The sequence below is a fragment of the Pezoporus occidentalis genome, unplaced genomic scaffold, assembly GCF_034315485.1.
Source record: "Pezoporus occidentalis ecotype Australia unplaced genomic scaffold, CSIRO_AGI_Poc_V1 ctg81, whole genome shotgun sequence".
NCBI lineage: Eukaryota > Metazoa > Chordata > Aves > Psittaciformes > Psittacidae > Pezoporus > Pezoporus occidentalis.
In genome coordinates this window covers 8420060-8564238 of record NW_026916170.1, presented here as the reverse complement: position 1 = coordinate 8564238, position 144179 = coordinate 8420060, and the positions used below count along the sequence as shown (strand labels likewise).

General features: G+C 38.8%; 2 protein-coding genes and 1 long non-coding RNA gene across 6 annotated transcripts; 2 read left to right on the top strand and 1 right to left on the bottom strand.

Annotated features, from left to right (window-relative positions):
• Positions 1-38797: 38797 nt before the first annotated feature.
• Positions 38798-48432, bottom strand: LOC134156059 (uncharacterized). Its single transcript, XR_009961815.1, has 3 exons — positions 43885-48432; positions 40728-40809; positions 38798-39575 (listed from the first exon to the last, which is right to left on the bottom strand). It is a non-coding gene; the product is annotated as an uncharacterized LOC134156059 (long non-coding RNA).
• A 340-nt stretch (positions 48433-48772) lies between these two features.
• On the top strand, positions 48773-127499 carry RPS6KA3 (ribosomal protein S6 kinase A3). 4 transcript variants are annotated; one of them, XM_062603805.1, is made up of 22 exons: positions 48773-48819; positions 60912-60968; positions 86427-86543; positions 88755-88836; positions 91604-91684; positions 92737-92816; positions 95301-95407; positions 97549-97586; positions 97968-98110; positions 101223-101293; positions 106035-106123; positions 106398-106462; positions 106561-106663; positions 107486-107610; positions 110209-110334; positions 112086-112175; positions 116147-116305; positions 118597-118758; positions 118955-119031; positions 120078-120195; positions 122089-122229; positions 123414-127499. In XM_062603805.1, the coding sequence occupies exons 2-22, from the start codon at positions 60939-60941 to the stop codon at positions 123534-123536; spliced, it is 2127 nt and encodes a 708-aa protein (XP_062459789.1). In that variant the 5' UTR covers positions 48773-48819; positions 60912-60938; the 3' UTR covers positions 123537-127499. The 4 variants fall into 4 exon arrangements, with proteins under 4 accessions (XP_062459789.1, XP_062459787.1, XP_062459786.1 ...); XM_062603803.1 differs by lacking the exon at positions 48773-48819 and adding an exon at positions 48946-49190 and having other exon boundaries at positions 110212-110334; XM_062603802.1 differs by lacking the exon at positions 48773-48819 and adding an exon at positions 48946-49190.
• A 977-nt stretch (positions 127500-128476) lies between these two features.
• Positions 128477-138037, top strand: EIF1AX (eukaryotic translation initiation factor 1A X-linked). The gene is made up of 7 exons (XM_062603840.1): positions 128477-128691; positions 129682-129765; positions 131639-131742; positions 133418-133468; positions 134459-134540; positions 134649-134740; positions 136684-138037. Exons 1-7 carry the CDS (start codon positions 128676-128678, stop codon positions 136687-136689), a joined length of 435 nt encoding a protein of 144 aa, XP_062459824.1. The 5' UTR covers positions 128477-128675; the 3' UTR covers positions 136690-138037.
• The last annotated feature ends 6142 nt before the right edge of the window (positions 138038-144179 follow it).

Sequence of the window (144179 nt, the reverse complement as noted above, 5' to 3'; positions counted from 1 at the left end):
CTTCACCTTAACAGACATCCTTTCACCTCCATCTTCAATGTAAATGCCCAAGGGCTGATAGCACAAACCTTAAAACAGAGGCTCACTAAGTGAACTGGCTCCTTCATAAAAACATAACCATCTCAGGCAGCACAACAGGAGGATATTGATTTGACCAATCACTCTGCAGCTCTCTTTGGCAATGAAGCTACCTGGCTGGAGTCTCCATCCCTTGGGGAGCAAGAGCAGGGTGTCATGTGCCAGTCACACTGCATTAAGATCTGCTGGAAGACACTTGGGAGCAAAAGAAGAGTTTGACAGAGAAAAGACTGTTGAAATGGAGGGACAACCCGAGAGGTAGATGAGGAAGAACAAAAGGTACAAACAAAAAGGTACAAACAAAACGGTTCAAAAGCTTTTGTTGTACCTTTACAACAAAAAGGCAAATTTGACATGCATGTGCACACTTCTTTTAATACAATTTCTATAATTTCTGTGAAAGCCATAATTTTTCAATGCACTCCATAACTGGTCTTTGTATAGAGATTTACCCTTTCTTGCTCTTTCTCCAGTTAGGTGTTGCCTTGGTTATCTTCTGAGATCCTAACAAGAAAAAAAGACTGTTTCTATAATCTCATCTCTTTCTCTATTATGCCTCCTCTTGCCTCAGCCCCAAAACTAAAGACCCGAGATATCTTCATTAGAAGCTGGAAGAGGAGTAAAGATCATGGTAAGACTGAAGGCTAATGCTTCTGATGAGACCAACGTATTTCCCATCCTGATGGTCCCAGGGTCTTCTGAAAGCCACCATGCAGATGCAGAAAACTTCACCAAAAGCCTCCCCATGCAGTAGCCCTTTTCCCAGCTGTAACCACAGGTAAACAGCTAACATCTACCCACAAATTTTTCCTAGATATTCTTCAAGATAGTTGAAAAAGAGAGAAAAATTATTTAGATAGATTTGATTTCTATAATAAAGCAAAAAAAATTTATTTATCTAGAGGTACAGGACTCACCTTATTCACTCTGACTTAAAGCCACCTTGTTCACTGTCTCCAAAGTATAAGGATATATTATTACCTTTTGGAAGTGTTGTAGCATTGCATCACAGGCATATCTCCAGCTTTGCCCTTTCCTCAATTTTCACAATTACCCTTATTCATAACTGGCAATACTGTGAGGGTGGTGAGGCACTGGCACAGGTTGCCCAGAGAAGCTGTGCCCCATGCTTGGCAGTGTTCAAGACCAGGTTGGATGGGGCTTTGAGCAACCCGGTCTAGTGGAAGGTGTCCCTGCCCATGGCAGGGGGTTTGGAACTAAACAGTCTTCAAGGTCCCTTCCAACCCAAACCAGTCTGTGATTCTATGAATACTAGTTAGTTTCCCCTTCGTAGGTGGCAGTAGTATAATTGCTTTGGGCTAGCTGGGGAGGGAAGGAAACAAAAAAAGCAGTTCTGGAAAGAATAGCCCAAGTGGCCAACAACATTGAGAGTCACAGACCACAGACATGACAGAAAGGTAGGCATATCATGCTTTGGCCAAAAAACAGTGTTTTTTCATGAATTGTGGAAAACAGCTGACATATTATATGATAGGGAGTAAAAAATACTAATGTGCCAAAAGTGTTTGTGCTTCAAGTCACGCTTCCTTTTGTTCAAGTTGCTTCTGTTTGTAGCAGTGTGCAGACTGCTACAGACTACTTGAATGTTTTCTTCTTGCATCTTTCTATTTCAACAAGATCATTTCAACAAGGCATTTCTACTGTCAGCAAAAGCAAACTGTTCCTGTTTGTATCAGGCAAACCAGATGGAGAAAACAAATCATGAATTTATGATTTAGAAAATGTGGTTTTATGACAGGACTTTGTAAACCCCTACACTTATTTTTAATTTAATTTTTATGACATTTATGTGTGGATAGGAAAATAAAATTAGAAAAAGGAGATTCCTCACAGCAGTACCATGATGTCCCCAGTCCTCAGGCTGCAATTACAGATCCTCCTCTGCCAGTAGCAGCCCCAGGTAAAGCTATTCCTCCCTTCCCATACTCTCAGCACCCTGATGCTGGTGCCTGTAAGGTATTATGGCTGTCTGGTGGGAAAACAGGGACAGGGGTGGTCATTTGGGGACAGCAGCACCATTACTGAGCTGAACAGCAAGAGGTGAGTGCCCCAGCCTTGGCCAACAGGGACCAGTCTAGTCCAGAAATCCCATCTCTTATTTGGTTCAGGGTGGTATCCAACAGCACATGACCCTTCCTTACCCAGGCTCCTCTGCCAGCCTCAGTGGAGGAGAAACACATATTAGCCTGATAAAAACATGCCTGACTTTCCAGCATTTGGGAATGCTTAGGAAGGGAGCCAGGATTTTCACCCTCCTGTGCACTGGCTGTATTTAGTGCTTCACAAGGATACACCCACAGTGTCCTGCACATGAGCATTGCACCTTCTTGCTAGCAGGGGCCTGGGAGAAAGCATTTGGGGTGACTACCAAGCGCCCTGGGCAGTGGAAGGAGTCTAGTTAGCCTACAACAGCTCCACAGGCATGTGGTCACTGCCTTGAAAATAGCCTCTGAATTTGCCCATCTTAGAGTTGCAAGACTTCCCAACAGGAAGGCGAGGAGAGGCCTGACCAGAAATATTGCTTGTCATGCTTTAACAAGGCTGAGAGCCTCTCCATCTCCGTTGAGTAATTCCTGTAGCAAAAGAAAGCGTGTGCTCGCTCTCTCTCTGCTCCCACAACTCCCCTAATAGCTTCACAGAGCAGATTATTTGTCTGTCTCCAAGTGCTCTGGATAGCCCTTCTGGGTTTTATGGACCCCTGTGAATCACAGATATTAATCACCTGACTCATTGCTAATGCTGACAGAGAGACAAGGTTATGAAAGTATGCATGCTTTGGAAACTGGATCTGATTACTGGTTTTGCTTGTAAAACTGCTCAGATTGTGGCAACAGTGACAAGCTCTAAGAGGGCAATTTATTTTTTTGTAGTCAGATGAAGCGGCTGCTGCTTTTAGTTAATTGCCAACTCTATTTTTCAGTACTAAACAGAAAACAAATTCTATTCTATTCCCCATAATGAGCCAATTCCAATTAGGGTAATTACCATGGGATAATTGTAGACTACCTATGGTTAATTAGGGCTCCACTGTGTGTTTACAGCACTCCAGGGGTGTAAATATCTTATGATAACCACAACTTCATACATTGTTACCACTTTATTTAATATATTACATCATTGTTATTGGGAGGGTGGGAGAGAAAAGAGACAAAACCTTGACACATAATCACAAATCTGCAAGGAGCTCTTTCTCCAGTAGCAAACCACCCTCCCTGATAATGTCATTATGCTGAAAGATTCCCTTTTTTTTTAGGTCATCTTATGTTCACTGACCAGGAGAAACAAGTGCACCATCATCACCACTTGAACTATGGGGCACCACGCTGGTGGAACAGGAGACACCCACACGCTCGCTCCAATGAAAAACTCTCTTCATGAAACACAATCTTATCAGGATGAAATGGAGAATGAATGATAAATATCTGAAAGAATGAAGGAGGAATGATAAATATGCGCAAGTTTTACTTGCTATGATATGGTGCCAGCTGGTCTCCTTGGAAATGTATTTTTCATTTAGTCATTATTTCATCGAAAATTTGACATCATGAGCAGGAAGCGAAAGCGAGCATTTCATTTCTGGAGAAACACACAGGAAACTCCACCTGCAACTGCAACAGAGAACAGGAATATAAAACCCACAGAAACCCCTTAGTTACTAACTGGCCCCTCAAAAATTTGTCCTATGTGAAGAAATTAGCATTTAATAGAAAAAATAATATTCCTTAAAGCATGTCCATGTGTGGAGTGCGAGTAAATGATATGGTTTGCCAGTTGTGCACTGTAACTCCTAATCTGTTAAAGCCTCTCCTTAAACATACAGAAGTTCATAATCCCCATCCCAGATAACAGGGAAAAAATGTACAAATCAGTTCCTCCCTCTTCACTATACAAGAAAATACCTATGCCTAATATGGTTTTGATGTGGGTGTTCATTGTAGTTTCCAGCTTTCTCAGTACTTCATGACAAAACAATCTCATTCATCTTTATAGAAAAAGTTTAGCTAAAATCTTGCTATATAACCTTTCTCACAGAACAGATCTAATCACAGAAGTCCAGTTAATAACTGTCATTGCCAGTCTCCTTCAAGATAACCTCCCGTTCAAGAGACAGCCATAACAAACGGTGATTTTGTTCTCCATTTAAATTCCTCTGTTCTCTGAATAATGATACAACTAATTTGGAAATACCCTACTCAAATACCTCTGGTATCCTTCAGAAGAGAAAGCTGGGTTTGCAGCACAACTGGTGAAAGCTTCTTAGTACCCCATGCCAATATTAACAGGCATTTTTGCTGCAGATTGTCTTCCATTAACTTCCATCCAGGACAATATATCAGACACGTATTATTATATATCCCTGAGTATAACTCAGCAATTAGATGAAATGATTAGGATTATAGACATCCATGACAATGGTAATGTTTTATTCACGCCATGCTTCTAACCACCAGACTGTACAAATGGAGGAACTAAGTGTGCTTTATCCGCCCCATTTTCTGCGGAAGCAGGAGAAGAGTGGGAGTGTTGTCAGCAATTTGTATCTCCTCTGGAGACAGCCATAGTACTCTTCTTGACCCATAAGCACATTAGTGACTCCAGACCCCCTATCCAGATATTGTCTCTGGGTGTACCCCAAACATGAATCACTGTTGGTGACAAAAACACAAGTCTTTGTGCAGTCCCTGGCTTGTTACCACCCTCTTATCCCTCATGAAGAATTATTTCAGATTTATTTCACAATCACTAAATATAGTATAATTATGCTTATAAATCTGACAGTGAAAAAACCTTCAAAAGCACGGAATATTTTAAAGTGATGCTCTACTGGCAGCCTGAGCCTGCATGCAGCCTGAAGCAGCACTATTGCCAGCTTTGTGGTGCCCCATTCATCTTAGAAACACCAAATGATGACAATTTATATGAAAACTTTCTGTTACCTCCTAGTTGTTTACATTAATGAACTTCGAACTGATTTGGGGTTTTGCTCATTTTCAAAAGACCTTCCATATCAAATGTTTTAGATGCTTTCTAGACAGCTTCCAAAAACTTCAATCCACCTTTGGCAACTTTATCAACTGAGTTAGGACTGTCTTCAAGAGAATTTAAAAGACACTAAAGATTGGAATTGTGGGACAGCATTAAAAAACCTTAAGTCATGTACTGTGCTCTATTTTGAAATTACTGTATGTATTCAGTATTCAAACATGACAAAGTATCTACTGTGCAAGTTGTAGTATTCCTCTGTTTTGTATTTAATTACAAAAAAAAATTAGTTTCAGAAAAGCAGTTAGTGTTGCTTCCAGATTTCCATTGCTCTCAATCCAGAGATCTCACAGGTAATTACAATCTCATTTGCTTCCAGGACTTGACAGAAGGCCAACTGCAACTCTGACATTCTTGGCTATTACATATTAGCAAGAGGCAGGGGCAAAGAAATTGCAGTCATTTGAGTAGCTTTACCAAAGGTGGACAGGAGAGGAGTTAACCACGGTGTAAACGGCTGTCCTTTGTGAAAAAAAAAACCATACTGCAGGAGAGGTGTGCTGCAGAAAGGCAGAGGTCAGACAGAGAGGATCATGGCTGAAGCATTACAGAGACGGGCTGGTGAGAGGGAGCCCCAGAGACCAGATCCCTGCAATCACCCCTCACCTTCCCTGAGCATCACTAAACCTGTTGTGTTACTGGGAACATGCTGGTCTTCTGCAACATCCAGCAGCTCAGGAAACAGCTGGCCAATTTCTTTTTGTTTCCTTGTAGGCTCATGCCTGCCTTACACAAAATGTGAATCTCAACTTCAGCATCTGAAGGTATTTTAATAGATTGGCATTTCTTGGCTTCAGATCTCAGCAATGGAGTTAAATGTGTTCCCTTTTCAATGCCAAAGAAAATGAACAACTGCATTAAACACTTACAGCCCCATCTGGAATAAGATTAACTAAAGTTACCTGACAGTCATGGTTTCTATATCCTCTCCTCATTAAAACTTCAACATTAGTTGTTTGCCACAAGTAAAAGTCTTATGTAAATACACAAGTGATAAGTGATTTAGTTCAAAGCTAAAACTAACAATTCTTACAAGAAAGCCGAAAGCTCATGAAGATAATATCCACCTGATCTAATCACATTTCCCTTTCTTGAACTCATCCTACTCTTTAGTAGCTTAAATCACCTCTAAAGGAGAAAAATAATCAATGCACACACAGCTTTGAGGGAAGCAGAATTATTTTTAGATTGCACTTTATGCCTAAAGCTCTGAGAAAAGCACACCATAAATGTGGCATCACACAGATCTGCTTCAGCGAATTTATCAGCTGTTCATTTCTGAAAGAGCAGGAATAATCGTAATCAATTAAATTTCTGAATAATATATTTCCTTTAAAAATTATTTTATGGCTATGCCACAGATAAAGGGCAGTAAATAGTTGAGAAGTTAGTTATAATCTCAAGGGGATAACTGCAGTACGCAGCCAATCCTCTTTAAAAAAGTCAGGAGGAGGTAGATAATGCCATATGGATGCATTTTTGAAGGACTTTAAAAAATACAGAAAAAAATCCCAGGAAGGAGGAAGGAAATCTTTATCCATAGCAAAGAAATGCTACACAAGAGATTCGGAAAGCAATTCACTATCATTACTAAGAAGCTATCAGATCATAAGCCCAGGCAAATTCTTCTATAAAAGTGGGTCACAGGTGAACAGATCACACTTATATGGGATATATGAAGGAGCAAGGGAGACAAGTAGAGAAAAATATGAGGCTGATCCTGTTTTATTTCATTGCTGTGCTCAGAGCAATACTAGAATATAAATGCAGAGGGCAATATGACTTTAAGGTAGCTTCAACTTCTATTTTAAAGGTCACTTTGAAAAGAACAGAAAACGACAGACCCAAAGGAAACAGAAAATCAGCCAAATGCAAGCCCTGTGTTCTGTGCTCTCCCGGTCCACATGAGCAAAGCAGGTGTCTGTACCAATCTATAAGCGCTCCCCGCCATGCACTGTTTCACAAAACACACCCTGATCAGCCTGCAGTTCCTCTGGATGTGCCCAGGCGCAGGCAGTTCTTAATGAGAAATTTCCATTTCATATCTGACTCTCTCTGGCACCATTTTCAGCCACCTTTGACAGCCATGGTCTGGAGGCATTAAACCTCTTTCAATCTCTTCTCTTAAGGGGAACCAAGTCCATAAAATACACCTTTCTCCCACATAAAGAGCTGTGAGAGAATAGCACTGAGCATAGCAGGGCAAGGCAATTACAGATAAAGTTGCAAATATGGCCTGTAGTGGACTTCATATACAAGCTGTGCTGACCCATTTTAATGAAAATGGGAGATAGCTAATGGATTACATAATCTCCATACCTCCTACTGCCTGCATGGCTTAACTTGCCAAGTACTCATAGCTGTTGAGCTACTGTTTTCAGAAGGATGGGTGTGGGTGAATTTTATACTCCTTCATGCCGAGTGAAACATCCTCTTTGCTCTCCCCTTCAAGTCATACTGTGCTCTGGCTAAACTGTCAGATGGAGTCAATACTTTTTGCCTTCTGAGGATCTTCCAGTTTCCTTGTCTTTCTAAACTTTGTGAATGCTTTGTTGCATTTCAGAGCAGATGCCAGCATGGACCTCTACAAGCATCACTTCATTATTTCTCAATTACACAAACCATATTTCTGAAATTGCTTGGTTAACTTTATTAGATCCATGATTTTTTTAAAGGGTTTTTAACTATATCCCCTACTGTCTTAGGTATCCAGCCTTTTAATAGAAAACAAATTTATACAATTAATTTCACAACAGGCTAAAGCAGCAGTTGTATTTATAAAAAGACCGAAAAGAATGGGGTGGGTTTGTCTATACAGTAACATAGCTTCAACAGAGAAATGTGAGACATCAACATGTCAAACTGTGACCACAGTAGGCATTGCAATCATTCTTTTATTCTAAGAAAGAGAAACAACTTTTTAAGAAAGTTGAAAAGAAAATCAGTTTAGTTCCTTGGTATTTTGATGGCTGTTCCATGAAGTCCAAAAACAGAAAAAAAAATTGGGCATGTGAACACTAGCATAAGTCAAATCAAAGAAATATGTTCATGTAGTGTAAACAGCTAGTGGAGAGGAAAGGTTTTTCTAAGGCAGAGACTCAAGGAGATGCAATTTCCATGAACTGGGATCACATAAAGGAGCTGCAGTAAAGCCACAGCAAACTATGTGATGAACCACCTCAGTTAGACCTTATAAAAGGGGAGAACAAAATAAATGCAACGCCTCTCCTATCATACTGATGACTATCGGTGCAGCAGTAAACAATACACCTTAAAAGTTGAAGGTGAAATTATTTCAAATCTGTTATGGATGTAGCAAAATATGAGGTTTGTTTATTATTTGCCACTGATGTACTTTCTTGAGCTAAAGCTCTCATTTTGCTAGTCATGATGGAATATGTCACCGTGAACTAAAACCTGCAGAAAAAAGACCTAAATAACAACCAGGCAGATTATAAAGAGAGTGCATGATCCACTTGTACAAAGCAAAATAGCAAAAGGAGCGATTTGTACTTGATCCTTGCCGATGATACATGCTATGGAAAACAATTATTATAGTTTAATATAACTATAGGTCATACAGATGTGTTTATGAAGCCATTTCATTCCAAAAGTGGGGAATATCGTATAGCTACAGATGCTAGTCTGCATCATGACAAATGTATGACCTATTTTCATTCTATTATACAGCATGATGCAGTCAGGAAACATCATACCCTGAGCTGTGCTTCAAGATGATGGAGTCATGTAAAGCTATCTGATAAAAACGTGATGCTCGGCACTTAGCTAGATGCACTGCACCTTCAGAGAAGAATCTTTCCAGACATTTAAGAATCTTTGACCTAGAATATGACAACTGGGTCTTTTCTCCGTACATATTATGTGTATTTTCACTTGTGTATCATGTCAGCTTCATAGTCTTGTGCCATTTTCCTTTCTTTGAGAAATTCTGCCCTGAAGTTCCTTTCATATGTCATCAATATCAGCTTTCATTACACAATAACAACATCTCAGTCAATCCCTTGACCATTTTTTATTACTCGCTACTAACAATGCAGTGCTGGAAACCATAAACTATACGAGCAGTGATTTGGGAAATCTACCTATGTCCAGATAAAATTATACGATTGTTAGCTTTAAAGCTGAAGTATTGTGGACAATAGCTGGCTGAATATATATCTATTTTTTTAGGTCTGTGGATTTTAGTGCATTTTGTGGGGTGTGGAAACATCCTGTGAGAGGGTTTAAGTGAAGCCACCAAAACCAATTTTCTCCTTCAGACAAAAAAAAAAAAAAAAATCTAATAGAGAGGAAGAAAATCAGTACCCAAAGAAAAAATAACAAGCATTGGAAAGGGAGATTCATAAAACTGCATTAAAATCTTGTACTATCTATATATTCTACAGCATTGGGGACTGTCTACTCTAAAGAATTTATTAGCATATTGAGAATCCTCTTACCAAATTTACAGCTTCTAATGAAATCAGACAATATTTTCTTTGTAAAAGTGATTACTTTCTACTGTCTATGCACAGGTATGTACCTATCACATTTTTATAGACCGTTCAGTACTATATATGGCCAACTCAATTCATATAATTTCCAATAACTTGTCCATAAATAAGGCAAATGATAAAAGTAAGAGGGAAATCCTGTTTCCATTAAAGTCAATGAATACTTTGCTATTGCTTCCAGAAGAGGTGGTATTTCCCCATAAAAGAGAACTCAGTTTGACTACTTGGCAGAGTCACACAATAGTATCAGTATCTTTGCCTGTAGTTTTAAGGGGAAGAGAGATCTTCTTCCAGTTATTTTAAAATTTGAACTCAATATGATGGCATTATGAAAGTTCTAGGTATTTTCCAAGCAGCTGGGATATTTTAAAGAGGAAAGAGAACAGTGAAGAAGCCAACTAAGATATATTACACAATCTTGTTCCACTGAATTTTGTCTTTGATAATCCAGTGATATACATCTACTGTCAATGCCATAAAAAGATTTCAACACTACCAATTTGTGACAAATCCCCTATTGGGGTGTTATTTTTATTGCCAACACACCCAGCTGATCCATCAGCTGACAGCTAACAGCTGACAAATTCAGGTTTCATCAAATGAAGTGATAGAAGGCAAATCATGGGATTAGTTTTAAACGATTCCCCTGGTGTTCCTATATATCTCAGTATTTGTCAAGTGTATATTTGTGCTGCTGAAGATGAGCCACTTAAATCAAATTCACCTTCCTATGTTTTTTTCTGTATTCCTTCAAGGACAAGTGCAGACCTTGCTTTGATGTGACATATGTAAGAAAAACTCTCTGGTCTCAGTAGTGGGGAGCATGAGATTGATAGAAAGGAGTGAGCTCAACCACCTGAGCTCTAGTGCAATGCCCAAGCAGGTCAGTAATGAACTGGACAGTCTAGCTGCAGGTAATGTGATATGGTCTTCAATTACGCCCTGTTTCACCTTTTCCGTAGCTTCTAACTCCTTTGCCAAGCAGCAAGCTGAACTGGAAGACACAATTAGATTAGATGCAAGCTGATTTTGTCAATAGTCATACAGGTGAAATTGCTGTAGCAACAGTGCAGCTTAAGATGTCCCACTGAGCCCTGCCAGCAAAAGCCAGAATAAAAATTGAGACTCTTATCTCCCAGCACTGAAAGGCATCAGTCATGTAAGTGCCTGATGTGTGTTAGCTAAAGGGGTAAAACGTCTGAGAGTGCAAAACCTGGAAGTAGTAAAACAGAAAAACATACGCTGTGTTACTCTCCAGGTAGCAACAGCAACTCTAGAGGTCTCGTCAAACTATACTGTAAAATGGCATTGAATTTTTGGTACCTTGTTGCACAGATTAGCAAAAGTAATATGGCAAAAGACAGACATGTAGACAGTCTGACAAAGACAGGAAAAATAGGCAATAGGAATAAACTTGTGGAGAGCATGGAGAGGAAAAGATTTGCACTCCAGAGACAGAACATAGGTATGCTAAATGGTAGAGCAATGAGCTTAAAATGCTAGTTCTGTAACATGGAAAAGAATATTCAGGTTTAAAATAAGTCTGGCTTCCAACATTTTTCAAAACTTATTAAACAAGACATATTATGGCAACCCTGAAAAAATACTTTCATTAACATGCAGGTAAAAATGATGGCCCAACAGGATCAGTCATTGATAATTCATCCAGTTTTGTTATATATCCCTGAAGTAGCATATAACATCCCTTACATGTTCCAGAACTCTGACATCATGTGATAAATACTACTACAAACAAAATGAATGGATCAATTAGCCATCCATAGCTCCTTTTTATCTGTGTGCATTTTCAGCTTTTTATAACAACATGAAAGCCATAAAACTGACAAAGCCCATTCCGTAGATATTTATGGGTAGATGGCCCATCAAGAGAAAGAACTGTTCCCTGCCTTCTAGGATAATACGGCTTATGTTTAGCAAATCCTACATTTTACACTTTTCAATATTCATAAAAATACTATGCATCACCAACAGCAGGGACTTTTTTAAAAATTGTAATGGCTTTATAAATAGAGGATATATTTTTCTATATCTTAAATACATGAATGTGTGTGTATATATATATACCCCTGTATAAATCTTATTCTGTTTCTTCATCAGAAAGGAACCATTTACATTGTCTGAGGCAGAATTCAGCCATGTTAGACTATTTCTGTGCTTCCTGTAAATTTTTTTTCTTAATGGTTCAATAAAGAAATTATACTTTAATCTGACTGAGTCAGTATTTAAACAACATTTCACTGTGGACAGTTGATTTGTTCTCTTTTCTTTACTGTTGTTAATTTGATTTATTAGAGACTGGGGAAATGTGCCAGAGGGAGAGTTAGGCAAGAGTAATTGTGTGTTGATCCCAACCAAGCTGCACTAATTCTGGGTTCTTCACTCAAAGTTGCTGATGCCTGATAACCAGCAAGCAAAAGGTAAGATCTTTCATCTGTATTCTACAATTTGACTGACTTTCATAAAAATTAATAGAAGATTCAAGTAAGGAAAATTAGCTGTTAAAACACAGAAGGAAAGCGGCTGAGTAGGCAAGTCTCTTTCAGATAGACATTGGTACAATCCTCAGTGGTTACTAACTCAGTCTACAGCAAGAAAAGTAGTTTCTTGGCTAGGAAGAATACTCCTTTTGACATTTTTCTTGCATTTATAGGATCAAAACACAGCCCAAGCATTCAGCCAAACACCTTTAGTTTGGTCTATTATGTCTCTCAATTCAATCAAGAATCTATGATTAGTATAACTCCTCAATTAGATTCTCCTGTATATTATTCACAAGGCACTGGGGAGAAGAGTTGAAGAGCCAAGAGGAAAAATGACTGAAAGCCCTGAATTAATATTAATAAAATGTAAAACTATAGCAGCATCTGCCTCCTCTGTCTCTCATTTTTCTGTTAGAGATGTACCTGAGCAGTCCCAAGGGCTTAAATAGGTGGAGTTGGCTCCTGTGGCTTCCCTGACAGCTGATTATTTTGCAGTCATTGCAGCATCTGATGTTTTTAAAACTGGCAGGTTGTGTTAAGAAACAGATGGGTATTTTATGCCTCCAGTTTGCTTTCACTAGAGTGCAACTCACTCTATTATTTTCCAAACTGGAAATGATGATTGACTATGGCCAAGGAAAGAGAGGATTTGGGAGAATCTCAGAAGTGCAATGGGTTCAGCAGCAAAAACCAATGAGCAACTTTAAAAGCTAATAGGCAGAAATGACCATGGAATATCAGTTGCAGGATTGTTATCTATTAGAGGAACCCCGATAAGGAAAACTGCTTAGAAAGCACTTTGAAATCTTCCACTGGTAGCACAAACTGTTATTACTACTATAATTTCCCTCCCTCCTGCAAGTTGTATGGCTTAGTCACCAAAAGTCAAAATGACTCACTGAATGGGCATGTGTTTGTGCCTGATCATAGCAGGCACAAAGAAACCTGCACAGAGAAACCTCAGAAGATCCCTGGTTTTAGCAGGGAAACTGAGGAAGGAATTCATCTGCTGGTGCTGCTGTGCTTGCAGCACCCCTCACAGACCCCTGGAGCAAAGTGCGGGGGCTCAAAGACTGCTCTGGCAAAGCTTTGAGGTTTTGTTTCCATCATTGCATGTCCCTGAGGGCTGAACCAAAGTACCCAAAAGAGAGGAAACCCAGAGCGGGGCCTCTCGCAGGACAAGCCCTCAGCACTCATGCCAAGCTGAGCCACTCAGACCCAGATGGTCTCATTTTGATTACAGGCATTGGACTCAGCGTGGAGAACCCTCAGAGGATGGCTCAGCCAGCCTGTGACAAATGCTAGAAATAGGCTTAAATAATTCTTTCCCTGTCTCTCCCAACCCTCTCATTGTCATTTTTTCCCTGTGTAACAGGCACCCTGCACTGGTGTCCATGTACAGCCATCCCTATGCCACCTTGGGTGCAATCCTTACTCAAGGGCAGCGTTGTTCCCACTGGGAAAAGCAGGTTGGGATGTGCTAGCTTAAGGCCAGGTACAGGTGACCTGAAGGAATTAATTGGCTAGGAGATATCTTAGGAAAAAATGAGGGACCTCGTGCTGAGAGGTAACTCAGGTCCAACATCTGTACTCAGGAGGGCAAACAAATGAGACTTTCTTTGGCACTGGCAAGTGTACCCCTTGGCAGTTGTTAGAGCTGGCCAAACACTCTGTGTGAATGCAGTAATAAAATATGCTCTGGTATTCCTAGCAAGATGTCAGCAAGTTATTGTTCTTTAAATGCTGCAATAACATTCATGTATGAGGAGCCCCACACTGAATGGAGGTTTCACCCTTGGCCTAACTTATCCTTGCTCTGAGTTCCCTGATAAAAGAGGATATACAGCAGGCATTAATTGATCCTGGTATTTCCAAGTGCTTTGGACACGAACGCAATTGCTTTCTTTGACAGGAGGAGGAGTGTGACTTACGTAAGAACAAGGAAAGGACATACCCTCTTGCAAACTAATAAGTACATTGTGTGCCAAGACAAAGGCTGCAGGAAGAGGAGGCAGCAGTCATAGTTGGGATCTCCAAACAATGTCCTTGGCCATGCTTCTAACGTGCCCTTGACCATGCTTTCAAATGCACATGTAAACTGAACACAGCTGAATAAATCTGCGGCTGCAAGGCTGAGTGAAGCACGATGCTGGAGGAGCAGAGTGCAGCCCTGGCAGGGCTGTGCAGAGGGCACCCTGGTAGGGTAGATTGGAGGAGTCTGTGCCCTGGCTGTGGACTGTCTGGGTGTCTGGGTGTGTGGAACACATGGGAGTTCAAGCCCACCTTCAGCAGTGCATAGGGTGTGCTTGCTCACAAGTGAGCTCTGCTTCCATCCCCACAAGCAGATAGAGACTGGGAGGGAAAGGGAATATTGAAGATCCTCTGCAGGAGAAGGAAGGGAGGATGCACAGTCCCTTTGGGTGAAAATGGGCTTTTCTGCGGGATTCTCACATCTTCTTGTAGATTCCTAAAAGTGACCATCATCTGCACTTTTTTGCATGAGAGCATTAATCTCAACAACAGAATAAGCAGAAGACACCTTACTTTGCATTTTTCAAAGTAGGAATGACATGCCAAGAATATGCACGTGAATAACTATTCGAGAAAATACAGGAAGCTTTGCCAAATGCTGCACATCAGGAAGCACTTTAATCCACATGAGCATAAAGCATTGCATTCATCAATGCTTTCATGATAACAGGCTTTCCTATGCTTGAACAGCTAAAATATATTGTTACATCTACAAAAGGTTTGGTGACAGCTCTTTTGCACTGTATTTCCTACACTCCATCTGACAGATCATTTCCCACAGAGGTGCTTCAGCTGATCCAGGCATTTATACATACATATGAGATGATAATAATTCAGTATTGCAAACTGAAATTTTGCCTTCCATGATTACCTGTATCATTTGAAAATTTAAAGAGTTTGTAAGTTGCACTGCGTTGTGGTTCTTCAGACCCAAAGCTGATGTAAATCTTCATTAACTTCCCTTTAAATAACAGAATATAAAACTGCCACCTAGAAGCAATACCTGTCTTTTTCCTCACTTGACCATCTAGCTTTTGAAAGAAAATACAATTAACTAGCAATTGAAATATTAAAGCATTAAAAAACAAGAAATGAAAGAAGGATATGAAAAAAAATCCTTGCAGATACTTCTCAAAAGCAGATGCATATTTAGCATCCTGTGTGGGGCAATGTGTTTTGAATGAAGTTTGCAACGTAATTTACTTCTAGGTCACATCTGTACCAACCAAAATGGTTAACCAAAAAGTCTTCCTAATCTAAAGAGCCATGTGTGCAGGACATCGATGTTCTCATGAAGAAGAGAGGACATCCTGAGTAAGAGCTCATAAAGATGACTACCAGACAGAAACCTTTCCCAGGTTTGGTTGTTCCGAGGCTTCACAAGCAGAGAAGTAGGGAACAACAGCAGCTGTGAACACTGTCCTGTTTCCACCGAGCCCAGGAAATGGTTGCAGCACGGTGGGTTCACATGTGGTGTCACTGGCCGTGCAGGGCATCTGATATCCAGATGGGATGAGCACATTTTGATTACCAGAGGCAGGGAGGGACAGTATGTCACTGTGGGGACCCCATAAAGTATGTTTAAAGTACGTTTCTGGCAAATGCCATCACCACTATTGCCAGTGTGGTGATACCTCCAGAAGAGGCTTGGGAGACCTTCCTTGGTGAAGAGGAGCCTTTCAAGAGACCTGTGGTGGGTCTGATGAGACCCAAGAGAAGCAGTTCTCCATTTGTCACCCTTCCAAAACTTCCCTACCATAGGAATTAGGGGAAAACAGCTTAAAAATGTTCATTACACACCATCAGAAGGTTGCACAGGCATTTCTACACTGGTACAGGAAGGGTGAATATAAACAACAGTGATTTTTTTTTTTTTCCACTTTCAGCCTTTACCATCATAATGAAACTACAAAAAGTACCTCTTCTACTGAACAGCTTCTTACATAGGATGATTTAGTGTTATTGCATGAGGCACCTGGAGATAGTAATTAGAGCCCAAAGGCAGATATACTCTTATATACCCTGTTCAAGGCCATAATTAACTAAATTAACCAAATCCTGATTTGGCAGAAGGGGGGGAAGCTTTTCATGACACTTCTGTGACTTTATAGTGAGGGTGGCACCATCCCCAGCTGTGGTTTATTGGCTCCACTGTCAGACATGGTGGGGGGCGAGGAAGGACTGCCAGCAGTGAATCACGGGAAGCTTGATTCCTGTCACTTGCCAAATTTCCCAAGTCTGAATGCAGGGCTGTCTGCACAGGGGCACCCATCCAGGGCTACAAAGGCATGCAGAGGAAGAAAGGCAGAGTGGGATAGCAGCAGCACTTAGTACAATGAGAAGCAAAGTGTCCCATCTCCCTAGGGTGCTGGCAGGGGGGATAGTTCTGCTGAAGGCAAGGGGCTGGGATATGCTTCCCCCCTGGCTTGGGGAGGGGGGCACAACTGTCCCTGGTGGGCAGCTCCACACTGCCCCTTCTCCCCCTGCTCTGGGGAGGGCTTCGCTGGGTAGTAGCACTTCACTAGAAAATGACACTTTTCTACTGGGTTTGTTCTGCTGAAGAGGAAGAGAGTGTGTGTGGTCTCCTGGCTTACGAAACGCTCAGCGTTTTATTGCTCCTTAACTTTAGCGTAACTGAATTGCAGCAGTTTGTCTGCTGCCTGGGCCAAGCGTGCCTCAACTTGCAAAAAGGAAATTAATACTGAGGGTCTTGAGCTAAGACCATTTCTTAGAGTAAAACTGAAGCGTTTTGACACATTTAGCTAATTTTTGCTATAATCTGCAGTGGAAAAGAACTCCCTCATGTTAACCCATGAGCAGCTAATATCCATTACCACTGCTATTTCTTCCTCCTCAGAAAGGACTGAATCCTCTCTCACTGAAATTTTGCCACTGGCACCAGGAGAGCCACATAAGAGGCCAGGAATCCCTGAGGATTTCAGCACACGTTTATTCATACGCACCATACGCAGTTGAGACATCGACTTTCCCTAATGGGGACAAGCCCTCAGCTAAGCTGAAGCATTCATGTGCAGTAGGTCTGCAGGGAACACAAACAGCTTTGCTTCTATAAGCCACTGCAGCTGGACTGCCTGAGCTGTGCTGAGCATTAATCGGCTTTATTTAATTTACTTCTTTATTTTAGGAAGGGTAATAAAATTCACATAAAAACTATAGCAGCAAGCTATCTTCACCAGGCAAATCCATTAAGCATTCAGAGGGGTTTAAAGGTATGAAACTAACATCACTGACAGAATATAACCCAAAGAGCAGGATGCATTTTCATCTTTAATGTATTGATTGTGGCTGTTACTGTTCTTAGAGAAACAATCAGATGCCAGTAAAAAGCCACACTACATTACAGTTTTACAACTGAACTATCAAAATGATCCTAAAAAAAAAGAACTTATCATTTACCAATAAAACACCAATACTTCAAATAATAAAAGAAATAATAAGCAACATACAAATCTAAACCTACCCATTTCAGGGAACCACATTTGAACAGCAAGGGAAAGGTCATGCAGTTATACGCAATCTGTTCCTTGTGGAAATTTATACTAGCTGGAGAAGAAACTACAATCATACCTCACTACGTGGGATGCGGAAAGACTCTTCAGCTGCTCCATGAAGGGTGAATAAGCTTGTGTTTTCTGTAAACCTTTGAGGTCCACCTTAAGTACAGTGCTATCATGAGTGTATATTCTCTGTGAAGTATGTCTATGTCTATCTTATGGCTCCTGAGGGTTTCTGATGCAAGTCAGAAGCTCATGCTGCCAGTGCTTTTCTGAGAAAGTTAGAGCTTGGATCCTGAGGCCAGCCCACTGAGACAGTGAGCTCCTGCACGCAGAGGGGCCTATCTCCTGACAAGTAGTTTAATGCCACCATTACAGGTTGGAGTTTCCTAAAGGAAAGGAAAGGAAGCTTTATCCAACAAATTACAATCTGCTAACCAACCAGAGAGTTCTTTCAGCCAGACAAGTGTCACACAAACTCTTTGCAGTGGGGTTAATAGGTTAATGGTAAGATCCCTGCAGCATTCAGGCTACAATTGACTACTAGGAAGAAATATTGAATACTTGGAGGAAAGTAATTATTTCAGTTAATCAACAGAGATGTCATCATGGTAGGTTATGGTCTGCCTGAAGCTGCAAAATGTCTTTCAAATATCTGCTCCTTGCCACTTTGAAATTCCTTCTGAGTCAATCCATGCTAGTGTTTTGACATCTGGCTCCACTAAACAGATCTCTGGGTGCAAGCATGTGCTGGCTGATTTGGCTTTACTGCCTCCAGAAAGAGAGAACAAACCAAATTGACTGGCTTTACTCTGGAATTGCCTCTTTGCAGGTGTCAATAGAAAGGGCTGCTCTGGAAGAGCCAAAGGTTGATGTCTTTATTGCAAACCTGCAGACAACATTCCTGGAGGCAGAGCACTGCAATGAGACCTGTTTCTAGCCTGCCTCAGTCTGCTCACCAACAGATTTTCCTATTGCATCTACAGTCCCCTAAGTCAGGTCTTGGCTAGTAACAGTGAGTGCATCATTCAACTACTCCAGCAACACCCCAAGAGCTGAATACCAAACTCTCATAGCTTTATCAATACAGCTCTTTCAGTTTTCCTTCATCCATGACAATGAGGTATTCAGGCTTTACCTGGAAATAGTTGCCTTTAACGCTCAAGGTTGCCTTTGATACCAATCTTTGAGCTAATGGCTCTTTCTACCACTTCCCTAATTCAGATGGGAAATTACTAATGCATATCATGATCAGCTCCTAGAGACCTATTCAGATACAGGTGAAGTATTCATGGCTTATCTTGGGTTGAGGGATTATCTCAACTTGAGACATAAGTCTGATTCTGTATGCTACTAATTACATTTTAGTTGTACATACTCTTACTATGTATCATTAAACAACCTCTTATCATTACTTTGGCTTTTCATAGAGATTACACATGACACATAGACATTACAGGTGATAGACATTGTCAAACAGCTTTTAGTCCAAGCAGCTTCCACTCCACCCTACTAAAGCACAGGACACTACGGTGTCATGCTGACTGCTTCAGAGATGAGATGATACCTGTGAGAGCCACAAGTCTGACGTCTCCAAACACTGATCTTCTGCTTCGATGACTGCTCTGCAGTTGCCGAGACTGGTGGTGCCTGACCAAATTCAAAACAGAGAGGAATTAAGTTTTCTCCTTTGCTTAAAAGTTACAAGAAAACTTAGCTTGTAACAGATTTTCTGCCTAATCAAATGCTAATCATAAATAGAAGCCTGAGTACATGAGCCTAATTATTCTACAGGGATATTTCTCCAAGATTATGAAGTGCAAAAAGCAGTCATGCTGCCTGGCTCCAATTCTAACCTAAACTACTCCAGCAAATACTGCTTCATGATCCTGAATCTGCTAACATATTTATATTGTTTACTGTGCGATTTCCTGTGTCTTTTCCTGTGTCTTTTCTAATCAAGCTGAGAAAACTGACACACACAGACCTGGAAAAAGACTTTTAGATTTTACCTTTAAAATGTCAGGATACTGAGACAATAAAGAAGAGTTTAAGTGTGTGAGACATTTTGTTGTCAACTTACTTTCAGAAGTTTATCTCTGAAAGTTTGGGTTCCTGAAATTAAACTGTTTGGGGCTGCTGGGAAGACACGAGGGACAGGGAGGGCATCCTTGAGCCAGAGAAACAAGAGGGCTGTGCTGCTTGACTCTACTGCTGCATCCTAAGCAGCAACAGCCACCCTGCACCCCACACTAACCCAACTGCCAGCTCTGAGTCCTTTCAGTCATGCTTCACCAGAAGATGTAGCTTTTGTCAAGTAACTTCCTTTGGCATTTTAGGCCATTTCCATGATGTCTGGAGACCAAGACTAGCTTCAGGGCAGGTGAAGCCAGCAGGCATGTGCCAGGGCACCAAACCCACCACCTGCTGGCCCCACTTCAGGCTCTGCCTCTCCACAGACCATGGTCACCACTTATGTAGAGCTATACCTATTATAACTGTAATACTAACAACAATGGCAATATGAATTATATTTGGGTTGCAAAGGTCCAAGGAATATCAGTCTTGGTAGGCCATAGGCTAGAATGCCACTTCTTTGATGGTCCTCTAAGATCTCTACTAGCATTAATTCTGTTTAACAGCTATGTACGGGTTGTTTGTGAAATCTGATGGTGACTATATATTTTGTTATCTCAATCCAAAAGTAAACTTTTGCTTTACTTGGCATTTTTTTTTTTATCATTCTCATTTCCTTTTCTATGTATAAGGTGTAGCTTGTCCCTAGGGGTTCATACTTTCAAAAAGCTGTCATATATGTCCTAGGAGCTCTGATAAGGGAAGCTACATTGATTTGATGTGTATTCAGGAGGCAAATACATAATAAGAAGAAGTATTTGGCTCCTGAATACCCCAGCTTTTCAAGTATTGCATGATGTGGTCTTCCCACTTGGCAGGCCCGACTGGCAGGCAGAGTGGTTGGGTCACTTGCATGACATAGTCATAAGCCAGAACTGTTAGGCAGAAGTGCAGTACTTTCAGCAGCAAAGCCACAAAAAAAAAGATAAACCCCCCCAAAGAAAAAGGAACAAACACAATTTATTTGTCTGCAACTTCACCTACTAGTAACTATACAGTGCTATCACACAAGACTGCTTCCCATTTTAAAACTTATTACATAACTTTCACAGTCTGCAAACTTTTCAGCACTTCAGACAGGACCTGGGCTGTGTCATCTTCATTTTGAACATCTTCAGAAGCTGGCTGAGTCACTGAGATGGCAATCTAAAAGGAAACTGCTGTTAAAAGATGTGCAGATACGATGCTAAGGGACACGGTTTAGTGGTTGAGACTTAGCTGTGCTACATTTATGGTTATCTTAAAGGTCTTTTCCAACCTAAAAAATTCTATGATTCTTTGAGCCACTGCATCCTGTACAAGTGTTTATGTAACTTCTTGAGGGATCTCAGACAGAAAGATGATATTGCAGATATAAAAAAAGAACAAACAGGGAGCCTCTCTACAGTACTTCAAGCACATGCAAAGAAGGGAAGGATTGTTAAAGCCCACATCAAGAAAATTCTGGCATTATGGTGAAAAATAAACAGAGATAAAATCTAGAAGACAGAACAAGAAAGGAAAAAAAAAAACAAAAAAGAAAAAAAAGAACCAAACCCACAAACCTGCTTGCACACATTAAAAAAAGAAAAAGGAGAAAAATATCAGGCACTTGAGATCAACATTCTAATCAAACCTGTCTGAAGATCATGACATTTCCTGCCTGCTGGCACTGGCCCTTTTATGAACCATCAATTGCGAAAGTTGAGATTTATTTTAAAAATCAGCTGCAAACTTGATTTTTTTTTTCCCCCATTCTGCTTTCCTCATGGAAACGTTTGTTTTCCAACATGATACTGACACAGGTAAACTGAAAGACTCCCTTACACAGTGACTCATTTTGATATGTATTAATTACTCTAAAACTATTCTCTTGTCAGCTCAAGAGTAGTGTGTGCAGGTTAAAATATTAAATTCATTCATGAAATGTCCCTGTCACTCACTGACTGTGAGTCTCTCAAAGACATTACCCGTGAAAACAAAATAATGTAGAGCTGTGCCAAGTTACTGTTTATTTCCATGGCAGCTATGTGCCAAAAAAATAAAAAAGGTATGTATTGTCAACGTGAAACACTTCTCTTCTGAAAAAGTTAGAGTCATCATAAAGGGACAATGGAAGCAACAGCACTGCTTGATAACATAGCCAAAGTCTCCTAATGCGACAACTCTGACTTCATAGAATCCCTGTATTGATCGTAAAATTAGTCATTCAGAACTGGACCAAAGCCATCCGGAAAAGCATCTGATTGTGAACAACAGCAAATATAAGAAAGGTTACAAAAGCAGGACAAGATACTCTCCCAGAATACTCTTCCACCCCAGGAGCTGCACTAGACAATCATTTACTCAGCCGGAGGTGCATCTGTAATCTCAGCATTAAATAGGCTTTGGTGTTTTGTTGGTTGTAGGATGTTTAGGATTTATTTATTTATTTATTTATTTATTTCCATTAATTTGTCTAATCACTTTTTCAATCAATGTAAATTTTTAGTACCTAGAATATCCCCAGGCCTGGGTCCTACAACTGAGCAGCTGCCTGGTGATTTCCTTGGGTGCACCCTCTTGTTTTAGAACAAAATCCTTCATTATTGATCTCCATTCCTTACATGATTTTATAGCTCTCTTTCATATCTCTGAGTCAATTTTTTTTCATCACTAAAGTCCTTGTATATTTTATTTTTTTTTTGTACTGAGCCTATTTCATACATATGATTGTCCTTGTCACTCTACTATATTCCTTTTTTTGGTCTTATTTTATATGTATGTGTAGTGATATGAGAGCTAAAAATGTCCACAGTATTCAAGATATTGTAGCCTAATATTACCTTATGGATTGTTTTCCTTTATTTCCCTATTAATTTGCTTCATGTTGACTGCCATTCAGCACCATGCTGACATTTCTACAGAACTTGCTGTTACAACTTCAGAATCTTTGTAGTAGATAATAGCTTTTTCAGAGTCTGCAATTGCATATATTAATTAGGATTTCTCTTATGAACTCTTCATATTTTCATATATTCTCTTCCCCCACCCTGCCATGTTACTCAGTATCACAAGACATTATAGCAACTCTTCATACTTTGCTAGCTTTTGCTTTTTACACCAGGAAGAGTTCACAACAGGAACTGGACTTTCACTTCATTTTCCATCCCTTTTCCATTCATTTGTGAATGTAATGAAGAGCAGGGCTCCTCAGATAAGTCCCTGTGGGACTGCAGTGGTAAGTTCCCTCTGCTGAGAAAAGTTACCTACTTATTCTTTTAATCGGTTGCATATCCAAGTCAGCACTGTCCATCTTATCTCAATGTTAATTTCTTTAAGAACTTTTGGTGAATGATCTTGTCAAGTGCCTTTCAGGAATCCAGGGAGGCCATATCAACTATATCTCCCATATCAAAGTGCTCTTTTACTCCTTCAGAGAAATCTGATTAATTTATGAGGAATTAATTCCCTTCACAAAATCATGAATAATCTTGCCCAATGTATCATTTCTGCCTACATATCCGGTACTTCTGCTATTTTATGAATGACCAAAACCAGTCTGTAATCTTCTAAAATCCCTGCAACTCCTTTCAACAAAGGGCACCATCATTTGCTGTATTTCCATTCCTCTGGTATCCAGGTTATTGGTGGTAGGTGAGAGATAAGTGGCTGAGTACTACAATTAGCAGGGTTTTTTTCACATTTGCATCTCTTTAGAGCTCTCAGGTGAAAAACATGGTCGTGCTGGTAACAATATGTTAACTCTCCATGCAGTGGCCGCTTAGGGCAATCTGTCTTTTCATGCGTTTGCCATTGCCAAGGCTTAGACCTCCAAAACAGCTTAGGTTTAGGACATTCTGAAGTCATTCTTCATTCCTATGAAAGTAATTGAAATGAGAGTTGTGAAAAGGTCAGGGGAGTAAAAAAAAAATTTACAACATGTCACTGGAAGACCACATCAGAATGCTCCTCTCAAAGGCTGGACATTTTAAACCTCCTTATTTAGCTTCCCATGACATTCCTTGAAAAGCTTTGTGGAACAGGAGAAGAGAAAAGCAAGAACAACAGCTTCTTTTCCCGTTCAGTTGTGTTTCTTTTTCTGTCTACACTCTCTTGGTTCAAAAGGAATGAACAAACAAAAGTTCATGGTGCATAGGCATGTGTTTTCCTAAGTAGGATGAGCCCTCATGAAATAAATTTTCTGTAACAAAGGCTTTTAGATACTGGGACTTCTTATATATTGCTCACATATAATTTACTAATGAGTAGTTACTGATGTAGTTAGGCAGTTGTGGACCCAATTATCCAATTACTGCAACTGCCTGCACAAACAGTGTAATTGTACAGTGAACATGCTCACGTACTTGGCATTCATGCTTTTGTAATCCTGACATTACCCTTTCAGTGCTATGCCAGAGTAGAGATGGTTCAACTTGTTTATTATCACCTCTGTCCTTAGGGAAGTTTCAGCACATGTTTTGGAGATAACACATTCTGTTTTTTCACAGAAGGTGGAGCTATCACAAGATATCTGGCAAGCAAGAGCACTAATTCTCTCAAATTCAGATAACGCTGAAGTTAAATTTGTTGGCTTCTCTGAGCTTCCTATTCTCAAAGTTCTCTTTTGTGATAAGATAATTCTACTCCTTGTAGATGGTAAGTCATAGCAGCCTCATTATCCAGAAATTTGCATACAACAGAAATAAATCCACAGTGAAAACTGAGTTTTCTCCATGGCCTAAGAGGAATAATAAAGCTTAGTGCATGCCACAAAATACAAACCCAACTCTAACTCAACAAATTTCAGTATTCTTCATGTTATTCCTCTTGACCCTTGGGTTTAGTGTGAGAAGACAGAGGTACATCTGTGAAGTCTGTGCCCATGCAACAGCAGTATAAAGAATTAACCAAACCTTTCTCTAAGTCTCAAATTCATGTGCAAAACTAAATAATAAGAGCAAATTGTATGGGCAGTTGCAAATAAATTGGATCAAAATTCCATGCCAAGAGGACTGGGATACGTATTATTCCACAAACTGAAGCAATGCATTTCCCTTCACACTTATATTTCTGACTGTGAATTGCTGTGTAGGAAGTCTAATGGCTTGGGACAATTACCGAATAAAATGACACTGCAGGAAAAGAGAGATTCTTCGTGGGTTGTAGCAAAGGTAAAATCACAGATTGTTCTAAATTGCTTGCATAGAACATATCTTGTAAGTATAAAATCTATGAGGGTTTTTTGCCTTGATACAGCTATATTCTTACAGTGTTAACCTTTTTTTCCTGAAAATCTCCTGGATTCTCACAGTGCACAGCTCTCTTCCATTTGTCCCTTATCCTAAAAAGTAGTTGATCAGACTCCAGGACCATGTTTATCTTGCTGGAGGCTCTTAGAACCAGCTGCCAAAGCCACAGTCAGTTCCTAGCACACATGTGTGTAGCTTGTCAGCATGCACATGTAACAGCATATGTCTTCCAGAAGACAATGATACTAATCTTAACCTAGAATCAGGTTTTGGTTGGTAGAATAACACATGGAGAACCAGATTACACCATAACCAAATACTACGATATTCCAATAAATGGTTGAACTTCGGGCCTTTTTTGGGTTTTGTAGACTATTACCACAGCAGCTGCTTGTAATATAAGCTCCAGTTTATCTACACCCTCCCAATACTTAGAGGTTTGGATACTCCTTTTAAATTTAGTCCCATCTCTATTTTTAAAATCTCATTTATTGAATAAGTGCAGCTCTAGGTTTTGAATGGATGGATTAGATTAAAGTGTTGGGCATAAGACACAAAAATCTCATTCAATTATACAACTTCCCCTGCACATCAGTGTTTTCAACACTGTCATATTTAGAATCTGTTTAGCTGCAATATTATTAGAAACAGTAGTTAAGCATTACTTATGAAAGAAAAGCAAAATAATGTTACCAATTTGTGAGCCAGAAATGTCTACCTCCTACTGAATGAGAACTGTCAAATAATAAAGAGCCCTTTGAAATCTATAAAAAGACTCATGTAGCTAAGTATGTTCAACAAACCTTTGTAATTATGAACAAATTCAAAAAGCAAACTCAATAAACAACAAATTGCTAAGTACAGGTCAGAGATGGGAATATTTAATTCCAGGAACAATTACCAGGGTTGAGAAACTTTGCATTTGGGTCAAGACACATTGTTAAGGATAAGCTTTATTCCCTTGAACTCCCAAACACGCTGCCTCCCCCTGAGAGGCTGCAAGAGCCCCAGAAGGGAACCACAAAGGCTTTTCTCACAAGTGTCTTTAGGAAGAGAAAGTGTTATCAGGCCTGACAAGGCTGAACTAGCTTATTGGGAAACTGAGACAACCATCTGCTGGAAGGGAAGTTCAAACCCAATGCAGTGAGGTCTTCTGAAACTGGGAAGTGGAAAAGGAGCACCAATGAACTGTTGAAGCTTGAGCCACGGGTAATAGCACTGCCTCACAATAAACAGGGAGCTTATTAGAAGTTAATGTCTTGGAAAGAAGCAAGACAAGAGAAGCTTTCTCCTTCCTGAAGCATAGGTGTCTCTAGCTGGATTTGGACATATGGATGTGCTCTCTGCCTGTGCATAATTTTTACTGTTAATTTTGAAATTTAAGTCAATGCACAACTCTTGAGCAGCAGAAGAGGTCAGATTTTTTTTACTTGCTTTTGAATTACAAAGTTCTAGACTATGGAAGTGTTAGCCTCTTTAATACTGGGTATCCCTTTCTTTAGAGAAAGGAAATGGAGTTGGAAGCTCACAAGAGAGGTAATTTTGAAACTCACTGTCTCCACACTAAATCTATTAAACTATTGCAGGAAGAGAGACAAGACTGTAGCGACCTCTCTCCTTTTTGGATAGCACTCTGTGATGTGCAAGCCAGAGAATATGGGCAAGAGAAGAAATGGGAGACGGGAAGAAAATGTTGAACAGATTTTGAAAATAATCCAAGTATTGTCTTAAATGATGGTAATCCTTGACGATGAAAGCAGAAGCTGCAAGTGATGGGACTTTCGGGTAGAGAATTCTTTTTACTAATCGGAAAGAGAAATTCTGTGCAAGCAAGCTAAAGGAGAATAATAGTATTAGTCATTCATCATGCTCTGAGATTAACTCTTTTCAAAACACTGATTACAGCTCTAAGTACAGCCCAAAACTGGAATTTATAAATCAGACGAGAAAGTGGCATTTTAACAGTTCACTTTCAGATCTTAGCCATTGTCTTTCTACATAACAAAAAGCTGCTTTTACAAGCTCATGAAATTCCATTCTATATGGTTATTCATGTTATATAGTGAATTTTTGTCATAAAACATACTAGGCTTCAGACAGTTTGAGAGCTTACTGCCTAGGACTGAAAGCTCTGCAGTGTATGGCAGCCCAGCATTCAGCCCTGACTACTGCACACCTCTGTGAAATTTCTCTGGCTTTTAAATCTCATCAGGCACCTGCATATAGAGGTCAGGCTGAAAATGTCATTTGGAGTGGGGGTCTCTTTTTGCCTTCTCTGCTGTGTTTGGCCTCCCGGTTGACACAGAACCCATGGGAGAAGAAAAGGCCAGTTCTCGCATGGAGCACGGAGTGAGCAGGAACAACAAAGCCACTTTCATGTGTCACTCTTGGACACCCTTGTCTCTTATCCAAGGCAAACCACTTTAGCTCTGAATACCCAAGGTCACTGATAAGCATGTGGTAAATTAAGTCATGAGAAGATGCTGAGCTTCTGGCAAAGACACCTCAAGAGAATAACATGGAAGACCCATTTGGGGAAGAAGACAGGAGGAAGAAAGAAGCAGGAGCAAAGGTTGTCAGGCAGTAGACACCCTTCTGTCAGAGGATACCTAGTCTAATTTTTTTTTTAAATTATGGCCTGCAAGTTTAAGCACAATAACCCTGAAGTTGAAAACTTCTATGGATTCTAATTTAGCAAGCCTCCATGTTCTCTGGCTCTCAAGGAATTAAGTTGCAGAGACAGTTCTGGACTGGTTCACCTCCAAACATCTGGAGGTTGTACATCGCAGGTGCCTGGAGCTATTCACAGGCCCCAAGAAAGATTAGTATGTCTCAGAAAAGCTTCTCCCCTTCTCTCTTTGCCTCTTCTCCCTTGTGCCTGAGTCTGTGTGGTGAATCATGGCATCCCTGATCACAACTCAGAGAAAGGACATATTTGTCCAGCAGGATTCCAATAACTACAGGCATACACTTAAGCTCTTGCCCAAATGAAAGCTTTAACTGATGCTTAGCTCATACCCTGCCAAATGAAGCCCATAATGAGTAATAACACCAGTGCTCAATGATTATGAAACTGTGGTCAGGCTAACAAAGCAAGTGCTCATCCTGTGCTGAATATGAAGGAAGCAGGTTGAAAGCTCGTTAACATAGGTGATGTTGCTAGAAAAGATCCTAATGTAATTTTAGGGTTAGAAGATTAAAAAATTCATTATAGGCATTCAGAATGTACAGCTGGTAGCCCAGGTGAAACTCAATTGATCCCTGTATGTAAATTGACACTGTATCATTTGTATGTACCTTAAAAACATACATTTAAAGAACATGTAAATTGCCTACACACAGCAAGACAGAAAATAGTAATGTTGAGGTTACACATTCATTCTTACATGAGTCTCTTTCCCTTCCTTAACTTGTAATATAACATTTCTATTTCTCTATTTGTTCTAGTGTATCAAGACATTCATTTTATATCCTCACCTAGACCCAAAGCCAGACATTCTTCCTTTCTTTTGTTCCTCAAAGCAGTTATTATTGTGTCAATAGATGTCCAAGTATTAATATCAAACAGAAATTTTAAAAAGGGAACAAGCATCATTGCTTCTTTTTTAATGTCTCCTTTTTCCTCTTTTGAAATTATCCTTCACTACTCACCTCCTAAATTAAATTTCTTTGAAATATGCGTAGCTGAATTAGGGTCCAGTTCAATTCCTCTTCAAACAAACTAGCAGAATTCCCAGCGACGCAAATGAAAGGGAAAATGAGATTGAGCTGCATACCTCCCAACCTTAGCTTCCTTTTTTCTGTTCCTTCTTAGATTCACTATGCATTTAACTTGGTTTTTGAACGTGACGGGGCTTTTCTGACCACAGCGTCAGCCTGTGCACCTTCGGCTCTGGCTAAATCTACCTGAAATTGAGAAAGCTACTGATCTCCAAGAGATTATATTTCTACACATTCTGGGGAAATAGCAGAGAAGAGACAGCCAAATCAGTAATCCTTCTAGGAGAAAGGTGACAGTGTGAGGTGGATGGTTACTCCCTCTATTTTGCCAGTCTGTGCTCCCTCTTGCTAAGGCAATACATGAGAAGCATAGTTAGTAGCTAGGTCATAAAGAACACAGAGAAAGATGAGCCAGGATGAATGTGATAGGATTCTCACATCGCACATCAGATGCCCAACTGTGGAAATCAAGATTCACAACTGACAACTCAAACTGAATGGTCTGTTAATTTTTTTATTTTTTCTTTTTTGGAGGGGTGGGGCGTCATTTTGATCTTGACTTGCAGTCCTTGTGCAGATCTCAGTTCTGAAGAGAGATCCAAATGTGTCAGATGTGCAATGGCTGAGCTAACTAAGCAGAAACTTTAGGACTTAGCCCACTGGCAGTAAAAGCTCACTTCCTCACAGCATTTCCTCCCCAGATGTCAAATAAGTATTTCACCAGAGTACCAGCTTATGTCACCCAGGGCAGCTGTGAAATCTCAGATCAAGTTCAGCTTCAAAAAGTACCATTTCACCTGGTGCCGGATTTTTACCTCTTCCCTCAATGATAAATTCACCAAAACGTTAATATTTCTTCTGGAATACAATACATCAAATCCCAGGTCTTAAAAAAGAAGGTTTCTCTACAAAAGTAGGACAAGATATATGAAAAACAAATCCTACAGCCCCCTCAGTTGTGGGAATTTCTTTCATTATAATAGCCATTGCAGCTAACAAAGCTTGGCTACAGTTAAAACCATTTGCATGCATGTTCCATTTTCTTCTTCACAGCAGCTCTGATATTTAAAAAAGCTTAATTTAAAAATGTTTTCCCCATACACTACATCCACAGTTACATTGTCCAGCTTCTTCAGCATCTTCAGGTAAATCCTACCTGACCCCATGGTTTTGAGTACATCCAGCTTCTATCAAGTCTCTAACTTGTTCGAAGCTTCCCCAGTGAGGAGGGCTGCCCCTCTCCATCCCAAATCATGCTAGTGCCAGGCCAAAAGCCTTTGCTTGTGAAGAATGAGGGAAAAAAGTCACTGAATACTTAAACCTTTTTGCTCTATTGTAACTAGGGTTCCATCTCCACGCGTCAATGGGTCTGTGCTTTTCCTGAACTTACTTTGAAATTGGCATTTCACAGAGTCTATCCAGCTCCCATCAGCGCCCTTCAGCAATCTGAGCCCGAGCTTGGCTTTGCCTTCCTGACTTTGACACTAAGTACCTAACACTGCATTATACTGCCTGTCCTTTCTACTTTCTCTCCACTCTTTTTCTTCACCAGTTCAATGAGAAGCTTATCATCTATCCATCCAGATCTCCTGAAATTCAGTCTTTCCACATGATGTAATGGTTCATTCCTGAGCTCTCAGTAAGTTGTCTTTAGAAACAGGCCAGCCTTCCTGGGCACCGTTCCCCCTTAGAGAAACTCCCCAGAAAATCCTTGAACAAGCCCTGTTTGCTCCCACAAAGTCCAGGATGCTCTTCTCAACCTCCAGCCTTCCTCTGGAGCCCAATCTCCAGCTCCTTGTGGTTGCTCCAGCCAGGGCTGCCCTGTGGGACCAAAGCTGCCAACAGTTCTTCCCTGCTTGTGAAAAGCAGGTTGAGTCAATCATTGGCCCTGTTCACCTAATACGGCGTTTCCATGAGGACCCCGGAGCCCTGTGGGTTTCCTGCCAGATGCTGTGCTGCTCTCCCAGCAGGCATCTGGGTGTTTGAACCCAGAACCCAAGGATGACAGCCTGTAATCAGGAGCCTACTGCTAGTTGGGAGCTTCTGCTAGTTCCCAAGGGGCAAGAACCTTTCTGCCATGGGTAAGCATGGACTGTTAGTACCATCAGGCATTGCCAGCCACAGCTGCTATTAAACTTCGTGAGACTGTTCTATAATAGCTTGCCATAGAAAAGGCTAGGTGGTCCTCTATTTTTAGATCAGCAAGAGCCTTTCTATCAATTACAGTGACACTTAGTATAATGAAAATGATACTCTTAAAAAATCTGGACTTCCAAACTTCTTTCTGAAAAAGAAAAAAACAAAACCAACCAGGAACATCAACCTAAATTACTGCTTATCAGTTGCTGATGTAATTGGAATAAGTTTTATATGCAATACAGCTTTCCAGGTTTGCTTTCATTTTTAACTATTTTCTCACACAACACCCATATATATGTCTTACCCTGCTCCATTCAAAAACTTCTTTTTTTAAATTTTGATACAGCATCTGGGTCTTGGGAGGGGATGCTGGTAGTTACTAAAAACAGACAAGTATTGTATAGATGTTTGGTGGGTTTTTTAAGTTAAATAAGAAAATTACCATGTCTGTACTATGGCACTTTTATTAAACATAACTACACTTTGTTCAACCTCTGATTACAAAACCCCTGTTCAGTAAAGGCTAAGATCCATATGAATGCAGTGGGGGCAGGGAGGAGTTTTCAGCATAGTGGTAATGGAGTCTTCTGCCCCTGACAACAATAGTATGTCTGAGAAATCTCACTCAGGGATAAAAATGGTATAATGGGGGGGGGGGGGGGAAGATATATTGGCTTGGCACTGGCAGCACTTTGTCAGGCTGGGTGGCTACAAAGTGCTGTAAAACAGTACAGTCTGCATCAGTGAGACATGACCTTGATATTATGTTGCACCGCACTAATGTTTTTAAAGCATCTGGAATCTTCAGCACTGAAGATCAGACCTAAAAATGTGCAACGTGATGAAAAAGTGGTTATCTTTGAGGCTTTTCTCATCTGAAAGACTTTAATACTCCTTTTTCTACAGGAGAAAAAGACATCCCTGTCAGAGCTGCTGAATGTGGTATACATGTGTTTTCACCAATTTCAGTCTGTGAGGTCAAAAATTAAAGGTGGAGAGTGTTGATCCATGAGGTTCACTCTCTGCAGATATTCACTATCACAAATTCTAATTTTAGCATCAGAGATCCTAAAATGAGATCCTTATTCCTGAGGATGAAGAATATACTGAAGATAGTATAGAAATGGCAATAATTCTCAGGAATAAATACCATATAAATTTAGAAATAGCTTCAGCCCATCTAGTCCAACAGATCTTATTCCAGTGTCCTAGTTTCATCTGGGTTAGAGTTTATTTCCTTCCCAGTAGCTGGTGCAGTACTGTGTTTAGTCTGAGAACTTAGTCTGAGAACAGCTCTGATAACATGCCAATGTTTTAGTTGTTGCTCAGAAGCACTTAACCCTGATCAAGGACTTTTCAGTCCCACGCTCTGCCAGTGAGGAGGGGCACAGGAAACCAGGAGGGAGCACAGCCAGGACACCTGACCCAAACCAGCCAAAGGGGTATTCCATACCACATCATGTCATGCCCAGTATATGAACTGGGGGGAGTTACCCAGAAGGGACCGATCACTGCTTGGGTCAGGCTGAGTAACAGTCAGTGGGGAGTGAGGGAGCAGCTGTGTGGTACTTAGTTGCCAGCTGGGGTTAAACCGTGACGTCTAGTCACAGGTATCAGCCAACAGCAAGTTCTTCATTCAAAGCTCAGTCGTGTGGTGCTTTGTTGTCTTGATTGCAGTAAAGTCTGCAGTCCTTAGTGTTTTGAGGACTGGGTAGAAATGAGAAGATTTTTTTGCCTTTCTTACTCCTTTGCTTTCACAGTTCTAGGTTAATGGTGTTTGCCAGGGCACCTCCGTTTACACGGCATTTTTTATTCCATATCTTACCCTAGCTGTCTTTATCTAATCAGGCTTGTATGCTGGCACTTATGACTAAATACCTGAACTGGAACTTGATTCTAGTATCTACAGGGGCGTACTATCATCTACATGATTACCCACCCTCTCACAGCAAGCCACTAATGTTTCATTTTAGTTTAGCTTTAGTTTCATCTGTTATTGACACTGGCTGTGTCTGCCCAAGTTGAAAGGCTAAGGACTGACCCAGTAACAGTGGACTGGATGGAATTTCCCACTATATCAAGTTCTACCTATCTGGTATTACCAACAAACAACCTGCACCTTCTTTTTTATAAACTAAGTTCTGGTTTAAAATTACATAGATTCTGTTCTTCATTATTTCTATTGCTTTAAACCAACCAAAACTTTATTACTCCCACAGTTACAATCCATCCTATCCTTCAATCTATATTTATTCATGGCTAATTTGTATCCATTCATTCCTGTGCCAGTATTGTTCTTTAGCATAAGTGGCTCCCTTCCTTCCAGGTGTTTTACCTGTTTTGCATTCACAGAGAGTAACCATGACCTCTTTCAGCCTTTGTTTTTCTAAGCTGAGCAAGCGGTCTTCTCTGAAGCACTTTTCGTTACCATCATCACTTATCTGCACCTGTTCTAGTCTAAATTCCCTCTCCCTCAATCACTGATGCTCAGAAGTGCATACAATACTCCAGATAAGGCTTTGGCAGAGTCACACACCTCCATGAATATGTCTCTTTTTTTTTTCCCTACAATTACCTTAATTGACACATCTAAGCACTGTGCTTTGAGGAAGCTTCTCATTAGTGGCTCATAGTCAGATTCTGATCAGTTAGTACATCCCAAAGCCCTTTATCCCCTCCATTATTCCCACCTGGCACTCCCACAGTACTTTCCCCAGGATATTTTTGCAGGGAATGGTTTCATGCATACAATTTTAACCATCTAAATGTTAGCAGCCAGGCTCATCAACTTTAAAGTAGCTATCCAAGGCAGTTTACATAGATAAATCCCACTCTGTGATTCATCCCATCTATCTCAAATAAATCTCTAGTGCTAACTTGACATCTCAAACAAGAGGTCATGCATACTCTGGGATATGTGGGCCATATTAGAAATATGCAAATATCCAGCTCTTGCCTTGGACCCTGGGGCCATTTCTCTGTCTCACACTAGCCCCAGAAGTCCCATTTGTGTCCACTATCTCCCCAGTTCTCTCTGACCTTATAACATCCCCAGCCAAACAAGTGAAAACCAAAGCTCCCACACTGTTGATCAGGTTCATCCACTGTATAAATACTGACCCCCTCACCCAACAGTGAAGAGACACACATATCTTCACAGACACATTCAGACTAAGTTACGCCAGATGTTAAGCTGGGAAAGGATTAACTGGAAAACAGCAACAGGGCTTGGAAGGAATATTATAAAGAAGATACGGACTAGACTGCTGCTCACTTTCCTGATCCTGGAACAAATGGATGGAAACACCCAGATGCGAGACAACTTTTAAGTTTGGTGAACCACCCTGGGAAATGCCTGAGACTATGGGACAGCTCAAACCATGGCTGCAGGAGGGTTAAGGGGAGATGCTGAGGAAAAGACTTTCTCCTAGATACCTATCCTGGGTTCAGCAGTAGCAGTCATTTTTCTCCTTCTTAGTAGCTGGTGCAGTGCTGTGTTTTTGACTTTCAGCCTGGGAACAGCGCTGATAACACCGGTGTTTTTAGTTGTTCCTCAGTAATGTTTACTCTGACCAAGGACTTTCTGAGTCTCATGCTCTGCCAGGGAGGAGGGGAAGCCGGGAGGAAGCAGAGACAGGACACCTGACGCAAACTAACCAAAGAGGTATTCCATACCACAGCAGGTCATGCCCAATATATAAACTGGGGGCAGTTACCCCGAAGGGCTAGATCACTGCTCGGTCAGGCTGGGTATCAGTCAGCGGGTGGTGAGCGGTTGTATTTTCTTCCCTTGTTATTTCCTTTATCATTATTATTACTGGTGCTAGCAGCAGTGATTTGTGTTATACCTTAGTTACTGGACTGCTCTTATCTCGGCCCATGAGAGTTACATTCTTTCAATTCTCCTCCCCATTCCTCTGGGAGCAGGGAGAGGAGGGGGGGGGAGGGAGCGAGCGAGCAGATGCATGGTTCTGAGTTATGGCTGGGCTTAAACCACAACAATACCAAAGAAACAATAAATACTCACTACCATGGCTTTTCTCACTCAGAAACTTAAAAGAGGAACAGGGTAGATGTGGGACAAGCCCACATTATCTATGGAAAAGCTGTTGTCACTGTCTTAAAGGAAATCATGGTTAGAAGTTAATTGATTGTTTTCCTGCATGAAAATCCCAGGCTTAGGAGCCCAGCAGACATACCTAATTTGACAAGCCAGGCAAACAAGGCAGGTGTAGGTCCACGCATCCATTCCAGGACCAGGAATGCAGATACTATGACTTTCTCTGAGCTTGCTTATCTGAGCAACTTCCTGGTGGTTGTAGTTTGCCCAGCTGGCTCTCTTCAGAGTTTTGTTCTCAGCCCTACTCCCAGCCTTTGCCCTTACCATGACCCTCCTGCTCTTATCACTGCAGGTATTATGGTACCTTGAAGCACTAGGAGTCACTTTCTTAGTCTGTTTGGTTTTGTTGCTTGAAGGGGATATTTTTAACATTTCAGTTCAAGGATTGAAGGTTCACCAGCACCCTGCTAACTGCCCAGCACTTTCAGCCAGAATACAGAGGCTTCCCATGCAATACTCTTGAAAGATGCATCCTATTTAGGCACAGCCACCAGTCTCCTTCTTATGAGGGTCAGCTTTCACCTGGCTTGGTTGGTCCCCTCTTGTGTCTCTCAGCTTTGAGGTTGCTGTGAAGTCTGTCCAGATACCCAAGGCTGTCCGAGTTGCAGTTTGAGATAGAGACCCTGCAAGTGGCTGCCCAGGAAGGTTGAGAGACTTGGTAGGGACTTACTTACCTGCAAGAAAAAAAGATAATTTGTCTCAAGTGAGAAAGTACTGTCTGAGTGCAGAAAGTCTCCTCCAGATACAACACTAAGCTTGACTTCAAATGACTAACATTTTTCCTCACATTTTTAAGTTTATCTTCAGGCAGTGACCCAATATACAACCACACATAAGCTACATGTGTATCCATCTTTCTACAATTTGCACGTTTTAAACAACGTTAAAAGGTAACAGCGATTATCTCAATATAATAAAATTATCAATGACAATTGTCACATTCTACTTTATAATTTTCAGAAAGTGAAGTTTTGCTGCATTACCCAAAATGTTCCACAGACTTGCTAGCAGAACCAACACTTCTCAACCTTAAACCCTGCCTCTCAGTCCTACAGAAAGTTTTATGAAAAGAAGGCACTAGCTACGTTTTACAAAACAATACAAACTCATAAAGCTGCTATAACTCTGTATTTTTTATTCTGCCATAGTCTATGCATCCACCTGGCACTTATTACATTATAATTCCTATAATAAGTGTGGCGATGCCCGCATCTATTTAATTTTTGCAAGTCCTTGATTACAGCCTTTTGTATAGAGGCAGTTCCTGGTGCTCCAGAATTGCAACTAGGAATTGCGATAGACAGTAAATCTAACTGATTTTGAATTGGGAACAATAGCTGTAATGAAGATCTGCATTTTTAAAAGCATGAAATTAACACCAGTATCTGCTTCTTCCTCCAGCTAAAAAGTCAAGCTGAACTTGTGTAGGGTTTTGTGTTTCTTTTGCTTTGATGACAAGTATAAAGCATGCAGGTCAGCTGCTGCCCAGGTACTATGCTACTATTTTGAATATTGTTTAAACAAATGGTTAACCTATGAGAAAGAAGCAGCAGGACAAATCAGTAGATATGCCAGGGACCAATGGATGAAACAAATACATAGCTGATTCCAGGGTCTGATCTGAGACATTACCATTAGAAAACCTGGGGTTTACTCTGTTTTGCAAGGCAAAATTACACAGTTGATAAGGCGAGAAGAATCTTCCTTCTACAGTTTCTTCACTTTTTTTTGTATTTTGTATATGCATGTTTAGTAATACACATGACATCAAACACAGCTATGGCTTAGGTGTCCTTTATTCTCCTCCAGCCTTTAGATGTAGAAATTCAGTGAGTTTGAACACACCCTAATGAAGACATGACACTCAATCCAGTCATTACAATTTTTTAAACATAGAATCATAGAACCAACTAGGTTGGAAATGACCTTTAAGATCATCAAGTCCAACTGTTACCCCAGGAAATCACCAAATACAAAATAGAATAATATTATGGTAGACAAAGTATTAATGCTTATGGTTTTGAACAGCTTAAAAACCATCTATTCATCAAGAAGGCTGAATTCATAGTTACTGTAATGCTGTTTACTTATTATTTTTATCATTTTTTATTTTCTAGATATTGTTCCTTTAGCTGAAATCTCCTTCAGCTTGCTTACCAACTTATTTGCTCAGTAACTGTCAGTAGTAACAGTGAAGAATGATTTACTTCAGCTTTCTCTGGGCCAGATCATGAAGTTTCTATTTAAATTTTGTTTGGTAACTTCCATGAGCTTTCAATGGTTTGTGCCTTTCAAAATCCACAAGTATAAGCTGTTTTATAGGATGCAGAGCAGTTTATGTGAAGAGTTCACCAAACTGTATGCAGAGTTAAAAGGCAAGGCTAAGCATGAATCTTTTAGATGCCATTGTACGATGGCAGAAGAAGTCCCTCCTAGTCTTGTTTATGACACAGAGCCCTTGAAACATGGAAATTTCAATTCTCTAATTTAAAGTCCTTTACCAGTCCATGAGCAAAAGCAGCTATTCATTAATCTTCATTGTTACAGGATGAAAAATACTTGGATGTTTTCACAGAAACTGTGTGTATTGGTATAGTCCATTTAAGCCAGAGATATAAATATCTATGCTAATACTGCAAACTTTCCTCATCCTGCAATAAACCTATCTTGAATCTAGGAGGATTCCTACAGCAGCATTAAATTAGTCTGCAGCATTAGGATGGCAGTCTTCTCCACACCATCCTAAAAATTACTACAGAGCCAATATCTGATTCTGAATACAGAGACAATGTATTTTAAATGCATGATGTTACACCAGAAAGGTTTTGACATGTCCTAAAGTTGGAGGATGCTATGCATCAATCCTCTATGATGTCTAGATGAACTTTGCCATTTTGAAATAGAAGTTAAAAAGTTAGATTGAGTTTTGCTCCAGTAGGCATTTATTTGAATTATGCCCCTGGTTTCAATGGAAAAAGAATTGTATTTATTATTCTAATGTGCTAGTAAATTGCTTTCCCATGTATCTTTGTATTTAAATGAAATGTTGCCATTAGTTTTCACAGTCTGTTTACAAGAAGATACATCCTACAACTCAAATTAATCCCTGGGGAAGAGTTATAAAAGAGTATTGTTACTGTTGCTGTGACATCCAGAATTCTAGAATTCCTTGGGTTTTCCTACAGTAGCATGGAGTTCCATCATTAAAATGCACACGTGATTAAAAGTGTGACATATTAAAAAACAATTGATGGAGTCCATGAGAATTTAGAAATACACCAGCATGTTTTTTCCTGCATCCTAACAAATGGGTAAAAAAACAGCAAGGAGTAGCTCCCAACCTAAACTCTAAAAGGAGGAACTAAAACCAAACAAGCTAAAGGCAGAAAATACATCTAGATCTGATATTAAATAACCTTTAGGTTATTTAAAAATAAATTGAAACTAAGGCAGTGCTCCTTAAAACTTCCTGAGGAAAACCACACAACTGAAACAATCTGCATCGTTTTTTTCTTATTTCTTGGATGCATTCTTCCTTGCCCTAAATATTTAGAGACGTTCATTGCATTCAAGTATGCTCTATATTTTGATTATGGACACAACTCCACTTTGCTTCAGTGAGTCAGAAGCAGTCAAAGCTTTAAATCCCCAGAAAATGCAAAGTGGTTAAAAAAGCTAAAGCCCTTGTCATCTTCTGCCAGCAGAGGATCTGGCCCCCAGGTACTTAAATACAGAAGGTAGGCAAAAAAAAAAAAAAAAAGAAAAGAAAAGAACAACACAAAAAAACGCTATCTGAAAAAGTCTTCATTTGCTGCTGCTTTGCCAGTCCAAAGTGAACTGCAACTTCTTCTTCTTTTTTCCTCATCCAAAATGTGTGTAAAATATGTCATGTAGTCATTAAAGATATTCTCTGCGGGCAAGAAAAAATCTTCCCAACCTCACAGGCACATAGAAAACAAAGGATAGTGAAATGGAGAAATGGTGGACCCACAGGAGGGTCCACTTGCACACAGTCTTCTTCACTTCAGCTTGCAAAGACATTAGGGGGCAGGCCAAGAAAGAAAAATAAAAGCATCTGAACAGTGGATCTGTAGCCAAAGCATCGCTGCTAAGAGCACTGGTACTGCACCAGCTGCTGAGGCTGAGGCTAAGGTAACACTCAACCATCCCAGACACCCAACAAGCAGACCACCGTGGCCTGTATGAAAGAAGGAAATTATGCAGTAGGGCAACTCTGTAACAATCTTACATATTCCTGCTTTAGATAACACCTTCTTTATAATAACGAAGTGAAGAATTATTTCAGACTCATTTCCTTTTTCCTTCATGAATACAAGTACCTGCTGCAAAGGGGGTGGATATTTAAAACCCCAAACTCGTGGCCAAATAGATGAAGTAAGTGTAACTACTTTACTTCAGACCTAACAAGTGAGTCAGCAGTCAGATTCTATTTCTCCTGCTGAAGTCAGGAAACAAATTAAGCTGACAGCATGCTTCTAATGGTGATGACATCACTCAGAGTGAAGTTATTTTCAGTCTCCACAGCACTGGTAAAGGAGAAGCATGAAAGAGAGTATGGGAAGCTTAACTTTTTCTCATGCCTACTAATACGTTTTCTTTCCACCCACTCCCTCAAATTAGTTATTTTTTTGCAATTGTCATTCCATGCTAAAAAGTATATATGCATTTTTCAAAGGCTTGTAACTGAATAATTTTTTTCTTATTTTCCCTTTCTTTATGGAGCACCAACACATGAGGCTTATGGCAATTTCAGCCTTGTATTAAGTGGGAACAAGTCCTCCAAATACTTTAGAACTGCACCTAATTAAACCAGGGAAGAGTTTAAACCATTTGTCAAAACATTCAAAAGTGACCTTATATGGAGTCTGTCAGATGCCCAACCTGTAAGCCCCAGAGGACAGTACAGAATAGGGCTCTACATCTGCAAAAATATCTCTCTCTCAAGCCCACTCCTAACTTTTAAAGTGGAGATTGAAGAGCTGCTTTTGCTTTTTGACAGTACAAAAGCCGTGCTTTGAAGAGCTTTTTAACTTGGAAAAAATACACTTTCTGGGACAGCAGCTGAGAGACACTATTAAGATGGATACAAGAAGACTCAAGGGGATCTGGGGAAGAGCAGGGATTTCTATGTGAAAAGCCTGAAGCACAAAGTGAAATAAAAAATGCATGAGGCTAAGAAGCACTAGGAAAGAAGATGCAGAAGAATACAGAACCATGAACAAGGTAAAGGATAAAATGAGAAAAGTGAAATTAAGTCAGGACAGAGTTCTGAGCCATGAAGCTGAACCTAAGTAAGAAGCAGAAAGAACTGAAGGTGAGGAAATGTCAAGAGAGATGAGAGCAGTTTGGTTTTGCTGGTGAGTGATGAGAGGAAAGGTGATGAAAACACTGCAGCAATGGGACTGCAACTCCTGGCAGTGGTGACAGACAGGAAATGCTGAATTGCAAATACACAGCTCCTGAAGGTACACGATTTAATGAGAAGCTGATGACTTGACAAGGACGATTAGAGAGGTTTTTTGTACAGCAAATGGGAAGATATGAACAGAAAGGGTTTAAGTATGAAAAAGGGAAGCAATGCAGAGATAGGTAAAAATTAAGATGACTAGGCAGGAAAGAGGAGATGTGGTAAGTGAGGAAATAGATGTACATGAGGTGGGTGAGCATCTCGTACTCACTCAATGTATTGCAGGGAGAGCAGAAGACATGCTTCTTCTGCCAAGTGCCAGAATTGAGCTGTGCAAGAAGGATGAAGAATACCTTGAAAGAAACACAAGAATGAAGTTAAGAGAACCAGGTCTGTCTTCAGAAAATAAAATGAAGAATAAATGTACAGAGGATTAAGAGGACTGAGAAAAGGCAGTCAGAGCTGACTAGAAGGAAATGAGTGACAGATTTCCTACTTGTCTCCAAGGAAAAATAAACCCAGTGTGGAACGTAATCCTTTAAACATGAGCATTGATATGTCACTAATGTTAAAGGGTTTTCTGTGGACTGAAGTAGACAAATTTTGTCATATGGATGAGTGGTGCTTTAAGGAGCTCATCAAGGATCTCTTTGTCCTGAGAAACTATTAAACAAAACAAAACAAAACAAAAAAATCTGTAGCAATAAAATTAATAATTAAAGAATCCTTGCAACAGACTGATTCAGCACCCTCTGGAGATGGCCATCTTATTGCAATTTACACTCTTTTAACCAATGTCATTAGTAGTGGTTCTAGAAAGCACAAAGGAATGAGACACTGAAATACTGCAGGAACACTGTCAACACTGATCAAAGCCCTCATCATAGCCTTTGTTCAACTAGGGCAAGCAACCCATTTGTGCTCGGCAGAGGAACATTCATTCTGGTGAGACAGGCAAAATAATGTCATTTCTTCCTGAAAACTGTGATTTTTAAAACAGCTTCTTTGAAGTCAGACAGTTTCAGTTTTGCTGAAAGTGAATCAGTAGAGGAGGAATATAATCCTGAGAACTCTTTTAATCCTTTCTACTGTCTGTGGTGATTCCATTTATTTGTAGGCCCACTCATGAGCTGAAAATTTGCTTCTTACTGCAAACTTTTAGTTGAAGCCATTCGAAGCGTTATCTGGCTGTAATGGATTTAATGAGACACTGAATGCTTGTTTGTTTCATTACTCTTGTATCAAGTTACTTTAAAAAAGAAAATATTTGCAGATTTCCGCAATTGCTTAGAGTATCTCTATGGCTTATCACTGTTATCACATCAGCCTATCCAATTTCCTGGGATTCATGAAATCTTGACACAAAAATTCTTATATAGGATTAACCGGCTATTAATTTTCAAGACACAGAAATGCTCCTTATATGCTCTTTAGAATTGTCTTTTCTCTTCCTTACTCTTCTAAAACAATTTAGAAAACTTTTCCTTCTTCCCTGTTTAAAACATCATCTCTTAGACTCACATTCCAATTTCCCCCTCCATCTTACATTACCTTCCTCTCCTCCACTGAATGACCAATAAGCCAAAAATCTTCTACAAGTTCCCCTCCTCCGCCTACAGTATCTCACCTGATCTAGCAGTAGGTCAAGTCCTACTACTTCTTAGCTTAAGCATACCATAGCCCAGAACATTTTACAGCTCAGACAGCACAGATCTTACAGTTCTGGACTTACCTGTCACATACACACCTTTTTGAAACACCAAAGCTCCAAATAAAGGACCATTTCTTAATACAGCCTTCAGCTGCTCTGCAACACTGGATAAATGTTATTGCCTCATCATCTTGCTACTCCTTATGGCAGGGCCTTGAGGATGTCAGCTCCATTAAATAGGACAAAGTGGGTCAGCACAGCAGGGGCAGAGCGCAGTATCCATGAGGGGGACAGGGTTGTTCTAGCTAACACATTTCTCTCCATTCCCTTCAGATAATGACATAGGTTCCATCATGTTTATTCCTCCCTTCAGTAATCACTGATTTTGAATGATGGAAATGAGCACTCACTGTGGAACTGTGTCATCGCATGGTCCTGGAATGATTGCTGGGGATCTGAAATATTCATATTCAGAGTAGGCTCAGAGTAGGCACAGAGTAGCTCCCGTGAGTGATTTTTCTCCTGTAAATCACTCACATGAGTGACCTACACAGAGTAGGTCCCGTGTGTGATTTTTCACCTGTAATCACTCAAGGGACAAAAGGAAGGGTACCAGTATACTCTGGAGTTTGCCAACACCCAGCTCATAGTAAGTGGTGAAGAAATACTTCAGGGTAAGCCAACCATCAGTGAACTTCTTTTTTCACAGTTGTATACCAACAGTACATGTGAATGTGAATCCATTACATACCTGAATTACAAGGGGGCCAGAGCTCATTGCAGAAATTTCCCAGCTGCACTGAACAGCAGACATCATGCAGGCAGGTGGGGAAAATACTACATACATACAGCCTGTTGCACAACATACACAATTACTATACTTTGTGATTTACATTTATGATGCAACAAGTTTTATTGATCACTGGAAAACACAGGCACAGTCACAAACTTTCCCTCCCATCCCCCAAATGGCACTGCTTGGTTCTCTGCAGGGGAAAAGGCAAGGCACAAATGTGAGATACTGGTGGAAGAGTGAGTGAACTGTCTTGACAGAACACACAGGTCTTTCAAATCAGTGGAGGCAGCATACCACATTTTTAGGTCTGATCACTTCAGAAAAGATCAGCAGACTGCCAAGAATGAAGCTCAGTTGTTATCAAGCAGAAAAAACTACAGCTGCTAGCTCAGTCAGGAGAATCCTGTTGAGTGTAATTAGGGGTCAGGAAGGAGAAAGTAAAGCTTTCTATATTTAAAGGGGATTCTTGGCTAAGAGTCACTGGATAATCTATAAAAGGAAATGAAGACTAAGATTGTTAGAGTAGATGATTTGGTAGGTAGCTTTTAAAGAGATCAAGGAATGGGGAGGACATTAAAACTATTTAATTGGGAGAGCATAAAACCAGGAAATTGAGGTGGTAAGGTTAAATCCCCCAAAAGCTAGACAAACTGCTTTGCATGTCAGTAGACTTTAAATCAGACCTAATTTGATAGCAATAATAAAAAGCAATAATAAAAATTATGTGACCCTTAAACTCCTAGATCTTGGGGAAAAGACAGGGTATATTTAGTGCTGTGGCCTCTTCTTGTGGAAGCTGACAAGTTTGTTATTACTATAATATCTTGTATAATATTATATTCTACCTCTATGACCTTTGTTTTTTTTTTTTTTTTTTTGTGAGCAGCTTTCTTGTGTCATTTTTAACCCAGAAGAACCCCAGCCCTTGGCAACTGATCCTTACCCATTCTCTACAGTTTCCTTTTTGTCTCAAAATACCACAGTCTGAAATTCTGACCTGCCTATGAATGTTCCACTATAATGGGGTGACAACCTGTAGTCAGTATTTGATAGCAGGTTTCCATGTAAGATTTCAAAGCTCAGCAAAAGGTTTCTCATACTCTGTGGTGAACAGGGTAATCTTTGTCACTCAGAAGATAAATCTGAGCTATCTGTAATGTACAGAAACACTAAAACAAGAACATATGTTGGAGGCAGGTATGGTGTAATGAGACCGTATTTTACTTAATTCCAGATTTCCACTCAGGATGTAGAAACCACAGGCACAGTATTTCCTGCTAGTACAGTGACCACAGATAAAAGTCAGAGCAGTAATACCATGGAACCTAGCCCATTATGCTTTACTCTTTCAGTGTAAACATACATACATTCAAAAAAGTTAAGTTTTAAGCAATGAGTCAGACACCGTATCTCTAATATACATAGGATTTAAAGGTATTCTTATTGTCATTATCACATCTTCTACTACACTCGCAGGACCAGAACTTCAAAGAAGAGCCTGCCCGAGGAAAATGTAGGAAATGTTCGCATTCCTGAATGATTCCATCATCCAGGGGCCTGTAATGGTGAAAGCACTCTTCAGCAGATGTTGCTTAAAAGGTCAGGTTAAGTCTTAATACACAATAGACATTCATTTCAGTTCTTCCCATTTTAATTATTGATTGTAACTCCAACCCTGATTCATATAGCCAATCCTTCTGGTGTCGCTGCTGTAACAACTCATACCAGCTGGAAACTTCTTGCAACACTTTGTCTCTCTCCCCTTGGTCTTTTGTCAGCTTTCCAAACATCAATGTAACATCTTTTCAATATCCCAATGAAGTTAAGGAGATGTTCTTTATATTCACAACTAAAGCACAGAGCAACCAGTTCTAATTAGCACTAAGGCTTCCTTAGTCTGTTTCGGCAGGATGTATTTACACTTCTCCAATCAAAGCCTCTTCACACTTTTGAAAACATCATGAAGAAAGAAGTTCCCTTAGTTGAATCTCATCTATATTGAGTGACTTACTAAATTATACAGTTGTCCTTTGTGATCTGCTAGGAATTGAATCCAGGTGTCTTAAGAGACTCTCTGCATCTACTGGCTATACAAATAAATGGTACTGATTTATTTTTTTTTTTTTAACTCCTTGGGGGCTTTTCCCATGGAAATTTGGACAGTAACTTCTGTATATTTTCTCGTGCATTAAATTCAAATTACACACCTCAGTACTATGGTTGTAATACTTTAAACTGAATTTCACATTTTTGGAAAGCATTTATTTTTTCATATTCTATTAATTTTAATCCAGAAGAGACTGCATTATAATTCACGCCTAGTACAATACTGCAGTTTCTAGATGAGCATCAGATTGTGAGTTTTGTTGCTATAAATACTTTGCTTTGTTTCCCTCCTCCCCCTTTCACTTGTATTTTAAAAAGACAAGTTCAAGCTACAAAGTATTTTTCTGATAGTAACATTAGAAAACTAATTCCATTTTACACTTATTATTTTTGGGTTAGGACCCAAAATATTCATTCTCTGCTATGAATTCTGCATTAATTGCAAAGAGCAAGTAGCTACTACTTCAAAGCTAGCAAAGCATTAGCTACCACCAACCATAAGCAAGCTTCCCAAATTTCTGCTACTCACACACCAAGATGCCTTTTGTGGGGAAAGACAGCTAAGTCCTACTAAGCTGATGTCTCCCTTTCAATAGGGTGACATTTTAGTGAGATTTGTTAGAAGCGAGATCAACAAATGGTGGGGTTTGTGACACCCACCTAATTCATATAACAGGTTAAGAGGATTTTATACAGTATTGTCATTTTGGCGTTATATGCTACCCTTCTCCTAATGAACAGGATCAAATTTTCCAGTGCAATGCATGCAAAACATTTGTCTGGATGGAATACAATTGCAACCACTTATGCAAAGGTGAAATCAACCCACACAACCAAGTCTAGTGACAGACAGTTATTAGTGGTGACTACAGTCGAGTAGTGATGGCTGTGCCTAGAGGGAAAGAAGGTAAAAGGAAAGGTCTGCTGCCACAGCTGAAAGCATGATCTTGCTTTGGCCTAAGACAAGAGAAATGAAAAATACAAGCTGCTGTCTCGAGGCAAAATATCTTCAGCATCTTACCTCTCACTGGGATGGCAATCCAAGTCTGAGTTTACCAGGATCTGAAAGTCAGAATCCCCTGCATCTCCCAGAGATTTACTGATAGATTTCTCTTCCCTGTGGAGACAATTTCCAAACAATTTTCTTGCCCTGAAGTCTGTTCTTGCACTTCAGCTCCTATTAAAATCCTGATGCAGCTTTCTCCTTTATAAAATTTAAATGTGTGGTGTGATAATACTCAACCCCCTGAACAATGAAATGGCATACTTCTGCCTACCCTCTGTACTTCAGTGCCTGAGAAAAGGTCAGGTTTCTATTGTTTGCAAGCCTCTTATATGTGCATCCATAAAACCTCTGCCCTTGTTTTTTCTGGATTCATAGGACACATAAAGGCAAGAACAAAAGATGACCAACATACAACATTTAGAGATGCTAACTGAAATGTGACGCCCACTCTCCTTCTAAAAAGTTTTTAATTCAAACAAGGAATTTGGAACAGGTATCTATGGCAGGAAAGGATTAGACAACTATGAAAGGAAAAGAGATCACTGAAATTTTTATTTAAAGGAAGGAAGTCTTACATAAAGATGGACTGCTTGAACTGTGCTAAATGCAAGCTTAGGTTTATGTTTTTCTTCCTGTTACCACCTTTCAGCTGCTCAGGCTCTTCTCCCTAATGGCACGTCTCAGGTGTACGTACCTGTGTAGTTGATGCAGGTACAACTGCACGAGCTTTGATACTGTGAGTTATCCCCATGAAGGAATAGAAACTGATGTTTCCAGAGGGATGGAAAGAAACACTTTTTTTTTCATTATGGAATTTTACATGAACTCAAGGTTTTTTTAAAAAAGTCCTGATTTGCATGTCAACCACATTATGTACAACTGCTGTGAACATGAGTTTTCTGTTCAACCTTCCAGCAGTCAGTTTGAGATGGAAATGACCTGATGCTGACCAGACTACAAAAAAATTATTCCTCACTATTAGTATTATGCTATTAAGCATAAAGACAGCCAAGCGCTACCGAAATACCTATTTTCTGTTCTAAATTTCATACCAATGACTGGCCAGAGTTTTGCAAAGTGCCTCCATTTTCGAAGGAAGCAGTTCTGACCTCTCTTCAACCTTTGATGGGGTTGGCTGAGAGGGAGGGGAGGAGGGATTTGAGGACAACAGAAGGTGAAAAGGATAGGGTTAGTTTTGAGGTATACATGTTCCTCAGTCTAACTCACCATGTGGCAGCCCAAGCAACTTCACCACTTCAAAACAGAGACTGATGCAAGGGCCACAGTGAACTGCAGTGAGCAAAGATAGGGCACAGCTGCTTCTCCCAGCTGGCAGTGGGGATGGCAAGTGATCATTCAATCATGACATTTTACTTCAGATATGGAAGCCCCCGTAGTACCAGCTGAAGTCTGATTCATTCTGAGCAACTGCCTATCCACTCCTTTGTACCTCTTCATAGATAGGTATTTATGTTTACATGACTAGGAAGTGAGATGAAAAAAGTTACCAAACAGAAACAGGAGTAGGCTGTGTGCATACACACACACATTTTTAATTACTAGCACTCTTGCCATTCCTCCCACCTCCAAAAAAACTCCAAATATTTAAAGAATGTTAACTTTTACCAAAAATGGAACAATGCTTTGGGGGAGTGAAAATGAAGTAGCCTTCTCAAACTGTTCTGAAAAATTTGGCTGCAACAGCAAGACGTCCAGGACATCTGTCCAGCAAGACACCAGGACCTACCTTCAGTTGCTGGTATAATGTTTCAAGGGTTCTTCTGCATCAGCCAAGCCCTCTGACACTGCAAAACGATGACTATTTATTACAGTGCTTCATATTTTAAGAGAGCCATGTAAAAACACACAGGTTCACAGACCTCAGTATATGTAAGTCAGCTGTTTGCATACTAGCTAACAGCTGATGATACAAAGTAAAACAAGAGCTGTTTTCAGAACCTGCGGGTTGGTTTGGTTTTCTGTTGTTTGCCTTTTTTTTTTCCTGACAGCTTTTTCTTCATGTCTCTCAGGCTGCAGAAGTATGACTTCCTCACTTCGAGGCAACTCTTACTCATGCAGCCCAACCGCTATTTAAATGGCACTGCTATAAAAACAAATTCCTGCATCTTAATTCCTTTCCTTCTTTACCGAATGATATTCCACACAACGCTGTGTCTGCCTCCCCGTCCACACTCCCTCCCAACTTACCCATCTGTTCTTCTGTGTATACAAGCAAACTCTTCAGTTTCTCCCATTTCCCTCTACTCCCCGGGCCCTGGCCATGCTTCCCAAGGCGCCTTCAACAACCTTTCCGCAGGGGCTGCCCTGACTGAACCCCACAGCGGCGGCTCCGACAGCGAAACCCCACACGGGCGCCTCGGATAAAGAACCGCGCCTCAGCCCAGCCAGCCAGCCAGCCAGCCAGCCAGCCAGCCAGCCAGCCAGCCGGCCGGCCGGCCCACCGCCACCCTGCGCAGCGTCGGCCAAAAACGACCGAGGCTGGAGAACAACTAAATATGGACAGGCCTTGCCTCAGGAGCCCGCACCAGCCCGGCCGTCCGCGGTCACCGAGCTCTCCCCCCGCCATCCGGCCACGGGGTGCGGCTGCCTAGCCATGGCCGCGCCCGCGACTGACTTGGTCCTGGCTGGGCCTTCAAGCAGCGCCACGCTCCAACCTCTCGCCCGTGGCTCCGCTCCTCCGAACACCCTCCGCAGCGGCCCGGCCGCTGAGGGGAACTGAGGTCCGGGGCGGTGGCAGCAAACCCGCCTGGCGGTGGCGCGCGCAGGCGCCCTGGTCCGGGCAGGTACGAGCCCAGCGCCATGTTGTGAGCGGAAGCTGGACCCGAGCGGCGGGTCGGGGGGAGGGCGGAAGCGCGGCTCCGCCTGGCAGAGGGGAGGTAGGCGGGAGGCGGGAGGAGGGACAGGCGGACGGACGGACGGCGGCAGCGGGTAGCAGTTCGCCGCCGGAGCTAACGCTAGAGTCAGCCGGGGTGTCCCGCGCCCTTCCGAGGGCTTGCTGTCTGCCTTGCTGCCTCCGCCTCGTCCGCCGCCGCCGGGGTGCGGGAAAGCGGAGCGCGGAGGCTGCGGGAGCCGTGTAGGTAAGATGCCCCTGGCGCAGCTGGCGGACCCTTGGCAGAAGATGGCTGTGGAGAATACGGCCGAGACCAGCACCGAGGTACGAGGGGGTGGTGAGTTGTAGGGAAAGTTGTGAGGAGGGAACGGGACTAGGGCCCCCGCCGCTCAAGGGACGGGCAGAGTTTCCCCTCGCTCTTGCTGGGGACAAGCAGAGCCGCCCGAGCGGGCGGGGGGCCGGGAGGGGGCCGGTGGAACGGCAGCCTGACGGGGGATCGGAGCGCTGCGGGGCCACTCGGGTGGGCAGCGGGGGGAGCGCTGGTGCTGCCGTCCGCCGGCCCCTGCGCGCCGCTTCCTCTTCGGGCAGTGACTCACGGCCGACACCGGCCGGGGCTCCCCCTTGCCGGTGCTCGGGGCGTGTTTCATGGGACCGGGCTGCTCCCTGCGCGCTCCCTCCCCTTCCGCCCCTTTTCCCGGGAGGGAGTAACCTGCTTCTGCGGCGGCGGGCGACTGGGGCGCTTTTGTTCGAGCGCGGTGTCTGGTTACTGTCACGGAGAGTTTCCTTTCCCCGGGCGGCCCCACCGCCTCCGCAAGGGCGGCCCGGGGTGGTGGGGGGGCAAGAGGGTAGGGGCCTGTCCTCACCTTCCCCAGTGCCCTCGTCTTGCCGCTGCTTTTCGTGATGCGGCCGAGGACCGTCCCCGCCCGTGTGCCGCTGCCCTCTTATCTGAGCAGGATGGTGTTGTCGCTGCAGTTTCGCAAGCGTTTGGGAAACCGCAGGGACGTTTCGCATGGGTGAAGCTTTGTGCTTGGCGGCGTTTATGGGAACATCCCCGAGATGCAGCGCAGTGTGGTTTCCTGCTGTTGGTAGCAGGGAGTTGGTGATGAGCTCCTGCCCTTGCTAGGCAGGACGCGTGTCAGCTTTCCTAGGCTGAGGTAATGAGAGCGGCTGGAAATTAGATTCACGTGCATCCGAGACCATGGATGCCTTCATTTTCACTTTTTTTCCTACAGCGTACTACTGTGTTGGTTTGGATCTATGTAAACACTGCACCTATACAGTCAGTTGTGCTTGCTCCATAATTCCCTAGTAGCCCACAATGCAAGTGCTAGTTTGTGATCAGACTCCCATCTGAAAAGAAATAGCGTCCTCTGACAGTGCAGCTTCTACCTGAATCTGCTCCAGCTGATATGCAGCCAAGCTGTTAAAAGTGATGCTGATCTTGAACAGTTTGGGCTCAGGCCAGCTCATGACAATTAGTCGCAAGGTTAGGACTTAGAGAGAGGAGCAAAGAGAGGGACCAGTGCAAAGTTACTGCAGTATCAGAAGTATTTGTCCTGCTGATGTTTGTCTTGTCTTCCTTGTGCTTAAAGTGACTGCATCTCTGGGGGTCAGAAGACTCTGACAGGCAGATCAGTCTTTTAAAATCTTGCTAGTTACTGTAGTGTACTTTTAAATTCTTGCCAGTTGTTCACTGACTTCTGAAGTGGTGATCTTAAATGTTTTGTTTTCTTTTAATGGGGAGTAACTACAATAGTAGTATGATGCTTGAGGGCGGGGGAGAAGATGGTAGGGGAGGCGTTTCTGCAAGACTGCTTAGACTAATGATTCAGAGAAAAGATCTTAACTGTTGCTTTAGTCTTCCATGCTCACTGTATGTAGTCTGTGTAACTTCAATAATGGCATATATACTCTGGAAAGGTAGCAAAATAAGTTACATTATTTGAAAGGTGTGTATATGCATGATTAATTATACTTTGTTACTTGTTTTAGCATATTTCGGTGGTCTAGGACCACTAACAAAACATGAAACGACAGTGAGCTGACATGTTTGCACTCTAAGGCCCTAGTCTAGAGTCAACACTCTTCTCTTGAAAAGACCAGACTGCACCTGTAAACACTCTTCATATAGCCTTCAAAAGAAGAAAGGTTTAGAAAGGTTGCCTACCTGAAATGAGTCTTTAAGAAAAGATATTTTAGTGAAAATAGATAAGTTTAAGTCAAATACCTAAACAAATGATCTAAATACATAACTTGCATTTTCAATTTGCACGAGTTGTGTTTCTCTGTATCATAGCAATATCCTTATTGCAGACCCTATCCTGCAAGAGTATCCTTGGGCAAAAATATTTTTTACATCCACCTGGAAACCCTTTATGATTTCAGTCATAGTTTGGTAGTGATAGTACTTTTAGCTGTAATACTGAGTGAGTTAAAGAGTTTCCGCTAATCTCTCAGATTTGCTGACACAGTTCTTGTAATTCCGTGTGGATGACAGTGTTACAAATTATTGAGCTTTAAAAATTGGCTCAGACACTTTCCTGGTCTCAACCTTGCAGAGTTTTTAACCGGAATATTTTTTTATTTGTTTCCCGCTACAGTCTTGTATTTGATTTTACAGTGGTACCACTGAGGAGGTGATTTGCTGTGTTCTGTGAGCAAATTTAGTAGGAGGACTATACCTTTAACTAGAATGACTTTGGAAGACAGTATAGTTAACTATAACCAACTGCTGTAACTTAGGTGTGCAGGAAAGCAGATCTGTAAAACATGGTCCTTAAGAAATAATGCAAAGAATTCTTTTAGGTAAAATATGGATTTATAGTCTTGAGAGATCAGTTGCAGGACTTCTCTTTCTACAGGTGCAAATAGGTCAGGGATCAGCGTTACCTCTCCTACAGCTTTTTTCAATGTATAAAGTTGTTACACTATTTTAAAAATAATTTGTCTATATAGTATAATGCATAGATTTGTTTTTAAAGTTTTATGGTTTAGATCACACCACCCTTAAAAGCCTGTGAAATGATGCTGTCCTTTATTGACTAAGGGTCTATTCCACACTTCTAACAAGCATAGATGTGTTTTTCATGGTGAGAATGTGCCCATTATTTCCAGTCATCTGCTTTCAAGCAGATTAAGTATTGATGATTTGAGTTTGTATTGGGATGCCTGAATAATTAGCTTCATCCTTTGATCTGTACTCCAGGCTGTGTGTAATAATGTCAAGTGGAGGAGAATGAATACAGTTATGGCAGTTGAATTGTGGACACTAGTACACTGAAAGAACTGGCCACCATAAGAAGATGCTGTTTACTGAGACTTTCTGGGAAATGTTTTTGCCATCTATCTTTAGGAGTTTTAATTTAGGTGCTCTAAATTGGCAGTGGAGAAAGTTCAGGCTTTTTCTGCTGCTCTTGACAGTAGATTTATGGTCACCTATTTAGGTGTCTAAATAGATGGTATGAATCCCCTTTTGCAGAATTCCTTGTTTTATCTTTTAGAAATAATTAAACCTTGCACAGGACAAGGGTGTTAACATTTAACAGTGACACTGATGCTTTAAAGACTCAAAGATGTCTCAAATAATGTCATTTTGCTATGTGATTCCATTCTGATGTCCATGTGACATTCTCTATGTCAATAAATACTTCTGGCATGGAATCTGAAATGTCTTGCTGTGAGTCTGTGGTTGCGATTGTCTCTTTGTGTGTCTGTGTAATCAGCGTTGTACTTACATTCCACGGGACCAAAGACTATATTTACAGTCATTTCTAGCATAAGCAACACAGACAATTCAAAGCCAAGGTGAAAACACCTAAATGGGCAGGTCTTTGTGGATTTTGAAGACTAGCCTTTGTCTCTCCATTATAGGCAGAATTCTCTGCAGTACTTGGCTGTTGCATCTCATACATACATGCTCTCAGTACAATGTATTCTCAAGTCTGGGTTTTTCATGGATTTGTGGAGAGACATTTTCTTACAGTGGGTTAAAAGTGGCAATTGGCAATTTAATTCTCATCTAAATAAATAATATACCCTGTATTCCACAAACTATACTGTGATAGGGAGACAGATAACAGATGTTATATATATGTAAATACTGTCTTGAGAAACACATCATCAGCATGAAAGGTGTATAGGTGTGTGGGGTTTTTTTAATTCAGATTTTTCAAATCCTTAATGGTACAATTTTACCTGCTCTGTTTTTGAAGTTAGCAGAATTCTACTATGTGACATAGTGCTGATGTCGTGCTGCCACCTCAGTGGGTTAAGAGGAGGAAGGTGCTTTACCCTGCAGTATTCAGTACCTTCATGCAGTACTTTGTGTGCTCCATGGCTCTTGGTTTCTTCCTGGAAGATGTTGAGTTTGACTTCTTGAATCATTCTGTTAGTTCTCTTATGACATCCACAATTCTTAGCTTGTTATATTACTGTTCTTTATAGAGAAGGTAATATTTCTCACCACAGCTGGGACATTTAACACAAAGTAGGTGTAAGCACATCTGTTGTTTTTGAATTGATTGTGATCTGTCACACTAGCTAGTTGTTTTTCATCTGAAATGCTCAACGTAGATTTGTGACGATATGCAGACTAATATTTCTTTTACAATAATTATTTCTACACATCAAAAATAATAGCTTTTTAAGTTGATTGATCTTAAGAGTTGGCAGACTTTCCAATTTAAGAACTCATTCCAGATACTGGTTTTGGGTTGTGGGGCTTTGTTTGGTTTTGGGGGTTTGTGGTTTAGTTTGTTTCCAAATATAATCCATAGCCATATTCCAATTATTAAACTTTTAAGCAGTTTTTCAGGCAAGACTAAAAACTTGTAATTGCCTTTTCAATCTTGGTGACATTTAAAAGGGAATCATTTAATGATTCCTGGATAAGTTAGAATGTCTTCAAGGAATTTTTAAGTTGAGAAAAACTAAAGTGTTTGATTACTGTCAGTATTGTGCCATATGCTTGCATACATGATACTTTACTGCTTATTCTCTCCTTATCTGAAATATGGTTAAATGTGTTATCCGTTGAAAACCAGGGGGCAGGGAGGAGGGGGGCAGAACAGGGAGGACTGAAGGGGAGGAATCTTGTGTAACAGATGGGAAAATGAAGCTCAACAGTATAGTCACCCCATCTAGCCTCATTCATGGAGTGTGTTCTTGCTAGGAGATGAGCTCCAATTTCCAGGGACCTAGGACAGTGGCTCAACCACAAAGTTACTGCTAGCTCATTCTTATCAGTAACAGTTACCATATGTTCACTTTGATGCCTGTGGTATTCTTAGGGCTCTATTTAACTCTTTGTTGTTCTTGTTGTTTCTTTGAATGAAGCAATTGTCTAAGAAGTAGCACATGTCTTCTAAGTACATTATTATGGTCTAGGTCTGTTTTCTGACAGTTTCTAAGGTTCCATTTAATTAAATTAACTCAATTTCCATTTATCATTTAATTCCAAGCATTAATTTATTGGAACATGCTTCAGTATATACAGGAGGTGTGAAGAAATGGTATTTTACTGTGATTTTAAAATCACAGCAAAACATAGCATTGAGAAATAAAATCTTCTTCATCCTGCAGGCTTAAAAGGTGGAGGTTTCAGGATGTAATCAGACCATGATAAATGTTATTTTTGTTATTCCTTACATAGCATTAACTAATTTTGGCAATCATGTTAGAACTCAGACTTGCATGTTAAACAATTCTTTTCACTTAATGGGGAGTCTTTCTCCTCCTGTCTTCTAGAGGTTGACAGTTGTTGTATAGTCACCTTGGGAAACCTGAATTTTAGGAAATAGTGAAGTTGCTCCATAGCTTAGTCTCCTTAGTTGAATTTAGTAAAATAGCTAAATGACAAAGTGAGCATAAACGAGTAATGATTTAGTTGACTTCAGTATCAAATTCCAGGCTCTGTCGTTTATCATGCAGAGAGATTCTGAGAAACTGGCTCGTGTCTGTGAACCTCTCTGTGTTGTAAGAAGCTACAGGCACACAGCCTAGCTGTGTCCATCGACTGCCCCTGACTCATAGGGAAAGGAGCTGGTACATATCCCTTGTCTGTGAAAGAGCCTAGTCAGGTGGAGGGCGTTCTGGTGGGCCTGGGACAAATTGTATTGTGCAAATACAGCCTTGGTAGTAAAACTGGTATACAGTCAGGTGCTGGAGTCACTCTTAGGATAATGTGTGCTAACAGAGAAGGAATTTCTTTTTTGTGACTGCAGCAGTGGTTGGATTTATTGAAATGATTTCTACATGTGTAATTCTTGTTCCTCTTTGGAGCAGATGAAAAGAGAATATATGGTGCGTATTTTGTTTGGGATTTTATTTGTTTGGTTAGTTGGTTAACACTCATACAAGTAGGGAACTTTTTTTTTTCTTGTTGGCCTGGACAAAGATTTCATGATGCTGTATGTCCAGCATCTTGGATAATGCCATGGCACTTGTCTGCCTTCAAGCTTGACTAATTCAGAGAATTAAACTCACTGGGAGCTGCAAACTTTTCTTCTATAGAAGTGATACTAGCAGTAATTTTATTTCTTAAAAATACTCATATTTGTAGTTTTTTGAGTTTTCAAAAAATTCAAGTTTTTAATATTTGGGTGTACTGTTTTTAACATAGTATGCAAAATGGATGAATGCAACCAGAACAGCTAAGGAAGAAGATGATGGCTCACTTCTGCTACTTACATATACTAAGTTTTAATTGGGTCAGGATTTAGTTAAGTGCTGTGGATTGCTGTGGCTTCACAGCTCAGGAGTTAGGGCACAAGTTATTAACTCGAATCATATTAAATCCGTATATTTTAGTTAAGCAATATAATAGATTATGAAAACTCCATTACTGAAGATTTAAAAAGGGGATAGACATCAATGTCTTTATGAGCAGTATTGCAGGAATGCCTTGGTGCACTGAGATAGATTGGATGACCCCTCAAGGTTTTCTCAGTCTATTTTCAACTGTTTTTCTGTGGACCTACAGAATTTTTCTCAGGGTAGCTTGCCGTGGCTTAGAATAGCATGTACAGTTTGAAAGACTTTTATTGAATGTAGTTCCATGCAGCACCTTGTGTTGCTAACAGCAGATTTGTTACTAATGTTTTGGTAGGAATACTGTATTCTTTGCTGGTATGAAATAAGTTAGAAGCGTTGTTATAGCTTTACTGAGTTCAAAGATCGCATGGTTCTTGAGCTTTGTCAGTTGAGAGTCCCTTGAAAACAGCAGTGTTAAGTGCTCAGATGTATATATGGCCAAAGTTTTAGTGACTAAATAATAATACTGAGAGTTCATGTGTGTTTTGAAATATTTTTTTAGCAGAGAGGCTACTTAAATATCCCAAAATAGTCTAGCAGTAGTCTAAACACAAAGCAGAGATGTTTTGGGGTGGTGTCTAACATTGAAGAAGCTTTGGGGATAAACTTAAGCCCTTCAGAAAAAAAATCCATTGAACTGTAGGAAAGAATGTAACATTCAGCAAGATCAAGTCCAAGTTAGCAGAACTTTGATTTGCAAACAGAATGTGAGAGTGGGGATGCTAAACTAAATCTAAAAACTTCAGTTGTATACTATTTGTAATATTATTGATGAAACTAACAGGAGAAATAGGGGGAAAATAGTACTACAGGCAACATGATTTGTCAGTTTAATACTTCAATTAATATGGTCTAGATATCTGTAATAAACCTGTGTGATGGGAATGATGGGTACCTGGCATTACTATTAAAATAAGATATTCTGCACCAAATTGGTAAGTTCAAATTGGTCTTAAGGATGATTGTGTTTTTCATACAGTATTACCCAGGTGAGTCCAGTGTTAATCAAAAGGATAGGCAGAAATAGCATTTGTTTTGTTGTGCAGGTGCCCAGGATAGTACAGTTTTACCAGACTGCTGAGATGAATTGGATCTCTTGCAGTAAATGTTGGAACCATAATTAAAAAAAAAAAATTATAAGTGACATGAAGACTCTCAATCAATATACAGTGTAGAGTACAGGATATTCCCTGCTTCACAAAAAGTGGTTAATTGATTGTGAGTGGGATGTGGGCTACGTTCCTGATGTACTTCTTTCTTACAAAGGATTGATTTACTGTGGTTATATTTTCTTAATACCAATACCTTAACATACAGCACTACTTGCTACCTTTTGGTCCCTTTCAGTGCAGTAATTAATGACCATGCATTACTGGTTAAAAAGTGAAATAATCTGAAATTAAAAAAAAAAAGTAATAAAAAAAAAACCACAAAAAAACACAACAGAAAACCCACAAAAAAAATCCTCGCACACACACAAAAAAACCCACCAACCCGCAAAAAATCCCCACAAAAACACGCTCAAACCCCATCACCATCTTCTTTAAACTGTCGAAAATCGAGTACTTGATTATATCTTAAGAGTTCAGTGGGCTTAAACCTGTAATTTTTGATTGCTAGAAATACTGATGGTTTATTCCCTGTTTTGTAGTTGATTTTCTTTTGTGTCAGAAGTTCTGAGAGTTCATACAGGGAACACTCGTGTACCACTTGCCTGATGCAGATTCCCTGATACTTGTCTGTTTTATACATACTTAGGAAACCTGTAGGATCAGTTTGTGTTCCTGTCCATGTGTCTTCAAGAAAACTGCCAGAACACAGCTGTATTTAAGTATTCATTTCTACCAATTTAGTGAAATGTGGCAACAGGTTTAAAAGCTTTTCAGAGTCAAACCTGTAACTAACTTAACTATTTCCACTGGAAAACAGAATAGGAAGTAGAACTTAAATGGACTAGACAAGCATTTTGTTAGATTACCTTTGTAAAGCATATGCGTCATCTTTTCAGGATGTAAATTGATTGCTGATGTACTTAGGTGCAAGCAGAAATGTTCTGTGGGCCTTTTCTGTTATTTTTCTTATAGTTCTCTCATGCTGTCTTCTGAAATATGTTCTACTCTTGGAGCCAGAGTGCTGCAAATACCAGCTCTTTGGTCCATTTGCTTGCTTAGTGTCCCACTATGGGAGGAGTGCAGCTGAAGAATAATCAGGGTCTAGAGTCTGTCTTTGGAATTAGACCATGAGAAAAATATACTTAACCTTCTGTTATTCTCTATTCATCAGACTATTTATTTCCAGTCTGTTATGTCATTGAGACATGCCCTTGGATCTAGTTAAATACTAGTGGGAGCCTACACCTAGCAAAATGAAGCTTATTTCATTTGCTTGCCTCTTAAGCATGCTGCTGACTTCTTTGCTCCACAGTGGTTTTAATATTGCCACTACCAATATAGGAACCTTTTGGCTTTACATTTTAATTCATAAGAAAAACAGTACACTTTGTAATCTTTCTGATTACACAGCTGCATCTAATGGTATCATATACCATCAAACCATAAATCATACATGCATATTCTTCTTTACCTTACATGGCTTAGACTGTTCTGAGAAAAACTGGTTCTGCCATCCAGTGATTCCTTTAGCATAATCGTTGCTTGGGTAGACTTATTTAAAAAGATCTTGCTAATCCAGTGATCTGCCTCAGACATGACTGCATGGAGTACATGCTGATTGCTTGTTTGTTCCTAGCTCCAATAATTGTTTGGAATTCGTTGCTTGAATTCAACTGAAAATTACCTGAAAGCAATGCAAGAAAACCAGATTGTACAAAGCAGTTCATTTGTGTTGCAAGAGGTTTTTATGTTTGTTCTTGGGTTTGTTTTTGTTTTCTTTCCCCTGGTTAACTGGTGGAATGTGGAAAAAGTCAACGAGGTAGAAGATTAAGAACCTTTTTAAAAACAGAGGTTGGTCTCACATTGTTGCTTCAGAGAGACTTGTTTCAAGTTTCTGATAGTGTGTTCCACTTTCAACTATGTTTCAATTGCCTTAAAATAGTAAATGTGGAATCTTAAAGCTTATTGTGTAGTAAATTCTTATTTAACCTGCAGTTAATGTATGTTATTATTCAGCAGAATGTCTGCTGTAGCAGGAATCGCTGTTTCTGAAAATCTGCATGTGGAGTCAGTTTAGAGCACATGGCTTTGATACACAAATTGCCCTATTTTAGGCCCCAGAGTTTAGCCATCATTAGTAGTTAGGACATTATAGACTCCTCCTTTCCAGCTAAAGTTAATTGTCTTGTTCTGCTGTTTTTCTTCTCATATTTTCCTATTGACGAGATACTTTGGAAGCTGTCTTGTAGCATGAGCAGAATATAGAGATGTGTAGCTAAAATACAAATGTTAACATTATTTAAATATATGCCATAGATTAAAGGGGAAGTATGTGACTTGTGGCCTTGATGGTACCGGTACATGTATACACAATATGCTTTCTTGTAAACAGGCTTTATTAAAGCCACTCATTTCTGTTACTTAGCTAAGCTGGTATTTTTATGGTCTTCTGTTTGGTATTTTCAACTTTCTATGTATCTTAAGGAAGGATAGTACAATATTCGTTGCCAGTATACTACAAGTAAAAGATGCTACAATGAGGGGAATTTAGGCTTTTTGGAGTATCATCATATTAAATTACTCTTAGAAGGTTGTACTGACTGCCCTTAACAGAGACCACTTATAAAGATTATATTAATCTCTGTAGTTAACTATAAGATGCGCATCTGATTCTTTACTAGTTGTCTGCCATGGAAAGATGACTGCTAGGGTAGGCTAGGGTTACACTAAATGTCTCTAGTATCTTCCTGAAGCCAGTTAAGATGAGAAAATGGCAATGCTGCCATATGCCAGAACTTTGCACTGGATAATTTAGCTTTATCCAGCTGCATCTTTTAGCAAGAAAATTGCTCAGGAGAAAACTTGGTAGAGAGCTGGTAATCATCTGAGATGAAACATTCACTGTGCTTGCAATATTTGAAAATTAGAATTCATAGTGGTTAGGATTTAATCTGTCACTTCATATAAAAGATTGACCTTCATCCATGTGCAAGCTGGGAGACTGTATTACTCAGAAGTTGTTACAGAAAGATGCTAGGAAAGTTCCACACAAGAAGTCTGCTGAAAAGCTGAACTGTGGGAAGGGAGGTATAGAATGAAGCTAAAGTCTCTGAGCAGCTTTTATTCACTTTCTAACATCTAGAAAATATCTATCCATACATGCATGCAACTTTGTTTTAAGTAAATTAAGCTCTGAAAAATAGATAAATTAGGCTTTGTGTTCAGTAGGGGAAAAAATGCACAAATGAATTTAAGTTGTGCTACCAGTGTTAATGGAAAATATTATGATTTTTAATAGTTTCTTATTTGTTTTTAAAATCATATTGAATTCATGTCAAGCTTTAGGAGATGACTAAGAAGGTGATACCCTGTACTATAACTTAGGAAATAGATATTTTTCCTTACAACTTGGTAATATTCATGCTTGTTGTGTAAGCAAGGTTGTTCTCTAAGTCTTTCTGGGAAAACTGTCACTTAAAGGTTGTTGAAGTATAATATCACTGACAAAGAAAAGAAAGCATTTGTTGACCAACAGGATATTTAAGATTTTTTTAAATCTTTATGGCAAATTTCAAATTTAAAAGGCTACTTCTCTACATGGCTTGTTAGAATGCGTCTTAGATACAGAAAGTAGTAAACGATGGTTAGTAAAATTAGTATTGCATTCAAAGTTTTTATAAGGCTATACCATAGTTATTAATTTTCTTGAAGTAGTCATGGTAGAGTAAGGGCTGACTTGCTACATAAGCTCTTGCTCATAGAAAGAACCTGTTTATTTGTTCTTTGTTGTGGCTTTTTGCTGTTCAGCCTTCATCAGGTTTAACTCTTTTGCAGAAGTTATAGTAGTGGAAAATAATGTCTAGCTGTGTAGTAGCATCTCAAATGCCGGATTGTTTTGTATATTCTTACTGTGACTTTATGTAGTTTGATAATACGTGAGGATCAGAGCAAGACTGGCATTGCATGCCAGCAGTATGTGTTTACATTCAATTACTTTTTTATAGAACATGGCAAAGAGAACACTTGATCATGTGCAGTAGCATGCTGTGAAAGCACATATCTGATACATTTATTTCTGTACTTGGATTCATTTCTAGTAACTTGCTGTGTCTGGTTTTTACAGAACGGACAGCAAATTGTGGATGAGCCAATGGGAGAAGATGATATCAACCCACAAACTGTGAGTAAAAGGTGGTTGTTAATAAGATACATAGCACAGTGTTGTAGCACACTGGTATTAATTTACAGGCCTTTTGCCACTAATATTTGTTGTTTAGGTTTACTAGATGTGAGGTGCAATTTAGGATTCTGTTAGTTTTCAGGGAGATTCTTTCTCACTCTCTTGTCTGGTTCAATATCCTACTGTTTGTTCTGATGAATTTTTTATGCTTTCCCTAGTATTTTTGTATGACATAAGCTCTCCGTAATATTTTTATTACAATATTTTGTAATATTATTTCTTATGGAAAGCACAAAGCTGAATGTGGTGGAACTTGTAATGGAGTTGGTGAGTGAGATTATTTCATAGTAAGATGTGGCTAGTTAAAGCATTTCTGAATACAAAGGAAGGTTGAGCTCCTTTTAGCAAACCTTGAAAACAAGTAGTTCTTTTTTTACTGTCCACTTTTCCTAGTGACAGTGAGCAAAGCACTTCCACTGGCTTCTGGCAGTTTTATTACTGCATAGGTGAAAATATTTTACATCTATGAGTTCCAGAGTATGCTTTATTAATAGTTAAGGTTTCCGTTGTGGTCGTGTCACAACAAATGATTCTCTCGTGGTTAAATTCCACACAGATTCCATTGCAGATGCATGTGTACTTATTGTTTGAAATATGATTCTTGCAGCATGTCAGTGTACACCTTAGCTTTTCTGTTTCTGTTTTGATGTGCAAGATGTAACAGTAGCTATCACCTTTGTTTTTCCATACTGTTGTAAGATTTCTTGGCAGTATCTGTCTGTGCCCTTTAATTGTTAGCATTAGTCATTTCATATTTTCCTTATTGATCTATGTAAAACTAGATTATTTGCATAATAAATCTTCATTATCCTGGAAGATTCTTTCTATTCCCTTTCTCTATAGAACTAAAAATGCTAAGGTAGAGGTTTAAGTCCTCTTCCTGGGCTTCTGGTTGAAAAGTTTAGATGTGTCACTTCAGAGTGCATTCAAGAATAGCAAAGCTAGTCCATGGAGGCCCAGGGGTTTCTTAAGTCCTGTTGATGTGCACTCCAGCTTTCTCTTGTGATGATAATTTAGCTAAATCAGAGTGGAAGAGACCTTCTGTTCATTGGTTCAGACCTGAAGCAGCCGGGGACTTCAGAAGTGTTTGCATGGAGATAACTCAAGGTGATAGCTCTAAGTATCAACTTTGATGGTGACCTCAGACCTGTCCCAAGCCTGAGATAAGATGCTAAATGCTGAAACATGCTTTGTGAAGTTTTCATAGTGATGCAGTAGCCAAAAGGAGAGGCTGAACTACTAATATAGATCTGTGTTTGCTGTAAATCAGATCTGGACAGTAAGCATTGGAGACCTCTCAACTAATGCACTGTGAAGCACACATAGGAGTACAGTGGTCATTTTGACCTTGACCTAGCAAATAAACACAAAAAAATGAGTATCCCTTTTTTCTTTCTTCACGTAACATCTCCACTCTAAAAGCTCATACTTCATATTCCTTCTGCTTTCAGCTTTCAGTAGTCTTTCAGGGGTAAGTCAAAGGTGAGGAAGGACTCTGAAACTGTAGTTTCCATTGCTGCTGTTATTGAGAGGCATTAATCAAAGGAATTCTTAACCTAGGCTTCTTGAAAATAGTGGTTGCTGCTAAAGAGAAGATCACAGGAAAGTCCATCGATAATTTCTTCACGTTCCTTATCTTCATGTCAAACTTGCAGTTTACAAATTTCATAATGTGAAGATACCAGGGAGTTCAGGATTCTTACTGCTATGCCAGTGACTTTTTCTCAGATGTGGAGGCAGCTTCAGTGTTTACCTGTGGTTTTGCATCAGAATGCTAGTTGACTGATAAGACTAGTGATAAATGGCCTTACCAATAAAATAGAATTTTTGGAATTCCATATTTGGTTGGAATTCAGGATTCTATGCTGGTATTGCATATTGTGCAAACTTCAGCTTGTGATTAGATGGTCAAAGCTGTTTACATATATGTAACATGGATATAACTGAAACACAATTGCAGTTTCTGCTGAAGTTGGGGACAGAGCCAGTTTAGAAAAACATCGAATCAACCAGGTTGGAAAATACCTTTAAGATTATCAAGTCCACCTGTTCCCCCAGGACTGGCAAGATCACCAGTAAACCATGTCAATAAAGGCCTAATCTACACAGTTTTTGAACACTTACAGGGACAGTTATTTCACCACTTCCCTGGGCAGCTTGTTCCAATACTTGATCACCCTCTATGTGAAGATTTTCCTAATATCCAGTCTAAACCTCCCCTGGCACAGCTTGAGGCCATTACCTCTTGTCCTGTCACTTGGAAGAAGCAATCAACGACCTCCTTGGTGGAGTTACCTTTTCTGTGCTTGTCTTCAAAAATACCAATAACAGATGTAGCACTTGAGCTGATAGGAAAAATAGGAGATGAAAAGCCTGCACTACATAACTACTTTTGGTTCCTCCTGGTGCTCTGGTACCTTAACACAGTATGAATAAACAAAGCAAGTGCTGACAAATGACTCTAAAGTAGTGCAGTGTTAAAGAGTAAGAAAAGAAAAATACTTGTGTGGCGCTGTGGCCCGTGGATGTTCATGCTGGAGTACTCTGCTCCTGAAGAACTGACCTCTGTGAAAGGGCCTATGCTGGAGCAGTTCTTGAAGAACTGTAGCTCGCGAGGCAGACCCACGCTGGAGCAGGGGAAGCTGTGAGGAAGAAACAGCAGTGTTACAAACTGACTTCACTGCCCATTCCCCAGCCTATCTGTAATGCTGGGGTGGGAGGAGGTAAAAGAATAGCGTATGAAGGAGAAGGGGAGGGTGGAGAGAAAGTTGGGTTTAGTTTGTTGTTGTTTCTCACTATCATATTCTATTTTTAATTGACAATAAATTAAATGAATTTTTCCCCAAGTTGAGACCGTTTTGCCCGTGACAGTAACTGGTGAGTGATTTCCCTGTTACGAGCTTTTCTTCACCTTATTTTCTTCTACTTGGTTAAGATTGTTTTAGCTTTTTAATGCCTTCGACCAGTATTTTAGGAACGGAACTTACTTTGCATTTATTTCTAGGCTGTACTGAGTAAAAGGTTGCTAATAGTGATAAATTTTTTTTTAAACAAAGTTACTATGGCTGCTCAGTCAGTTACACCTGAAAGCTTGCCTTTGGTGTCTGTTGCCTAATAAAATACTACTTCATAGAATCATAGAATAGTTAAGTTTGGAAAGGACCTTAAGATCATCTAGTTCCAACCCCCCGCCCCCTCCCCCCCCCGCTGTGGGCAGGGGTGCCTCACACTAAACCATGTCACCCGAGGCTCTGTCCAACCTGGCCTGGAACACTTCCAGGGATAGAGCATTCACAACTTCCTTGGGCAACCCATTCCAATGCCTCACCACCCTTACAATAAAGAACTTCCTCCTTATCTGCATGAACTTCATCTGGGATATGATATTCTTTCAGTGTTTTATATCTATCTTGGTGCAAGATAAAGACGAATTTTAAATTACCACTGAAACTCACTTAAGTTCTTCTGTTTGACTTTGAACTTAAGGGGAATTAGAGCACTACGTGGTCACTGATTTAGGAAATTTCTCAGCTGTAACTGAGGACAGCAGAGTGAACAGGCCTAGCATGTGGTATCACATTGGGTAAGAAGACAAAATATTTTGGTAGGCGTGTAAGGTATGCAAGTGTAGGGTAGAGAGTTGCCATTGTTCTGTGGAGGTAGAAAAAGGTGAAAACTTTAAATACTACATCCTTCTGTAGTATTGTATATGTGGATAATGCAAATCAGTTAAGAAATTTGAAATAAATATTGAAGCTTGACATAGTCCTGTCTACATAGGAACTCGCTATAGTAGTCTGTGTATCAAAAGATATATTTCATTTTATTACATCCCTGTTCTTTTGGTCAAAAATAAAGTTAATTGACAGGAGAGTCTGAGTTGTATACACCTTTGGTTCAAATTCAGTAGTTTTTATTAAGTAAAGCAGGAGCTATTATGGTACATACCCCTTTCTGATGTGTCCAAGATCCTGTATGCTTCAAAGTTTTGCTCCTCTTAAAAAAAGGTAGCATTCAGTATTCTAGTTTTATTACTATCTGACTTTGTTTTTTTTATGACTTCATGTATCTCGTAAATGATCTGAGTATAGCATGAAATAAATGTAATAACAAGTAAACAACTGGCTGAAGGTAGATCTAATGTGAAAGTTTAAGTGAACATTACTGAAAGAGGGGAAGCTATTTAAAGCCTTTGCTACCTTTCTCAGTCTTGTGCTGTCTGCCATTGCTTTCTATATCTCTATGTCCATAGAAATTGAGTAAATCAACTGAGAAAATTGTTTTAAGCTCTCACAATCATGGTGCATGCTTTACTACTACATAAAGCTAACCAGAAACTACAGCTAGTCCAGCAAATAACTTCCCATTTTGTATGTATGTGAAGAGCATACAGTGTGTGCTGTGTTCTTGTTACACTCTGTTATCTGGATTCAGTTTAGCTGTTAAGACGCTTACTACATCAGGTGTATTACCATTGCACTCTACTAGCTTAAGCATAAGTATTAAACAAAAGTATTAGGTTCCAGGAGTTTGTGAAAAGTTGTTTTCAGTAATACTTTGTCAGTTGCAGAAAAAACTTGGGCATATTTATTTTTGGTAACCTGCAAGACTGAAGATTACTTTTTTTAGTACAGGCAGGAGTATTTCAAGCGCAAACAACTGTGATGAAAAAGTAAACCCTCTCTCCAGTGGAGGTAGTTGCATGATATTGTTGCACTTGTGTGCTTTGCTAAAACTTTAAACAAAACCCTACTTTTAAATAAGCAGAATTAAAGCATACGTAGAATTAAATAGAACCAAAGCAAAAAGCAGTATATTAAAATATGATCTGGATGATGAAAAACTGTCATTCTCTTACTAAAATTATGTAAGATCACCCAAGACTGTAGTCAGAGGCTAGTCAAAAGGTGTAGTGTAAGAAATGCTTGCAAAGAAAAGTTAGTAGTTAAAAATATATTATTGCATTTATTTTTCTCTAGTAGAATTCAAATAAAGCAACTGTTTGCAGTCAGGAGAGATGAAAATTATGATCTTTGTCCCGCCAATCAGTGTTTTAATAGAAGAGCTTATAAGAAAAGTGGGATCTTGGAGAAGTCTTTAAGATACATTAAAAACCAATTTGAAGCACGTGGGCAATATAGTCTCTTTGTGGAAGCACTGAACTTGATCAGTCAGTAGTAATAATGTTGAGAGTCTATATTATATTATGCATGTATACTGTACAATTTATCATGAATCCCTAAAACATTGGTCAGCCTGGAGATTGGGCACAGAGGTGTCAAGATAAGGACAGGGAGAGCATCCTCTCATTACTCAGGCAATAATACTAAACTCAGAATAATCTGGGGTAATCTCGTTTGTTTTGTCACCATCCATGAAAATAACAGGTAAGAATGTTAAAATGAAGTAATTCAGAAAAAGAGGTATTAAACTGACAAATACTTAAAATTTGAGAGACTCATTTTCAGTTTCATCTCAATTTTAGTATTATATCATTGTACTGGTGTGAACTCTTAGTTTCAAAAACTTTGTTTGCGTTTTGGCAGGTTGAAGCACTGTTTCAGGACTGCTCCAAACTCTTGTTGGATATTGCTGTTGGGGTGCTCAGTAATAGTTTCCAGTTACAGGAATAATCATGCATATTACCATGACAATCAACATTCCTGATGATTCTTTTGATATGTCTTCCTTTTGCTGGTATAGCCTTTATATACATTTGTATACATTTCAATTCTCTGTTTGCATATTTCTGTCAGTTTTTGGATTTAAATTCTTAGCTCCTGTGGTAGAGCATAGCTAGAGTTTCTTTAATATTACAGAAATGTTTGGGTTCACAAATATCCTTAGACTGTTTGGGATTTCACATTTTTTACAGACTGATCCTTAATTTTACCTGAGACAGCTATATGTATAGCTTATCAGAAGTAAAATGGTGACGATTTAATGTCATGATGTATACAGCCAACTTATTCTTTCGCATGACTTACACATTCTTGAATGTGTAATTAGTGTCTGTTTATATGCAAATCAGACTGAGAAGGATTTCTTTAAAGCCATAGCAATGCAATTGTTTGAAACCAAAATACTACGTAATTGGGTATACCACTATGTTCCTTGTTGTATAGTAAGTTGTAGTTTCTGTTAAAGCTAGGTGATAACCTGGCCATATGATGAGTCGGTGTCCGCTGTGTAGTGGAGTGAAGGAAACAATACAAATACTAAACTCAGATTTGAAGGTCCATAATTCTTACATTCTTTTTAATGTATCCTGTTAAATATACTTAAATATACATATGCATGTATTTCATTGTATTTTACATTCCAATAACTTGATTCTTGAACAAGTAAATTTCTCATTTACATCTGTAGAACTTGAATCTGCTTATTCCCTTCTCAGTGCCTGGATTTTCTGTTATTAAAGGCAGTATACCTTTTTCCCCCTCTAATTAATGAAACTGAAAGTTCATTGTCTTCCAAAGGACTGTGCTGTGCTGCGCTGTGGGTGAATTTTGCTAGAAACAGTGAAGTGCATGCATCTTACCTGTGTAAGAACAGACTTAGTGGTCTTCTCATAAGAAGTTACAGAGTCATTGTGACCAGTGCAAAGTTTTTAGTCTGATAAATTATCTGTTAGATACCAAACCCATATAAAGAAGGCAACCTCTGGAATATTTTTTATTTTTTTTCCCCCAGGATGTGATCAGGTGTTTAGGAAGGGTTATAGCAAAACTCTTTTTACTGATGTCTTCTAATGGATTTTGAGTGGCTTATTTTGTACTTAGTGTTTTAGGTGCAGTGTTCCTCCTGGATCTTGGTCAGAAAATTGAGTAATTTGAGAGTATAAGCAACATTTGAAGTCAAGCTGCTTTCTTGTTACATGAAAACAGATGGGAGCCCTGAAAAGCCTGTAAACTAACAGATGGAAGCTGCCACACCCCCTCATTAATAGAGTATTGCTGCTTTAGCTATACAAACATTTATTATGAAGAGAAATTTATTATGCAGCTTCTGAAAACTCAAAAAAGTAGCCCTCTTCCTCAGCTGTTGAACTTCATCAAATGAGTGCTTTTCAGTCCTTCTGTGTACTCCATTTTCGTGTTTTCCAGATAATTGAAGGCAATCTGTACTATAGAGCCTTGCTTGCCTAGCAGCCAACAGGCTTAATTTGCATTATTACACTTCTTGGCCTGAGGGTATTGGAAGATTATGGAATGAGATGAAATGCTTCAACTTTTTTTAAGCATGTGTAAAAGTGTGCAACCCACTGTGGCGTGCACAGTTTATTCAATAAAACCTATGGATTCCCACATATCCTGTACTGCCTTGAGAGTTCCTCCAGCATCTTTCAGTTCTCACGGTGGAGGCTGTAAGCTCCATTCTCTTCAAATGTCTGCACAGCAAATCTGATGACACTTTCTCTTCATTTTTGTAACTTCAGAGCATTGATATATGTATTTTTTGTACTAGAGGGGAAGTGGATTGTGCAAGTGGAGTTCTGCAACTAAGAACTGTCACTGGCAGGCATATCAAATTCCTTTTGTTACAGAGACAGTTGTGGTGTGTGATAAACATGTATAATACAAATCCTTTTCAAAGACTTCAAGGTAAGGGGAACAATTTGCTGGAGCAATTTGTTCTTGTTATCACAGATTTCCCTGTTGGGGACTGCTGCCCTCTAACCTGTCTCTTCCTCATACGAAGGAATATTTAAAAGGGCAAGCTCTCTTCTCAGAGATTCTCAAAATGAATTATGTAGCATATATCTTAATGTTTCTGATTGGCTGGTAGTGCTCTTTGGGAACCATGCCACCTCTATTCTCCCAGAACATAAGAAATTTCTTCCACCTGCTGCGGACCCATGCTAGTCATAGGAGAACTATTGTTGTGCAATAACCCCACTGACCCCTGAGCACTGTGCTTTGTATTTTGCTAGGAGGTCACATAAAAGGTTTTGGAGAGCAGTAGTCAGTAACTGTATGAATGTTGCAGTTGAAATGTTTTATTCCTGTCACCCTTACCAGATAGAGCGTATCTGCAGCAGAATACGCTCATATAACCTTACAGCCACAGGGGAAGAAAATGGTTATTTACCCACAGCATCTTTTCATCTTTAAACAACATTGTAGTTAGTTTAGGTCTTACCACTTAGCCTCTATTTCTGCTTTTAGCTGTCCTTGCTACCATGGAGTTTAATTTAGTGACTCAGAGATTGCTGCTCACTCTGTTTTTAGTGCACTCATACATGCTGTTGACAAAGTAAGCAAGAGAGCTTAAATGGTCTATCATTTATTTATTTAAATTTGGGTTAAGTCTTCAAAGTGTAAACAACTATATTGCTGTTAAACTGCAATTCTTGAGATGTTTCAGGGGGATGTATCTGGAGGTTTATTTTTTCTCTGCATTTATAGAATCATAGAATCACAGAATAATTACAGTTGGAAAGGACCTTAAGATCATCTAGTTCCAACCCCCCTGCTGTGGGCAGGGACACCTCCCACAAAACCATGCCACCCAAGGCTCTGTCCAACCTAGCCTTGAACACCGCCAGGGATAGAGCATTCACAACTTCCCTGGGCAACCCGTTTCAGTGCCTCACCACCCTAACAAGAAAGAATTTCTTCCTTATATCCAGTCTAAACTTCCCTGTTTAAGTTTGAACTGATTACCATTGTCCTATCACTACAGTCCCTAGTGAAGAGTCCCTCTCCAGCATCCGTGTAGACCCCCTTCAGATACTGGAAGGCTGCTATGAGGTCTGCACGCAGCCTTCTCTTCTCCAGGCTGAACAGCCCCAACTTCCTCAGCCTGTCTTCATATGGCAGGTGCTCCAGTCCCCTGATCATCCTCGTGGCCCTTCTCTGGACTTGTTCCAACAGTTCCATGTTCTTTTTATGTTGAGGACACCAGAACTGCACACAATACTCCAAGTGAGGTCTCATGAGAGCAGAGTAAAGGGGCAGGATCACCTCCTTGGACCTGCTGGTCACGCTCCTCTTGATGCAGCCCAGGATGCGGTTGGCTTTCTGGGCTGCAAGCGCACACTGAAGCTGGCTCATTTTTATTTTCTCATCGACCAGTCTCCCACAGCATCCTCACAGCTAAATTGAGGAAGTGTGGACTGGATGATCAGGTAGTGAGGTGGACTGTGAACTGGCTGAAGGAGAGAAGCCAGAGAGTTGTAGTCTATGGGGCTGAGTCTAGTTGGAGGCCTGTATCTAGTGGAGTGCCTCAAGGGTCAGTACTGGGACCAGTATTTGATATATTCATCAACGATTTAGATGAGGGAATTGAGTGTACTATCAGCAAGTTTGCTGATGACACTAAGCTGGGAGGAGTGGCTGACACGCCAGAAGGCTGTGCTGCCATCCAGCGAGACCTGGACAGGCTGGAGAGTTGGGCAGGGAGTAACTTGATGAAATATAACAAGGGAAAGTGTAGAGTCCTGCATCTGGGCAGGAACAACCCCAGGTTCCAGTATAGGTTGGGAAGCGACCTGTTAGCAGTGTAGGGGAGAGGGACCTGGGGGTCCTAGTGGACGACAGGATGACCATGAGCCAACACTGTGTCCTTGTGGCTAAGAAGGCCAATGGCATCCTGGGGTGTATTAGAAGGGGGGTGGTTAGTAGGTCGAGAGAGGTCCTCCTTCCCCTCTACTCTGCCCTGGTGAGACCGCATCTGGAATATTGTGTTCAGTTCTGGGCCCCTCAGTTCAAGAAGGACAGGGGGCTGCTGGATAGAGTCCAGCGAAGGGCAACAAAGATGATTAAGGGAGTGGAGCATCTCCCTTATGAGGAAAGACTGAGGGAGCTGGGTCTCTATAGTTTGGAGAAGAGGAGACTGAGGGGTGACCTTATAAGTGTCTATAAATATATAAAGGGGGAGTGTCACGAGGATGGAGCCAGGCTCTACTCAGTGGCAAACAATGATAGGACAAGGGGTGATGGGTACAAACTGGAACACAAGAGGTTCCACTTAAACTTGAGAAGAAACTTCTTCTCAGTGAGGGTGACGGAACACTGGAACAGGCTGCCCAGGGAGGTTGTGGAGTCTCCTTCCCTGGAGACATTCAAAACCCACCTGGACACATTCCTGTGTAACATTATCTAGGTGTTCCTGCTCTGGCAGGGGGATTGGACTAGATGATCTTTCGAGGTCCCTTCCAATCTCTAGCATACTGTGATACTGTGACCAACACCCCCAAGTCCTTCTGCACAGGGCTGCTCTGAATCTCTTCTCTGCCCAGCCTGTAGCTGTGCCTGGGATTGCTCCAACCCAGGTGTAGGACCTTGCACTTGGCATGGTTAAACTTCATGAGGTTGGCACCAGCCCACCTCACAAGTGTGTCAAGGTTCCTCTGGATGGCATTCCTTCCTTCCAGCATATCAACCGAACCACATAGCTTGTTGTCATCAGCATACTGGCTGGGGGCGCACTCAATCCCACTGTCCATGTCAGCGACAAAGATTTTGAACAAGACCGGTCCCAACACTGATCCCTGAGGGACACCACTCGTTACTGGTCTCCAGCTGGACATTGAGCCATTGACCACAACTCTTTGCATGCAGCCATCCAGCCAGTTCTTTATCCACCGAGTGGTCCACCTATCAAATTGATGTCTCTCCAATTTAGAGACAAAGATACCATGTGGGACAGTGTCAAATGCTTTGCACAAGTCCAGGTAGATGGCTTCAACTGCTCTACCCTTGTCCATCAGTTCCGTAGCCCCATCATAGAAGGCCACCAAATTGGTCAGGCAGGATTTCCCCTTAGTGAAGCCATGCTGGCTGTCACCAAGCACCTTGTTTTTCGTTTGCCTTAGCATGCCTTCCAGGAGAATCTGCTCCAAGTTTTTGCCAGGCACAGAGGTGAGACTGACTGGTCTGTAGTTTCCTGGGTCTTTGCTCACACTGGGAAGACATGTAATCCAGGTTTTAAAAGCAAAGTTAGAAACTGATACTGTATGCAGCCAGGATGTGGCAGAGATAGAAGCAACATGTTTTGTCACTTTAATAAATTACTGGCTTTGTCTTCTGAAGAGGAATTAAAATCTGAAAACACCCATAGTATTCCAGGTATGTGTTGGAACCCAATCAAGTGATGTAGTTTGGAGGGTTATCTCTTTTAGCTTCTTATGCAGGAAGAAGCACTGTATTTTGCTGCACTTTGGTACAGAGTCACTAAATGGAATCACCTGGATCTGTTTGTAGCTGAGTACTTCTATATACCTTAGACTAAATATTGTTACTTGCCTTTATTTATTCTTTGAAGAAAAACCTTTTTGCTCCATATTCTAATAGTGCATGCACTGTGTAATTCAGTGGTTTTAGTCAGTATCAAAAAAGCTAGAGACACTGTTAATATTCAGAAAAATGCCCTATGTACTAAATCTAAAGAGAGATCAAATAAACTTCATCTCTAGCTGTTTGAAGTAATGAGACTGAATTCTCGTTCTTATAAACATTTGAAGTTGGTTTGTTTTCATTTTTAAACATTGAATGAAAGCTTATGTATGTTTATTACTTTAAGACATTTTTTGCTCTGTACAAGCAACATAATATTGACGTCTAAGTCAGATATTGGAGCTGGATGATCCAATTCAAATAGTTTCTACAGTCTGTCTTGGCCTAAGCCCTCTAACATCTGTATAGCATTTTCTATGTGCAGTATTTCAAAGGGCTATGAACAGGGTCAGTTGGTCCTCCAACAACATTAGTAAATAAAAAATAGTTATTAAGCATACACATACTGCATTCTCTGCATTGAAGTCTAAAAAATTGTGATATTTTATTTTGTGAAATAAAAATTAATAAAAATACAGTTATCATGTTTAGGACTTAAAATCGTTGCTATTCTGATTAAGTAGTGAGATGATGCATAGTAGCATGATTTCTGAAATAGATGTTCATGGTTTTTGTTCTTTTCTGGGAACCAAGAATAACTTACTCTCTGCAGCAGCATGTTGCTATCAGTCAAGCTGCTCTGAGTTTCCTGTGATGATCTGTACAGCATCAGCAACATGAATACCACTGCTGCCCAGTTTAAATTTACCACAGGCAGGGGGAAGAATCAATCTGTTTTCTTTCTTTTTTTTTTTTTTTTTTTTTATTTCCCTTCTCTCTCCCCACCCCCCAACTGTGTCTGACTTGCCTGACAGGAAATTTTCTAATTGCCGGAACAGCTGGTCACAGCAAAAACGTCAGGATTGGTCTTCCCTCTTAGACTTATGATCGCTCAGTCAGAAAATCTAGACATCATGGTTTCTTAGTCATGTTTAAGTTTCTGGCTCTACGTGCTCGTTCTGTTCGGGTGAGCATAGTTTCTTATTTAAAAGAATAAGGGGGAAAAGGGGACATTTTATTTTAATTAAGCTTCTAATTTCAAGGCAGTTGTAGTCTTTTGCTGCTTTGGGATCAGTACTGTTTGAATACAAATCCTTTTGTATTTTCTTAAAAAAAGGCTTGTATTGTGCTCACGTTTTGTACTTGTTTTTGGGGTACCTGTTGATAATTTTGCCTGGTTGGGAAATGTTTGCCTGTATGTAAATACTTGTTAAACTTACTTTGTTTTTTCCTCCAGAAGTATATGATCTTAGCTGTATGTTTTCTCACTGAGTCTATTGTCATTAAAAATGTTTAAATTTTTAAAAGTAATACTTAGTGGTTATTTTAATAGTTACATTTTCATGTAGTGCTTTAAAGTGTGAAGTATGGTTATATGTGAAGTGGCAGTTAAAATAACTCAAGCTCATTGATATTTTAAATATACTTCTGAAAATGGTGCTAGGAATTGCGACACCCTTGCTTGCTAATGTTATTGTTATTTCAGCTTTTAAATAATAATTTAGTCATAGCAGACATTTAATTTGTATAATTTGTCTTGTTGTTGAGCATAAATTTAAACATAAAAGGGTTTTCTGAAGTTGAGGAAAAAACTCTATTTGAGAAATGTGTTATCCTGAGCACTGTTTGTGAACTGTTCAGCAACACATGTAAACATGCAGCAATATGTGATAAAGCATTTGATTGTTAAAACTTAGGTCACTTTTCATGTTTCCCCTCTTGTAAGTCTGCAAGTACTTTTCAGTGAGGGGAATTGAAAAAAAAACAAAAAACAAAAGGCACACCTAACCCCCCAGACCCCTTTCTGTTGTATTGTCTTAACATCTTAAGTAAAGCAGGTCAGGTAATTTATAAAGAAAAGGGGTAGTAATTTAACACCTACTAGCCTATGCACTGGTTTAAACTTTGCAATATATGTTAGAAAATGAAATTTAATTTGCTTGCTGTAACTGAAACACTGAAACAAGACATATATGTAAAACATAGAATGTAATGTTCATTGTATACAGTGTTTTTTTAATGTAAACCTTGTTAAATAAACATTTATCAGCTCATAGTCCTGAATTAGAGTTCTTTTCCACAGGCAATATGAAAGGAGTATCTTAGAATTTTCTGATTTAAAAAAAAAAAAAAGATATATTGTTTTATCTACCTGTGGCAGCTTGATTATGTTAACATTCCGTTGATTTTAAAATGCTACACAGTGCAGACTGAACTAAGGGGTTTGACCCATATAAAGGTTAGAGTATATTTAGGCTATTATCTCAGTCAAACAGGAATCATGTCTTCCATAGATAAGTGCTGATTATGTTCATGGATTCTTTAAAAAATATGTGATTTTTTTATTTTTTTATTTTAAACTGCAATGGTCTGAAATGTTAGTGCTTACAAGGTAGGAACAAAACTTACATTGAAGTTACTGGGAAATGAAGGTTCCATCAAATGAGTATTTTTTTCTAAGGCTGACATGCAGTTTAGTTCATAAGATAATTTTGTTGTGTTTGATCAAGAGAGAGCTGCGATACAAATCTGCTTTTGGTGACCAACACTGAGGTTTTACATGGTAACAGAAATTCCTCAGCTTTACCTGCTAAACAGCCTACTGCTCACAGTTCTTTATAGAGTCCTACTTATGGCTGGGCCTTTGTGTTTTCATTCTGAGGAGGGAAAGCATCTTCAGAATTATCCTCCCAGTTTGGCCAGCTATGTTTATCCAAAGGGCCTCATCCATCCTTTGAGTTGTTGCTCTGGGACAGGACTTGCTCTTCAAACTACTCTCTGCTTCATCCGTAACACCAAATGAATAGGAGGAGTTTGGCTGTGGTAACCAGGTCTGCAATTTTCGTTATGTGAGTTGGCTACCTGGAATAAATGTGGACATAGACATCCTTCTAGATCTTAAAACTGTTGTAGTAGAAATCCAGGAATGGGAAAGTGTAGAAAGTCTAGAAAGTAAGGAACAAATACATAAATACAGTGATTTTTCTTTATTATCTCCACACCTTATTTTTCTCTTAGAGACTTAACAATTTAAGAATAAAAAAGAAAACCTGAAACTAAACATTTGAAAATGGTTTGCTTTTAGGAAATCTTGTATTCTGTCAGGTGAAACAATAGATTCTGTCTGCAACAAGTAATTTGATGTCAGTTGAAAGTGCTTCTTTTAAAAAGATGGAAAAACTTACAAAGACATAAATTACGGAAGTCTGTATTTCTGACTTCAAATGTCCACGTTAATTACAGCTTACTTCTGCTGTAGTCTTGTTTTTCTTTGGTACTAGTATAAAAGAGACAACATAAACAGAATATCCTTAAGTCAGCTTGACTTAATTTTATGCATGGCAGTGCTTGTATTAGAATAATTGCTACTTCAAAAGCAGCGTTTTTAATCAGCTTTATAGAACAATTGTTTGTGTACAAATCATTAGTCCTATTAAGTGACTCAAATTGAATATTAGTCAAAGATATGGGGAATGTTGTGGGGCTTTTTCATTCCATGGTTTAGCTCACTAACATTGCTTACTGAAGTAATGGGGGGTTGTGAAATGTTTGTTGGACATAAAATTGATTTTTTTAAAGGCAGCTTTGAATTTAAAGGTAGGAGTATAATGAGTATAGAACATAAGAATACATCTAGAATGTCCAAGACTTTAAAAAATACCTACACTGGTGCACTCTTCACGTTTTTAATTCCCATTTTTACCTTAATAAAGATTTCCATAAGCCCTAATGCAGAAGGTAAAAGTAATCAGTTTTCATTTTGCTGGCTCTTTTTTACTTTAAAAAGCATAGCTCATAGGGGTTTTATTTCTTCAGGTAACACTGAAAATTCATCCTATACTCATAACAAGCTGGGAAAGTAAAAATGTATCTAAGAGACTTCCTGACTCAAGGGAGGGGAGGAAAAGGAAATTATGTATATGAGTTGGGGAACTGTGCCAACATTGAGTCATCCTTTTAAAATCACTTCATATCCAGTAAGTTTACTGTCTTTACAGGACATAACTGCTTTATGTAACTTCAGCACCAACATTTAATATCATAGTCAGTTTTTCAAAAATGGTTTCTATTTGATTACAGGAATCAACGTTATTCTGCCTGTGACTGAAAAATGTTTTGCCTAATACTTGCAAATATTTTGCAGTGTCTAGCAGAGCCCTGATCAGTACAATGAAGGCTAACAAAGTAGTAAAAGGAAACCTGCAGCTGTGGCTGGAGCAGTGTTAAGTAACTTGCCTGGGAATCCATTTTTCTAGTTTCAGCCTTATCTTGTACGTGTGTCTCAAGAGCAAACATTTGTCTAGAGGAAGCAAAATGTTCCTGAAAGATATTGAGAGGGGTGAAAACAAAGCTGCTACTTCCGTAATGAAAATGGAAAAATCTAGGTAGCTATGTACCTAATATTAACAAATGAAAACTGATAAAAGCAGTATTCTTACTGCTGCTCAACTTTCATGTGGAAAATAAGATTGCAATTGATCTTTACTAATTGGATTTTTTTTTTTTTGAAAGTTGTGTGGTCAGTAGCATAAACTGATACCACAGTGAGTTTGTCAGAAAAATTAAAATTGATTAATTGAAGTTGAACAGTATTACAGGGAAGTACTCTACAAACTGTCCTGTACACTGATAAAAATGACTATTACCTGTATTAGAGGAAAAGGTTTGCACTTTAATACTGTTGGGATATCTGTATATTTATTTCAGTAACTCAGTACTAAAATTTATTTTAGGGCTGTCATCTTATCTTGAAAAACGGCTAATGTGTAAGGGAGTATTCACCAGCACTGGCAAGATAGATCTGACTTAGTTGTTGTGATTAAAACTAGCAGAAAGATCTATTTTTTTATCCCTCTCTCTCTTTCTGGTTCCTGACTGTATAGAAGTTGAAAATCCAGAATTGTGAACTTACTTAGTGGTGATTGTGGCTGTTTCTCATATTTAAATTATCACTATACAAAATAAATATAAAACAGATTTTAATCCTGTTTAAAAATCTTTAAACAGAAAATTGTCATGAAACAGTTCCTGGAAGAGTTTCTAGTGGGATCCAACCAACATTTTTTTATGTATTAATTGTGTCCTTCCACAAGGAGTGTTAAAAATACCAATATGGGCACAGTTAAATGCCGAACTGTATATTAGGAACAAAGTATCTTGGACAATATGGGGAAGTGACTTTACTTGGGTAGGGCAGCAACTCTGAAAGGACTAGCAGTATGACTGAACGCTCACAGTCAGTGCCTTGGCAACTGCAGTCACTGCAGGTCAAGGGAGGAAGATTGTGGATAGTAGTATGGGGCTATTGCTCTATCAGTCCATTAATGCTTTGTCTAGCAGGGACTTGGACTTCCAAAATAACATTAAAAATCAAGTATTAAAAATAAAAAAACTATTCTGAGAAGACCTTACAAGAATAGGAGCTCGAAGGTCACTTTACACCAAAAAACCTGAACAAACTCTTACTTATTGTAACGGACAAGTTAACTCATAATTTATGTCTGTAAGTAACTATATGTAGAAGATGCTTCTGATTGTACCTTCTTAACTCTGTAAAGAGCAGAACAAAATTAATGGATGAAGGTGAAACCTGGGTAATGTTGGAACCAGGAATATCAGTAATAAAATTAATTCCTTCAGTAGTTACTTAACCTGGCTAAGATATTAGATTTTGATTATCCATGAGATTAAAATTTGTTAATCTGTTTGTCTAACATTTGCCTTAAGTCAAAGTCTTAAATCATAGAATCATAGAATAGTAAGGGTTGAAAAGGACCTTAAGATCCAGGGGGGTTCTGACCACCCTGCCATGGACAGGGACACGTCCCATTAAAATCAATTTTTACAGTTTATGGTCAGCATGTCAACTGTGTTTGCTGTCCAGGAAGGACTTTTTGGAGCATAGGACCAGCCTAACAATTTGTTGGAAATCCCACGTTTCTCCACGAGTTTTGATGAATTCAATTTGTGTATAGACATGTCTGTCCTAGTCATCTGTGCCTCTTAATAGAAAAATGCGGTTTATTTAAAATCCCTACTGAGAGGCAACAAGTTGTTTCTCAAGTCCAAAAACAAGCATACTATGGTATTTTCTTGTCCAGAAATCATGTTGTACAATTAAGAGGGTTTATTTAAAATGAATGTGGAGGATAGTGTTCTTGCTGCTTTTTTATGTCAGTTATTTCATCACTTCCAGGAGATTTTCACCTACATTTAGGTAGTACTTCATTTTGTGGCAAAGTGACCCATGCAAGTTGTTTTGCAGTCAGTTCTGTCCCTTTTATTAACAGAATACGGATGTTGTGTGTTATCTTTAATATCCCCTTCCTGATGCAAAGGTTTCAAGATAGGTTATAGTTATTTATCATGTATTTCACTTAAGAACTTCTGGGACTTTCTAAATCCATACATGAACTTTTTTAGAAAGAGAATTTTCTCATCTGTTTCTGAAATTGTTGAAGCTTCCTGGTGAAATGTGGTTATAATGGAGCCATTTATTCTGTCATCAAACAAGAACATCCATTTTCCACAACAGCAGGCATTAGTGTAATCAAAAATGTAATGCCAATCCTTTTGAAGTATTTTAGCATGTTAAAAATAGAATGTTCTTTCAGAAAGCCTTAATCTATAGGTACTAATAGCAGATACTGCGCATACAAATTTGCTTTTGATATTATTGAAAATAAGCTGCCAGTTGTTATTCTGTGCATAGTTGAGCACAAATATTTTTTTTTTTTTTTTTAAACCCACACTGTTGTTATCAAATAAAACCTTCCTGGCATGTTGTGCGTGTGTATCTCTGTTAGAGATCTTACCTTTGGATATCTTGGTTTTGGTTAACTTTGTGTTTCATCTGATTTTTGTTTAATTTCAGTGAGGCTGACAGCAGAGATGGTGCAGTCAGTATTTCTTTTCAGGGTGGGTCTAGTTTACTTTCAGAGTCAACATGCTATTTGACCTGAATGCTTTGGATATCTGAAGTTATAAATGTTTTGTTGTGTTTTTTCTTACCTTTCCAATTCTAAGTCACTTCATGACTATGCCCGTTAAATGTCACTCATGTATAGGAACAATTTAAATATACATTCCATTATTACTATTTCTGTAAAACTTTATTTTTTAGATAACTGCTCTTTTCCCCTTTGGTATAATCTATACATACCGTAATTCTAACTTACACATACAGTATATTGAAGAGTGTGTACTCAGATCTTTGTCACTCATTGTGAAGCTGATGAACTAGTTGCTCTTTTGTTAACAGTTATCTAAAATATGTTATCATAAAGACTTAAGTGTTTAAAATATTTTTACTTATATTCACATTATTAGAGTACCCAGAAAAGGAGGAATCTGTCTTCCAGGGCTACCTTTCATAAGTAAACATTCCATACATGACTTAACCAACTTACTCTTTGATGTTCTGCTTAAGTCAATTCACATCTAATTCTTACACATCTTTGAAAGTAAGGTAACATTCTTCCCAAATTTCCCCTTTCTGTCCCAGTGTTTTGGAATTTCTTTGTCTAGCACTTCTCATTGTGATGTTCACGCTTTGCTTATGTGTTTATTCAAATACCTGAATTTGAGAATTTTAGATGTGGCAGGACCGCTGTGGTGTTTGGACGTGTTAATTTTCCTTATTCTGGATGGCCTTCCTCTTCCTGATATTAGTGTCCTGGGTTCAGCAGTAGCAGTCATTTTTCTCCTTCTTGGTAGCTGGTGCAGTGCTGTGTTTTGACTTTCGGCCTGGGAACAGAGCTGATAGCGATGTTTTGGTTTGGCCAAGGACTTTGTGAGCCTCATGCTCTGCCAGGGAGGAGGGAAGCCAGGAGGAAGCAGAGACAGGACACCTGTCCCAAACTGACCAAAGAAGTATTCCATACCGCAGCACGTCATGCCCAGGATGTAACTGGGAGTTAGCCAGAAGGGCTGGGGGACTGCAGGGTTGGAGGAGGTATCGGTCAGAGCTTGGTCGGGCTGGGGGGGGCAAGTTATCGGTTGGCTGGTGCTGAGGTGTTGTATTCTCTTCCCTTGTTATTTCCTTTATCGTTATTGGTGGTAGCAGTAGTGATCTGTGTTATACCTTAGTTACTGAACTGTTCTTATCTCAACCTGTGGGAGTTGCATTCTTTTCGATTCTCCTCTCCATCCCTCCGGGAGTAGGGGGAGGGAAAGAAGGGGGGGTGTGTGAGTGGACGAGTTACCTGACTGGGTTTAAACCACGACAATTAGTAAGCACATAAATATGATCTTGTGCCATCTATTTAGATGATCCTGAACATTTTTCCGTGTGGATTATTTTGTCGGTGTCAGAGCACAGAGTTAAACTTTTTTTAGTATTATTATTCTAGTCTTTGGTTGGTTGTTTCTCTGTCCTCTGTATATAAAATTTGTAGACTAAGAATAATTATATGTTTTTTTGAGGTGCTACTTAAATTCTGGCAATTCTCCTAGTATATGGGAGATATACTAGGATATATCAGAGATACATCGGTTTACTAGCCCCAGACTGGCTTTGTGGTTGTCCCTAGTACATACCGCTTAAAAAAAAAAAACGTTCTGAGGTAAACACATTTCTGTAAAGCAAGCAAAGTGCTATGCCATCAAGCTCTGCATGCGCCATTTCTTTATACATAGAATCATTTTCAGATCACCTACTGAAAATTCAGAAATCTGAAGGATAAATGAATGGATTCTATATATATATAAACTCACATTTTTCTCTTGCTTTTCTGAGCTTTTTCCTTACTACGGAGAAATGCTTACCTGGTGAGGCTCTTCTACTTCTGCTTCCTTAAGTGTTTGAAGTCCAGTTTCCTTTTAATACATTATCTAGTTGTTCCTGTAATAAGATCTCAGAAACAAATACAAGTATTTTATGTTACAGCAGAGTTTGTCTTGAATTAAAAAGTAAACATAAAAGAAATTCACATAAATTCAGTTACTAGAAAAAAATGAGCATTTAAGTTTTCATAAAGTACCTAAAAATGCATTTTTTTTTGTTATTCTTTATAGCCTAATAATGCTCAAATAGTTTTTCACTGCTTGCCTAGAAGGTATGCGTCCTAATTTTTTTTTTTTTTTTTTTAATCTCCCTACAGGTATGTTTTCTATTCTAATTTGCAGCTGATTCTTAAAGAGAAAAATGATTCACACTTGGTACTCATGCTGCCCCCTCCCCCCCCCCCCCTTTTTTAAGCTTTTCTGTTCTAGGTTTGATTTGTCTGTGTCCATCCAGTGTTCTTTCCTATGTAGGTATGAATTCCTGTGCACAGACATATATTGTGACTGTACCTTGTTAAAAGCTTTATTCTGAAATACCGGTGTTTTAAATTCATACCCGTACTTGTTTGTCACTTCCTTTCTAGGCCAGTGTTGATTTAACACTATTATACTGTTAAGGAAATGTTAAGGAAACTCAAGAGTAATGTTACCTTCTGTTTGTTTCCTTGTATTATATATTTAGCTTCATGGTAACAGAAGCCAGTAGCAACCACTTTTAAGTTGACAAACATGGGTGTTGAGTTTGTTTTTATTTATTTATTTTTTATTTTATTTTATTTTTTTTTAATGTGGCTTTCTGTGACAGTTTTACTTTGCAGTGTGAAGAAGGATGTAATGCAGCTATGTGGCTAGAAATTTATGTCTTGGCACTTTTATTTAGACACTGCTGCAAGAGAAGGCTTGAGAGAAGGGAGCTTTACAAGTTTATAAATAACAAATAAAATATAGACAGTATTGTTGTTATAACTGTAAAGAAGATCACACCACTGCAGCAGCCAGATCACTGGTCTGAGTGTCTGTAGTGGTGTGAAAGTTGTCAAGGAATAGAATAAAGGAGAGGAGGATCAGAGTCTTTTAGCACCCTATATGTAATCTCATTTAATTTGAATTCATCATATAGGGCAATGTTGGTGTTTTTCCAAGTATCAGGGAATGATTAGAGGTGGAGCTTAAGACAAATTCAGTACCAAACTGAACAGCTGGCTTCTCTTCCAGTTTGCTGTAAGACAACGTCTATCAACTAGTGTAATTAGTACAGTTGGCTAAGAAAGACATTGCTTTCTACAGTGTGAAAGGCTTGTATTTTAATTGAGGTAGATAGTGGGTGCAGTGAGGGTTGATTACTTGTGCATATAATTTTCATTTCTATAAACGGTTTAGCTTTTATATTTTTAACTGCATTTGTGAAATAGTTTAGGTTAAAATAACAAATGTTCTGCAATTATGTCAAAAAAGGAAACTGCAAATTTGTGGTAATTATAATAAATCTTGCTCCTAGATGTATGTAATGGACAAGCTACTAAAGTTATCAGAGTTCCATTTTGTTTAAAAGACTTGTGTAAGGTCTGCCTATAAAGACTGAAGTGTATCTGAACCCTGAGAAACTGTGAAGACTGGGAATATTCTGTTATTATCAGGAATGCGAAGTGGGTTTTGGGTTTGTTTTGTTGTTTGGGGATTTTTTTAGAGGGTGCCCAAAATAACCACTGGAAAGTTGGTTGCATAATAATTACATTGCATTCAAAAATTATTTTTGTTTGTGTATAGAGAACAAGTTAATATCTGGCTTCTTCATTTCTTGTTTTTGTTACTGTGATGTTACTGTCTTGTTTCTGTGATGCTTTTAAAGCAATGTGTCTGCCTGATCATTCTGTGTCCCTGAGTCTAAGTAGATAAGAGAAGGATTTGAGGAAGTTCTGTTTCACACATTTTTCACTTTGCCAGGATATCTAGAGAGCTAATAGATGAAACAGTTCAGCAGAAATGGAACAAAGTATTTGAAGTAAAAATACTTGGCAATCTGTTCCACTGTGCTGTTCTTCCGCTGGGATTCTTTAAAATTGCAGTGGGTGGTTTAAGTAGTATGTAATGCAGCTGATCATATACTAATGTAAAAGATGAAAATACAAACGTCCACCAGCAAACAGTTCCCTTGACAAATAGAATGAATCAGTATTTCTTTCAAATTCTGTAAGGATTCAGCCTTGGGTTAATGAGGGTAGCATTTTCACCTGAAAGAAGAAAGGAATTTTAGGCTTATTAGGAGTAGTACACAGCATGCATACATGTACATGCATGCAAAATTTTGTCTATATTACAATGGAAACTAGCATCTATCCTTACTGGTCATCTTAGATTTAGAACACCCAAGACAAGTGCAAGTTCTTTACAATGTTTACATTCTTTACAATGTCTTAAAATATGTTTTTTCACCTTCCAATTTTTAAAGTTGCTGGGATGATGCATTCATTCTTTCAAAATTTACATCTGATTTTTTTGTATAAATACACACTCTGGCATACACACATGCTCAGGATTTATAACATGTGGTTTGTTTCCAACTTTGGAATCTATTGAAAAAAATATTTTGAAAGACAAATGTTGATCTAAGAGAAGTATGTGTTTGAGCGTGCTGATGTGTATGCACTTGCTGTGCACGTACACATGGTACTGAAATGATCAGATACAAAAGGATATTTTCAGCAATAATTCATGCACATAGATTTTGCTAAATACTTGAAAATATATATAAATTAGTGCTTCAGAAGCACAGCTTTAGAATGCTGCCTCTGCTACCTCATCACCAGAACCAGTTAGTGCACATTTTGGCACATAGAGATAAAGGGAAAGTCTGGAGAAAGGAAGACATAAACTTGATGGAAAAGGGTCAGGTCAGAGAATACTTAAGCAAACTGAGCATACAGAAGTCATAGAATCATAGAATAGTTAGGGTTGGAAAGGACCTTAAGATCATCTAGTACCAACCCCCCTGCCATGGGCAGGGACACCTCCCACTGAACCATGCCACCCAAGGCTCTGTCCAACCTGGCCTTGAACACCACCAGGGATGGAGCATTCACAGCCTCCCTGGACAACCTATTCCAGTGCCTCACCACCCTTACAGTAAAGAACTTCTTCCTTGTATCCAGTCTAAACTTCCCCTGTTTAAGTTTGAACACATTACCCCTTGTCCTATCACTACAGTCCCTAGTGAAGAGTCCCTCTCCAGCATCCGTGTAGACCCCCTTCAGATACTGGAAGGCTGCTATGAGGTATCCACGCAGCCTTCTCTTCTCCAGGCTGAACAGCCCCAACTTTCTCAGCCTGTCTTCATACGGGAGGTGCTCCAGTCCCCTGATCATCCTCTTGGCCCTCCTCTGGACTTGTTCCAACAGTTCCATGTCCTTTTTATGTTGAGGACACCAGAACTGCACACAATACTCCAAGTGAGGTCTCATGAGAGCAGAGTAAAGGGGCAGGATCACCTCCTTGGACCTGCTGGTCACACTCCTCTTGATGCAGCCCAGGATGCAGTAGGCTTTCTGGGCTGTGAGCTCACACTGAAGCCAGCTGATGTTCATTTTCTCATCAGAGTCCATGGGTCCCAATAGGATGCACACATGAGTGCTGAGGGACCTGGCAGATGTCACTGCGAGGACACTCTTGATTATATTCCAATGTTCACAGTGGCTGGGAGAGGTGCCTGAGGACTGAAGGAAGGCAAATATCACTCCTATCTTTAAAAAAGAGGAGGAGGACCCAGGGAGCTCCAGAATGGTCAGGCATACCTTCATCCCTGGAATGGTGATAGGACAACTAATCTTGGAAACCATTTCCATGGACAAAAGGACAAAAAGGTAACTGGAGTTAGTCAGTATGGATTCACAAAGGTGAAATCATAATTGACCAACCTGAAGGGAGGGTGCAAAGAGGACAGAGCCAGGCTCTTTTCATCAATGCCTAGTGACGGGATCAGAGACAGTGGGCACAAACTGAAAGGTAGGAGGTTCCCCCTGAACATCAGGAAACATTTTTTCACTGTGAAGGTGACTGAGCCCTAGCACAGGTTGCCCAGGGGGGTTGTGGAGTCACCATCCTTGGAGATACTCAGAAGCTGCTTGGACAAGGTCCTGGTCTAGGTGGCTGTGCTTGAGTGGTGGGATTAGGCCAGATGATTTCCAGAGGTCCCTTTCAACCTCAGCTAGTCAATTCTGCGAAATAGATCTGAGACTTCATCATTAAATAGAGGAAAAGTGTTCTCAGATTTATTTTATCTGCTATCGCCATAGAAGGAATAGAAAGAGAATGCACAAAAAGTTGAAGTTAGTGTGTTTGCATTATCAAAGTTGACTTAGTGTTCCTTAGGTCGGATTGCATGTAATACCTTGATAGTTCTTCATATGGCATTGATAAAAATACAGGTTTTTACTTCTGAACAGTTGCCTATAAGTTCTGAAATTCTTTCCTTGTGTGGCAGGAAGCATTGCTTTTCAGGGGATTTTTAAGTTCGGTGCAGACAATGCCGACTTAAGTGCAGAACACAAAAAGACTGGAAGATTCACTGTGTGTTAAAGCTTTCTGGTGACCAGTTTCTTACAGAAGGGGAAATGCTGAAGACGGGAAGCTTTTATAGAATAGTCTCTCTTCAGTAAGAGAGCAAATGTGATTCCTTTTATCACAAGAATTTTCTCAGTGGCAGGTGAAGAGTTTAGTGCTGCTGAAATGGGGGTAGAGGGTGTGCTGCATTGCATGGAAATGTCTTGAGTCTTACACTGTCATGTAGAAGTGAGAATTGGCATCACTGCAGCATAGTGGTGCTCATTCAAGTGTAAAAAAGGAGGGCTTTGCCAACCTAGGTCCATTTCGTGCATTTTATATGTGATTTAAGAGGACTAAATTCTTAAGAAGATTGTTTTCCATTAACGGGTTGTGAATCTGGAATGGAGATTATAAACCAAACAGTATGGGCCTAAGCACAAAAGCTTTGGCATTGTCAACTTGTATTGTCCACTCTGTTACGTCTGGATTCTAATGCATCCCTAAAAGTTTAATCCACATTGTTACTGAACTAATATTGCCTTTTGTGACAGATATAATTGTTTTGTGTGTGTGTTAATTATGCAAATAGCATTGCTCAGTGTTTTATATCTACATTTAGGATCATGTAGTTGGTTGGATTCAGAGTTACTGTTTTTTTTCCACATACTGGGAATTTATAAACATTTTAGGAAGATACACCACTAGTATCATTCATTCCGTTCTTTTCCTCTGTCAGGAAGAAGGAAATATCAAAGAAATTGCAATAACTCACCATGTAAAGGAAGGACATGAGAAAGCAGACCCTTCACAATTTGAACTTCTGAAAGTACTAGGACAAGGATCCTTTGGAAAGGTTGGTAACAGCTTTTGTGGAGCCAATTTTCAGGAATACAGCATTGAATAATGTTAGGAGTGAAATATTTAGAACAGCCACAATTTTGCATTAAGGCAGTTTTGGAAGTTAGTGCTAACTAACCCCTGTACTTGTGTCAGATCTTTTTATAAAGCAGTAATTTTTTTTTTTCTAGTTTGTGTAATATGTAGATCTTGAAGTTCCATAGAAAAATCAGCTTGATATGAAATAATTGGGTATTCTCTGTTAAAATGGAATGTCATTTTTCTATAACTACTCTTTTATGTTTGAGAGGGAGGTGAGGGTTGAAAGGTTTTTTTAATAAGTATTCCAATTTGTTAGCTTGCTAATGGTAGGTCATCACCAGTACAGAAGCTATAGGAAGAATTTATTTTTGTGGCAGTTTGGAATTATAAAGAGCATATTTTAGGCAATAATGGCTAATGAATTAAACATGATATGCCCTAGTAATGTTCATGGTAGGCATTATCTGCATAATTTGGTTAAGGCACAGTGTACTTTGATATTTAGTTGAAGATCAGTTAAAGACTCGGTGTTTCTAGCCTGTAATGAGTACTGTCCAAATGTCCACACTGATATCTCAGTAGCTGTATGTCATATTTTCACTTGTCTAAATCCAACTCTGAAGCGAACATGTGGCAAGATAGATCATTGAGACAGAATGCAATATGCAGTGTAAGACAACAGAGCCTTTATATCCATTTTCAGCCTTAAATGTAATTCTGAATGTGATGTGTAAGCTCTGGCATATGATGCCAGATCCATTTTGGATATGGGAGAAAATGAGAATAATCAGTCCAATTCTCATCTGGTAGTAGAAACTTGCTGTTAGTCATGTTATTGCAGTAGCAGTTCAAGTTCAGCCTGGAAATCTGCAAGTCTAGAAACTGTACCACTTGAACTGGTAAGAATTCACTGAGAAACCTGATCCCAGAATGGTTTCTTACGTTGTTTGATTTCATCCAGAATCATAACCAAGTTTTTACTTGGAAATCTTCAGATCAGGAAAAGTAAATCATTCGGGGAAAGGAAATGTAAGCTAATACATAATTTCAGCAATTCCTTTTATTTTGTTGATATTATTAAATTCAGTGCTATAAGGGGGGATGTGCAAAAGAGAAAAATAATTAACTGTTTAGCTGACTCAAAGTGTTGCAAAAGATGCCAGTTTTGTCCTCGATTCTTTAAACCTTTATGCAAAAAGGAATAATATTGTAAAACGCATAATCCTTTTTTTCTAACAATTTGCGAAGATGTCACTGCTTTCCATTCAGTCTAAAAAGACTAATTCTGCATGCTTTTCAAGGTCTCTTGATGTTTTTGTAATCTCTTGATAATGCAAAGGGATATTAACATTAAGTGAGAACTATATACAAAACCAGACATAAATCTAATTTCATATAAGTTGTTTAACATTTTCATATACCACAACATGTCTCTATGCTTTTACATAAATAACCAGAAAACCTGTGGCAGGTTTATTTGTTTTTATTCTTCACTGTAAATCTAAAAACTGGCTCTGCTAGAATTAATTTTCTATTAAGGATATTAAAAAGAACCCCACTCAAGAAATCGCATTGCACTGAAGAAGGAAATGAGACACACTTAAGTTGGGGCTGGTTGCTCTTTATTGGTATGTGCAAACTCGTCCTAAGTATGTCATAAAAAAATGTTTTTGCAATGCAAGAGGTTGGTTCTTATAATTTTGTATGTTTGGAGTTTTTTTTAATTATTTTGTTATGCATTGATTCATACAGTTTTCTGGATCAACTTTTGTACACACATTTATCTTCATATCTGACAATTATTTTAGTAGCACATTTGCTATGCTGTCTTATGAATTTTAATAAGACAAAACTATTTAGATATTAATATTTAAGGGCTGAATTTCTTTTCAAATTTCTTTCAACTTCTTAGAGAATCTCAATTCATCCTTTCTTTTACTCACTGAAATCAATTAAGTTAACCTGAAGTTAATTTGGCAGACTGTCTTTAAAGAACCTTTTATATTATGAAATGAAGGAATAATATGAAGGATTGCAAGGAAATTTTTGTTTCGCTTTGAAGAATCTAAAGCTGTTGAGTTGAGTTTCCCTGAAGTAATACTGACTACTTGAATTTCACAGCAAAGTATATTGATCTGACTTGTCTTTATTTTCTTTTAAGAATTCTTTTTAATTTTCAATACAGGTCTTTCTTGTCAAAAAAATCTCAGGATCAGATGCTAGACAGCTTTATGCAATGAAGGTGTTGAAAAAGGCCACCTTGAAAGGTAAGCACTGTTAGAAAGAGAGAAAAACAAAAATCTGTGACATTATACAAAAGCATCTTTACACACATGCTGTTCTACAGATTTTGTCTCAGAACTTTCTTTTATCAAAGGGCAAATAGCAGAATACACTGCTTTGTTTACTTAATCGTTCAGGGTTTACAATACAGCAGTACTGTATTGATAGTTACAGGGGAAAGTAGGTTCCTTTCCATGCTAAATTCATTAGGTGGTGGTGGTTTAATAGAGTAGTTGTGTTACATCTGCCAGCTGACTTGCTCCTGAGCTGTTATTTGAAACTTAATATCCTTCCTTTTTTTATTTGCTATGTATCACCAAGGATACAGTTAATGCCTTTTGCTCAGTTTATATTTAGGTCATGATATTTAAAAGTGCATTATATCATCTGTTTTATTCTAAAAGTTCTAAGCGCGGGAGTTTAAGTGTTTCTGTAAAATAGGAATATCCAGTACATTTTCCCAAAACTTTTGGCACTATTTCTGGATGTAGGCTGTATTTGATAAAATCTAAAGTTGATCGTCTAAGTTACTTGATCAAAAATGAGTTGCAAATTGTTTTGTTTCTTGTGTGGTTTAGTCTTGAATGGTATGAGTAACAGGTTTAAACCTGAACAATCTCAATTCTGTCCTGGAGAATTCTATCAGGGGAAGAAAAAAAAACACTCTCTCTTTTACTGTAGATTGAATGAAAGTGATCATTCACAGTAATCCCTTAACCAGGATGTGTATTCGTTGCTTTATAACATTTTTTAATACTTCTATCCATTTGTAGTTCTTCAACTCTTGCCTGCACTGAAATTGCAATAATAATTAGGGGATAGTTCCAACAATTTACAGTACTTCATCTATGTTGTTGATTATGATATTGATTTGCAATTTTAATATATGCTTTCATCTGAAAGTATTCATGGATTAATGGAGGGAACAAAATTCACATGGAACTGTGAACTTCTGCTAAAATGGTTACTTGAAGTTTTTCTGCCTAAGAGCTAGTGCAGAATGTCTCACAAATTTCATTATGTATGGCTTTCGCTTAAAACTATTACAGAGGGTAAAAGTGTTTTTGAACAGTTTCCTATATCTTGATTCCGCTGTGTTTTGTGGCACGTGTTATTCTCATTATTTACTTCCTATTTTTCTGAAATTGATTTCCACTCATTTAAGGTACTTTGATAACCTCAGCAGCTTTTCATTCTCCAGCCAGTTAATAGCTTGAGACTGGAGTCAAAGGTCACTCAGCAGTTGCTTTTTCAAGACGTTTAAGGGCTTCTCTACATCACCTTTTGATTGCGTTTTAACGTTACATGCAAAAATTAGTCCAAGCTATGGATCTAGTTTTGCCTACAGATGGCAGAGACTGATAAATATTGAGATCTAAATCTTGACTTTTAGTTAGAAAGTGAGGCTCTTTGAGGCACTTAGAGTTCAAGGATGCAAAAGGCTTGGGTGGAAAGGTGATGGTAGCGGCAAGATGCCACACTTTTCAACACTTTGGATTTTCAGATGCTTTTGAGTATTTTCTGGTTGCAATTCATGTTTTGGGAAGAGTGAAGTTGCAAGCAAATAAAGGTTGCTGTTGAAATCTTAATATGAAATTAATTTAAATGAATTCTTTTTCCATAATTGCAGCATATTTTGAGATCTAATGTTGTAGTTGTAAATAATATACTGTATAACTTCATTTGCCTGAGGTTCTTTAGCTCTTCCATATCTATTTCATAAAGTTATTGTGTTCTAAAATTAAAGATTAAAATGCCCTTTAAGCCTGCTTCTTAATTGAAGGCGGTGTGGATGATTCACAAATCAAATTTAGAGAGAATATTTTCATAGGAATGCAACTATATTAGCCAGAACACTGCTGTAACTACACAGTCCAACCTTTTGATTTTTAGAGCAAATCCAAGTATATACACATACAGCATACAACTTTTAGTGCAGAGACTAGTTTATTAATACACTCTGATTGAAGGTGTCGTCTTTCAGTGCCCCTTTATGATGGGGAGAGAGAGAAACAGGGCCAAATCACTGCTAGAGAGTCTGTCGTCAGATCTAATAAGAAAAGTCAGTAATTCCAGCAGTACACATATGGAAACTATAGTCAGCAAGAGTCAGATTTTAAGTCAAATAATGGCTAATACCGATATCTGAAGTGAGTTCAGTTCCTTATCCTTTTTTTTTCTTTGGTTGAGATTTTATAGATCTAGACTTTCTCTCTTTTCAGGATCAAGTTTGTTATCCATGTAACTGTTGCATAGCTATACTTAAAAGTATTTTGACTGTTTTTTCTAAACTGAATCTGCCTAAAAAAAGAATATTCTGAAATTTCAATTTTGTAATTGAGATGAACCCTTGGAACAGTGGAATTGCACAACTGTCTTGTGACATTTTCATGACTTTAGATTTAAAGGTCAAAATCCAAATGTGATGCTTGCTCTGTGTTCGGTGAGCACTTATTTTTGTGCTTCCGTTTTTAGGAATCTCTTTTGCAGGGAGATGGGAATTTGATAGGTTCATTCGTGAAAATATACCTATATAATTTTTCACAAATACCTGTAGTGTTGTAAGTGCCTGCTTCTAGGAAAAGATAACCAAGCTTCTGATGGCTTGTTAACTTCACAAGGAATGCCGGCAACTCTAACTTTTGACTGTTTAATTCTCTGTGGTGCTTCCCTCAGGAAGTTGTAACATTTGCAAAAGGGGCAGTAACAAAATGTAGACTTTTTTTTTCTTATATCTTGCTCATGTTGTAGTTCGAGATCGGGTTCGGACAAAAATGGAACGTGATATCCTAGTAGAAGTTAACCATCCTTTTATCGTCAAGTTACACTATGGTGAGTTGCAAAAAAATCATTTTTATATTGTAAAAATGGGTGCTTGTCAAGATAGTACCTGATACTTGCTTTGTGGTTCAGAGAATCATAGAAAATTAGTGTGCTATCTAAATCCTGATTGTACAAAGATTCCCTACATAATAATTCTCATGTAAGTCCATGGATGACTTGATGCACAATGCTAAATATTCATAGGACTGTCTGTAGTCCTTACTGTTATTAAAAAGCAGTCATCTGTTTATGCCTAGCCATTCTTTTCCAAAACCTCTTAATCTTTTGTATATGTCACTCACTTTAAGTGTTTCTTATCCTTATTTTATTTACTGCATAAGAAAATCACAATGGCATTATTTTCAGTTGCATCAAAATTGGTGGGAATATGCCTTTTAGTAGCATGGTCAGCGGTAAAATTTTTCAGGGGGCTGGGGGGAGGGAGGAGGTGGGGGGTGGAAGGGTGATGTGGGTTGTTGGGGAGGGGATCAGTACTCTTAACGTGTCATGCAGAAAGTAAACTGAAAAAAGAGAACAGTTCCGTTGGGTTTTGGTTGTGGGGAGCAGCTTCAGTTTGTATTTTTCTTCTAGGATCCAGTTTTTCCTGCAGTTCAAACCTCAGATCTCCGTCACTCTCATGGGGCTTAAATAACGTGACTTTTACTATTTTACTTGCCACTCTTTTGCACACTAGACTAGACCTCCCTGTTAAGCTGAGTTTCTAGAGGCTGTTGTATATGTGCATCAGTTACTATTTTGCCCTTTTAAATCTAGGAATTTTACTTCCAAAATCTGGAATGAAATGCTGACTAACTTAAGTATAGCTTATTTTTTTTTACAAATTCCACTGGTGACTTGCTTTGCTTTCACTAGGTATGGGAGTTATTTGGTCTATGATAGAAGAACAGTTATTAAATTAATTTAAACATTTTTTTCCACAAAGGAGAAAGAATAATAATTAATTTTTACAATGAAAATAAACGTGAATTATTTGTTAGGTTATTCTTCCACTCATGGGTAAAATTAGAATATGTTTAATTTTTTTTAATTGATTTTTTCAGCTTTTCAAACAGAAGGGAAGCTATATCTTATTTTGGATTTTCTCAGGGGAGGAGACTTGTTTACACGTTTATCCAAAGAGGTAAACTTTTTTTTAATTTGAAAATTGTCTATGGAGAAAATTTGACTGTAAATTGCCTATGTTAGGAGAGTTCACTTTTCAAATTCAGTTTTCATTGAATGAAATTTGTAATACCTTCTTTTACCCAGCTAGGATTTCTTTGCATGAAGTAGTCACTCCATGAAAATGCTATTGGTAATTTACACTGTTTCTGAAAAAAGGCTTAGACAAGCTGTCTTTCTGTGCTGCTTTTTGCACCTTGCAAAATTTTCTTCTCCTACTGCCACCATGTCTAAAGATGAGTCTCATAAAGAGCATGGATTTATACAAAGTACTTGTATTCAAATTAACAGATTTATGACTGGTTTTAATATCCAGAATGTAGTGCTGGATATTTTTCCATGATTTGCATATGAACATGAAATTGTATTATTTATAAATATTAAAAAAGCAAGAATTTTATTCCACTTACTTTAGTAATTTTCCAGACATGAGCACTGTGTCTCTGTCATGCTGATGGTATCTCTATGAATGTGACAAATAACGACTTCAAAAAGTTTGAATACATTTATTTTGTTATAACTTCTAAAATAAATGCTGACATTTCACAGATCAGATTTTTTTTTTGGTTGGTTGGTTGGTTGGTTGGTTTTTTTTCCCCATCACTCATGTACAAAAACTTCCAGCAAATACATGGTAGAATGGAGATATATCTGTCTGGAAGCCAGAATTTGTAATTGTAGCTGCCTTCCGTTTTCCCTTGCTACAGAGTATCTAGGACAGTTGGGTCACCACTACAAAGCTGTATGGTTATTAAGATGAGAGTAGAATGCAGTGCATTTTGTGTATAGATATATCACCATATTTCTGCTGACCACATAAATTACTACATTTAACTCAGTGTAGCCATCTGTTTCAAGCTGCTTTTTCTAGTTTGTTTTGCCACGGATAAAGTAGAAATTTATTGGTACTCTAAAACTAAGATACTTTTTTTTTTTATCTCCTTAAAATCCATAATTCTTTCTTATTTCCCAAGAATGAATGTATATCACTATCCTGATGGTGACTTTTTTCATCTTGAGCCACTCAAATTTGGTAGATTTCTTATATGGCTAGATAAGAAATATTCACTATAGGTACCTGAAACTAAGCAAATTGTTTATAACTGAGGGAGTGAAATGCGAGTTGGATGCCATTGATGTCATCCTCGTATCAATTCGTGTGATTTTTAAAATAGGTTAGATGAACTGCAGCCTAAAGTTCCTGCTTTTTCCCTATTGACTGTAAAGGGAAAAGTGGTTAATTCAGAGCTAGATGTATACAATGCAGATGTTTGAGGTTAGGAGAGATGAATTCCATGCAGTGTTTATAAAGAACACCCACACATAGTGTGGGTGTATTATCATCCTCATGGGATCTTTCATTATTTGAGCTTTTAAATGTTTCTCATAGAGATTTTGCTTCTTGAATGTGTCTGTACTTAAATACTGGCTATTTTGAAAAAGTAACATCAGCAGCAACCTTTTATACAAGCTTTGATACTGCTTTCTGCCTTTAAACTACTAAGGGGAAAATTATTCTACTGTCTTAATTATTGCTTAATATAATGTTCATCTGTGCTCCCCATTGCCATCCTTTTTTTCCAGGTCCATATGCTGTATCTAAAGATATTAGTCTTAAATTCCAAGTAAAAAAAAAGGGGGGGGGGCTGAGTAGTAAGTGCAGTAGAATCGTATTGTGAAGGTTTTTTTTTCTTCTTTTTCTAGATTCTCAGAAATATTTAATTATAATGTTTCCTGTCAGTGCGTAATAACAGTTGTTGGTAGAATTGGCACAACATTTTCATTGAATGTAAACAGGGATTAGTTTGTCTTCCCAATAGAAAAAATGGCATTGCTGCTTCGGATCTTAATTGTGCTCTTATGTAGGTTATTTCTTTATTTTATGCTTTTATTTCCCTTGTATGTAGTTACATCTCAGGCTGCATCGTAGGGGCTTTGCCATTGCTGTAACTTATTTTTCATAGTACTTAGAGACAGACTCCTCAAACCCAAGATGAATATGGTCCTCTTGTGCCTTTGACTTTGTAGATGAAATTAAGGCATTTGGACTTCTTTGGTCTATTTGTTGTCTGGAAATGAAATGGTCACATCCAGTAAAGACATTACTCGCTTTCTTTAAACACTTCCCAAAATTTTTCAGCCCTGCTACAACGTGTCTGTCTGCTCTCTTGAACAACCAGAAGCAAATAACCTCAGTTTTGCAGAAAAAAAATACTATATTGGCTTCAAAAGTTCTTTTTCAGGAATGTACAGTGAAATAATATTTATTATAAAGTCCAATTTTTTTCTAACCAAGAAATTGGAATTTCATGGTATTTGTATAGAAATTAGTTAAAAGTATTATGAAGAGCTATTCTACAAAACCAGTGTTACTATTGCTTGGTTGATGCTAGTGTAAGCTTTGCAGATTTTACATGTAAAATACATTGGTTTACTTTTTCAGGTGATGTTCACAGAAGATGATGTTAAATTTTACCTGGCAGAATTGGCACTTGCTTTAGACCATCTACATAGTCTTGGAATAATATACCGGGACCTAAAACCAGAAAAGTAAGACTGCTCTGCAGCAACTGCAGTATATTAATTTGATTTCTATTGTACTTCTACCTATGCATTTCTCTTTGCAGCTGTTCAAATTCAGTAATTTATTATGTAAACTGAACAGGGAGGGAGGTGGGGGAAGCTAGCAGGCTGTTTTAATTAAAAAAGTTGAATTTTGTCCCTTACCACCCAAACCATTCTGATTTCATTTCCACTAGAACTTGAGCATTTAGTTTGAGTGATATGCCAATTACATCCGTGGTACTTTAAGTAATGAGTATAGTGAAATATTCCTAGCTTTCTTTTTCCAGGTTGATTAGAGCATACAGTGGGGAAGAGGTGATCTTGGTTTTTTTTGGTTTTGTCATTATTGTAGAATTTCTGGACTAGAAATAAACTTAGAACAAATGCATGATACAAAGTTAGAGTCGAATGTTCTGTTTGTTCTCTTAGGCATTTGAAAGCCTAACAACAAACATTGGGTTTGGTTTTTTTTTCCAACACTGATTTTTACAATGCACTGTAGTAATAGCAGAATGAGGTTTAAATTTTAAAATAAAATATGAAAATAATAAGTCACAGGCTTTTAGTGTATTGATGATCACATAATTACACTGGAGATTTAAAATAAGCTTGAAGCTGCAGTTCTGGTATGTTGTTGTGTCTCAATATATTAGTCATGTATGCTTCATTCAAGTGACTGAATTCTGTCTCTTGTTTATGTCTTTCCTCCAGAGATTTATTTATTTTATTTTTTAATGTAGTTCTAGAAGTTTTGAAGTAGAAAATGTCACTGCTATCATGTGGAACATTTGAGCCATTCAGATATAAATGTATGCTGTGGTGTTACCCTCTGCCTGGCGGGGTATCTAGGTGACAATATAATGTGTGCATTTCTGTTATGCTTAATCAGATAGTTAACACACTCTGCCTCATTGCCAGGAAATCTGTAATAACTCTTAAGTCTTAATGGTGAACATTATTCTCTATTATGGCTGTATGGAGAACCTGAAAAGTCTGTGAGATAACTGTCTCATGCAAAATATTGGTGGAAAAGAGCAAATACAAGTATCACAGAACCTGGCTGTTCGGTGGAGCTTCCATTAAGATAGCTTGTTCTTTTGTGCATCTTGTGGAAAAAAAGACACAAATTTCAAAATGTTTAGCCCTGACTAAAAAGAAGGGAAATATTCGAACTCGGATCAGAAAGCTGGGGACTTTTAGCATGAGTTGGCACTTACAAATGAGCAAAGAATGGTGTTTAAGCTTTGGGAGTGTTCTGTTAAGTAACTCTGAAGTGAGGAAAAATAAGCTTACCAAGTGGAAAAAGGTCATTAAATTGCAAAGCAAGAGAACTTTAGTTATTTTGCTAACATTTACTTCCAAGAGGAGAAGAATGAAATAGTAATTGTCAGAAGACTAAATAGCTACAGCCTTACATATAGGGGCTTTTGTGTTTGTTTCTGGGTTGAGGTTGGTTTTTTTTCTGTTCGGATTTTTTTGGTGTTTTGGTATTGGGGGGGAGGGGGTGGTGGTGTTTGTTTGTTTTTTAATTATTTGGTTTTAAGCCTTGGATGTATCTGGTTTAAAGAAAAAACAACAAACTATCAAAGGTTAAAATACTGACAAGTTATGAATGAGACTGTAGTAACTTTCATTGTAGCCTATATCTATACTGTGGAGCTGTTTCCCACCATGGCAACTGCAAGCAGGAAATGGACAAGCAGTGTGTGCCTGGGTCATGTCTCATTCTCAGAATGAAATGCAGCGCCCCACAGAAGAAGCTGGAGCAACTAAGTCTGCTGTGTAGGTGGTGTTATAGAGTCCAATTCTTGAATACTGTACATGCTTTGACTTGCAATTATATGCAGTGGTGATTAAGGATAGTTGGCATCTTGGTGAAGTGTGACCTTTTTTGTGACTGAAATAGGCAGAAGCACACGACCTGCTCTTGAGTATAGGGCCTGTGTGTCCTGTCCTTTGGTACAGCACGAGAATATTTATTACTTGATGTTATTTGAAATGGTCAACACCCTTTGAAATGATTGTATGCTGTTCTGTTTATTCCTAAATGTTGTCAGCACATTGTCTGAAACAACAGTCAGAAAATATTCTAACTATTTTATTTTATTCTTTTTATTGTTTTTTAGCATCCTGCTTGATGAGGAAGGACATATCAAATTGACAGGTGAATAAAGGGAAATTGCAACACCTGGAGCTTTTCTGTTCATCATAAAATCTTTTAATTTTCTTTTCTTTTTTTTTCAGTAAACCAATATGGTAAAATAAGTGATTTTAACTGGTAGGTAATTTTTCTGTGGAGCAAATAGTGCAAATATGTTGAAATAAATCACATACATAAATATTTAAATATCTGCTTTATAATTATATCTGATGTTACAGACCTGTGGTAATATGGGGAGGGAAGGAGGATTCTCTAAGCCCGTTATGTGTAAATAGTTGTATTTACAAATGATACAAGCATTGCATTTCACATTATGGCAGAAATATTAACAGTGCATGATTTAAAAAAAATTACATTTAGAACTATTTTTCTTTTTCATTCCAGATTTTGGTTTAAGTAAGGAGTCAATTGATCATGAAAAAAAAGCCTACTCTTTCTGTGGAACTGTGGAATATATGGCACCAGAAGTCGTTAATAGACGAGGCCATACACAGAGTGCAGACTGGTGGTCTTTTGGTGTTTTAATGGTAGGTTTCTGGTAAATGTAGATGGTAGCAAAACTGTGCTTTGCAAGGTTTCGTGAAACAAATCAAACATTGAACTCTTAAGGTGAGCTTTCAATGAATTCTCATTACAAAAGAAGTCTAAATTATATGAAATTAATAACAATACAGCAGAGTTCGGATCAAGAACATGGGCTAGGTCTCATATCAACACCAACAATATGCCATATTTTTGTTATCATTGAAATACTGTGCAGCTATTGTAGCTTGAATGTTAGATACTAAAGTACACAGGAAAAATACTGCCTCTTCCAAGGCAGGGAAGAAATTTAGATCCAAATTTTAAATTAAATTTATTCTCAAGTGGAAAAAATGAGTGGTAACTTTCTAATTAGTCTCGAGTGTAATTGCAGCTCAATGAAATAATGACTGCTGTTGCTCTCTAACATAAAATAATCTAAACGGCTCTGAGCTGATATGGGATGTAATTGTTCAGTTGCTTACAGTGTTTCTGCAAGGAGTTAATTTCTGTAAAGTTGCAGGATAGGGGGAAATAATGTGTCTATCAGAAATGGCTTTGGACAATAAAAATAGATCGTGTTTGGTATTTTAGGAGTGCTGAATGGCTTTTAATATTTATAATCTTTGTGTGCCTTTTTGACATAAAGATTAAATAATTGTGTTTGTAAAGGAAATGTTTGTTTCTTACTGCTTCTGCTACATATGACTGTAACAGTACAACTAACATACGCATTTTGTCGTGAGGACTCTTGTATCTGAAAATAAGTCATCCTGTCGCCTTTTAATCATCCAGAATGCTGTTGTGATCTGAAAACTGACTATGTAAAAGCAGCACCTGATAAGTAAACTCACTTAAGACAAACACACGCACACCCTCTCACAAGTTCACATTTTGTCAGTCAGAACACAATTAAAATGTAACTGCTGTAGCTGCAGAAAATCTGTTGTTAACACAAGCATAGTTAAAAGTTCACCTTTACTTTATAAAGTTGGAAAACATAACTTTGTGCTTATATAGTGGGAATGTCAAAACTGAAAATTGCTGAAGGATGTTAGGTGTGACTGGTATAGCTGTCACAGTCTAAGAGTATTGCATTTTAAGCACTTTGGCTTCTACTTTGAATACAAAAATATAACTATAAAAAGCAAATACTCAAATTAGTATATGGAATACAACACAGTTTTCTCTGACACATTTTTGTTGCTTGCATTTCTTGTTTACATCGTAATTTTTATAGACAATCTATGTATCCACTCTTAAATCATTCTTAATTAGAATCTGTGTTGATTGGGAATTCAAGTGGTTGTTGGTGTGGTATGAGTACAAAGTATCTAGAATGAACAGAAGTAACAGCACAGAAACAAAAATTAGCAAAACATCTCAACAAATCATTTGTCCTCTTTTCTTCTGCTGCTAGACACTAAGTATGTTTAAACCATCATTGAGAAGTCTATTCCAAATTGTCCTTTAAAACTATGACTGTTTAAGGAATGCCAGATATCAGAAAACATTAAAAGTTTTCAGAAGTATTATGTATTTGTTGAGGTACTCTCCTGTTGAAATAAAAGATGGTAACTTGGGAAGGCCAATGTTAGCTTATTCTTAAAGTACTGTTGTCTTATTGATGTTGGAATATATTCTTTGTCGGGGCTGGGGAGAGGTGTCCCTGCACACAGAGAACAGGTATGCTGAGTTATTAACACAAGTGACAAATAGGAGCTTGCTAAAGAAACTTTGTTTCAAACAAGTGTAAGTGAAACATACAGCACTACAAATGTACCTTTAGAAAAGTTTCTTTATAAGTGAAATTTGTGAGAATCGTTCTAATTAAAACAAAAGGGGAAATTTTTTTATAGTTTTGGCTGTCTTTCTTCTTCCTGACAACTCTTTTAAGAATTGTTAAAGTAGGGTTTTTTCACATTGGCATTATATTAAATTTTTAATTTTAAATATAAGTATATATATATAAAATTAAAAAGTGTCTGGCAGTAGTGAAGAGTTGGCATCTGTTATTCTCTGAATATCTCATCAGGTAGTAAGAAATTTTAAATTTTATTTTAATAAGGAGTTTTAAAGAATGCTGTTAGTGCAACTTAATGCTCTTAATGTAGATGTAACAACGCTACAGTCACATGTTGTTCACTCAAGGTATCCGTGTATATTTTTAATGCTTATAAGGCTGAATGTTTTGAGTGGTACCAGAAAAGAGGGGAATAAAGGATACCTTGCGGTCAGGATGATTTAAGTTTTCATGAGCTATTCATATGGCTTCCTTATCATTATTTTAATGACTTTAAAGGTATGCCATGAAAATTCATTAAACTGAATTGTTTTGTAATTCTTAAACCAAAAATTGGGATTGCTGCCTCAGATTGTTGGCTGCTGTGACTGATGCCAGACTGCTTTCACTTCCTCATTTAGATCTGAGAACCCTGCAGTACACTGCAGCCCAGAGGAAGTTTCTTTATATTTATCTATTTTTACTCAGTCACGTTCAGAACAAATCGGTATTTTAACAGTGTCTGTTGCCTACTACCAGGCACTGTAGGATGTGCATGCACGTACTGTGTAGCTCTTACATGTTCTTTCAGGCTTTATTTCGTCTGTATGCATACAGTAACCACTTTTCATCATGCATGTCTTTGTCAATCAACTAACCTTTTTCCCCTTTCCAATGAAGGCTATTACATGCCAGTTTTAAAACCTTTGACTTTTTAAAGTATCTCTGCATGAGGAGAAATTGTCACTAACTTTTGACTGGGGAGTCTTTTTCCCCTACCCCCCACTCTTGAAAACTAAAATACAGTTATGTAGATCAAGTCTTCCAAGAATTAACATTTTGGGAAGGAATAAAACACAGACCGTTGTAGTCTAAATTGTTCAAATAAAAGCATGTAAAGCAAGGTATCAATATAGGAAAATATTTTGCAGCTTTATAAATGGCAAAGGCTGCTTTAACATTCATAGTAATTTAAACTGTACAATGAGAAGTTGTTTTGCACAGACTTGGTTGTTAACATGCATGAATTTTGGAAGGTTAAGATGCTAAGTAGTTTTGACAAAAATTAGGTTTTGTCCAGGTAATGTAATTGATGAAAGTTTTACTCTATACAGTTTGAAATGCTCACTGGTACTCTACCTTTCCAAGGGAAAGACAGAAAAGAAACCATGACTATGATTCTCAAGTGAGTACACTCTTATTTATATATCTCATCAGGTATTCTACAGGAATGCCCTCCGGGCTGCAATATCTAATTTCTGCTCTTCCCTCATTTCCAAAGGTACTTGTAAATCCTCACTCCCTGTTCCATACTGTTAATTCCTTTTGCTGCCTATCTAATTTGCTTTCTATTCCTCCCCCATACCAGGTACAGAGAATCTGATAGCAGCTCTTTAATAGTTTCTTTCACCATGTTATCTTTCCCATCTTATTTACATAACGTTTTTTAACCTTCTTACCCTTTTTGTTACCCTGTGTATTTTTTAACTTGTTGGTTTTTGGTTTAGGGTTTTGGTTTGTGGGTGGATTTTGAGGTTTTTGGGGGTTTGGGTGTGGTTTTTTTCTTTTGGGTTTTTTGGGGGTTCTGGGGGGGATTTTTGGAAGTATTTTCTCTTTTTATCCTTCTCTACCTTACCAGCTCCTCACCCTACTTTTTTGTATTACTGGTGCTGCCAACAACTTGCTTCCCTGATACTTCCCCTATTTGTTAAAGTGCATCCTCTGTTATGTACTCCTCTATGACTCACCCAAGTTCCAATTCTCCCCTTTGCTATTTCCAGTATAGATTTTGTATTAGCTATATTGTGAAAATTGTTTTCCTTCACGCAGTTAGTGTTCCTGGTTTTGCTAATGAAGGCCTCCTTTTTTTCCTTGCTGATCCCCTACATATTCTCTGAACTAATACAACCTATGACATAATTGTCCTGCTTTTGGGACTGTAGCCTAACACTGTGCAAACAACTGTTTCCTCATATCATAGTTTCACTTCTCTTTTTCCATCAATTTTTTACTAATACCATTTTTCCCTCATCCCGTGGAAGCTCATAAGACTATTTTAGTTTTCTGCTTTGTTCATCATTGTTCATAGTCCTGTTATCACTTGTCTACCTATATACTGAAGACAGCATTTCTTTTGTATCAACAGCCTGTTTTGAAAAGTAAATATATGTAATTCTTCCATATTTTTACTAAGTAATTAGAATGTGAAAACTACTAGAAAACAAACTTGTTCTTTTCCTCGCTTTTGCTTTCATAATGCATATACATTGTTATTCTTTGCACTTGTTTTTCTTCCTCATATTCGCAAATGTAATTAGTTTCTTCTGCTGCCTCAACACCATACTAATTCAAATCATGTTGTGATTATAGAATGTTCCTTAAGAGTGTTTCCACTGCTGATAGAAAAGTCTGTTGTTCAGCTGTGTAGAATATCCTCCTTCCATCTCTGCAGATAATTGACATTCATAGTCATCATAGTTCAAAGAGTGGTGGTGACTGGAGTTAAATCCACTTGGTGGATTTTTTTAACTTGGTGGTCCACTGGTCACAAGTGGTATCTCCAGGGCTGACTGCTGGGGCCAGATCTGCTTAATATCTTTATCCATGATCTGGATGAGGGGATTGAGTGCACCCTTAGAAAGTTTGCAGGTGACACAAAGTTGGGTGGGAGTGTTGATCTGCTGGAGGATAAGAAAGCACTGTGTAGGGATCTGGACAGACTGGATCATTAGGCTGACGCAAATGATACAAGGTTCAACAAGGCTCAGTGCTGGGTCCTCCACTTGGGTCGCAACAACCCCATGCAGTGCTACAGGCTTGGGAAGAGTGGCTGGAAAGCTGCCCAACAGAAAAGGACCTGGGGTGTTGGTCAACAGCTGGATGAGCATGAGCTGGCTTCTGCCCAGGTGGCCAAGAAAGGCAACACTGTCCTGGTTTGTATTAGAACTAGTGTTGCCATCAGGAGTAGGGAAAAGATCATCCCCCCCCTGTACTCAGCACTGGTGAGGCTGCTCCTGGTTCTTCTGGTGAGGAACACCTCAAATACTGTGTTCAGTTTTGGGCCCCTCATGAAAAGAAAGATATTGAGGTGCTGGTGCAGGTCCAAAGAAAGACAGCAAAGCTGGTGAAGGGTCTGGAGCACAAGTCTTTCAGGGAGCAGCTGAGGGAACTGAGGTTGTTTAGCCTGGAGGAAAGGAGCTCAAGGGAAACCTTATCACTGTCTACAACTACCTGAAAGGAAGTTGTAGTGAGGGGAGTGTTTGGTCTCTTCTCCCAAGTAACAAGGGAAAGGACAAGAGAAAATGGCCTCAAGCTGCACCAGGCGAGGTTTAGAGTGGACACTGGGAACAAATTCTTCACTGAAAAGGTTGTCAAGCATTGGAACAGGCTTCCCAGGGAAGTGGTTGAGTCGCGATCCCTGGAGGTATTTAAAAGATGTGTAGATGTGGCACTTAGGGACATGGTTTAGTGGTGGACTTGGTAGTGTTGGGTTAATCATTGGACTCAATGATCTTAAAGTTTTTTTCCAACCTAAACTATTCTGTAATTTCAGATTTTATCTGAGCATGTATCCCTAAATACCTTTCCAATGTCTTTCTTTTCTCATCTTCTAGTCTTCGTAATTGCTATTAGTTTCAGGGAGTTGCAAAAAAAATGTAGTATGAAGTTAAGAATTTTTACCCGTTTTAATGTTCCGTACACTTAGAATTATTCCATACATATAAATCTATTTTGCTGTTGGTAATAGAAACAGCTGAAAAACAGAAGGTATTTTAAAGTCTTCTGATAAGTTTGCATTTTTGTGTAGCCCCAGAAGAGTGGCAATATGTTTTTATTTTCTGTGTTCCAGTAAAGTACTGTATTTCTCCTTAAATTTTTCATAAAACTGTTTAAAATGGAAAGGTGTACATACAAATTCATATTGTCGTAGTGTATCATTTACAGTATCTTGATTTCTTACCTCCCTTTCCTGAAAATCCACAGGAAATATATTTGTCTTGCAGCACATGTTTTTCTGGGACCTTTATTGCTCACATCATTACCAGGACAAGTTTCTGCTTATTCTTGTGTGTTTTACCTAAAACTAGAAACTCTGCAATTTGAAGAAATTGTAGTTTTCAGCAATAACATTAACTTATTAAAGTATCTTTTCCTCTTTACTGAAGAGGTATACCTTAATATAAAATTTTGTCTTCGTCCATCAGGAATGTCAGAAAAAAATTGCTGTCATTCATGTAGTTGTATAAACTAAGAACTGAGGATCTGGCTTCGCCTTTTCTTCTGCTGTGTCACATGGCCAGTAAAGGATTTTGTGAAATGTGCTCCTTCATGATAGAAAAGGAGCAATGACAGTCTTAATTGTGATTTGCACAAGGGCCTCCAATTCACTCCACTGTAGACTGCAGTACATTTCATTCCTCCAGAATTTCTTCTGCATATTCTGTTCCTGTTTGCTTAGTCATTTCTCTGTAAGATTAATTGCATCTATGTTTTTGGCCTCGTTTTAGATTTTTCTAAGCTGTTGACCTTTCCTGCTGAACCTCCAGGGCTGTATCCTACTGTTGGAGCTGTTTGGGATTATAATAGAGATTTCCACCCTCTCCAGCACAGTCCTGTCATATTCAGATGTGTCTTCTCTATCCTTCAGTAACATTGTAAATGGTGATTCTGCAGACAATGCATTCCTTGCTTCCTTCTTACAGCTCTGTGATACTTTGCTGTGAGCAGAAATGACATCAAGTGAACACACAATGAAATCACTGCATATAAAGTGCATAGCGTTCAGCTGCTAGTGGCACATTGCAATTGCGGAAGCATTGAATGGCCCGCTCACTGCCAATGCCTCCACTCCATTGGTGGTCTTGATCTGCCTGTAGAGTGTTATTGAAGAGCCCAAAGAAGGCAAAGTATTTAAAGACTTCCCCCCACACACACAGCCCTGGCTTCTTTAATGATGAAAGAAGTAGAAAATTTAGTAAATTCTAGTTTTAAAGTAATCAATAGTGAATCAATGGCAATTTGTATGCACTTGCTGAAGTGACACGAAAGTAGACATCCACAAGTAGCTGGAACACAAGCCACATCATGTCTTCAGGTTGAAACACTGAGAAAGCTTGTGTCACAAATTCTTACAGAAAAATACAAGCTACAGATTAAGTAAGAGATGGAAAGGATGTACCCATCCTTACCATTACCATGTTTGTAAGAAAAAGTCGGAGAATGGAGGGTCAACATTGAATGGAGAGGAGAAAAATATGGTGAGGATTACAAAACAAAATTAAATGACCGAACTACAAAAACTTTAATTTAAAAATTCAAAACTGGCAAGTTTTAAAGTAGTATTTAAAGGGGGGAAGAGAGGAGAAAGGAAAGTGAGTGACCTTTTTCTCTTTAACCTGCTAATCTTGCAAAATCTGTCCTATCTTAATGCAAATTCTACATTCTAGCTTAGGTTTCCTGTTGTTTTGCTTAAGTGTTAATTGCTGTATGTCATACTATTCTAGTGTTCTTACCCCTTCTAAAATGTCTTTTACTTACTGTTAGAATGGATTTGCTTGTTTGGTGCCATTTGGTAATAACTGGACTTAAAAGTGGATCAAAGCGTATTACTAAAATTTACAAATTGGTAAACTCTTATCCTATCCTAGCCTAACTACTCTTCTCCACATTTTTTACCACCTCTTTCTCTACTCAAGTTCCTGAGTTGTTACTGAAAATATTATATTACTCAAAATGAGGAAAAAAAAAAATTGCAGGTTTACATGACTGACAGCACTTTTGCTCTGCTTCTGATATCTGAAGGCAATTGCTCAATGGTGCTTTGTTTTGTTTGATATGGATTTGTTGAATGACAAAGGACAGGGGGAATGCAGAGTTAATTCTTACCTAAATATGTTTGTATGCTATTAATTATTTTTGTTCTATAGGGCCAAACTTGGAATGCCTCAGTTCTTGAGTCCTGAAGCACAGAGTCTTCTGCGAATGCTTTTCAAAAGAAACCCAGCAAACAGATTAGGTAGAGTGTTTAGGAGAATATTTTAAGTTGAATTAAAATATTGGTAACGCCAGTAGTCATTAAACTGTACAGTTTATTGTGTAAAATGGGTTTTGAAGTAAAAACATAGTTTGCCTCTTTGCTTTTCTAATGGTCCACAAAATACTATCGCTTCTGCTAGCCATACATCTAAAATTAATACAGAACAAATAACAAATAAAAAATATAATTTTGCTTGTTATTCTGTAGACCAACAAGAATATAATTGATGGACATTTTTCTTCCTTTATAAAAGGTGCGGGTCCAGATGGAGTTGAAGAAATTAAGAGGCATGCATTTTTTTCCAAAATAGATTGGAATGTGAGTATCTAGTTAACAATCAACTCAGTAAATTTCTTTAAGTATTTGGTGATGTTGTATAACTGTTTAATTCACTCTGGCTTATGCTTTCTCTTCAGAAATTGTACAGGAGAGAAATTCATCCCCCTTTTAAGCCTGCAACTGGCAGACCTGAAGATACGTTTTATTTTGACCCTGAGTTTACAGCAAAAACTCCAAAAGGTAAAAAGAGAAGAATTAAACAATTTACATATCAAAAACTAGAAATATTATTCCTGTTCAGCATATGTCAAGTGTCTTGTTGTTCTGGGTGTTGCTGGGCTAAGTGAATGCTCACAAACAAGTATTCCATAGTTCATAAAAGTTTTTGCTGTCTTTGGTGTAAATGTATTGTAAGGGAAAACTGAGTTGTCCTATGGTAAAAATGAAGTAATCTTCAGCAACAAAACATACACCTAAATTCAGTTTTCTTAGCTAAGTAATCTCGTTTTTAATGAAATTAAAAAAAAGGTTATCCGCATCTGTATCTGTTTAAAGGCTATATTCTGTGCCTTCGTTTAATTCATGATGGTGACTCCATGCTATGTATATATAGAAGCTGAGTCTTCATTTCAGACTTCAGGGGGCAAATTTGCTGTTTCAGTGTAATCTGTCTCTGCATAGTTTTACATTGATCTATTCAAAATATGATAGAAATTTTTGTCTTTACAAATTCAGGGTGTTACCAAAATTTGAGTACTACTACTCCATAGATACAAATATGCTTCTGTATGTAAATATTTTCTGCCAAGTAACGTGTTTTGTATAATAAAATATTGTCTGACAGCAATAGCTTTGCAGTCATAAATCATGAGTTGTGTTTCTAGATGCTGTCTGCAAAGCAATTCAATAATTATTTATATTTTGGTCCTCAGAAACACTTTCTGCAAATTCCAGTTTCTGTGTACTTTATAGCATAAAGCTGTAGTTTGCTTTTCAGAGTAGTCATAATCTCATCTCTACGTTTTAAAAACTCTGCTCATAAGTAGGTGATGTGTTTTTCAGATTCACCAGGTATCCCACCTAGTGCTAATGCACATCAGCTGTTTCGGGGATTTAGTTTTGTAGCTATTGCATCAGATGATGAAAGCCAAGCAATGCAGACAGTTGGAGTGCATTCAATTGTCCAGGTGAGTACATGTGCTTAAAAAAAGGTCAGTAGAGCAGTATTTCTGTCTCTTGGTGGAGGGATTGTTTCCTTTATCACAGAATGAAGTAACATGACAAAAGTCATAGTTATCAGCTTTATACAAGAGAAGTAAAGATCAGATTGTATTATCTAATTATCCAAACCTCTGAAGGTGCAGGACCTGTTTAATTACTGTATAGTCACAGGTGTGATTAGGATGTATACTCTCAAATGAAAACATTCTACCACCTGTACTGTATTAACTCTATCAAGCCACAACTGTAAGGTGAAGGGGAATAACAGGCATCTCAGTCTTTCTTCCCCCATGCATGAAAATATCGGTTGATTCCTGCAGTGCAGTAGGAGGCATAGGAGTACAATTGTGAATTTTACCTGGCTGTTTTGTACTGCTTTGCCTTTTGGAACCCATGACCCAGAACACATTTTGCTCCTCCCAAGCCACTTGATGTGCCAATCTGTGATATTTTGTGACTAATTCCAGTGTAACGTACAACTCAAAGTTAGGGTAGGCACACAAGCTTTGTCTTCCTAGCAATATCATAATGACTCTGATATTATCTCCTGTAGTAATAATTGTGAGATTGTCACTTTTAATAGCCTTATGCAGTCACTATTCTTATAGATTGCCTATTACTGCCAGTACCACTTATTTTTGGACAATAAGCCTCTGGTTAGGTACAATTTTTTGTGAAACAAGAAAGGTGGACCCCGTCCTACAATGGGGGAGAGGCATGTCTTGCCTCCTTATGAAGCTGAGGTCATTTTAGACTAGAGAGTTGTCGTGGTTTAAACCCAGTCAGGTAACTCGTTCACTCACTTCCCCCCTTTCTTGCCCTCCCCCTGCTCCCGGAGGGACAGAGAGGAGAATCGAAAAGAATGCAACTCCCACAGGTTGAGATAAGAACAGTTTAGTAACTAAGGTATAACACAAATCACTACTGCTACCACCAATGATAATAATGATAAAGGAAATAACAAGGGAAGAGAATACAACACCTCAGCGCCAGCTGACCGATCACTCGCCCCCCCAGCCCGACCAAGCACCGACCGATACCTCCTCCAACCCTGCAGTCTCCCAGCCCTTCCGGCTAACTCCCAGTTACCTCCTGGGCATGACGTGCTGTGGTATGGAATACCTCTTTGGTCAGTTTGGGTCAGGTGTCCTGTCTCTGCTTCCTCCCGGCTTCCCCTCCTCCCTGGCAGAGCATGAGGCTCACAAAGTCCTTGGCCAAACCAAAACATCGCTATCAGCTCTGTTCCTGAGCCGAAAGTCAAAACACTGCACTGCACCAGCTACCAAGGTGGAGAAACATGACTGCTACTGCTGAACCCAGGACAAGAGTATACAATCAGCATGGAAAAAACAGATGAACATACAGGAAAGAAAACTGGAAGACCTTTACAAAACCTGTATTTCTACCTCCTCTTTCTGCTTTTAATAATTCTAATTACCAAGGAAGACTGAGTTGTGAAAAGCAACTGGTGATATAAATTGTATTGAAAACTTATTGGTGTATAGGTAGGAATAAAAATACCACATGAATGGGTTTATTTCTATCCTTTACTGCAAGGATATTTTGAAAATGCCTGAGAAAATTAAAAAATATTATTATTCGGACCATAACTGTCCTATTTTTTTAATCCTCTCATTATGTCTAGAGTATTTGTAGCATGCTTGTTTGTACATATTACCTGTTCCATGTGTAGTAAACCATTACATTTCAAGGGGTTTTAGATCCTTTCTTATTCTAAAGAAACTGCCTGATTTGGTATCCACATCAGAAGGACATTTGGACCTGAAGTCTTGCTAAAGTTTCTGCAAGCTTTTTTTAATTCCTTCTTTCCCACATAGTTTTGTGGATGAAATTCAATTTGTATATGGTTTCCTTCTCTTGTAAAGGTCTCTTTCTCTGCTGGCTTTCCTCTGTGCCCTTCTACTGCTTCCTCACTCCTGTTTCCTCTTTTCTGTGCTGCAGGATATCCAGATGGTTTCCTGTAAATGCTTTGCATCCTTTGCACAAACTCGTTATACTAGAACACCATTTACTTCCCTTACAAGAGGGAACACTTGTCCTTCTTTCAGCTTTTTATTTCTGTGAAAGGATTTCTGACTGCCGTTCCGTTCAATTTCCAGTTAATCTGATTCTATTCAGTATGTCTGAATTTTCCAGCTGGCATTCATCTATTCAGATAATAGAAATAGTGATGCTTTTTTACCATTACTTTATCATGTAGTCTTCTGATCTCCTTTGTTTTGGAGATTCATTCAAGGCCACATTGGACAGAGCCTTGAGTATGGTTTAGTGTGAAGCGTCCCTTTCCGTGGCAGGGTGGTTGGAACTAGATGATCTTAAGGTCCTTTCTGGCACTAAACATTCTATGATTCTATACATGTCTAATATATCATTTCTCATACTAATATCAAACAGAAGGTAGTGGCTATTTAGACCATTTTGACCTAGTATAGCCATCAGTTTAAAATTCAGTGCAATTCAGTAGGAATTCAGAAACTTATTTTTAATATAAAGTTCAGTTATATATTTAGAATATTCATCATTTGATAATGTTATTTTGGTAGCAGCTGCACAGGAACAGCATTCAGTTTACTGATGGATATGAAGTAAAGGAAGATATTGGAGTTGGGTCTTACTCTATCTGCAAGAGATGTATTCATAAAGCTTCAAACATGGAATATGCTGTAAAGGTAATTACTTTGTAATAAAATACACTGTGGGGTATCATTAATTTATTTGCCGTTAAGAAGATAGCAAATAAGATTTTTTTTAATGATAAAGAAATTCAGATGCAAATGTGAATTATACTAATCAATCAGATAGAATATTCACTGAATATACAATCAACCAGATATGAAAATTTATATATTTTATAGAATCGCTGTGTGTTTTGTTATCTATATGCTGATTTAGGTGGTGGAAAGCAATCTTCAGTCTTCGAAATACCTGTGTAAGTGTGGTAAAACTGGTGGGAGTTACATGACTGCTTTTAGAAGGAAACATGAAAAATCTATATGACTTCATAATTCTTTAAATGTGTAATTGATTACTTTTATTTAAATATAGCTACGTGTGGTTTTATTGCTTCCAAAGTACATTCAGGTAGCTAGGAATTCATAACAGTGCTAAAGTCTGGTATACCTTTGAGAATAAGCTCTAACATTTTTTCTTTGGTAGTTTTTAACAAAGTTTCTAATGTTGCTTTAATGTTATACTGTCAGGCTTTTTAGGACTACTTTGAAGGCATTAAATTCTTAATTGAAATTGGTGGAGGTCCATGAAGTGGAATTACAAGGTTTTTGTCTTTATGTGTAACACTGTAGAGTTGAATGGTTACTTAGGAAAGCAGGTGTATAGATTAGTAGACTTGGGGGGGGGGGGCGGAGAGAAAAAAAAGGAAAAATATTTAAATCCCATGCCCTGAGGCAGTTCTCTTTGAGGTGTAAACTGTTTACTACTTAAATATGTAAAATGTGATGAAAACTTAAGTATGTATTGCTATATCCCTGTATGGATTGTCTACTGGAAACGCTCCAGTTTCAGTTTGGTAGTTACATACTTGCCTTTGGTTCTGACCAGGAACACATTTTACTTTTTTGCTGCAATTCAAAGTAATTTCTTGAAACTGGAAGAAAGCACTTGCATAGCTATTAATTCCTTAACATTCCATAACATTTATTATGAACATTGTCTCGCTTTTCTGTTGTCTTTATGGTTTTTTTCCCCTCAAGGAATCGTGAAAGGAGAATAAGGTGATCAGTGGCCAATGTGTTGGGATAGTACTGGTAGCAGTAAGGGCTTAAGGGTATCGAGAGGAAGAAGGAGGTTAGACGGAGATGGAGAATACGTTAGAGAAAATCCTACAGTTCAGAAGGAGAGGAAAGAGTCAAGAATGCTTTTTAAGTAGGACAAAATAGTATTTTGCTTGTTTGCACAGGGAGAACTTCAGAGCTCAACAGCTAGCAGCCAGAGGTTCAAATGAACTTTTATAATTTAATGCTAATCTGAATTAACCCTCAGGATTTTTTCCTTTTTATTGTTGGTTCCATTACTCTCCTGCTTTGTCTTTCCTGCACTAAACGTTACTTTGAGATTAACTTTTTAAAAATCAGTTCATTAGCATCATCAAACCAGTAACTCATGTCACGTTAGGAACTTAAGTCTTACCTACTGAACAGCCTCGCATTATTTATCACAGTGTGAGGGATTAGATCACTTATCCTCCAAAACTGTCTTCATATGAGAGATTTTTCCATGTTTTTCCAACGTCTTTTGCTTTGCCTTGCTGTTACAATTTAACAAACTTTGTTTTGGTTATAATCCATGCCCTTTACCAACAATAAATACTGTTTATCTGTTTATGCTAATAAGCACACCAAAGTGTTACACTATGTAATACTCACAAAAATAATTATGCCTATGTATCTATTTGCTCCTACAGATTATTGACAAGAGTAAAAGAGATCCAACAGAGGAAATTGAAATCCTGCTGCGCTATGGACAGCATCCAAATATTATAACCCTGAAAGATGTAAGTTGTGTGATAAAAGACATCCTTTAGTATATTATAATTGCATATCACTTTCTAATTTGATAAATTACTAACTACATTTTAGATTTATTGCATGGGTTTCAGTATTTAAAAATAAAACAAGTCCTAATGCAATTTATTCAGCAAAATCCAATTTTTCCACTGAGATGTCTCGTTGTCATCTTTTAAAGATGCTCATATTTTGATACAGTGTAATCCTAAACAATCAAGTAATTTATCCTTTGTAAATCCCAGGACAGAAATAATTCATTTAATGTTGGCTATATTTTTAAAGGAACAACAAAGTTAGTTTTGTTTGCTTAGTTAACTGTGTATCTATTTCTATTTAATTAGTCAAAAGCAATTTTAAACTTATATAAAGTTATATAACTGAGGACTCACTTATTAGCACAATACCCAAAGCAGTTTTCATGGACAGTAACGAGTATTACTCTGTAGTGGACAAAATCTTTTCATGGTCAACACTTTTCTGTACCTTTATCTGATCTTTCTACGAAGATTACTTATATGATTTTTTTTTTTCTTTTGGTATTGCTCTGACCATGAGAACACTTTGACCATAAAAAGCAAAGAATAATCTAAATTGGAAGAGGTTTTTCATAGTGAACAGTAGATTCTGATGATCAAACAGAAAAAGAAAATTGTCTTTCTTCTGTTGATTATGAATTAAATAGGATTAAAAATTAAACAGGCATGTGCTTAATGACTGACTTAGTCTGCGGCAAAGTGTTCTGGTCCCCAAAATCTAACTTCAGGCAAAACAGCTAACAATTTCCAGGAAGCTGAGCTCAGCTGAGGTAAGATTCTCAGATATTTTGAAGTCATAAATACTGTGGAGATGAGTACTCAAGAGCTATGCCTAAAGTTCTTCCCCTGCCTTCACCTTACCAGTATCATGTGGTTTGTCCCTTTCTTGAGAGAGTAAGTTAGATATACAAGGGATCCCACCATGGAGCATGGGTTATTGCAAGCTAGATACCATAATTATAATCCCACTTCCTGTTTGTTCTGCTTCACATGGTTGGACAGTAAAGCTGCCTGATAGCAACTGTGCTAACAGGGAACTTGCCTCAGCGTTTACTTTGCTTTTAGTGCTGCATGCTGGGTTTATGTGTTACTTCAATTCATAATAGAGTTTACGTCATTTAAGCAGGAAGACAAACATAACGAATGTGAGTACTTACCTGAACTTCTGAATATTTTACACTCAGAGAAACCCAGGCAGCCTCGAAAAGTTGTCACACATGCTGAATTATTTTACTTTGTAATTAATTCTTCATCATCAGTTATCTTCCAGCAGCAGCCATCTTGCATTCATGCCAACAGTAATAAATAAATAGCAAAAGGAAACTACAAAATAAAAAAGCCTTAAGTCTGCAGTTTCCCAAGCAGGGTTTATGGAAGTACGCCCAGTGTAAGGAAAGAGATATAGGATTCATATGCAATAGAACGTTGTGTAATATTCACTAGTGTAAGAATCTGACATTGTTTGTTTAAAGTTTTCATTGTTCTAATGTAGATGCATGGGGCAGATTGCTTGTATATCCCACAATACAGTGATGTGCTATTACAATTTCATAGGAAAGAATATAAAGCACTTGGCTTTCAGGCCTCAAACCCATCAAGATCACTGTGTATTATTGCACAAATAATGTAGCCTGTATTTCCCAGTTGATTTGACTCAATTTTTCATTCAATTCCATAACAAATTTTCAATCTTTCTATTTTGAAATACAAAATTAAAATGTTTCAGCATTTAAGTGGATGTCTTTGGAAATTACAATTCTGCAAGAAATATCTTCTTTTCTTGTATTCAAAAACTAAATGCAGTAATATTTTAATTTAGGATGGACATTTTTGTTCTTGCTTCCTCTTTTTATGTAACTTAATTCTGAAGGTGTTTGGATTGAAACAATGGATATTTAAAAGCCCAAATTCTTCCTGCAGTCCTCTGGGGTTTTTCCTTCTGATTGTTATCGGTGGTCTTTTTCAGTTACACGCTACATAAACAAAAAAAGGACCTATATTGTGCTAAATCAGATGTCCTTCTTATCCAATATCCTGCTCCTGACAGTGGCCATTAGTGGATGCCTTGGAAACGGTGTCAGAACGGAAGAAGCACACAGCTACCAACAAACCATTACCTAGAAACTTCCTGTGCCAGACCATTATATGTATTTCACCCTTTTATACCTATTAGTTACTGTTCTGTAGAAGAACTTTTGTCCTTTTTTAAAGTTATTTAAAGCACTGGCTGAAGTAAATTTTCAGAAACATTTTAGAAACCTGAATACAATATCTTATCTCCTTGCCTGCGTACTTATTTATGAGTTCAAAATGCCTAATATCTATGGGAAATCTTACTTCATTTTGCAAAAAACATGTTTTCTTTCTCCATTACATTATATTTTGTTTATATGCCTACATCTGTTCCTCACCATAGTTTCTTCCAGTTTGCCTGGTAGAGAACACATACTGACTGATCTTTGGCATGTGCCAGGAATTACTTTTAAAAGCTAGCATCACATTTATGATCTCAGCATAATACTGTGCACCTAACTGTGAAGCAAACTTCAAAAGTATCTATAAACTGCAAATAATTAAATTGATAATGCCATTAGAGAAATCAGAGCAAAGGGAGTGGTTTGTTTGGGGTGCGTTTGGTTTTTGTTTGGAGTTTGTAGGGTTTTGGGGATGGTTTGTTGGTTGGTGTTTGGTTTTTGGCAGGCAGGTAGGACCAGCAAGGAGTAGCAGATAAAATAGCAACCAAATGCATCATAAACATATAGAATTGTAAAGCGTACGGAATTTATTTCTTTAGTGTTCTTCTTCTTTTTTATTTGGTAAGAAAATAAATCCTTCTAAGCTTAGAACTTTAGAAGCCTGTATTTCCCAGGTAGCTTAAGACATAGAAATTGGGATGAAACTCTCTTTGGGTTTTTTCCTTTTTTATTTTTTTGTAATTTAGCTGATATCCCTAGTTTTACTTACTACAACTTGGATAATTGTTTCTACTTAAACTAACTAGTTTTTATTTCACATGTATTATTGAAGAGAACAATTGCAACATCATCATAAAAAATAGGCTGAAATAATAATAGGGAACACTGTCTGTAAAAGTTTTCACTAAAGCAGGAACTACTTTCTGGGTTAAGTTAAAACTCCAAGAAAGTCCAACTGAAATGAAGTGCTTAGGTGTATCTTAAAACATGTTTTGGTTGGTATAGTTCAGTCTGTAGTGCCCCCTGGTGACAATATATATAATTCTCAATTACTATTTCCCTGGAAGATAAAAGCCAAGCAATTTAAGCCATTTTCCATAACTAAAGGGGCTAAAATATACATATTTTATTAATTTTAGACTTTGCTATATGCTTTATGTGCAGAGTAATGTATAAATTGTAGGTTTTTTTCAGAGCAACTTTGTATACATTAACTTCAGTGTCCATAGAGGCTGTTTGAGGTGAACTTAGTATTTTGGGGTTTGGGTTCTTGGGTTTGTTTTTTGGGTTTTTTTTTTTCTTGTCTGACTTTTCAGTTGAAATGATCTCTGTTCATATTTGTAAATTTGTGCAATAATTGCTCCTAGAATTAGCTATGGTTTTTCCTTAATTAAATTAGTTTTCATTTATTACTACTTTTTAGTTTCTCCCATATCTAGTTCAGTACGTCTCACTAACTGCAGGGAAATCTACATGTTATTAATCTGGGGGTTTTATTTCTTTAAATATTTACAAGCCAGTATTTTTGTTGTTTCCTTAATGTGCTACCTTTTTGTAGAAGGTTGTGTGTTCATTTCTGAAGATGAGCAATGTTTGGAAAGCATGGGGAGTGAGAAATATAATTAAAGAAAACAGCTTGTGGATGCACCTGCACTATCTCTGTGCATTCCATAAGAAGACAGCAGAGAATAAATATTTTGAAGTTTAATCGTTATGTACTTTTTGCAGGTGTATGATGATGGAAAATATGTATATGTAGTAACAGAACTTATGAAAGGAGGAGAACTGCTGGATAAAATTCTTAGGCAAAAATTTTTCTCAGAAAGAGAAGCTAGTGCTGTTCTGTTCACAATAACAAAAACAGTTGAATATCTCCATGCACAAGGGGTAAGTTCTCATCTTGGACACAATGCTTAGAGGTGTTAATACTCTTTCAGAAGAACAAACTCATACCTTGATATGTTCTGTGTGGTAACTAAGTAATTTTTTGTAAGTAATTACACTGCAGCAGGAATTTGTGTTGAAATCAAAACATCCCTCATCATGTGAAGACTTCCAGGTAATGGAGATGATGCAGCTATTTCTGTTGTCCTTCATGCAGTCTGTGAGCAGTTCTGTGGAATATGCATATAATGAATAATAGAGAGGATATGAGAGGAAGTTAGACAGGAAGAAGTGCTAGGACCAGTGCTGTTGCTTAGCCATGGGACCTGATGTAATTCAAACCCCATCCTGCAATATACCTTGAAAATTTATTTTTCATCTATCACATCTTGGAGCAGAATATTTCTGCATGCTGGTAGATGATTGAGTCTGCTAATCAAAAACATGATGATAAAAATATAACTGAAATATCCTGCATATTGGTTTGCTCTCCTTTTTGATCTAAAATAAAATGTTATTTCAAAATGCCAGATTGTTTCGATTATACTGATATCTTTTCAAAATTTACCTGTGGGAAAATAGTACAGGAACGTATTTTCTTTATTCCTTGACATGAACATTCTGGTTGCTTAGGAATTAATGTCTGAATTTGATCAAGACTCTGCAACTCAACAACTCAAGCAGACTGGTTCTAGAAACAGTCTGCCAGATCCCCAGCGCTGCTATTTCTGTTGCCTACTTTTGTACCCTTTTTAGGATCTATTAAAAAATAAATAAATTAAAACCACCAGCAAGAATAAAACTGGGTTTTTTTCTTCTGCCTCTTAGAGCGTAAAGGATTTAATTTATTTTCATTTATTTCATTTATTACTTGGAGAAAAAGAATTCTAATCTGTCTATCTAAATGCAAAAAAAAAAAAAAGAGGGCTGTCAGGAGCCAGTTCTGTCATACACTGACATCTCAAGTCAGGATGTTTCCCTTAACATCTACCCAACTCAAATTCTTTAATATCATTTTTATGTTTCAGTTTATAAGATGCTTATTTCCATTAGTTTAAGTATTTGTTTTGTTAAATCTGAGAATTGCAAAGTATCTGCATGCTGAAAAAGCCTTTACTAAAGACACTTAGTGTATTAAATGGCCTTACAGTCTGCAGACCCTCTGCAGTCTTTTACTTCTTGGTCTTGGACTTACTTTTTTCAAACCCTTCTAGCTTTCTGGAAGAGTGCATAGAGCTTCTGATTCTGCACATCATTTGCAGGAGGTTTGGGTTATCTTCTTGTTCTAATGTGATTACCTTCTTGAAATATTTCACCACTATCTTTTGCATTCAAATGTAACCCTGCAAAAGCTGTAGTTTAATATTAATCAAATACATAGGACAGTCAGGAAGATAAAGGCTTTCACAGCAGGTCTGTTTAAATATTTTAAGTAAGACATTTAGATCGACTCTACTGTCTACACTATATACCCCTTTCTTTCCAGATAGCAAAGACTACAGAGGCTTTAGGCTAATTTGTCTTGTGAAGAAAATGTAACAGGTCATCTGATTTCAGAGACTGTCCTTGTAAATTCCAGGTTTTATGAAGGCTTGCTATAACACAGTTTCAAATAAGATCTGATTAATCCTGCCAGAACTTTGGCAACTTCTACAGTTTTTGTCAAGCATTTTACATCTTAATCCTCTACAAAATAGCCATTTGGAAACCACTATGGTTTGGGATTTTTTTGACATGCCAGTTCCTTAGGAGAATACCTTTTTGCTATTTTGGTTTTTTTTTGGCAGAACTGCATTAAAATTCATCCTTAATTAGGTCTTAAGTGTTTGCACTGAGATTAATTCAGATTATCTCAATGAAGAGAACGGAATACAGAGGGTTACTCCAACAGCAACTAGCATGTGGTTATGCAGCACAGTGGCACATGAGCAGCTCCAGACGTCCATGACTCCAAAAGTTACTACTAGTCAAAGGTTCTGATTTAAAGAACCTTGTAGGTATGCACGTTAAAGTAAGAAATATATATATTCACCCACTAGAACTAGACATTTGGAATCATATGTACAAATAAATTAGGGAGAAGCGGGATGTCTGCATGGGGCTTTATAATTAGTTTCCAAGTTAGAACTGTAGTACTCTAGACACCAAAGAGCATCAGAATACTGTAGCTGATATTAGAAGCTGAAAATCTGAAAGTGATTGCTGATTTGAAATTAGGTAGCAAAATTGAGAATTACAAAACCTTTCATCTTTTTAGTTGATTGTATTTAGTGGTTTATTTTATTTTTTTTTAGGTTGTTCATAGAGACCTCAAGCCTAGTAATATTCTTTATGTCGATGAATCTGGTAATCCAGAATCAATTAGAATTTGTGATTTTGGCTTTGCAAAACAACTGCGAGCAGAAAATGGTCTTCTGATGACTCCATGTTACACAGCAAATTTTGTCGCACCAGAGGTAAATACCAGGATAGCTTACATGCCTTGGTTTATTTTGATGGTGTTTTTTTGCTAGTTAGATGTTTGCGTCATTCTTGTGTAACAAGTAAAATCACTTTGTAAATATTAACAATTTGAAATCTCACTATTTGTGGCATAATCTAAGCATTTTTAAGCATTTTTCACTTCAGAAAAAAGATATTTGTCTCCCTCAGGTTTTAAAGAGGCAAGGTTATGATGCTGCATGTGACATATGGAGCCTCGGAGTTCTACTTTATACCATGCTGACTGGGTAAGGGTAATTTTAGTTTACTTTGCTGTAGAATAGCAAATCAATATAAACAAAAAGAATAATAAATGTAGGCACACTGTTGAAGATGTTTCTATCAAGCTACTGATTAATCTGGGCTTTGGCTTCAGTAGGGGTAGCATATACTTTGTCTCTAGTAGAAGCCAAATTTGCAGAGGCTGATGTGAAAAATTCCTGGCTTCTCATGTCTCATCTATTTTAGGGGTTTAATTTCTGTTTTGTGGTGATTTAGGAGTAAGAACTGATTTTTCATATGAAATTTAGCTGATTAAGCAGCATATATGTTGAAATACGTGTTGCAAATATAATTGCAATGCATGGAAGCATGATTGTGTGCAAAATCCAGCCACTGGATAGTTTGAATTGAGGCACTTAGGATATAATAAGCGCAACAAGTGCATTTATATATGCAACAGAAATTAGTATTATAAAATAAGATGAAGAATAAATTCAAGTATAGTTCCACAAGTTCAAAAGATAGTTGCTATTGCACCAGCCAAATAGATTATCTTTTTGTGATGGATTATTCAGATTGCCACTTTGGTTGAGAGTTAATTTCATCATTTTTTAGTTATTGGTGTTCTGGCAGTGGCAGCAGCAGCAAGAATGCTTATAGTAGAGCAAAGAAAATTGCTGCACCTTCCTCTATTATCAAAGCAGTATTTATTCTTTTTCAGCCTCCTCGTATAGTGTCTTCATATTTAATTTTATAACAGCTTGTTTTATTACTTCCCTAAAATGTGAAGGCTTAAAGAATACTTTATGTAATTCAGGAACTACCAGTACTTGGACTGCTATAAGAGAAAAAATCTGTTTTTCATACCAGATATAGAGGGAATGCATTCAGTGAGAACAGATCTGTTGTCAGTGCTATGCATTTTCATATGTTAAGAATAACTTTTTTACAGCTATTTGACTATCTTTGGAATGTATTTATGTTGAACTCACTGAATATTATGATCATTGATACCAACTATACAGGTCCAGGTTATGGAAGTTGTTAACATTGAAATTGTTTGTTTAAATAGCTACACTCCTTTTGCAAATGGTCCTGATGATACCCCAGAGGAGATTTTGGCCCGAATAGGTAGTGGAAAGTTCTCTCTCAGTGGCGGTTATTGGAATACCGTTTCAGAAACAGCTAAGGCAAGTATATTTGCTTTGTCCTTTGTCGGGTGAGAAATGGGTTGCAGTGTAACATGTTGCTTATAATGTATATGTTGTATCACTTATGATTGGGTAAAAATACTGATAATAGAAGTTTGTTTGCTATTTATGATCCTTTCACATTTCAACAGTCCCTCCTTGCATGTAGGAATTAAAACAGGTGTGCCTTATACTATAGCAGTTAACAGCTCTTCCTTGAAATATAGTGTATTTTATCAGCATTTGCACAATCACCCATGATGAGAAATGCTGTAATTAAAACACAAGTGGAAGCATGACATTCAAAAATTTTATAGATAATCTAAATCAGGATAATGAAAAAATTATTATAATTACCATGTGCTCCACTGATTCAGGTTAGAAAAATAAATAGTTTTTCACATTTTTCTGTTGGGTCAGTTCTTCAGAGTTATCCAGAACAGTTTATCTCATACTCTTTCGTTAGGATTTGAGCAGCTTATTCTTTTAAGTAAGAACTTTTAGTCCTTAAGGATGTCATAAGGATGTTTGTTTGTAACAAAACAAAACAAAAAAAAACACACCACCCAAAAAAAGAGGAAGAAAAACCATCCAATGAAGTATTATATTTTCTTTCTATTGCATTTGTGTGAAGTAAAAATTTAAAACAATTTTTTTGAGAGGGGAGGAGGACGTTTTTTACATCAAATTGACTCTAAACTGAAGTGTGCAATATCCTTTATTCCCCTTTTGTGAAGGGGCAGTAAAGTCCTAAAGATCCTACAAAATTGTTTACATATGTTGTGCTCTTTCTTGCTACTTGATTTGTGATGTGCTTTCTAATGTTCTGTTCACACAATTCAATCATTTTCCCACAAATCATGTAATTCATTTGATTGGACAAATCAACCTGTTAGAATAACATGTCTACACTAACCTGGTAGCATCACCTTTTTCTTCCTTCAGGGCCATTCTATTCAGTTGTACTTGGGAGTCTAGAATGAACCAAAAACTTACCAGCTATGAAAAGAAAGAAACCTTAGATTCCTTTTTAATAATATTTTTTGTGTTCAGATTCTTATTTGAATTACAAGAGCATTTTATATGAAAGTGTCCAGTATTGCTAATGTAACTGAAATTAACTTAGATCCAGATTTAGTCAACTGTGTTTCGGTACAGCTAATTACTTAATATAGAAATATTATTTATGCTTTACCCTTACTGACTGACATCTAAAGACAGCTATAAAATATTATGCTGCTGTATAAATTTGTTTTCAACTTCTTACTAATCTAAGTTCAAAAGGATAAAATATAAGTTCAAAAGGTGGTAGAAAATGATGTACCAAAACAAAAGGGTGTATCTCCTCAGATGTTGAGAGCCACTTGCATGTAAAGAGAGTAAATAGAATATAGTGTTTCATCTCAGCAGAGCTGAGTGACGTGACAGACAAACAAGACCTTACATATATGGCCAGCAGGAATACTAAAATTCAACTGTCAGCTTTCACAGGATGAAAGCTTACTACACACTGGGAAGTCATGGAAAGGAAAGGATCATCATTATTTTCTTCACCGTTCTTTTTCGCATATTGATTTCCCACATATCTGTTGTTTGTTATTGTTAAAAATGAAATACTGGTATAGTGGGGCCTCTATTCTAGCCCAGTGTGCATATTTTGATGTTTATGTATTTTGCCTTACTTAACTGGATACTTTTCTGTGTGTTACCACATTAAGTCATGTAATTAAAAGAGAAAATGTTAACATTGCCAGGCAGCTTTTCAGCATTTCAAGCTGACATTATGAATGGTTTTTTTTTATACCAATGGAATCTTCTGTTTTGAACTATGATCTGGTTTAGAGATTAAGTTTTACTATTGTTTGCATTGACTCTTTGTATATCATTTAACAGGACCTTGTTTCAAAAATGCTTCATGTTGACCCACATCAAAGGTTGACTGCAGCCCAAGTTCTTAGTCACCCCTGGATAGTTCACTGTGACCAGTTGCCTCAATACCAGCTGAACAGGCAGGATGCTCCCCATTTAGTGAAGGTAAGTACGTATTTGTTCAGCTTGCTGTCTAGCCACAGGAAGTGTAAACAAAAGGATTAAAAAAAAAAAAGGTTATGGTAGCGTGTGTTTTTTCTAAATACTATTTAAAAGTTATGACTCAGAGTTGCAATAAGCCATAAAGTGAACTTGTAATATCTAATAGGATTTCATAAGAATCCACTTGGGGGGGGCAGAATCCAAGCAAAAAACAAGTAATACATTTGAAAGACTTTAATTTTCTTAGGTTTGAAATTTATTGGACTTATACTGGGAGGCTTAATTGCCTTAACAACCAGCACAGAAGAAACTGTTCTTCTGGTAGTGAAAATGTTGTCAGATGACAACAGGGGGGCTGAAATACAGTTTGATTAATTTTACAGCTTCAGAGGAGGTTAATTGTCAGTGGCTAAAAGAAAATACTTCACGATCACAGTATAAGCTAAAAAGTCAAAAAAGGCAGAATTAATTAATATGGTATTGTACTGCTCTGTACTCTGTCTGAAACACAATCTGGTTTTTATCCTGATAAACTTTTTTCACTTTAAACAAGCAGAAAAATAAAAAATGATTGAATTCTATTTCTCTATATTCCCCCCTGCCTTCAGTCCTACATCCAAGAATCTGTCGTGCAACATAAAAGGGATCTGAAGAATATAATTAACACTCTGAGTCAGCTATTAGAAATTTCTAGCATCCAGAAACACAAGTGGAAAGAGGGAAGTTCTGATCCCACAGCTTACAACTTCCTAGCTTTTTCTTTTTTTTTTTTTTATCTTCATGTGCTGAATGATGTGGTTGAATTTTTTAAATATTGTGTTGAAAATGGAAATGATTATGTAAGTGATAAGCAGAGATAGCATCTACTGATGGGATTTCATTCCCCAACTATCTTACAAAGCATAGAGACAGAATTTAATTTAGCAATTTATACCTTCTGGGTTTGACTTTTTAAGCAAGGTAAAATTGCTTTAAATTGATGTGAAAACTATTTACTACCCTAACAAACACTCACTCCTAACACTGCTGGTATTTGAGTATTGCAGTGGTATGTTTATGTTGTAGATGAAGGTAGACTGGAATTTAAAACTCGTTCAGAAACTCTTGCTGTTAGCACTGTGTGATCTCGAGTGTGTACATCAGTCACAACATACTCTTCTTGGGTTTTTTCCCCCTCTGCCCCACAGGGTGCAATGGCTGCAACTTACTCTGCTTTGAATCGCAATCAGTCACCAGTTTTGGAGCCAGTTGGCCGTTCTACTCTTGCTCAGAGGAGAGGTATAAAAAAAATTACCTCAACAGCCCTGTGAAGTGACCTCAAACAGATACTTGGTACCATGGCATAAGATGATAGCACAAATCATGGCGACAGGTAGCATATATCTGACAGATACCTGCAAGCACACTCTGTCCCAGCTGGTACCTATAATGCTGCTGCTCCTGCTGCTGCTATTGCTTTCATCTACTCTCGCTTTAAACTGTTGACAGCAAGTTACTGATCTTACTGGAGCTTCAAATGGAGTGACAAGTGGAAACACAATGAAAATGATCAAGTTCACGATTGAATAAACCAGAAGAATCATGAATGCCACCTCTGTAAAAAATACACTGAATAAAGCACTCTGCACCACATAGCATTATTTTTATAAGGAATATTTTTTGCCCCCTAAAATATTCTTTGTTACAGGTAGAGATGGACAGTTTATGTTAAGCACTTAGCTTAAACAATCTCTTTATATTAGCACTATATACTTTGTGCCATCCAACATTTTGTATGTTTTTGTAAACAGTTCACAAGCAGTATGTTTCTGTGCTGTTTTCTTTAATGTATACATGCCTTGTTTTACTTAGATATTATTAATCATTTTGACAATTAAGTCTGATTAAACAGTTCAGCTGGATTAATCAGTATTGTAGGACAGCTCTAAAAGAAGCCTGACTGTTAAACAGCTATTGAATGTAATACTATGAATACGTATTTCTCCATGTCTGTCTTCTCTACATTTCCATGTTTTTGACACTGCATGTCATGTTATAAAAATCAGGATGCTGTTTATAGTATTCAAAACTTAAAACAGTGAATCTTTCACCATAGTATATATACAATAGGTAATATAACCCAGAGAAAAGATAATTCTTGTCTTTTGTTCCCCATACTCTCCCTTTTATTCTCTTTGATCTAATCTCTGGACTCAGGAATCATAGCTAAATCCTTTCTGATAGAGGACATTTCTATATTGTTTATTCTTATAATCCATTGTTAATATTTTATCTCTATTCTGTGACTTTTGTTTAAGATGCAAAGGATTTGTTCAGTGACTGTTGGCATTATAGAAGAAAGGCTACATTGAAGATAAAGCAAAACATATTGTCTGCTAATAAGCAGAAGCCTACAAAAAGCAGGTTTAAACTGCATTCACTGCAGTTGCAAAACTGATGGATCTGATGTTCTGTCAGTTATTTTCCGATAATTGTTATTGACATCCAAAGCAAAATGAGAAGAGAGTCATCTAGATCAGTCAGGGGCTAGAAAAGGGTCATTGTCATTTATCATGAAAATAGTATTGTCCCAGTAAGATAAGACAAAACTCTTCAGAGTGAGTGCTTCCCTTTTCCCAAGGTGGAAGCAAGTTTGTAATGATTGTGAAAGACTAATTTTCAGTACTAATATAAACTTCTAATACTCTTGGCCTCTCGGTGTCTTAAGTAATTAAAGGTGTTTTTTGACAGCTAGTCTTGAAAAATCAAATTGCCCACATGAGAACATGCACTGGAATGTGTTTGGATTCAGTCAGTGTCCCACTCCCCCAAAATGATCCACTGCATCAACTCATTCCAGATACGAAAATGGCTGTTGGGAATTCCAGCTTTAATAAATAATGGATCTGGATGAACAGCTCAGTGAATAATACAATTTAAAAACTAAAAGGTGCAATTTTGTGTTCTGCCTAAGAAGGCATTTTCTTGATTTAGGGATATTAAATTTTTTTGTGGTGATTAATTTGCTAGTTTCCCTGAAATCATCAGAGGTTTACTGAAAGGGAGAACCACCTTTATGATATCACAGATTTGATCTATATGAATGCAAGAGTGTTCCTTCTGCTACAGGTTTTTCTGAGTTCCTTGGGGAAGGGATCCCGCTTCTGTTGCCCTTAAGAATTTGTTAAATATTTAATCAATTGTGTAAAGAATTGGTTTTATGAACAAGGATTCTTAAATTTCCATACATCTTAGAAATCTGAACACACAGCTCTTGCAAGCAATTAGCATTTTTCCCTTACTTAGTGCTCTGACACTGAAGTTCCCTTGAGTTGTAGAGATGCATCTACCCCTCTTTCAAGAAGCATCTTTCACTAAAGGCAGAAAAAGGCCATTTGTTGTTTTTTTTTTTTTTTGTTTGACGCTGGCTGCAGCTCCAGAGGAATTCAGTAAAACCTTTTCTTTCAGAAAATGTATTTTCAGCTCTGCAAGCGATCAGTAAGTCAGGCTTCTCAAAACCTAGAAACCATACCTTCTGGAGTGGCTTTTAAATGTGTTAATCTAAAGATTGTGGTATCTAGTCAACAAAGGAGATTTAAAACTGATGCTGTTGAAATGAAGGGATAGCAGTAATCGCTAGTGTCAATAATAGCATTTCCGTTCAGGAAGGAATTTCTCCTGTGTTCTCGGTGTGTATATATAGCTGCCTGGCAAAGAACAGACCAAAAGGAGGAAGTGTTAAGCTGCTTTACTATTGGCAATATCCATGTTAGAGTAATATGAAAGTACTTTCAGGAGTTTTATTTTAGCCATATTTTGTGGCCCTTGAGCTCACTGGTCATTAGCCAGATAGTGAAGCAAAGTTAACTCCTACATTTTACGTATCTGCATTCTCAAGTGAGCTGTTAATTTAGACTTTACAGATGTTGCTACTGTGTTGTGTGTAAAGCAATATAGAGGGATCATTTAAAATGCTAATAGGGCAGTTTAGCACATGCTAAATCAGTATGTTGAAGTCTAGATCCACTACAGTTTGAAGTTACTTTCTAAACCAAGATATAAATGGCCCATGTATGCAGGAGGTATGTTTTACAGGCTAGAATTACATGGTAATTTTGTGTACCTTACCACCTGCTTTGGATCCATGCTTACAACTTCACGTTTATTTTTCTCATTTTGTAGCCACAGTTGGTAGATATAAAGAAATCCACATAGTGCTGCCTCAGATCCCAGCACCTTTCTATTAGAATGTGAGTACATATGACACACTGCATAACTTCATTGCTGGGCTGCTGCTTGGTCTGCAAAGCATAGCAAGTAACTCTAGGCTACAAAGTCATGGAGAATAAAAGAGGAGAACTGCAGATACAGGTGAATTTTCTGTATACAGGCCATGGTTTGCATAATGTGAAATTACCACTTAACTGTGCTTGGGAGCATGAGAGAACAGAGGGAGGAGTATAGTTGCAATACTCAATAAATGCCATCTATATCCAGTAAGGGCAAAGTTCTTTATTCATAATCACTATAATGGTGAATGAAACTTCTAAGGAGTTTTTCAAGAGAATATTTAAAACTTTTTTCTAAAGAGGCAAGGGCATAAGAAAATAGATTTACGTGTCTGGGACTTTTTTGTGTGTGTGTTGCTTTTGTAAATGTGGTGTACCAACTAAAGTTGTGTTTTTCTATTATTGGAAGGAAAGGACTCAAAGTATGCTGGCCTTAGTAAGTGGCAATGGTTAATAGATGAATTTTCACTTATGAAAATGATGTAAATGATTAGCTTTATCTTGATACTCTTGACCTAATCAAAGGGAAGGTGTACTTATGGGGGATGTAATTATTTTGCAACCTAGTTGGGGGGGGGTCTACTTAAAACATTTTTAAAAAATGACAAATTCACAGATAAAATATTTTTCTACAATTCTATACAATCATTCTTTATACTAGTTTTCTCAGCATGGCATGTACGTGAGTCTGAGGTACTGTTCCAGGACCTTGTTGAAGACTATTACAACAGCATCTCTTAGATGCTTGGCACTGCTGTCATAGAACTGAAATGCTAGTGAAAGAAAAAAAAAATGTACTGAATACTTTAAATGATTGTTTTATTCAGAGTCTGATCTAGGAAATGTTCCAATCATGCTATTAATGTGTAATTAGAACTGTTCCAGATGTAACTATGAACAGTTCTGGAAAGGTATCATTGCTTATATTCCTGTCTAATGGCAGGTTTTGTAGTCTTCAAAAGAAATTGAAATTTCTACTATGAATAAACTTTCAAACATCTTAAAGTGCTTTTCTGGTTAATCATTTGTTCTGCTCAGTTACGTAAGTTGTTCTTCATTAACACTGAAATACATTTGCAGTGTACCAAGTGTGCAGTTCTAACCAGAAAGAGCTTTTTAATAAGCAACTATTTGTCGGTTAAAATGTCACTGTATTACATAAAGTTACAGCAGCTGTGATGGAGCATGTGTGAGGATTGTAACCAGAGGTCTTGCTGAGGATGCCAAAAGGTGACTCTGAGAGGGCATGAAGACAATAACAAGCAGAAGCAAGCACAATCCCAGGGCAAGGGGCGCAGGTACCACTACCTTCCAGCTGGAGTTCACACCTTGGATCCCAGGTGTGCATCAGCACCATCCTGTAACCCAGCACAAGGCTTGATCCTGCCTAAATCCATGTTTAAATGTATTTTCGAGTAAACTGGGTGAAGGGAAGGGAAGGGACGGGAAGGGAAGGGAAGGGAAGGGAAGGGAAGGGAAGGATGGGGGTCAGTGTAACACTGGACCCCGAGGACTTGCTTTACTTCAGACTTCCCTTGCTTTCACACCCTCGGCATGCACCCTTTGGTAGATCGATGGGGCGAGACTTCTCCCGCCGCTGCTCGCCTCCCCCGGCCAGAGACCACCGCCGGAACCCCCGCCCTCCGCACCAGCTGCCGGGGTCAGGCCACACGCCCGGCACGGGGGCTGGGAGGGGCCCGCCGTGGCTGCCGGGGGACACCGCTCTCCAGCGTTGCCGCCGCGGGTCCCACGCCGAACTCGCGCACGCCCTGGTCAAACCAAAGCCAGCGGCCCGGACCGAGCGCGCCCCATTCGCCCGCCCAGCCCCGCCCCGTAGAGCCCCTGATTGGTGTCCGGTGCCCGCCAGCTGCGATGCGCCCGCCCATCAGCACGCCCATTGTGGCGTGTCCCGCCGACGCCACCGGGAGCGGGCAGGCTGGCGGGAGGACGCATGTGCAGAAAGGGCACCGCCGGGAGGCGGAGAGCCCTCCCGCTCGCTAGGAGGCGCTGTGGGTGGGATCGGCGCCCAGCAGCCGGAACGCACGAGTCAGCCCCAGCCCGGGACCCGGTCCTGGTCCCGCCGTGCCAGGAGCTGCTGCCTCCCTCCGCCTTGCGCGAGCCGCGTGAAGCCCCAGCCGCCGCCCCCGCCCGCAGGCCCTCCGCGGCTGAGCGCCCGGCGCCATGCCCAAGAATAAAGGTGAGGCGCGCTACTCTCCGCTGGGCCTCCTGCGGCCGCCCGGCCCTTCGCCGTAGCGACGAGGCCGGGTCCTGGCGCGGCCGCGCTGGGGAGGCCCGCGGAGGCTCCCCGGCCCGCCACCGTCGCTTCTCACGTGGGAGCCGCCGCGGCCCGGTGCCCGCGGGCGGGGCGGGGAGGGGGCGGAGGAGCCCGCCCGCCAGGCACCGCGCGTTGCCGTACCGGCGAGTCCCTGCGGCCGGTTCTCCCGGCAACGCTCAGGCGTGGGTCCCGGTCTGGCCCCGGTCGGGCGCGGCCCAGCGGTGTGTCGGAGGCCTCTGGGGCCTGGGCGGCCGGGAGTGGAGGCCGCGGCGGGTCCTGGCTGTCACGGGCGGCCGCCGAGGAAGCGGGCGGGTGTGCTGTGTGTATGCCTCCGTGCTCTCGCTGGGCATGGCGGCTTCTCCCTTCTCCCCAGCCCGCTGCCTGAAGGGAACAGCAGCTTTTTAATTGAGGAAGGGGTGGCGAGGAGAGTATGAGCTGCTGTTATGTGTCTTCACGAAGAGCATCTAATCCTGTTGCCACGTGTGTGCCTTTAAAAAGGGCATCTTCACTTGGAGCATAAGTCCTCCCCTGAGTATTTCAGCATTACAACAACCCCTCAAGTTACATGCAACGGGTCGTCCCACCATTATTTGTGAGGTATTTGGTTGCAACAGTCACAAAAACTGAAAATGGTGGTCTTGTGCAGATCCCTGTTGAAGGCTACTGTCATTCCAGAGAAGCCAGGACATCTTAAGTAGTGGAGGCTCTCATCGTTCAATTGCTATGTTACCATTCAGTTAAAAATTTGGAGCAAAACTGTTAAAAGCAAGCAATAAGTCTACATCTGGATAGGATACTTAGAACAGTCAATTAAAGAACAAGCATGGAAAACCTCATAAGCGTGATTATTTCATTCACTGTATTCAGAGATAGTAACACGTGCTTCTTTTCCCTTCTCCCCTTTTAATTTAGGCAAAGGAGGTAAAAATAGGCGACGAGGTAAGAATGAGAATGAATCGGAAAAAAGAGAACTGGTGTTCAAGGAGGATGGGCAAGGTGAGTCTTTAACTATAGTACGACAGTGCTGTTACTTTCATCAGAGACTGTAAGTGACGTACACTGATACACAAAAAGACATCTAGGTGTCTGAGAAATACAGAGTTATTGTGCTATAAAGAGGCGTTTGTACTGGCATTGTATTTGAATTCTAAATGACATACTTGAGTGTAGGAGGAAGACATTAGGTAAAGGGAAATTTTTAAATAGCTTCTCTGCTTAAGAATGATGTTTGTCTTTCCTTGACCTTATTGTGATGCCATGTGTAATACACTGTGTACGTAAAAATTCCCTAGAAGTCCCTTGAGTAGCTCAGTGTGAGGGTCAGTAAGCACCTGGCTTGGGTGATGTAGTTCAGTGCTGCCAGTAGTTGTCTGTGAGACACACAGTCCCACTTTCTGTTCTATACCAACTGGAACCATTTCTTGGATCTTGTGATTAGCTCTCTGAAGTCCCTGCCCTGGCAGAACAGTTCATCTCACTGTTCTCCTTCTGTCCCCTGATGTTTGGTTGAATTGGCTCTGCTTGGGACATGTAACAATTTTAAACCAGGAGCACTAGGTCAGGTCCTTTACATGGATGTTGTTGAGTAAGCCACAAGAGTGTTCAGCTGGAGGGTGATGAGTAGGTTTCCCTTCTCCACTGCCTTGTGGTGACAGTGAGATTACCTCCCTTTTGGCTTACCCTGGCTTGTGTGTCATGCTCTTGTGGTTGCTCACGTATACTCAAGGGCTTGCATAGTGACCAATTAATGAGTTGGTTTGTTCGAAATACAAGAAAAGTACTGATTTAAATCACTGTAAAATAAGTGATCTCTGAACTTATTCTTTTTTAAGTTCTTTCTGTTATTCTGTGACAGTTAAAATCAAAAAAGGAGTTGATTTTGATGCAGCTGTAAAACATAAAATCCTTTTCATCTCCCAAGCAAAGACTAATTAATGAAACATTACTCTCAGTTATTCATAGTCTCATGTGTGGCTTGTTGGACTATCTAACTTGTGCTAAGGAAAGATTTTAGAATACTGAAATACAGCTCCAACTAATTGAGAAATTACTTTTTTCCTGGCGAGTATGGACAGTCAGATAATGGTATAATTCTTACTAGCTTTATAATAATAATAATGTTATGATTCTTACTAGCTTTATTATTTTCAGTTAAATGGTAATACATTACACTGCAGACTTTAATAGTATGTGGAGTGTTTCAGTAGTGATTTCTGGAACTTGATGAGGGAAAGACATTAAATACAAGGTAAGATACTGAGGGTGGGTGTTGGAGAAAAGTTTCATAGCTCTCAGCTGACGCCTGGTCCTTGCCTTTCAGACAGTATCTGGGAACAGCAGAACATGTCCTTTCAAGAGCAGCATTTTTCCCCACAGAGCCTCTGCAGGAGGCAGAGTATCAGTATACAGGATGTGCCGCTTTCTTCTCTTCCCTCAGTGACACATAAGATTTTGTCACTTAGCACAGGTGCTAAGTGTCATAAAGTTTCAAACTGTGTGTGACTTGACAGTTCCAAAAACTATCTGTAGTAAGCATTTCAGAGGGAGCAAGAGCATGGATACAACTAAGAATGAGCGATGTTTGAAAGTGTCAACAGTGATAAGAAAAGTGGTACATTCAGCAGCCTGTGTGGCTGATGAAAGCTCCTGTCCGTTGTCCATGTTTGATAAAATGTTACAGCAAATTTTGGTTACAGTAGCAAAAGTTATTGGTTGTTTCATAAAGCTGCTGTATTTGTTTAGAAGTTTTGCTGTGTGGCACTTAGTTCAAGGTGGGCTTGGTAACAGGTGGACTCAATCATCTTAAAGGTCTCTTCCAACCTAAATGATTCTGTAATTCAATGATTCTGTATGTTACCATCTCTTTCAGAATATGCACAGGTGATCAAGATGTTAGGCAATGGAAGACTGGAGGCATTATGTTTTGATGGTGTGAAGAGGTTATGTCATATTAGAGGGAAGCTAAGAAAAAAGGTAACTCTGAAGCATTGCAATAGAAAACAGTGGCATTATGCATGATACGTAATTATAAAAATTTACACATTACAAAATAGGTCATTACAAAAGTTAACATTTCTATTGTATTTAATATCTTAGACTTATTTTTTGATAGTAAACTAGCTTGTTCGTGTTTTGATAATACACTTGTTTGTATTGCCAGCACAGAAATTGGCTTTGGCTTTTGCGTGAAGCTGGCAGTTGAAGGGCTGCCTTTGGATGTGTGTATTTTAGGGGAGATGCTTTTTTTTGTCTGCTTGTGAAATGCCATTTTTTTACATTCTTGAAAGTTATGTGTATATGGATAATTAAAAAGATCCCTAATTGTAGGTGGGAAACCTGATGACTGTTTGGAAAGTCGGCATGTTTTGTCTGGGACTAGATCAGTACTTACTTGCCAGGAGAACTTCTATTAATGTGAAGATTGACACCTATCGTAGGAAAATGAAAGTGTAAGAGGGTTGTCTGAAGCCACCATTTTTGTATGCTGTTTCCCAAAACCAGTAAGAATCAGGGTTGTATAGATTCGCTTGGTTTGATCCGGGGAGGAACTGAATAATTATCATCATCTCACCAGATGACTATCTGAGAATAATTCAATAAGGGTGGTTTGGGAAGGTTTCTTTGCAGCTTCCCACAGGCATCTCAGATACTATCGTTTCATTGTTGACTTCATCTGTTCCCGAAGTACTTTCCTGCAAAGCTGATCTGCAGTAGTGTTTACCTTCCAGGAGGTCAGGTGTACATGTTTGTATCTTAACCTTGCCATCTGCGGATGCATATCTTAACCTTGCCATCTGACAAGGTTGCCCCTTGTCAGATGTTACAGCTTTCTGTCCTCTGCTTGTGTATGTACCGTACAGAGGAGTTCCTCTCAGTCTGTTCCCAACAAAACAGATGTTCACTGTGTTCATTCTGGATTGTTCCACCTGTTTGGTTTGGAGACCAGTGAATCTTGGTATCAAGAGTGAGCCCTGCTAGCTGCTGCAATGCACTGCAGTAAACTGTTGAAGGTAGTAGAGAATGTGCATAGATAAATGCTGAGTGCTGCAGAACTGTTTTCTTGCTGCAGAAAGCATCACTTATCTAGTTCTCAAGTCTAAAATAAAGGAAGTCTCAACTGAAATATATTTAATCTCAAAAACAAAAAAAGCTGATGTGAGATAGAACTATCACTATTAGCATGTCCTGTTTTGCAGGTTTCTGGCTTTGGTTTGACTGATTAGCATAGTCAGTTACTAGAAACAACTCCATTCATTTTCCTCTGCTCTTCACTGTGTGTGTCCCTCACCCCTTTCATCTGGTTGTCTTGCACTTTTTGCCCCTGTGGAGCTCAATTCACAGACTGGTGGCCTCATGGATTATTTCTGTTCTCTCAGAACATGTTGGCTCGGAGCTCATCAAATAAAGTTGTTTTACCTTACTAATAGCTACATATAATGTGAAATAATGTATTTGTGAGTATTTATGACCTTGGTTTTGCTGTTAAAATATGAAATTGGGTATCTTCATTTTACTGGTTATAAAGTGAAATGTTGGCTGTACTGAAATTTTTCATGTGTCTCAGTAAACTTAAGTATGCAGTTTGACTCTTGTGTTATACCGCAGAAGTTGAGTTCCTGCAGTATAACATACGTTTTTTCTCTTTCAGGTTTGGATAAATACATCTGATATTATATTGGTTGGCTTAAGAGACTACCAGGTAAAAATACAGTGTAATTTGCCAATGAAGAATATCTTAAAAACAGCACTTTTAATGCTAAATAGCATCAGATATCATAAGGAAATCCCCATCTAACTTTCTTTTAATTTGTATTCAGTTATGATAAATTATTACTTTTAGTTTCCTCGTATTACAGAAAGATTGTCATGAGTAGATGAGAAATCCTGGTTCAACTTGTTCTTCTAAATTGCACCTTGAGTCTTTGTGAATGAAGGTGCTTACTGGCATCACACTGGCATCATTGACTTCTTCTTGTCAGGCATAGCTGTTTGATGCTTGGATCCTGTGATATAAGGAGGATTGAGCCAAGCACCAATTATTTTATTGTGATAATCAGAATTTTTGGTAGTCAGAATTTTGGAGCCTTGATGTTTAGGCTTTTACCTTAGGAGGCCAATTTATCAGTGGTCAGTTTCTACTTAAATTTCAAAAAACAGAGTAGCGTAATTTTGCCTAATATAAAGGTTAATAGAAAACAGTTGTCAATTTTTTATTAGGTAAATGCTTTTTCACAAATGTTAGTGTTATGTCATCAGTGGTTTGAAGATAGATTCAATTTCTGAAACATGTACTGGAGTTGTAAACCATCTAGGATACTGTTATTTGCTGTGTACATTAAACTACTTGAACCTAGGAAGTTTTAACTTTCTGACGGACCACCAGACACCTCACTGTGTGTGTTCTCTGAAGAAAGATTAATTTCAAAGGCATTAAACGACTTCTTAAATTACTTAAAATAGGAGAAAATTAAGTTATCACCCCAATGAAATTAAAATATTCTACAAATGAGCAATTTCTGCTTCACATTTAGAGAAACTGAAGGGGAAGGAGGAACAAGATATTCTCATGTAAATAATAATATGTGTGGTTCTTCCGAAAATAAGTTAGGTGTTAGTAGTCTGCTGAGGTTAATAGGGAGATTTTTTTCCTTCATAGATGACTAATACATTCTAATAAATTCTTATATAGGATAACAAGGCTGATGTTATTCTAAAGTATAATGCAGATGAAGCCAGAAGTCTGAAAGCATATGGGGAGCTTCCAGAACATGGTAAGAATCTTTTCTGTTCAAATGGGAAGTTCGTAGTGGACAAGAATATTCAATCTGTCTTTACTTGGTGTGAGTGCACTCCTTTAACTTCTCCAAATCCCATTTTAGCTAAAATCAATGAAACAGACACATTTGGTCCTGGAGATGATGATGAAATCCAGTTTGATGATATTGGAGATGATGATGAAGATATTGATGATGTAAGTAGTAAATATATATTTTGTGTCACCTTTGGCAATAAGCTCTTTTTTCTTGGTTTTGAACAAGTAAAGTAGTACATGGTTGTTCAGAATAGCTCACCTTCTCAGGGACCGCTTCAGAAAGCGGTGTGGACATATGCCTGCCAGCTTTCTGTTATCTCATCTATACTACAATCATCTTCTAGTTGACCACTAAGGAAATAGTATGCTTAGTGTCATACTATTAAAACATACCTGGAGAGAGGCTTCTCGTTACCCATAGGACGTCAAAGAGAAAATCAGTGTCATTTGTCCCCAAAGACCTAGAGTTACATAGCAGCGTCCATTCAAATGACCATGTGTGTGTGCACACGAAGGGTTGCAGTTACACAAGTTGTTAACTACATACATGAATGTAGCTGGGTGTGTTCATACATTCAGTTCCTTAAAGGGTCAGAAAGATGTCTCAAGCAGCAGGCACAGTGATTGGTGGGTCAGCTCCTGTGCCACATAGGGCAGCTCAGTCATAAATTGCTGATGCAAGCTGTGCGGGACACCAACTGCTGGAAAAAGTTGCAGGTTATATGGGTGTCCTGGCAAACTGAATAAACACTTAGGGGTTTTACCTTTCTGCTTCCTCTGTACTTTAACAGCCTCACTAATTAATTGTAACTACAGAAGTCATTGAGGGATTTATATTCTTAAAAACCAAAGCTTTTTTTTTCCATTTTTGTTTACATAAAAATCGTAAAATGCTGCATCTTGGGTAGTTACTAAAGTTTAACCATAATCCTGATTGTCACCATCGGCTGTGTTTCTGCTTGTCACCAAGACTATGCACACTCCTACATTGTAGTAGTAATACTGTTGTAATTCAAATCATACAGCAAATTGCAGAATTAGAATGTGCTGTGAAGGGTTTTCTAAGATGATGCACTTTATTTTGCAGTTGACACTGTGTAGGGTCAACTGGCTGAGAGGTTAAGTAGTAGTGTACTGAGCCAGTGAGTTAACTTAATTGGATAGACTGTTCTAAGTATATTATTATGTTTAATTCTTCATCTTTTTAGTCCTCTCTGAGTTGGCAATATGATTAATCCTCTTTAAGTGCTAATATTATTTTGACTTTCTGAGGTTCTCAGTGTATTATGCATTAGATCAGATATTTTTAAAATATCAGAATCTTGATGAATTTTTCTTCAGCCTTTTGAAAATTTCACTTTGGACCTGTCAGTGGTTGAGCTGACTGGAGATTTAGCTTACTGAAGCTAGAGACACTTCCTAGTACTGCATGCTTTTAATAATGAAGTATTGTAAGATGTCAAAGTGATAAGTAGCTGTAGGAATATTGAAGTAATAAAATTTGCAAACTGATGGATCTTTGTGTGAGATAATGTATTTGAGTTTTTAAGCTTCTGTCAGCTATCCAATATACTGTTAGTATCATGCTTTAAGAAAGGAAAAGATGTCACGAGATAAAATGTGAATAACCTTTCTGAGGATCATTCTAGTCTACCTAGAATGAAGTGTAGCTTCCAAGGTCAGAGTTAACGTGAAAGACTTGGTGGAGTCTTTCCTGTGTTGTTTATGTCAGAAGAACGGTTAAAAAAACATTCATTCTGCCATCAAATTAATTTGACAGTCACTACTTAGGGAGATTACCCTTAAACTCAGGTTTGGTTGCTGTTTTGAGAATCATGAGCTAATTTATGTGCACTCTTGATGCATAGTTATGTTGGCAGAATTACTCGACTGTGTAACTATAGTAACAGTTGTGGTGAGGTCGTAAGAGGAGAGTAATTGTTCACATGTGAAGAAAACAGGATATGAGCTGAGGCAAAAGCAGTACTGTACTGCCTTCAACAAGTCTCCTGTTGAACTGTAAAAATAACTTTAAAGAAAGAGCTACCTGATGAAAAAATGCATGTGAATTAAATACATGGTGTGGTGTTTTTGCTTTTCAGATCTAATTTGGAACAGAGGTTTACATTCCGACTTTTTTCCTCCACGGATTATTCTACATTGATATTTCGATTATTTTTTGGGGTGGAGTCCCTTTCTTTTAAGAAGACTGAAAATTCTCAGTAAAGAGTGTAGTTTGTTACATCAAAAGGGTTTATTTTCAGTGTTTGTTTAAAGTATTTATATTTCTTTAGAAATGGATAATGCTGGATTATCACAAAGGTTCAATGAAATGCCACAAATATTTTGTCTCTTCACCAATTAGAGCTTTTATCTCTGGATGTGAGATGCAGTGACATGGGCTGTAAAAGACTGCATTTTTGCCTCTTCCTTTTTCATCACTACAATTCCATTTAAATTTCCAGTATTTTGAAATAAAAATTGTTTACCCTGTAATTATCATGAATTTTGATTAAATGGAAATGCCCAATTCAGATTAGTATCAAATCATACTATGCAGTGTCTGACCTTATACCCCTTGCCTTGATGTTATCTTTAAGAAGATTTTGATAATATAAAAGGAAGGCAGAGATGTGCATTTAAATACATAATGCATGATCAATCTGCTTTTCACGTCTAGTAGCATGCTGCTATTTTTATACTGATTTTGATAATTAAAAACACTCATTATTTCAAAGATGTAAATTCGCCACAGTGGAGGGGTGGGGGAGAAGTAAAGATAAAAAGTAAGCAGCATCTCAAATTTGCAGTTGTTGAAAACTCTCTTGTTTGGTGTAGTTGCAAGTCAAGCTGCAGTTGCAGACGGTGAACACTGGGCGGCACCCTACTGAACAGGGATACGTTGATCCAAAACATCAGCAGTTGGGTTTGTACTGGAAAATACATTAAAAAGTTTTTCCCCAAAGCGAATGCTTAACATTCTTGATATGTTAAACATGTAGAATATTTTTACATTATAGAAAAGGTTACGTTAAGACTAGAGTTTTATTTTAATCTCGAATTCCATACAGTGTAAGATACAATAGTAAAGCTTATGTGAACTTCAAATTAACAGTAAAAATGAAAAATCAAATTTGTGTCAAACGCAGGAAAAGAGACTTTTCAACCAGAATAAACCCCTGAAATAAACTAATGGAAAGGTTCTTCTCCACCTTCAGACAGGAGGAGTCAGTTCAGACGCTGAATAAAGACTAACGTCATCATGCAAATATTATTTTGTGGTAGCCTTAGTTTCTTTGTCTTCAATTATGTATTTAACAACTCTGAAAGCAGGTTAATGGAAAACTTCCTTTTGTGCCATAAAAATCTGATTTTTTGACACTTGTATTCATAAACAGTCTTTTTGGTATGATGTAAAGTGACTACCCCAATAGATAAAACCAAAATGGCTTTAAATACGGAGTGGCCTCATTGCTTTACATGGTTTTTGATGACAAGTTCTATGCTACAGCTGAACTTCCAGAGCTTTTGTGAAAATGTCTTCTCTTTTACTTTTTTATGTCATGATAATGTCTATTTTTCTTACATGGATCTGGTATCTTATTTGAGGGATAACATTTTCTTAGTATTAAGTTATTTTGCCAAATGGTTCATGGGTTTTAAACATTTGTGGTAAAAACTTGCTAAACATTGGGAAAAGATACTACCAATACAGCATTCTTAACTCCACTGATCTTAAAGTACATGAACTTACTGTTTTTGTGTGCCTTTAAGGTTCAGTTGTGAAGCAATATAGGTGCTGCAGTGTTTCAGAATCAGGTTTTCTGCTTTCCTCAACCTATTAAGCAGACTAGGAACAGCTCTGAAAATGGTTAAAAGTTCTCAGACCTGATCTTGAGGTCCAACTTATTTCACTGTACTGGAGTTCTTCAGTATAGCAGAGACTTCAGCTGTGGGACAAAGATGAAACTGTTCCTGGCAAAATTGCTTATGTTTGCCCTCAGGTTCCTTCCAGTCTTCATTGCTCTTGGCTTGTGTCTGGCTCAGCCTAAACTCTGTAGGGTTTTTAAGGAAATTTCCTATTTAACTATGGATTTCTTATCAATGCTCTGGTGGAACACTGTCTGGTTCCTACTTACAAGCTAGGCAACGTTACCTTCCCTGAATACACTTCCTCATTTTGTTTTTCTGTCCCCTGCTAAAGTTTCTTCTGTAGCCCAGTCTGAGCAGCTTTATATTGTCCCTTCTTGCTTCTTTTTTCTTTGTGGAGGGGAAAACAACTTGTACAAGTAGCTCTCTTCCCGGCATCTCCACATGACAAACAGTGGAAGAACAGAAGCTGTCAGGTAGAGCCTTGCAAGATTGCTGGCTGTGAAGCCATGGAATGTGCTCCATCTGTAACAGTGTTTTCTAGTTAAATTTTTAGTAATTCTCATTTAATTTTGAGAAGTGCTGCTGCCTTTTCACCTGTAGTGTGAAATTGGAAGTAGGGATTCAAAAACTAATTCCCTGCAGCTGAAGTATAAACTTTTTGTTCCCTAAGATGTTTCCCACTTTGAGGTCTTCCCTCTGATTAAAACTTTGAAACATGATTTTTGTTCATTGTTCCAAATCTTCTTTGCCTCTTTACAATGGGGCAGGTGTGCATTTGATTTTCCACCCTAATCCTTAGCAGATACAGTCCAGACACACTAACTGAAAAAAAAAAGTATATTGTTAAAAGCAAAACAAAACCCTCTCCTTATGCAAGAGCATGAGGAGGAGCCAGTAACCCATCATTATTGAGCTCTGTGCCATGTACTTGTTATTACTGATAGGTTTTATCATACGACTGCACTGTTTGTGCTAGCATGGATATATGTGGTACTGTGTGCTAGTGCCATGCATATATATGATCATATTGGTTTGCATGGCAAGGATTTGGTAGCAGGGGCTAAGGGAGTGGCTTCTGTGAGAAGCTTCCCCAATGTCCAATACAGCCAGTGTCAGCCAGCTCCCAGATGGACCTGCTGCTGGCCAAGGCTGAGCCCATCAGTGATGGCAGCATGACTGTGGTAACATTTAAGAAGGGGAAAAAGTTACTGCACAACAGCAACCGCGGCTGGAGAGCGGAGTGAGAGACTATGAAGGCAACAGCCCTGCAGACTCCAAGGGCACTGCAGAAGCAGGGGAGGAGGTGCTTCAGACATTGGAGCCTGTGATGCAGACCATGGTGAGGCAGCCTGTTCCCCTGCAGACCATGGAGGTCCATGGTGGAGCAGATCTCCACCTGCAGCACATGGCGGATCCCATGCTGGAGCAGGGGGTTGCCAAAGGAGGCTGTCATCCCATGGGAAGCCTGCACTGGAGCAGGCTCCTGGCAAGACCTGTGGTCCTACGGAGAGAGGAGCCCACACTGGAGCAGGTTTGCTGGAGGACTTGTGACCCCATGGAAGGGACCCACGCTGGAGCAGTCTGCTCCTGAAGGACTGCACCCCATGGAATGGAGCCCCACTGAAGCAGTCTGTTCCTGAAGGACTGCACCCCATGGAAGAGACCCACACTGGAGCAGTTCATGAAGAACTGTGACCTGTAGGAAGGACTCATGTTGGAGAAGTTAGTGGAGGACTGTTTCCCATGGGAGGGACCCCACGGTGGAGCAGGGAAGAGTGTGAGGAGTCCTCCCCTGAGGAAAAGGGGGCAACAGAGACAACATGTGATGAACTGACCACAAGCCTCATCCCCTGCACCTCAGGAGGTGAGGAGGTGGAGAATTTGGGAGTAAAGTTGAGCCTGGTGGCGAGAAGGTGTTTTATGTTCTGGTTTTATTTCTCATTATCCCACTCTGATTTGATTGGCAATAAATTGAACTGATTTCCCCAAGCTGAGCTGTTTTGCCCATGACAGTGACTGGTGAGTGATTTCCCTGTCCTTATCTCAACCCATGAGCCTTTTGTTAAATTTTCCCTCCCTTATCCAGCTGAGGAGGGGAGTGATAGAGTGGCTTCAGTGAGCCCTGGTGTCAGCCAGGGTCAGTTCACCACAGTGATACATGCTATACATAGATATGGTACCATGTGTATATACACGCACATTTACATTAGTGTGTAGTATACAACCTGGTAGAGATTAGAGTGCCACAATGCTTGCTCTGTAATCTGAGTGATGTCCACAATGAAAGTGAGCTGGTGACCAAGGGTGGCGGTTTGCTCAGCGTGGTGCCCGACTGTACTGACCAGGTTCTTCTGTGATGATCAGCTGGGACTCACTGCATGGAAACTAGTGCCAGGACTGCCGCTCCCTGCAGCCCCCTGGTGATAAGGTAAGTCCTGTTTCAGGTGAGTTGGGGTATTGACTGTTTCTGCTGTTGAGCAAGCTCCACTCTAAGCCATAATTATTTGCTGTTACTGAACACAGGTATGGGACTTGAATACTTGTGTCACAGGAGTTACTAGAGGACTCAAGCCTAGCTCTTCCTCCATGAAGAGGAAAAGCTAGGACACATGGACACTATGCTGTCCTATAGGCAGTTCGACCACTTCATAGGAGTGAGCACTTAAAAGAAGTGCAGCCTTTTGGAAGACACATGGAAAGAGGAAAATCTCATCTGAAATAATCTTGAGTGCAGCTTTATTTGTCCCTGTAAACTTGAGGCCTGTTGCTGGCTTCGTGGAGGTACCTGTTGGCAGTGCTTTCTAATTGTGGTACAAACCCATGAATCTTCAGATTTTATTTCTCATGCCGTGTATGCCTGTCTCTTTGGAGAAGAGGCCATCAGGAAGCATGCCTTTCATACCAAGCAAGAGCTGGAGTTCCTATTGATTAATTCCAGTTGCTTGTGCTGTATCTTGCTCATCAAATTTAATGCCAAAGATCAACTTTGTGATTATAAAATACAACTTCAACCAAATAGAGAAGCTGAAAACAGTGAGTAGCTTCATGTAGTAATTCCATCTAGGAAGTAGATACTAGTGGCAGGGTACCACTGGAAGTGCCTAAAGACTTGCTTCTTTCAGGTACTTGTTTGCTCCTTGGCCATACTTGGGATCCAGAAATTTTAATTACACTAATTATATTTCCAGGCTTTTCTTTAGATGCTTAGTGGGGCAAAAACACATAGAAAGAATACATAGGTGAGACTGTTGTCTGTCTTATGAGTTGCTTTTTCTTCATGTTTTCATAATGTGCTTAAGCAGAAGCTGAAAGAGGCCTGGTAACAGTGAAAGGCTCTGTTACTGCAACCACACCTAACACTAAATTCTTTTTTGAAGTACTCTCAGTGTATTCTGTAGGCACTTATTCTTCCCTCTTACAAAAGCTGGTAGCTCATATTTGTGTGTTTAGGCTGTGATAATTTAGGAGTGTCTTCTGCGGTCACCAGCATCTGGATTCCTTAATCAGCCCTACTTTATGGTTAAATTAATGAGTTTTATTCCCAATTGAGGAAGAGCATCAGAAAAATGCCTTTGCGTGCTTGGCCTCTGGAGGGTGCAGACAAGCAAAAAAACAAACCATCCTCGGCAGATGAGAGCAAGCAGATTGCTTCTAACTTGTAGGTAAAAAGAGTTCTAACTTTTAGGTAAAAAGAGTTCTAAAGAACAAGCTGACCCAGGCATGTAAGTACAGGCTGAGGTCCAAGCCTGTCACTGACGGGAACACTTGATGGATACTACTGGTTCCATCTATAGTAAATATAGCTAAGAGCAGCAGATATACACCCAGACTCACATGGGTTATATACATCCCACTATCAGTGGTCCATTCTGTCAGAGAGGATTCAGCTTTGTGGCAGTCTTGAAGACAGTGACAGGACTCTGCAGTTACTCTAGTCTCTGGGCTGAGAGGAAAGTCAAGTACTGTGAAGTGCTTGAGCAAACAGCTTGTGACTTACAAGCTTTTAAAACTAATTGGAGCAGACAGTGGGGGAGTGGGGAAAGATGCATTAAGGAGGTTTCTGAGGAGAATTTTACCCTTGCTGCCTGACTCAAGTGAAAGATCTCCCTGCTCATGACTGGAACTGGAGATATATATATAGAAGCTACAGTGGTTAAAGCTGTGGCTGTGGAGGCTTGCTGAGAAGCCCAAAACCCTGAGAAGATGTGGAAGACCTTGCCTTCTTCTGAACCTAATGGACAGTGACTGTCCCAGTTTGCCTTGTCAAATTGCTCTGGAATAGGTCTGGGATGTTAATTATCAACTGACGGAGTAGGTGGCTGACCAGAGGGACTCTTGCAACAGCTCTGTCATAGGAACCTTTGTGTCTTAAGCAAGTAACAATATGCAGCTAGATCCTCAGTTTTGCTGAAAATGGCAGAAGTAGTCAGTGCTAAGTAGTGGTGCAGGGTGTGCTGGAATATAGAGATGGATCTTCAGACTGGCAATACCACCTCACAGTCCCCTGCTTCTAACTGGCTGCAGCATAGGAGCCTGAGTAGAAATGGAAAGGAAGAAGCCTTGAGTTGTTAGTGTGTGTAGGGATAGGTTTCCTCTAGACTTGGTAAATAGCTTCTTAAGCTCTGGAGAAATAGTATTTGTACTCTTGCAGCTGTTAGTCTAATCACAAGGACCTGCAGTATCTTAGTCTCAGTTAACCTGTGGCTTATGGAATACTTAATGAAATATTCAATTCTTTGTTCCTAAATGGCACTAGCCACTTTCAAAAAGTATGTGTGCATCTACTGATTTTAGTATTCATAAAGATATCAGATGGTTCTGTCAGACCTTTCAGCTGAAAACATATTAAAAGATGCCCTAAGACCCATTGGTGTGGTTGTCCAGTCTTAGTGTATTCCACTTGAGTCACTGAGTCAAAAGTAATGGGCACCCTGTATCCTGCTGTGGTTGTCAGCTCCACCCCCTTAATAGCAGCTTATACCACTTGTAACCCAGTTAACCAGAGAATTGGCCAGCAAGCATGATGTGGTTTAAGCCCAGCTAGCAACTCAGGCAGCTGATTTAAGCCAAGCAGCAGGCAGCTGCTTTGTCACTCCCCCTACTCCCCAATGGGATGAGGAGGAGAATCAGATGAAGGTAAAACCCAAAGGTTGAGATAAGAGCAGTTCAATAATTTAAATTAAGTAAAATATAATAACAATAGAAATAGTAACTACAGTAACAAAATTGTTATTAATAATAGGGAAAACAAACAAACAAACAAAAAAAACAAAACAAAAAAAAAAAAAAAGGAGAAATGTATATGCAGAAAACACAAGATACCCAGCCTGACCCGAGCAGTGATCTAACCCTTCTGGGTAACTGCCCCCAGTTTATATACTGGGCATGACGTGCTGGGGTAGGGAATACCCCTTTGGCTAGTTTGGGTCAGGTGTCCTGTCTCTGCTTCCTCCTGGCTTCCCATGTCCCTCCTCCCTGGCAGAGCATGAGATTGAAAAGTCCTTGGTCAGAGTACTTAGTTGCTGGCTGGACTTAAACCACAACAGACCAGAAAGCTCTTTCCAATATAGGGCATCAATTTCATCAAGGTGTTGGAAATGTACAACAGCATAGGTGGTGTTTCACTAAAATGTAAGCATGCCACCTATAAGTGAAACAAATATTGGTGTTTTGTTTGTTACAATAACACCAACTAATGAAATATTTGCTGAAAAGGAAGTGGAAA

What these genes read in the sequence shown, in the direction of transcription:
- EIF1AX (XM_062603840.1), top strand. An exon ending in GTTCAAGGAGGATGGGCAAG is followed by an intron (nt 129,766 to 131,638) that starts GTGAGTCTTTAA and finishes CATCTCTTTCAG; the next exon opens with AATATGCACAGGTGATCAAG. An exon ending in TTGGCTTAAGAGACTACCAG is followed by an intron (nt 133,469 to 134,458) that starts GTAAAAATACAG and finishes ATTCTTATATAG; the next exon opens with GATAACAAGGCTGATGTTAT.
- RPS6KA3 (XM_062603802.1), top strand. Translation starts at nt 49,119, where the DNA reads ATGCCCCTGGCGCAGCTGGCGGACCCTTGGCAGAAGATGGCTGTGGAG. An exon ending in TTTCCAAAATAGATTGGAAT is followed by an intron (nt 106,463 to 106,560) that starts GTGAGTATCTAG and finishes CTTTCTCTTCAG; the next exon opens with AAATTGTACAGGAGAGAAAT. An exon ending in GAGTGCATTCAATTGTCCAG is followed by an intron (nt 107,611 to 110,208) that starts GTGAGTACATGT and finishes TTATTTTGGTAG; the next exon opens with CAGCTGCACAGGAACAGCAT.